The following is a 144,179-nucleotide window of genomic DNA, read 5'->3' on the forward strand; positions in this document are numbered from 1 at the left end:
TGGGGGTTTATTACACATATCTACTCGTACATTAATAATAAATTATAGTTTAAAAAAACTAAAAAACACGCTTTCTATAGAAAACCGAACTAAAAGAATAGAAAATAAATTTTAATAAATTAAAATTAAGAATAGTGTTCAAAATTTCAATAAATATAAATTAATAATAGTGTCAATGAATCAAAAATATTTTATTGTAAAAAAAAGCGTGTTTAATAGTTCGAAAAAACTAAAAAAATCTTATTTTTTATATTGAAAATTGGAATAATCTTTTCAAATTAGTGTATTGTCATCAGTCCTCGATATGTCTACAAAGTTTGAACGAAATCTGATCGTTCAAAGTAGGACAAAATCGAGCTCAAAGGGGTCTAAAAATATAAAATGTTTTTAGATTTTTTTTTTATTCATAAGTATTGGGTTTTTCTATCAAATTATTCTTATTACCAGCCAGGAGTTTGGAAATTAGCGGTGATTCAGCCCCGTGCCTTTGAGCACAATAAGCTGTGGGTTCTGCGCCTGATCTCATTCCAGTCGTGTCGGAACTGCCAGTGCGGAGTTGTGGACTTTTGAGAACATTATGGATAACTATCAGGAATGTAGGTTTCCTGACGATGGTTTCCTTCACCGGTGAAGAAAATGATATTTTAATTGCTTAAAACGCACATAACTTAGAGTTAGAGGTGCGTTTTTTCGCGGGATTAGAACTCGCCGCCGCTAAAGTAAAGTCTAAGTTCTACCCACTGGGCTGTGACAGCTCGTTAATTTTATTATTAAGGTTGTTGTTTATTGGTATTGTAATTCGTTTATCAGTAACTACAGTAACACAACATAGTTTGGTATATGCTACTATAATTCTGTGTCGGGTACTAGCCATGTTATTGGTAGTCTGTGGTGATTTAGTGTGAGTCGGGGGCTGCCATGTTGGGATGTTGACGAACGAGACTCTTTGAAGTAAATAAATTTTGAATCTTAATTGAGAAACTGTGATACTTATAACTCTAAACTAGATATTATTGATGTTTAAATGTAAGAATATCATTGAAGTGATACGCAACTATTACTTAATAGGTACATAAATATTGAATATCGTGAATAATTTGTAAAAACTATCACTATGTTCGAGTAAATGACTAATTTTTCTCATTAAAACCTTATGCCTTTTATTTAGGCTCACCTCACATTCTGATTCAGTTTTTTTTATGAAATAAAAAAAAACTGAATCGTTCAAAATTCACAAAAAGGGAATACTCATCCTTATGTCAAGGTTCTTTTAATAATATCAAACATAAGACTGTTACTTCCTTAATTGGTTTTCTGAAGCCTGACCTAAGCGATTGGTAAATGTCAGTAGTCTAATACCAGAATTAACATACATATTAAATGGAGATCAGTAGGTATTAATGTTGCATTACATCAATGTAAGTAATGTTAATATCATTACGCCTATAACTAGTTTGTACACGACTTTGCTAGCCTCAACCAAGATTTCGGGAATTCATTCAAATCGTTCTTTTAAAAAAAACTATTTCCCCATTTCACGAGAACATAACTTTTTCTGAATAAAAGGTGTGTCCTTTTCTGTACACTGTGACAACGTGTATGCAAAATATATAAAATAAAAAAACCCTCGACTTTCAATGTTGTGCCATCTTGAATTTGAAATTTTTCAGAGCAAATAAAACAATAAAAAAAAAAACAAATTTATCCGTTCAGGAAATACGTTGCCGCATATACACACACACGCGTGCACACACACATACTCACACACACATACACACAAATTTAATAACACATTAATAACGTTATAATTTATTTAATCGATAGTATGTGACATATAGTGACATAGTATAGTGACACCACGGCAGTCTCCCATTCGTTGGGACCTGGGATCGACTTCGATTGGCACGCATCTCTATTTTTACGGTGAAGGTAAATTTCATTAGATAACTTGGATGGCTAAGAGTTTTCTATAACATTCTCATAGGCGTGTGTGGGCCGTAATCTAGGTAGGGCCCGTACACTCCGCACACATGTGTCCTAACTTATATTCTAAATGCGAAAGTGTGTTTTTTTGTTGATTTGTCCTTCCTTCACGCCCTAACTAAGCAACCAATAAACTTGAACTTTCGCATAGTTCTTCTTCTACTGCTTGCGGCTCAGGTTCGACTGGTCCCTGGTCTCGCGTCGACCGGTTACGATCTATTGTGACGCCGCTACCTAGATCTCCCATCAAGGTCGGCGACAAGAATAGCAGCACTTTCATTGCTGGAAGAAATTAAGACCAAAAGAATGCTGCGTTTATGCATCAACGCGGGGCAGAAACAGATTAAGTGCATCGGCTTCTCCGCAGTCTCTTTGCAGAGTCTGCATAGATCTGTGCTGCAGCTTTAGGTTCAATATGTGTCTGTCAAGAGTACAGTAGAGTAGCGTAGACTAGTTAAGAGAAGAGTAGAGTAGTGTACCGTAAGCGCTCGCACTAGGATGCATAGGTTTTTCCGGTTGAGTTCCAATGCCTCCGACGCGGTCCTTCTTGGCATAGTGAATAAAGATGCATTGTTACAAAGGGTCCTTTTTATCCCAGAAAACCAAACACCCACGGGATGCGTAAAAATGCGGATAAAGAATATTTACAACAGTGGGTCGATCATGCTGATGTCAAATGATGAGCGACTTTTTTATCTTCCTATCCAGCTATAAGGAAACCAGATGTTATAACTGGGCGCGGCTACGGGTCTCAACTAATAAAAATATTATGTGCCTACTTATCTTTGTTATTTGCCTTTAACATATTTATCACAGGTGTAATAAAAATATAACCTTTACATAATAAACGAGTTTAACATAAATTTATTCATATGCAAAACGACTTTTGTTTTGGTTATTGTAAAGATACCATAAAAAAGTACCTCCTTAAGAACCAAAACGTTACAAAGATGACGTTAATGAGAGGCTTGATTTTAATCCCACAATCCGTTGCCACCCCTTTTGAATAAATGTGGGGTGGCAACGCACCAAATAAATTTAAATAGATAATATTATATTTTACAAAAACGTACATCTTTCGTATTCATATAATCATCATCATCCGCAGACTGCCATAGGAGAGACGGTTATAGAGCATACACCCACCACGCTACTTCCATGGTTGGTGGGTTCAAGACATAACCAAAGAAGCCGCTGCTTCTTTGGTTGATAGGTCCAAAGGTTTCGTTCATGAAATGCTTAAATATAATATTATTATTATTATCTTCTTTAACCACTCCAGGAGTTTTGCTGAAGCATATACCTACGCTTGCAGTTTTGTTCATTGCTCGAAAATCAAGCAGTACTTTGAGTTAAACTTCGAGAAGTCAAATAATAATTTATTTTATTGTTAGTTAAAACGGTTGTATTAATATGACTGTATCGTTATTGAAAATTTTTGACGACCTTCCTGGCGCAGCGGTGAGTATTGTGGTTTTAACACAAGCTACGCTTACTTTGGGGCTAGATGGCGATGTGTGTAGTGTCGTAGTATATTTATAAAAAAAAAAAAAACTTCTCTTCTGTCTTGGCTAGTTACCACCGTACCGAAAAATAAATGCCGCTAAGCGATTTAGCTTCACGATGTCACGTAGAAATCTATTAGGGGGGGTTTAACATAATACCTTACAGGTTAGCTCGCTAGCATCATCACTTACCACTAAGTGAGATTGCATCCAAGGGCCATTTAGTGGACTAGAAAGAAGGTCGCTGATGAAATAACAATAAACATTCATCACCTTTATATCAACCCATTTCTTTCGCTATTCGTTGCGGAAGAAATGGGTTGACACTACTTGTCCAGTTATAAAAAAAAGCTTATATGTGCTTGAGACCAATTTATTACCGCCAGCAGGAAAGGGTAAAAATATATCTCTTCTATTCACTGTTCCCGTGCTTTAGCAGGTGAACAGTGAATCGGGGGATCTATTTTTTGTCTCCTGCCTGTAAATGAATGAATGAATGAATACACTTTTATTGTTCACCAAAGAAAAAAAGTAGTTACAGAGCTATAGATATAAGAGCAAGAGAGTACAATTTCGTGGCTTTATCGCTACATAGCGATTTCTTCCAGGCAACCAAAGGCGTAAAAGAAAAAAACATAGAAAAGAGGTAGTTGGTGAAATCAATAAGATTTCAAAATTATACAAATATATTAATACAATATTTAACTATAATATATATTTATATATACTAGCTGACCCCAGCGCCATCTGTCGGGCTGATTTGTGAATCTAAACCATCCAGGGTGCCACCCAAACGCATACCGAAAAATTAATTCAAATCGGTCCAGCCGTTTAGGAGGAGTTCAGTGACATACACACGCACACAAGAAATATATATATAAAGATATTTAGATATAAATATATTACATATAAATACAAATAAGATATAAACATACATGAAATTACCCATAATTAATGTAAAGTACTAAAAATCATATACAACATATATAAATATGTAAAAATATAACATAAATACTTATATCAATAATAGGTGATGAAAAATTGAGACAAAACACATTATATGTCACACTTTATTACAACTCGTTATTATCTTACATTTGTCGGTGCTAAACATAAAAACAAAACAAAAAGAAACGTGTACTGCGGGAATTTCGTTCAGGTCAATTGATGGGTCAACGCTTAGGGTTTGGAGAGACGCTCTACGACCGGTGTGTTTTCCTTTATGTAGGCGAGAGACCGGAGGATCGCTTCAGGTACGGCGTGGATGTGGCTACCCTGTTAATTTAAAGAATACATTAATTTAAAGCTTTTTATGATAAACATTCATCATCATTTCATCAACCCGTTATCGACCTACTACAGTTCACGGGTCTCCTCTCAGAATTACGAGGGTTAAGGTCGAAGTTCACCACGCTGGCCAAGTGCGAATTGGTGGATTCCACAAGTCAACATTACGGAGAACTCTTAGGCATTCTGCGATCACGTTTTCTTTTACCGTTGCAGCAAGTGATATTTAATTCTTAAGACTAACGAAATGACGTCTCACCGCCTCTATCCGATATGCGAGGTTCTTTCGTACCTGTCTACACGTCACGAAATGACACGCTAGTCTAATATACAAGTGGCTTTACGGGCGTTCTAATGATACACCGTTGCAATTCAAATGACTTAAAGATCAAGGTTCCGTCTATTAAGGTGAATCTTTTTCATTATAAAAACAAGTTTGATTCATAATCTATTCCACACAATAAAAGCAAAATAAACATAGTCAAACTTAAGGCCCACAAAAGGTTTTCTTACAGTTCAACATACGTTTAATTGGAGTTCCTAGAATCAAAATCAAGAGAGAGATCTGATCAGATAAAATCACGGATCAAAATAACTAATTGATGTGTTTAATTAAGGAAGCACATCCGAATAGTAAGAGGTGCGTGCCGGACAGTGGCGTGCACAGGGTTTTTGACCAGGGTATGCATAAAGCCGGTACATGGCATAAAATGGAAAAATTCAACTCTAATACGACTTATATAAAATAATTTGGGTATGCAGTGCTTTTGTGCATGTATGAAATGCACGCCACTGGTGCCGGATAACAAACTCTGTCTTCCCAAAAGGAAAGCCAGAGCCTTACCGACTAGGCTATCACCGATTACTAAAGGTTCGGTGGGTTCATAATAATCAATGATTGGCTATACTTACGGTGGGCCGGTATCCGAACTCATCGGCGACGTATGAGGTCTCGACGGGAGTGCCGTCAGGCGATTTGTAACTGAATGATCCCTTAACTTCATAAACGGGCGTGTCCTGAGATAATTAACGTAAACCAATTAAAAATATACCCTCAGCCTAATAACAGTTTTTTTTGTAGTGTTTAGCATTACATTGACATTGCAAGAATTTCTATAAGGTTGCTGCGACGCTATTTGTATAAATTAAAGAGAAAAACAATATTATTGTACACTATATACAGATAATTTCATTTGAATTTCGTTTTCACAGCGTGTTTGTGGAACTCGATAGTTAAGGTTGATTTTCGTTAACTTACAGAGTTGGCGTTCCTCAGAAAACCTTCAGCCTGAGCGTAGATGCCGTTGCCGGTTTCAAATGCGTACTGGTGCGCATTTCCCTCGGGGTTGATTTCGTAGCTAGACCTGACAATGGGGACCTGGTAGTCGGGTGTGACGATGTGGGAAACGTCAGCGGCGGCGCAGGCCACGGCGACGGCAAGAACTACTAGGAATTTCTGTTAAAAATTGTCAAACGGTCGATTTAGATGATATCCTTCAAGAAATTATATACCTTGTTGATACACAATACCATACAAGATCTTAGAGAAAGAGTGACCGACTTGTTTCTTTACTGTTTTATGTCCAAAATTAAAACCTGAGACGGGAGCTGAATGTTTAGTGTTAACTCTTTCAAATAAAAATAAAAAGGTAGCTTCAGCTTTTTTGGATTGTGATTATCAATATAAACATTAGAGTATTCGTTTTCGGTTGAAAAATAAGCTCAGTCAAGTCACGACACGACCTAAGTCAAAACATATCTTGTAATAAGATATCAAAAATCCAAGATATTAAGAAAGCTTAAAATGCATGGGGCATCTGAAGGTTTTTTTTATTACGTAGGAAAAAGCTACTTGCCGAAAAAAAAATCGACTATACATATATTATCAACAGTTATTTGTATTTTTCGAATCGTCCTGATGGTATATAATTTTTTTTAAGAAAAACACTAATGCGCGTTTATAACTAAACTTAAGCATCGCCTGAGTGCTCATGATTTAGGCGAAGTCTATGGCAAAGAAAAACGTTTCATTAACTCTTAGGTGATAACTATTAGTGGACGGTTGATGTATACTTAGGAATCTCCTTAGATTAGGCGTTACTTATTTAGGTATAGCCTTGTTCGTTGTTAGTGAAAACGGGCATAAATCTTTTTCATCCCCATGTTAATCCGTTAATTTTTATTCAAACATTTAAGCACTTCTTAACTTCTTAAAAGACCATAATACTATATGACATTCTATAAATCCAGCCAATATATATAATACTAGCTGTTGCCCGCGACTTCGTCTGGGTTTGATATTGTTTTTAAAGTATTCAGTATCGCTAAGCCTTAAATGTGTATAGTAGTATATATATAACATGTGACTGTCAATTAATTATAGACAAATAATTTGCAATAAAATAAAATTGCGACTATAATTAAAGATCTAAGCTATCCTATCTCTTAAGTTGGACCAGACTGCTCACGGTGTGTCAATTTAATTTAAAATCGGTTAAGTTGTTTATGAGTCCATCGCGGACAAACATCGTGACAGGAGATTTATATATATTAAGATATATATATATATTATATATATTGGCTATAAATTCCAGCCAGCTTCATGGCATTAGAGTGCTGATTGAACCTTAAGTATTTTTTTATTCAGTAAATAAGAAAAGTTAGTAAAATTGCTTGCTTACCATCTTGTGTGGGTGATCTGAGCTGCTATGAATCAGTGTCTTCTTGAGCTCGACACTGGCTATATATAGGTAAATTATGAATGCAGGTATAGAAGCCGCCAATGAATTAATAATCTCCTTTTTTTGCATGAAATTTTCACGTCTATACAAAGACTAAATTAACAGAGGTGGCATTTATAATTCATACTAATTTAAGCAGTTTAACAGTTTTTGAGTAGTTACACTATTGCTGTTTTGAAAATGTTGGTTTCAGTAAATTCATAACTATCTGTTATCTTAATATATGTAAATCTCCTGTCACGATGTTTGTCCGCGATGGACTCCTTAACTACTTAACCGATTTTAAATTAAATTGGCACACCGTGAGCAGTCTGGTCCAACTTAAGAGATAGGATAACTTAGATCTTTAATTATAGTCGCAATTTTATTTTAATGCAAATTATTTGTCTGTAATTGATTGACAGTCACATGTTATATATATACTACTATACTCATTTAAGGCTTAGCGACACTGAATACTTTAAAAACAAAATCAAACGCCGACGAAGTCGCGGGCAACAGCTAGTATATTTATATATTTGTATATTTATATATTTGTCATATATTCATGACTATTAGTACCTACAAATACAATGTAATTAATATTAACGGATTGTATTTTGCAACCTGCTAATGCTCAGGAACTAAATGTTTTTCTTTTTTTTTGGTGTGGCAACACCGCCTATAACAGCTGTTCAGCAGCAAAGATCTCTGTATTTCGTTTTGTATTTTTTTATTTTGTGTGTTTTAATTGCCCAAATCCACTTTAATCGTCTAACTAATTTGTAAAACTGATTTCGGGGGGATCAAGTTCGAAAACTGCCACTAACCTCAATCTTTTCGGGGTTATGTGCGTTTTTAATTTAATCAATTTTTATATATATATTTCTTGTGTGCATGTGTATGTCACTGAACTCCTCCAAAACGCCTGGACCGATTTGAATGATTTTTTTTGGTATGCGTTTGGGTGGCACCTCGGGCGGTTTAGATTCTCAAATCAGCCCGACAGATGGCGCTCGGGTCCGCTAGTTAAATATAAAATGCTTTAGCCGTGAAGGATAACATCGTGAGAGAAGCTGTGTTGTTGAGCGTGCTCCATAATATTTTCAAGGACATGTGAAGTCTACCAATCCGCACTGGGTCAGCGTGGTGAACGACGACTTTAACCCTTATCATTCGGAAAGGTGACCCTAGCCCAGAAGTGGGCAGGTTGATGATGATGATGATACAAACCTATTCGTTGCATTGATGAGCGAAGACTCGGACAGAAGATCTCCATTAAGACAATTTGAGATTTTGGTATCTGAAGTCAGGACTGAATTCAGATACCAAAATCTCAAATGGCCAATAACAGCTACCTATCATGATCTTCATCACCGTTATCTTATTAACTGCCCCCCCACTGCTTTGACGGCCGAGTGGCGCAGTGGGCAGCGACCCTGCTTTCTGAGTCCAAGGCCGTGGGTTCGATTCCCACAACTGGAGAGTGTTTGTGTGATGAACATGAATGTTTTTCAGTGTCTGGGTGTTTATCTGTATATTATAAGTATTTATGTGTATTATATTCATAAAAAAATAATTATCAGCTATCTCAGTACCCATAACACAAGCTACGCTTACTTTGGGGCTAGATGGCGATGTGTGTATTGTCGTAGTATATTTATTTATTTTATTTATTTACTGCTGGGCGGTTGGTGGGCTTTAACCATTTGTATCAAATGTCAGTGATAGTGCCCCGAAGGCATAATGTGCTCCCGAGGAACGATGTTGGGCACCACAAGTTTCCTAACTCAGGGCTGGTGCCTGGACCAACGAGGAAGTTAAGTCCGACGAAATTTGGTAAAAATTGTTATAATGCCATTACATCTAAGATAAATAACTAGTCTTTGGCGTTTTTTAATAATAGTACTATTAAAAGAATGTGCTATTTTTATGTAATGTATGCGAGATGAGGCGCAGATTCCACGAGTTGGGAGCGTGACTTTCCCACTGCTCTCGTAACATCCTTAACTTAAAGACTTGTTATAAATTAATCTATAATCTGGGCTTACAAACAAACATGGCATAAAGTCGGAACTTTTATACAGTGCTTTGTCACACTCTAACTCACATCTTAGGATCTGGAATATCTCTTATGGAGATAAGCTTAACTTTATAAATCTTATATTTAAGTATTTGTTATCATATTTTTTGGTGCATAAATAATTAGAATAAAACAAATAAATTAATCTCTAAAATAAAAAGAATACTACGTTACTTTTCTAACCCAAAATAGGTTCAGTAATTTAAACTTTGTGCATGGCCTTTAATTTCCGAAGGTTTTCACATGATAAGATTGTTGTTTTCACATGATTTTAAAGGAATTTATGTTATATATATATATTTTTTTTTCTATTATCTATAATATTAAATGTGATGAAGATACGTGTCAGAATTATAAGCACTAGCTTTGCATTGTGATTTCACCCCGTCAACTAAAATTCGCACTCTACACCTTCCTGAATAAATTTGCTGCCCAGCAAATTTATTTCAATGTTAGTTCCAGACCTAAAAACTAAGCTTTATTATTTGAGTATAGATAGTGAAGTTAGCTATGCAACTTTATAATTAACTAAAGTAATCGTAAATCTATTAGAGCTTCTGTCAATCAGGGTTTAAAACCTGAGATCGCATACATTTTGAGTGTATCGCAATATTCATTCAGCACACTCGAGGTGTCATCATCATCATCATATCAACCCATTAACGGCCCACTACGGCCCACGGGTCTCCTCCCATAGTGAGAAAGTTTTAAAGCCGTAGTCAACTACGCTGGCCAGTGCGGATTGGTGTACTCCACATACCTTTGAGAACATTATGTAGAACTCTCAGGCATGCAGGTTCCCTCACGATGTTTTCCTTAACCGTCGAAGCAAGTGATATTTTAATGACTTAAAACGCACATAAATTAGAAAAGTAAGAGGGTTTCAAACTCGGCCCTCCGAAAGTGAAGTCCAGCTTCTACCCACTTGTGGGCTATCACCGTTTCGAGGTGTACTAAGAAGGTATTTTTTAATTCTACCCCTAAGGGGAATCTGAAATCTGAATGGGTAAATTTATAAAGTTATATCCATGAATCTGAAGTGTGAGGAGTGCTGATAAAATAAAAAAATCCCGTTTAAAATTTTTATGAATTAAAAGGTAAGATAAACTCATCCGTTTCTGTCATAACAGTTTATAGAAACTGAATTAAAATTTCAAGTTATATCCATAATTCTGGTGTTAAGACTTTTACTCTTGTAGCTTTGCCTGCAGCCTTCTTTCTGGAGACGATAACGCCGCGGGAACATTTCTTAATCTCACGGAATATCAGAAGTTTTACGCAGAGGAAGTTTTTGGCATGCTAGTAAGTATATAAATACCAAAGCGGCGGCGAATTTCAAGACTGCTAACCATTTAAAAAAAGTGTGTGTGTAACCTTTACGCGCGATTGAAGTAGAACTTTTATTATTATTGAATGATGAAAGAGTAAAGTGTTCCTGAGACTCCGCCATTTCATTTAATATTCACTATTTCATTTTATATTCTACTTAAAATTCATTAATATCACTTTCACATTTTATAAATGTTTTCATTTGTTAAATAGAATAATTGAGAGTAGAAAATTGAAGGTTAGATCAGCACATGTCAGTATAACCTTGTCATTGAATATTATATAATGTCGCAATCGTCAGAAAATGATTATTTGTAATTTATTTATTACAAAAGTAATAAATAAACAAGTATATTTAGAGATTTTTTTTATAAAACGTTTGTAATTTTATTCAATTTCCTACTCACAATTGATCCGTTTGAAAATATTGGTAATAAATAAACCTAATTGGTTATGATATTTGCCACTAGCTGCCGTATAAGTCAAAAAGCGTGGAGTATAATATGACATATTCATACGACCAATCCAAATTATTATTTTTAAATAGCGGAAACTACAGACGTCTGACGTAAGCGTAAAAAAATCTGAGTTAGGTACTCTCTAGTCGCGCCTGAAGAAGTTTTACTCCAAAGAGATTTGGCTCTCGGCTATGTTACGTACGTAAAATAGTAGACTGGAATCGCGAGTGCAGCTGAACTATTCCGCTTCACGAAGAATAGACAGCAGGTATAAAATGACAACCTCAGTCGAAGAGGCAACTCAAAGAGAAGAATATTTATAAGCTGGCCATTTACGAATATTTCTACTGTAGACCTGCGAGTCTGTTAAGCTTCTTTTGCCACTCTTTTCAGGTGTAATTTTTTTTTGTCAGATAGATTAAAGAATTTTCTAAATAATGCCATTCAAATATTTATATCCTTTATTTTTGTAAGTTAAAAAGTAAGTCTGTTGGTTTGTCGTTCGACCGCGCACCAACAGCACTTTTGTATACCTACTGACAATTTAGGCGCCAGAGGCTATCTATTGATCATTGTGATTAAGCGTAATTGTCACTACGCGTTTCTTCTAAAATGGCTCAAATGTGGGTGAAGACCAGTGCAGTAAAGAGGCAGAACTTTATCAGAAATCCAAATCCCACGATCAAAAGTTATATTTAGTTAATGATGCAGCGGTTTTCTTAATTTAAGAATTGAAAGGGAAAAGAAGGCGTTTCATGTTTTCATACGTCCACATTTATAATTGCTGATAATTTATTTCAGGCGTTTATCAATATGCATGAAAAACAGCTCTGTAGTAAATATTGATTAATGTAACAATAGGATAACCAAAGGTTGCAGGATAACCTAGGTAGAATTTCACATGATTAGCTAAAAAATTGGATTTGATGAATACAGAGGAACAGTTTGTGAGTATTCAGGGGATAAATTCAGAATTCACGATTTTGAAAAAACAAATTTTATACTACAAGAAAACTAAATTATTTATGAGTGTCATAGGCTATATATTCACCAGAAATTTATTCAAATATTTATTTATAAAACTATCATAGTAGTCGGATTTGCGAACTAAATCGTTAAAAATGGGCAAACGACCTAACCTTTATACGAACGCTGCTTTAACAGTTAAGATATATAATTTAGTACCACCTTTTTACAATCGAACCGCGAGGCACCGTAAGGATCTACATCCCTATGTGGTTGATATACCACGGACGAGTACGAAGCGCTTTGCATCTTCGTTTCTGATTCCCACCGCAAGGATATTCAAATCTAGAGTGAATAGGCATCTTCTGTAATATAAAAAAATATATTTTCAAATTTATACCCGTGCAAAACCGGGGCGAGTAGCTAGTAATTACATATAGAGAGAAAGATAATTATAGTTTACTTTACGGGTATTGGTTAAATATAACTGCAAAATCCCTTACGTTCGTTCGTTCGTTACAATTTCATACTGTAAAAATTTGGAAAAATAAACAATTTTATTATTTTATTTTTTTATTATTTATACTGAAAAATCACTTACCTAAGCTGTACTTTGATAAAATTAGTTAAATTCTAGTTAAAAATAAAATAAATTGTTTAAACAAGTTATTTATAAATCATTATTTATAACGACAGTATGCCTATGTGAAACTAATTACCTTCTTTATTTAATTTTAAATAATGCTAAAGTAAATGCAGACTATCTATATATTTATCATCATCATCTTGATATGATATAAACCTATTACCAGCTCACTACAGGCATGGGGTTCCTCCAACAATGGAAAGGGGTAAAGGCCGTAGTACTCCACGCTGGCCCAGTGTTGATTGGCGAACTGGATATAACTTATACCTACCCATTTTTACGAAAATTGCGCGGACGGAGATCTATGAAATTTCACACAATACACTTATTGTTTATATTAAGAAAGAGTGCAGGATGCTAATTTTTTTTTTAATTAGCAATAAACATAATAATAAAACATTACACAGCCTACAATGCTTATGACACTTACACGCGTATACTTAAAACTTGGAACTGAATTACATAATAATGAATGCATAAGTGTAAGTATTTCATAAGATATCAAAAATCCCTGTAAAAATAATAAATAATGAGAAATAATTCAAAACATCCTAAGTGTTTACTTATGATGCCCTATTGAAGACAAAAGACCGACAAGCGCATAGCGACGCGTATAACTTAATTTAACTAACTAACTAAACGATTTAAATTTTGCATGTGATGTGAGGGATGAATCGGATTTCTTTCATTAAAAACTATGTCAGTGCTTTACTTAAAAACTATTTGGTTTGTTTAGGTTTTGGTTTCACAGATAAGTCTCAGAACCCTCACAGTACATAATGTACCTCTAAAGCCTGTGTTGTATTATTTTGGTATACATTAGCACGTCGTATACTCTTTTTTTAGTAATTTTTTGTAAAAAAAAAGGCAATTGAAAAAAAGGAAATCTCTCACACTGCTCCTAAATAAGATAGTACCATACCAGTAACATCCGTCGTAAAGCCCACTATACAATTATCATGTGCTTTATGGCGAAGCCGAAGAAGGGTCAAACAAAAATTGAAACCATAAATTTGTTTGTATGTCACACTTTATTACAACTTGTCAACATTTTATGAACACAAAAACAAAACTTAACGCGTCGCAAATCGGCAAGTCCAACATGAGTAAGCCAGTTTATTTTGGTCTAGGTATTAAAGTTGTCACTTATAAAGGTTTGTAGGGCTTCTCTACGTATTGTGGCTGGGACTTGATGTATTCGAGACTGCGTTGGATGGCCTCAGGGATTGGTGGTCCGACTGGGAGGTGGCTACCCTGTTGAAATAAAACAAAAGATCATTATCTGCATCACACTAGCATATTAGAACCACTGTTGGACACAGACCTCCTCTCTTATAGGAGAGATTTTGAGCTCAGATTTCACAAGAGACGAATGTTGAGCTATTAATTTAGATCCACCCGGTTAAAATCCGGTTGACAGGCATAGGTCGCGAACTCTAGAATAGCCGCCATTATAGCCATTGGTGTCACGTATCTTTGGGTCGTAAGAAGTGTGATGTTATTTATAGCCTTCTTCAATAAACATGCCATGTAATCCATTTTTTTTTGTAATAGAACTATTCTACTACTTTCTTAAGGTAAGCTCATTTTAATATGCAATTATACAAACATCTTATCTAGCTTTAACAATATGTTGTAAAGTCTTGCAGCACTCGGGAAATATAATGGCAAAACTTTGAACTACAAATGTGATTACCATTATCACACTTCTTAATCAGTCCATTTTAACCACTATTTTCAATAATAAAAATTTATAAACCTACAACAAAAAAAATTTTGGAGTGCCTCTCTTAAAACTTCTACGCAAACCTCTAAAGCAATATCTGCATCAAAAGCGAAGTAGTCTCTAAAAAGTAAAAGCATAGGTATTAAAATCGCTTAACGATTGCCGCACCACTTCTACCATCATCATTAACCTGTGAACCTGCTAGGCACAGCGATCCACTCTCATAGAAGATAGAGTTTCAGAGCATAGACCCAAAACGCTGCTCCAATGCGGGTTGGCGGCTTTCAACTATTATTATCATCATTCTTGTGATAATAAGCGGAATCGGCTTAACTCGTGGCATATATATGGGCGGAAAATATATCCAAGAACCAGCCCAGCCAGCGCCATCAACACAGCCACATACAGACAGACAAAACGGTAAAATATTATGACCACTCGTTTGGCCTCCGAGGTTTGAATAGAAGAACTTACACTTGCTACGAATCCCTCAGGGCCAGCGGTGTATGTGACCTCAACGGGGGTTCCGTCTGGTGACAAGTAACTGTATGATCCCCTGACCTCATGAACGGCTTCATCCTGAAAAAAAACACGTAGCTTTAAGATAAGGTCGCTCGTAGTCTTACAATAATTTATATCATTAAACACGGTCCAAGCGCAAGCGTCTCTCAAGTTTTGTTCATTAATAATTTATACTCCCTTCCAATTCATCATCATCATCACCCACCCATTACCGGCTCAATATAAAACACGGGTTCTCCTCTCAGAATGAGAAGAGTTTAGGCCATAGTCTACTACATTGGCCCAGTACAGATTGGTAGACTTCACACGCCTATCAAACACGCAGACGTTTCACCGGTAAAGCAAATAAAGTTGCTTAAATGAAATAAGCACATAACTTCGGAAAATTTGAGGTGCGTGCCAGAAATCTAACTTGGTCACCCGCAAGTTAAGCCGAAACCTTACCCACTCGGCTATCACCTCTCTTTCTATTAACTATTTTCAACTAAAGCTATTCCCCCAATATCAACCCAATCTTTCGATCTCCAGGAATTGCAGAAATAAATAAATAATTATACTACATCAATACACACATCGCCATCTAAGACCCAAGTAAGCATAGCTTGTGTTATGGGTACTAAGGTGACTGATGAATATTTTTTGAACATATATACATAAATACTTATAATACACAAATTAGCACCCAGACACTGAAAAGCATTTTCATCACGAAACATTTCCAGTTGTGGGAAACGAACCCACAGCCTCGACTCACAAAGCAGAATCGCTGCAAACTGCTCCAATCGGACGGAATTCTTGTCCACCTCGCCAGTCTAACAAGAAAGACGTGTTCCATATTGCAACTTGGTACGGAACCTTACCGGCGCAAGTAAAACTCGCACATAAACGGGTTTTTTTACTTACATTGCTGATGGTCCTTACAATGCCTTCGGCCTGAGCGTAGATGTCGTTGCCGGTTTGATATGCGAACTTGTAAATATTTCCCTCGGGGTTGAGTTCATAGTCTGACCTCACGATGGGGACCTGACTGTTGGGTGTGAGGATGTGGGAAACGTCAGCGGCGGCGCAGGCCACGGCGACGGCAAGAACTACTAGGAATTGCTGAAATAAGATCATTCTAGGTCAATGCGTCAGTCAGGACTTTTCTTTCTATATATATTCTTTTTTTTTTACAGGTTAGTCCGCAACGTATTATGCTATATATTATGTAATATATATTATAGCTATATATATATAATAATTTAGGTAAATTTAAATATAAATAAAATATTAAAAGTAACAAAGGTAACTTACTACAAACATACGTAATGTCATATTCGTAAATCAGATGATATTTATATTTTACCGGCCTTACTATTAATCGTTTTATGGCTTTTAAATACAGACCGATTTGACTCTCTCTCTAATAAATTATTTAACATACAAACGCAAGATAAATAAATATAAATATACATAATATTTATATATATACATTCAATAAATATAGGCAATAATAATAGATAATAGACAATTTAGGATATGCACAAAACTGACAATCAAGCAATTTAATAACCAAAAAACAAGCATTTTGGTTAAAAAATATATAGGAACATATATTATTTTCCAAAATATTTTTCAAATCAAATTATGATTTTTTACACTTCCAGTACACTGATTAAACAATATTATTTAAAAAAATTATATTTTCATTTTCATTAATAAACTTGAAGCACACTTACCATAATGTAAGTGGGTTTATCCGAGCTGATGAAGTATCAATCTGGCTAAAGGATATCAAAATTTGCCTTTATATAGGTAATGTCCAAAAGTGAGCTTTGAATTAATTATTTTCTGGTTTTGGGAGACTGTTTCGTGCAAAGAATAAATTAAAAGTCGCAACGACGCGAAATGCCTAAAATAATGTCTCCAAAAAACAAGGGCCACACGCCGCGATTTGGTGTCGCAACGGCGTTAAGTTAGCTTTCAACTAGCCAATCACGAGACTCCTAAGGGCGTAACGTCGCAACCTGGACGCAAAAATGTATGCCACAGTCCGATTAGAGATACTCATTCAAGGGAAATTGTATATTATTTTATTTTATAACAATTTACCGAATCAAATTTTTGAGTTTAAACATAAGTTTAAACATAAGCTTATAGACAACCTGTTTTATAAGTTATGATTAGTATGAATTCCTCTTACAACATAGCCACTTAAATATTAGTTAACTGTGAGATGGTGATAACAAAAAAATACCCGGCTAAGTTTGCTGTGGGCTCTTCTTAGATCAGGGCGCGTTGGGGACCCTCGTAGCTTTAACTTTAAGTTCGTGAACATAGTTATAACAATCACCTCACAATTATGTAAACATATATGTATGAACGTTTCATAAGTGCATGTGATAGGCCTACATGAATAAAGAATTTTTGAATTTGAATTTTGATTTTTTATATTCTTAATCGTAGCTGCGGGTAATTATATGAACTAAAATAATATCCTTGTGTTTGATGTCGATTGTTGAAGTGAAGGCTAAACCGCGGTGTCCAATCTGTTTCCTTACCAGCTCTCATATGGCGTGCGTTCATATGGCACAAAATTTCATCCCGCTAAGGGCTGGAACTTTGGATAATATGGACAATGTATGTGCTTTCGACGAGAGACGAGAATTTGAAAACTTTCACTTCATTGTACGCATGCGCAATATTTATCCAAACTAACATTATAATTGTGAAAGTATAATGGTTTGTTTGCTCTTTTTTTATTTTATCCTAATTTTAAGAGATGATTCGCTGGGCGAATATGAATCTCTGTAGTGTTACATTACGTATAACTACATACAGTACTAGTACTACGTACAGCAGTAGCCAGAACTGTCATCGAGAGAGGAATTGTTATTGTCTCTTCTCGATACCAATCCCAACCAATCGCAACAGTTTTCTTGCTGTTAAAATATCCAATGGAGCTTAGAATCAACTTATGAAAGTGTTGTCGTCGGTAATCTTCGTTCCGGACACATTTGACGGCCGACTGGCGCAGTGGGCAGCGACCCTGCTTTCTGAGTCCAAGGCCGTGGGTTCGTTTCCCACAACTGGAAATGTTTCGTGATGAAAATGATTTTCAGTGTATCGGTGCTAATTGTGTATTATAAGTATTTATGTATATTGTTCAAAAAATAATCATCAGTCACCTTAGTACCCATAACACAAGCTACGCTTACTTTGGGGCTATGTGTGTAGTATATTTATATACTATATACTACGACAATACACACATCGAAAACGTTCCATTAGAATATGGACAACATTTTCGACCACATTGCAGACAATTGGGTGTATTAACTTTTTTGTTTTTCGGTCTATTAAAGGAGCTATTGTTAAACCACGGCTGTGTAGAGGGGTCTGGTTGGATGGTTTTGCTCTTACTTTACGCTCTAACTTAGCAACCAATGGACTGGTTTTTTGACATAGAGTCAGATGAATGGACATAGAGTAACACAGGCTACATAATATTATCCCAGGAAAATATAATGTTGTGAAAAAACCGTAATAAAAGCGGACGAAGAATGCCGGCAACTTATATTTTATTTCACAAAGTCAATAATAATAATATAATGATTACCTAAATTGCAAAGCTACTTTTTCTATAGCTATTACTTTATAATGTTCAACATAGTCATTTAATTTACAGAGTTCTTTTTTTATTTTATTTTTTTTGTATCCATTCTTGCCATTTGACTACCTACCTCAGATATCGAGAAATATATTCGGGATACAGGGTTAGAAGTCACACATTTCTTACATTTACATAAATTGTAATATATACATAGGGTTAACCCAAAGAGCCTTAATTAATAAGCCTCGCATTCCAGCAGGGCTAGCACAGGTGGGATAATAATTATATCCCCCAAAAGTTTAACCCCGTTTTTTAATACACATAAATTATTTGGATATTATTTCAACTTGTGCGCAAATACTCTGAGATTTGATAAAGCTGTGGGAGAAGAAAATTGAATTCAAATTCAAATTCAAATTCAAAATATCTTTATTCATGTAGGCCTATCACAGGCACTTATGAAGCGTTCATACATATATGTTTACATAATTGTTAGGGGTTGGTGATAACTTCGTACGCCAACCTAAACCTAAAGCTACGAGGGTTCCAAACGCACCCTGGTCTAAGAAGAGCCCACAACAAGCCGGGTATTTTTTTTTTGTTATTACCATCTCACAGTTTATTTATATTAAGCTATGAAGATAGAGCAATTCACACCCAAGCTTTTTTATCGTTCAAGTAATCCTTAATATTATAATAGGTTTTTTCTGTAAGCTTACGTTTTATATAAACTTTGAACTTTGAACTGACTGTTATTATATTATATAGGGACAATTATATCCCCGGGGCCCTTCCCCGGGGATATAATTGTCTCCTGCCCATGCTAGCCATGGTGAGGGCCAGAGAGGAAAAAGCACCAGTGTTTTGGCTACCTTGCCCTTGGATTACCATTTGGATGGCGTATATTTTTTGTAAAATACACTTTTGTGAACGGGATACCTAGTGCAAAAACTTTTAAAACGAGACTTTATTTCGAGATATACATGCAAAATGCTAAACTTTTTAATCATCAAAAACAACCAATTACCGGCCCACTGCAAGGCACGGGTCTCCCTCAATATAAGCAGGGTTTAGGCCGTAGTCTACCACGCTGGCCAAGTTCGGGTTGGTTGACTCCACACGTTCTTCACTTGACGAGTTCATATTGGAGAACATTTAGGCAAGCCGATTTCCGTAGGATATTAATTCTGGATTATATTTTAAATGCTGAAATTAATAAATAAAATAAATAAATATACTACGACAATTCACACATCGCAATCTAGCCCCAATGTAAACGTAGCTTGTGTTATGGGTACTCAGATGATTGATGAATATTTTTATGAATAACATACATAAATACTTGTAATATACACACGAGTATAAACACCTAGATGCTGAAAAACATTCATGTTCATCACACAAAAATTTTCCAGCAGTAGGAATCCCACGGCCTTGGACTCAGAAAGCAGGGTCGCTAAGCAGAATAACACAATTGATTTCAAAAAGTTAGAGTTACATGCCGGTGATTGAGCCACTGATATGTCTCCACTTACACAGAACACACAATTATGTTCACCAAGGTTAAATGAAATATACAAATAATTTAACTAAAATGCCCATTTTCACTAACGAATTAGACAAGGCAAGTCAATGCCTAAATTTCTAGGTATAATATAAATCCACCTTTTACCAATCGATTTTCACTAGGCAACTCATATAACTTGTCTATGGTTCTTGCCACAAGGTGTATACCATACCTTGTGGCAAGAACAGTGTAGTTTTACAGTCACTTTATAAAGTGGATAAATAATTAAACTTTTGATAACTATGAATTCATATTGGCCAAATATTTTATTAAATCGATGAAGGTTTTTACAAATACGCTTATAATTATTATCAAATTAATAGTTCCCAAGATATAATTAAAATTATATTTGATTAACAACCCAAGTTCATGACATTGAGTTGGTTGGTATTTTGATATAAATACGGGTGCATTTGCAATATTTGTGTTTGTATTATCATATTTTTTATTGATTTAAGGGTATTAAAAAAACCGAATTTAAATATTAACTATATTTATATAGTAACTTTACGATCCGCCGACTCGGTGTCGTAACTTTCGACGGCGCCTAATCCGATAGCACAGATACAGATGATCGTTTTTATCTTTAGGAATCACCTAAATCACTAGGTATCCGATTTAGGCGATTCCTAGGTTCTTCGTTCTAGTTCTAGGTTCCTTATTATGTCCTTCGATCACGCAATCAAAGGCGAAACTGCGCAGCTTACAGCATCGACTTGCCTGTTTCTTGTCGTTTTATACAGCATATGTAAACTTTGGTAAGTGTGCTGGAACTTTTTTATTATATACAGCACCATTCTACTTCAGAACAGCACAGACAAGAGACTCATTCAATGTCTATGAATTATGATAGAGCCGATATTTTATTAAATACTAAGTATAAATCAATACTAGCTGACCCGTGCAACTTCGTTGCACCAAATCGGTTATTACCGGAAAACACATATAAAATGACATTTTCTAAAAATGAATCCTAGCTAGATCAATTTATCGCCCCCGAAACCCGCTGTATACTAAATTTCATGAAAATCGTTGGAGCCCATTCCGAGATTCCAATTATATATATACAAGAATTGCTCGTTTAAAGATATAAGATATAAATAACAACCCATAACACATTCTTCCCTTAAACATCATATTCGTAGCACCATATGACGGCCGATTGGCGCAGCGGGCAATGAACCAGCTCTCTGAAGCCGTGGGTTCGATTCCCACAAATGGAAAATGTTTGTGTGATGAACATGAATGCTTTTCAATGTCTGGGTGATATGTTATATAATAATATATAATTCCTAATTTGGTAACTATGGCCCTTTTACGCTACTATATAACGGAATAATTAAAAACACAATTAAACAGTAACAATAAAAAACAAACCAAAAAAACCTTACATGAGATAATAATATTAAATATTCAAAATAATTACAAATTGACATTTCTAAAAGAAAATTATAGTACATAGATACGTCTTAAAGAATTTATGTATGTTATTCCTAAATAATTATCAGTTGTCTTAGTACCCATAAAACCAGATACGAGTACATTAGAGCTGGATGGCGTTGTGTGTGCTAGTGTAATATATTTATTTATTTAATTATTTAATTATTGGTCTCGCAGGCTTGTAGAATTTTCCGTGTCCAGGAATGATGGAACTGACGATGGAGCCGAAAGATGGCCAAAAAAATTAAAACAAAAGAAAAAAATTGTTTGTATGTCACACTTTATTACAACTTGTCAACATTTTATGACGCTTAACACAAAAACAAAACTTAACGTGGGGCAAATCGGCAAGTCCAACATGAAAGCCAGTTTATTTTGGTCTAGTTATTAAACTGATCATTTACAAAGGTTTGTAGGGCTTCTCTACGTATTGTGGCTGGGACTTGATGTATTCGAGACTGCGTTGGATGGCCTCAGGGATTGGTGGTCCGACTGGGAGGTGGCTACCCTGTTGAAATAAAACATAAAATTACAATCATTATCACGCTCAGCATATTACTGCCAATGCTAAGCGTAGGCCTCCTCTCACGGGAGAGAGGGTTTCAGAACATGAAATTAGTCCTCTACTATAAAAGCGGCAACGCTGTGGAATGCACTCCCTGGTGACATTCGACGCTCTAAATCCCTTGCGACTTTTAAAAGTCGTTTAAGGAGGCACTATTTGTCACTATAAATATGTTAATACTATATGTGTATGTATGTGTATCTATGTATGTATATAAATTTATATATATTATTCCATTATTATATTTAACTAGCGTACCCAGCCCCCTTCGCCGGCCTAGATTTTGCTTTATTTTATTTAAACAATAAACTTACATCATTAAAGTTTTAATTTAAGTCTCAGAATATATTAAATCATTTATTTCTCTCCGTATTCACTCTCTTCTATTCTCTTCTCGAGCGGGTGAAGATCATTATCTACACCCATGTTCACCCAACAATAGAATATCATCATAGTAAATAAAAGCCTTATTTGACAGTTCAAAAATAGGAGTGCTCCGATCGTCACCAAACTGTACAGGATTACTTGCAAAGTCAATCCGGAGATTCCCTGAAATTTTCATTGAACTCGGTCCAGCCGTTTCGGAGCCTATACGGAACGTACCCACACACTTTCTCTTTTATATACATATATAGATTATTTATTTATTCTTTTAGTGTGTTACTCTATAGAGTTATATTATAGAATTGCGATATCCCGTCACTTTCACCTTATTGTATTAGTTAAGGTAGCCTGGAAGAGATTACTTTTAGTGATGAGGCCGCCTTTTGCACCTAATTATGTTATTGTTCCTGTGTGTTTCCTATATTATGCAATAAAATTGTTTTAATAAACAAATAAATGAATCCACCACGCTGCTCCAGTGCAAGTTCGTGGGCTTTAACGATTATTATCATCATATGTGGTGATGATAGCCGGTACTAACGGCTTAACTTGCGGTATGTTTACGCAAGATATAACCCATGAACCTGCGTAGAGCGCGCCATCCAATCACACACGTCCGTGTTTAAACAGAAGAACTTACGCTTGCTACAAATCCTTCAGGGCCAGCGGTGTATGATACCTCAACGGGGGTGCCGTCTGGTGACAAGTAACGGTATGATCCCCTGACTTCATGAACGGCGTTCTCCTGATAAAATTACACATAAATTAAATGAAGGGTCGCTCGCACTGATACAAGAATTTGAGACATTATTATTTTTTTTATTAAAACTTAAAACTTCTCTTTTAGAGTTTTATCCCCTGAAAATTTCGTGATTTCAAAGAAAGCGTTTAACAATTATCGCTACAACAAAAATAAAATAAAAAAATTTAACAGAGGGAACTGTTTTTTTGCTTGCTCTAATTAATCTATATGTAATGTTTCGTATCGCACATTGGTACGGAACCCTACCGGTGCAAGTCCAACTCGCACTTAGACGGGTTTTTACTTACAGTGTTGGCGTTCTTCACAAAACCTTCAGCCTGAGCGGAAATGCCGTTGCTGGCATCATAATAGAAGTTGTATGCATTTCCCTCGGGGTTCATTTCGTAGCCTGACTTCACGATGGAGACCTGACTGTCGGGTGTGAGGATGTGGGAAACGTCAGCGGCGGCGCAGGCCACGGCGACGGCAAGAACTACTAGGAATTGCTGAAATAAAATCATTTTTGGTAATTGAGTGGGTCAGGACTTTTCTATATCCCTATCCCTACTAATATTATAAATGTGAATGTAAGTTTGTTTGTTATGCTTTCACGCCAAAACTACTCAACCGATTATCATGAAACTTTGGGCACATATTCCTGAAGGTATTAGAAGTAATATCGGATGCTTTTTATCTCGAAATTAAGATCAGTTATTTTGGGAGAGGGGACGAAAGTGTTTGAACATTTTACACATAACGCCGTCAAATGATAACCGATTTAAATAATTACTTTTGTACTTTAGAGGTTATAATGTCTGTTTAATTTTGCGTAGATCAGATGTAAATTAACTCTAACTCTAATTAATCCTAAATTACCTAAGTAAACAGAAAATAAACTTGAATAATGCGATTTAGATTCTTCCTTTAACGATTACTATTCATTATAAGTGATAGGAGGAGCTGAGATTGATTAGACAGTTCTTTTTAGGTATTGTTAATTATGTGAATTGTTTTTTTTTTAAAACTACACTAAATCTTTTTTTATATAAGAATACACAACTTAAACATTTCAGTACAATTACACCTAAATTGAATGCCACATGTCTTTAGAAAAACAAAAACAAACGCAGACGAAGTCGCGGGCAAAAGCTAGTATTATATATATGTATGGACATATTTATAAAAAAAATATATAGATGTAAATTAGACGATATCTGTATTTCACCGGCCTTCCTACTTATCGCTGCTTATCTCTCTCTCTCTCTCTCTCTCTCAATCTCTCATCAGTTATTTGACATACAAAATCAAAAGACAAAAAACGTTACGTTACTACTAAATTATTAGTCAGGGAGTTAATGTGCCTATTAAAAATTTCAAACAATACTTTCACAAATAGGCAGTAACAATATTAAGGGTGTGTACAAAACTGACAATCAAGCAACAAGGTTCAAAACTGAATCAACATAAAACATAAGTAGTAATTATTTTGGAAAATATTTAGATAAATATAAACAATTATTTGTATTTGATACACAGCAATTAATTAAATTAAAGCTCACTTACCATAATGTAAGTGGGTTTATCCGAGCTGATGAAGTATCAATCTGGCTAAAGGATATCAAAATTTGCCTTTATATAGGTAATGTCCAAAAGTGAGCTTTGAATAAATTATTTTATGGTTTTGTCAGACTATTTCGCGCCTGTGCAAAGAATAAATTAAAAGACACGTCTACGCTTCAATGCCTATAAAGCGGGCGGGCGCATCCATCCAAAGGAACCGAGCTTAATGTCAGGATAAAAGTATTCTATATTGCTTCTAACACTTTCAAGAATATGTGTACAAAGTTTCATGAGGATCGGTTAAGTAGTTTTTGCGTGAAAATGTAACAAACAAAATTACATTGAAATTTATAATATTAGTAGGGATAGGGATTATTTCCACTTGTGCGCCAGTGCTCTGAGAGTTGTTAAAGCTGTGGGAGAAGATACATTTTTAGCCTTTCCCCGGGGATATAATTGGCGCCTGCCCACGCTAGCCGTGCTGAGCTGTTTAGCGTTTAGCAAATTTGTTTTTTATCCCAGTTTGGCACACTATAGCTGCACCTTTTAAATGACAGGGCGTGAAAAAGTGCATAACAATTCCGAAGATCTGCCTTGTTTATTAGTGACGCCCTAACGGTTTGGAATGTGGCGTGTGATGACGGCAGATAAGAATAAAGTTGTTTCCACCTTTACTCTTCCCACTGGTTTCGTACGAGGCGACTAATGGAACACAGCGAGGAACAGACAGCAGCCTCCTCTGTGCCACTACTACCATTTATGATGAACGTTTTGGGTCTTGCATATGTTGGTAGAAAGCTACTAACAGATATAGGTGGTTGTCATGTCCAGGCTGTAATCATATCCATAAATTGTCATCGTCAACCTAAAAAGGTGGTTAAGGTGAAGGTGTGGTGATAAACTTTTTGTATAGGGAGGGTTTTTGGATGGTAGGTAGCCAAAATTAGATCCGGTAGATGGCGTTGTAAATATTTTTTTATCCAGGCAAACAAAATAGTGCTATTTTGTTCATTTCCGATGCTCTTTTACCATTTTTTTTTGACAGCTTATTTATATAAAAAAAAAATAGTTTTCGTAGTTTTAGCACTTGAAGGGTATGAAAAAGATTTTAAACTAAGATTTTCGTGGTTAATCAACATTTCTTTAATAAAGATCAACGGGTACATACCAAGATAATATTTTTGGATTAATGATCGTGGTCACGACGGGACTGGGCCGAAATATCGACAAATATTTGAGTCCAAAAATATTACCGTGGTATGTACCCGTTGAACTATATTTAAGAAATTAAAGGGTATGGTTTGAATTCTGTAGTATACTCAAAACTCAACTACATTGACAGAGCTAGTGCAGTCCTTTTCCAAAAAGACACAATTAACGAAGTGAAATGGATAGACACTTCTTTTTGGACTGTACATTTGGTTTAGTTTAGAAATCTCCCGCAATGTTTATTTCTGCCGCCAGCCAGCTTTACTGTATTTCGGTCTAAAGGACGTAGTTGCCGGTGTTATTACAGACACGTGGGGCTTAACACCTACGATTTTTAAGGACTCAGGGCAGAACTTTTTAGGACATTTTCCTTGCTAGTCCTGCAAAGTGTTTTCCTGTTTATAGGAGATGGTTTCAACTTGCTATCAGATGGGGCATCTGCTGCCTACTTAACAAACAAAAGAATAAAAAGTCGCCTAACAAGATAAATGTACTTAATATATTATGTATACAGATAATATTTATAAATAATATGTATTTGCATGCATAAGGCAGTAAGAGTTTGAACCCCGGTACGCACCACTGACTTTGCGGAGGCATGTGCATTTTTAGTTTAAGTATTTTAAATATCGGTGATGGAAAACATCGTGAGGAATTCTGCATGCCTGAGAAATCATGTGAAGTCTAACAATCCGCATTAGGCCAGCGTGGTTGACTACGTTCTAAACCCTTCTTTTTCTGTGAAGAATCACATCCTCTGTGACACACTCACACACACTGTGGAATACACTCCCAATAAGCATACGACAGTCAAGGTCACTAGACATATTCAAAAATGCTGTTAAATCCCATTATCTTTAGCAATAAAGACGACAATGATTAACTCTTACTCATATTTAAGTATGTTTTAGCATATATTAGCTTATTATTTTTATTATTATTAGTATTTTATGTGTGTAATCTTGATAAGTATTAGTGTGTAATTGTTAGTAAGTATGTATATAATAATAATACACCCCACCAATCGGTTTCCCTTGGTTTTCCTAATCCTAAGGTTGCCTGGAAGAGATCGCTACTAAGCGATAAGGCCGCCCTTTGTATCCTACTTTTTAAGTTTATTTTTGTTGTGTCCATTGTTCTTTTTTTACTATTTGTGGTGTACAAATAAAGTGTATAAATAAATAAATAAATCCTCATGATCATCATTGCTACCGTTACCGGTCTTATAGGCCCGGTAACGGGTTGATAACGATGTATTTCTTCTTTGCTTACTAATATTCAGAGTTTCAAATATCAGGTCTAAGCTGTCAACAGAGTAAGCAACAAACATCTGTATGCCCGTTTTCAATATTTTTATTACCACTTGAACCTCACTTGCTGTTTCCACGATTAAGTTTTTTTTATAGTGTGGGAGATATTTTATTATTATATTCTCTTCACAGTAAGTACCTTTTCTTTTCATTATATGGTGCTATTGTATATTAATAATATAACTATAACTATAACTTATTATATATTTTCATATGCTGTGTTTACTTTTAAGAAAACATTACACATAAATAGAACAGTTTAAAAAAAAAGGTTGTATTCGTTTAAGTGTTTGTAAGTATACCTAATATATATACAAGTAAATAACGCCTAAGCAAAGAAAATTTCTAGGCATACATTTACTTTTCACTATCCATTTTCACTATGCCACTCATATAGCCTAACTTGTCTATGATTCTTGTTTCAAGGTGTGGTATTTTGTGTTTGCATTCCCATATTTTTCATTATTCGTATGGATTCATTTTTTCGTCTGTCGAGTGTCAGTTTACGAGTTTCTTATTCTTTAAGATCCACCGAATCAGTGTAGTAACTTTAGACGGTGTCTAACGACATTACTTAAGAGTACGTAACGAAACGTTTTTTTCTCTGGGAATCACCTAAATCACTAGGTTTAGTGAAAACGGGTTAGTCTTTGACGCAAAAACAAAGAGTATTATTATCAGAATGAGAATGATGATATTTGCCTAAATGTATGCAAGACCAGTCGGTGAGCGCGAATCCCAGGCCGTGTTCGATGGTTCAAGGCTAAATTGTCCTGCATGTTTTTATGTAAGGCATGTAAATATAGCGATTAAACGTTTAAGCATACTGACCTTTACAACTCAAGAGTATTGTTATATATATATAAACAATAAAATATATATGTATATATATACTCGTACTCGTATGATAACTAGGTAAAAATTTATTTCCGGAATTTAGTAAGGAATACAAAGGAAGACCAGCGACATACACAGAGATTGGAGTTGAATGCAAAAGGCGGCCTTATCGCTTAGTAGCGTTCCAGGCAACCTTAGGATTAAACGAACATTATACGATCAAGACCAAACATCTGGTTTTAAATGATTAAAAAACCAAATGAAAAATAATTACATAGCCAGAGGTTGCCTGTAAGAGATTGCTTGCAGCAATAAAGCCGCCTTTGCATGACTACAATTCTTGTTCTTTTGTTTATTTATTTTATGTATATTTTGATGTTTGTGTGCTTGTGTGTTGTTGTGTGAAGTATTTCTTCTTCTTCTTACGAATACATAAACAATAACTTCTACGACTTAAACCGTGACGGCAGTCTCACCTCCTGGCATTAATGGGGCAGTGTAAGAAGGTATAGGCTAACCTTTTAGGTTATGTTACTTATAATAAACCCATAGCCTATATAAGTTTCTAAGCAGTAGCGTACCGGAACGCTAAACTAGGCAGCACGTCTTGGACGTCTTGGGTATTAACAAACCCCCACCAGACGAACTATAATTATAGTAATTAAGTATTATTAAGTATATAAAACGTAAGATTACTTAAACGATAAAAAAGCTTTGGTGTGAATTGCTCTTACTTCATAGCTTAATATTATTTTAGTGTGAGTTGATGATAATAAATAAAAATATACCCGGCTAAGTTTTTTGCGCGCTCTTTTTAGACCAGGGCGCATTTGGAACCCTCGTAGCTTTAGGTTTAAATTAGTGAACGAAGTTATCACCATCCCCTTAAAATTATTTTAATATATATGTATGAACGCTCCATAAGTGCCTGCGATGAATAAAGAAATTTAGATTTTTTTTTTTATATTTTCTGTATAAATAATAGCATAAATCTTGTTTCCTTGTTTTCGATTTTCTTTACTTTTATCCTAAGTTGAGTAGCCTATAATTTTAGTAATAGTTAGGTTTAAGAAATCCTAAAAATAGGCAATAATAAAAACAGAAATGGAAACAAACTTAAAAATAATAAAAATACAGACGAACTTCAGAAATTATAAATTCACAAGTTTCCCTGCCAGGGATCGAACCTGGGACTTCCGACTTATAATTCCACTGCGCAAGACAGGTCATCAAACCTACGATTTGAGAGATTTATAATTTAATTTAAATTCTACGACCTATGGGTCCTGGCCATTGCCACTTCAGCTTCCCAGCTTATTGAGCTATGTCGGTAACCGGTAGGTCGGTTTCTGATTGGTTCATGTAGAACCAAGCATAGCTCTCCCCATTACGATGCGAAATCAATAATTCAGTTAAGGTTCTGGTATCGTTTATTTATTTATTTATTCAAAGCACCATCAACAGAATCACAGTTTTAGTTTTAAGTTTAATGTTTTCAACTAAGCTAATTTTTTTGTAATTCTTTTGAGAAATAAAGATTTTAAACTATAATTGCCTAAGGTATTAGAAACGCATATGATTCAACTTATACCAGTAGGTAGCTACAACATTCTTAATAACTATTCAAGTCGAAAAAGAAAATGTAAAAGAGACAAAAAAAAATGAAAAGTTAAACTAAACATAAAATATACAAAAGGAAAAGAAAAGTAAACAAATTCCATATTCATAAAGAGAAAGGAAAAACAATATAAGTAAATGCAAAATCTTTTGCTCAAAAAAATTCAAAAAAAATATTTGGCTAGTCAAGTATTTTTAGTATCTTATTTTTGACGTTTAGGTTTTAAGTTTTTATTTTTATGAACATATACTCAAAGGATTGGAGCAACATAGAGGGAGAGGACTTACCTTTAGGGAGGGGACCTTTGCCCACTTAAGACATTTAAAGGCTGCGGATGGTACTACTATATTCAAATTTATTCAATTCAAATAATAGATACACAAGGTCGTATATGTTGCTGAGTGAAGCCAATAAAAATATAGTAACATTTAGATAAACTTGTTGCAAGCTCGTTTTTTTCCTTTTATTTTTTCTTTACGATAACATATTATCGTCGCGGCAGACGACTCGGAAGGTTGGACTCCGTTTACACCGCGACTCGGGACCATTAATTAATTTCAAACGGGTCATTTGAAAAGTCAGAAATTGACAGAAATTGAAAGTAACCTGTAAGCTTTTCAGCGGAAAATAAAGAAAGCTATCTCAGAACAAATCGGAAATTAGATCTGTAGAACTGCTCTGGAATTTAATAATGATTTGTAAATACCATAATGACCTCATCGCAGTGGAGCCGTGCATAATAAAGACTGGGTTTTTTTTAATATTCTGATCTCATCTCTACTGTTTTGTTGGTTAATAGTTAATCATATGACTACGGATTATGGAATCCGGTTTAACTGACTCCGGTTTTTTTGCAATTCACAACAACTTATTGTTGAGGCACTTTAAAAATAAAATAAAATGTTTGTAAATCAACTTAATCACCCATAACCGGGCACCAGGATTCCTTTCTGAATGAGAAGGGCTTATGCTACAGTCTACCACGATAGCCTAGATAGATCACAAATCAGAAATAGAACAGAAATCACAAATTTCCAAACATTTAACCCCGGGACGTCCCATTTATTTCCCACAGCGGTAATCATTGAGCCAATTAAGGTCCTAAATAGAGTTGCACTGAACCTGTGCCGATGCATTCGATTTTCAAAATTTGGGGATCACTACAAAAAATTAAGCGATGGACGTCAAAGATTTGATACGATATTAAATAATACAAAACAGTCGCATTGTAAACGTTATTTTTTAAACGACGAGCTTTACCCACTTGTCTACAAAAAACTGAGAGGCTAAAAGGAAAAAAATAAATACTTTCGGTAGATAATAATATATTCTGGTCGTTATATGTTAACCTATACACTTTACGGATTATATAAATTTGCCATTAATGCTAATGGGGACATACACTTTATGAAATTATACCTAGGTAGACGAGCAAAAAAGGACAGGTAAAAATTACACCTAATATTTTGTTACTCTACTGCGTCTTTGGTTTAGGAGTTAGACGGCACAAAGGCTGTTCGCTGTGCTCGCCTGGGCGATGGAAGACAGGGGTTTCGTCTCCACCTCTCTCGCTCTTGAATCCGAGGACTTGTGAATGGTTAATCCAATGCGCGGTCCTCGAGTTAGCTGGATATTTGCCGGATGGTTTCGGCCGTTTACAGAATATAGTTCAGAATACAGTTGTCACCACCTCTCTTCCTCCCGCGGATGTCGTACGAGGTGACTAAGGGAATATAATACAGAACTCACAACTGCGTCCTAAACTACTAGCACGTATCGCGATCACCAACCCGTCTGCCCAGTGTTGTGAGTATCTGCCATAACATTGGGATAATTTGGAAAGGTCAGTGGACTGTTAAAGGCTATTGATGGTCACGTTAGAACAGGATACTTTGCACTTGAGGGAGGCCCGCTTCTGTGGACATCCACCGGCGGTGTCGCGGTTTTATGAGAAAGCATTCTCTGACTCCATCATCAAGCGGTGAGCAGGAAATCCTTGGCGCTTTGATCGGTAAGAGTTTGGCATAACCTCTGCGCCTTCCCATGGCTTGAGGCACGAAAGGTGTTCATGGAGCATGGATTATGGTTCGGTTACTACCAAAAGTTAGTTAATATGCTCGTAATGACCGATATTAGACAAAGTTTTTTTTTTTTAATTAATAATTGTCGGACTAAACAGATGGCTCGCCTATAAACAGCACTTTAATACGTCCTACAAAGTGACCTGAGACGTAGACGTAAGCCTCATTTACCTGTAATTACACCGACAACCACACCCTTAAGACCCGAACACAGCAATACTAAGCGGCGTATAATATGATGGTTGTAGTACTTCCCTAGACGAGCTCTATCACAAAAAAATGTGTGAGCCGTCACGCCTAGGACGCATGTCGTGGCACGTGACGCGAGCGTGCCGGACGCCTGGCAGATGTGAAACATTGAAACCTTTTTTGTATAAGTTATATGCATAAAAGAACAGATTACAGGAACCAGATATAGCGTACTGAAAAGATACAGTATTACAAATTTGTTACAAATTTTGTTGTTTATTAAAAACAAAATAAAATTAAAATCAATTGAGAGTTTTTTTGAAATTGCGACAACTCAACAAGGCATAGTTAATATATTCCATCATATAGGATGGCGATGCGTCGCCACGGCCTGTATCGCCACGCCAACAATCAGGTTTACTCGCTTATAACGAACGCCGACGAAGTACTAGAGATAATAGAAAGTCAGAACAAACAGTTGGTGGATTCATTTTCGACATTATACCTAACTAGATAAAGTAGGCTAAAGATGGAAGTTTGCCAACGGGCGAAATAGATGGTTCGCTTATTATTCCCAAACAACGTATTCCGTATTCGTGACCGCGGCATTGTTACAGCGTGAAGGTTAACTAATGTTGTCAAGTTTAAACCTTCAATTAATGTATTAGATGGTTAAATTATTGATAATTTAAACATAGCCGGTTATCCTAAGCCTATACATTCGAAGAAAGAGTATGAGTCGACATGCTAAACCGGTTTAAAATCAAGCGTCGTGCCGACAAATTTGAATTTTATTTTTACTTGAATCCTGGGTAAAACGTAAAACCCAAAGAAATAGCCAAACAATTTTATGAAATTGCCAATTTACAAATGATAGTGTTCAGTATAGTATAGTGTTCGTTAAATTTATATTGAAACTAGCGGGGACCGCTAGTTTAAATATAAAATTATTCTAATGCCCGCTCGTTCGTAATATTTTTCCTCCTAAACGGCTTTACAAATGTTGATAATTTCGTTTCGTATTTTCTCACTATTTGAGAGATGTTGCGTTGATAAATCTTGTTTCTAGCTAGATATGTGCAGGAGAACATCCTTCCTGCCCACTTATATTTATTATTTGCCGGAGCTGTGCGGTGACGGCAGATCAAATTACAGTAGTCACCACCCTTCCCGCGGGTCTCGTACGAGGCGACTAAGGGAATATAATGGAGAACGGGCAGCAACCCCTGGGCTACTACTAACAGCTATCTTGATTACCATCCTATCCAGCCACCAACCCAGTCTGCCCAGCGTGGCGATAACGTTCATCTAGTCGGGAGGCCTTTGTTCCAGCAGTGGACTATTCTAGGCTATTATTGATATTTATTATATTAAAGTCCTTGTTGCGTGGCTCAATTTGTATTTATTCAAATTCATAATTCAAATTCAAAAAAAGTTTTATTCATGTAGACCTTATTACAGGCACTTATGAAGCGTTCATACATTTAACACGTTACACTAATGTCAGTGATGGTGATAGGTAACTACATTCGTTAACTTAAAACTAAAGCTAGGAGGGTTCCAAACGCGCCCTGGTCTATGAAGAGCCTACAACAAACTTAGCCAGGTTTTTGTTGTTATCACCATCTCACACTCTAGTTAATGTTGAACTATAAAGTAAGAGCAATTCATACCCAAGCTTTTTTATCATACATGTAATCCTTATATAAGGATAATAAGATTTTTCTATAAGCTTAAGTTTTAAGTGACTTGACTACGATCCCACCTGCTGGTAAGCTTTGTCTAAGATGCTAACGGGCTAACATGTTAGGGGGATGGCACATATATTAAAGCTATACTCGTAATCGTTATCTACGCGACATCATTAAGGAACACTTAACTGCTAGGCGGTACGTCTTTAAAGGTAGAGTGGTAACTAGCTACGGCTGAGACAAACAAATATTATGTATAATCATTTTATTTCTTCTACTTCTACTGGCCATTTCGAAAAATAAATTAAGGAGAATGTTAGTATAATAATTAATATGAAGGATTTGCTGACTTAACCTGATTTACAAAATATCTAATTTCGAAGCGTAAAATTAGATTAGAATAGAAATATGTGATATGTCACGGCCTTTAAATATGTCAAGAATTTAATTAAACTCGTAAATTATACCAAAAACGTATTTTAAATTAAATTGATGAATGATGGAAACCAGATATTTTTTTGTTTACTAATTATTATTTTATTTATTAGGTTACCATAATCGTCAACCTATTACCGACCCACTACAGGACACTGGTCTTCTCTCAGAATATGAAGATTTAAGTACAGGTCGGAAGCTTTACACGCCTTTGAAAACATTATGGAGAACTCTCAGGTTTCCTCACGATGTTTTCCTTCACCGTTAATGCAAATGATATTTAATAAAATCGCACATAGCTGAGAAAATTAGAGGTGCTGAACGGGGATCGAACTCGGTCCCTTCGAATGGGAAGCCGAAGATATAACCACTAGACTTGCTTGCGAAATATTATAATAATAGTCTTGAAATAATAAGTATTAGCGTTGTAATGGTCAAATGATGCCATTATGCCGACCCCGGATTTGACACAATAATAGGTCTTCGAAAATCGCTGTGACCCACGTGGTAATACCTACTTATCTATAATATAATATAGTGGGTTACCTTGAGAAGACTCACTTTCGTAATTATCAGGGCTGCCAGTTAATATGTTGAGTTAATAATTACTAAATTATTTATCTTGTTTACCAAATATATGTTGCAGATATGATCAGATGCACTCTGTTTTCCTCATGTTTTCTTATCCTAAGGTTTCCTGGCAGAGATTGCCACTAAGCAATAAGGCCGCCTGTTTGTATTCTGTCTTCTGTCTTTGTTTCTCTATTCTCCTTTTGTTTCTTCAACTTGTACTAGCATGCAAGTAAAGAGTTGGTATGCGTATTTTTTTTTTTTGCAAAAGTACCCACAACGCCATCTAGCCCCAAAGTAAGCGTAGCTTGTGTTAGATAACTGATGAGTTGTTATGAATAATATACATATTATTTAAAGATAAACACCGAGGCACAAGTTTCTGTTCATCACAAAAACATTTTCGAGTTGTTGTGAATCGAACCCACAGCTATGAACTCAGAAAACTGGGACACTGCCCACTGCGCCAACCGTCCAACCAATTCGCGATCCAATTTTTATTTGTACAAAGTAGCTCGCGTTATACGTTCGCGTTTTTGACGATTTAAGATTTTTACTTATTACAAATACCGTAGTAACCGTTAATTATCCTGAAATAAAAAGAAGCCTATGTTACTCTTTGTATTTTTAACTAACTCTATACCAATAACTAAGTTGATTAGGTCTTTAGATACGGCGTTTTAGTAGACACTTTTGCGTTTAAAATATAAGTAAGATTTGAGTTTGTCTATCTTAATGATCCAGTGAAGAATTGGATGAGATAGGAGTTGAGAATACTACTAGATGAGCTGAGATTAGTTATCCCAGTTTTTTTCATATCTTACTGTATATTTTTATTGTCTATTACCTAGTATGAATTGGAAACTGAATCTCAAGCCATATAATAATATTATTATTTACCTAATTATTGTAAGTGCTTATATTAGGCCTACTTGAAATAAATGAATTTTGAATTATTATTTCAATGGTAATAGATTTTTGGCAACCCTATCTCTCTGGCGCTAGATGCTGCTAGTGAACTCAGGTTTTTAAACGATTATGGGTATCTACTCTATTAGGAAATACTATTAATACAAAAACGTGCCATGCGATTTTGAGTCATAGATTGAAAACAATATAGAATGAATTCACTTTCTCATTTGTTAAGTACAACAAAAAAAAAGAGAAAATACTTGAAAACAAATTCAAGTGTTTTAATTTATCCGCTATTAAAATATCACCTGAAGATAATAATTTAATTAATTTATAGTTTTAGGCTATTATTATATACACGTAAGTGGTTATGAACATGTATTTTTTTGTTACCATGGGCGACATAAAAGCTAATAAAAAATCAATTAGTGTATGCTTTAAGACTCTCTCAGGAGGCCTCGTATACGTTTTGGACCAGTTTTTGATTTGGATGCAATGTGGTCTGCTATCCATCATAAGAATTTTAATAGCGTCACTGGGACACTGGCGCCAAAGCAAAGCTTTGCCAGGAGTTGGGTCCTAGGGCTCAAAAACATCCGTAAGGGGGTGGCGTCAACCTTAAGAGCGTCTCCTGTGAGGCTCGGATCTCCAGTTACATTGCCGTTCTGCAGTTTGCAGTTTTTGAATATGTCCGAACGCACCTGTCAACAGTATTTCGTAACTCGGTTACACGTTGTACGAGTATATGCGCCACCAACCTATTTTCTGTACCTATTTCTTTTACACGGTATCGGTTGCCTGGAAGAGATCGCTATGTAGCGATAAGGCCGCCAAATTGTATACGCTTTTTTGATATTGCTCTCTGTTTTATGTACTTTTTTTGTGTTGTACAATGAAGTAGGTATTCATTAATATTCATTCATGTATCATCAATTGGAAGAGTTCTTTCTATCAAATATATGACAGCTATCCTGTATGTATCTATGATATAAACACACGCACACAAACACACACACACACACACACACACACACACACACACATTCACACACACACACACACACACACACACTAAATGTAGTGGAACATTTGTATATATATATCCTCCTGGCCGTATCCGACCACAGCGACTCCTTCTAGCTATTATGAGCGTACCTGATGTGCTCTCCAGTGACTGGCATAACCACTCTTTGTTTTAAACGTGCGATCACATTGACAGCACATCAGTACTCCACCAATTATATTGTAATATATGGCCGGCGATGGTCTGGCCTTTATCTCATTACGCCTAGCATCTTGCTCTGCACGCCTTTTAACTTCAAACTCCGATACTTTTTTATTTACGGAGTGTCTCCATCGCGGCCGATCTTCTGCTTCAAATTCCCACAGTGATGGGTCCATATCACATCTCTTCATGTGCCGCTTTAGCACATCTTTATACCGTAAGTGTTGCCCGCCCTGCTTCCGTTTCCCAACCTGCAATTCGGAGTAAAATATGCGTTTAGCCACTCTTTCTTCACCCATTCTGGATATGTGTCCACACCACCGGAGTTGCCGTCTTATTATATAAGCCTCAATCCCGCTGACATTTGCTCGTCGTAAGACTGTCGTGTTTCTCACACGATCCGACCAGTGGATGTTCATAATGTCGCGTAGGCACCTAATGTGGAACCTGTCTAAAGTACGAAAATGCTTGCGGTATAAGCACCACGTTTCTGAAGCATACAGTAAGGTTGGTAGTACTATAGCTAAGTAAACGGAGACCTTCGTTGAGAGCCTTAAATCATGCGATCGAAACACCTTAGATCGAAGCTTTCCAAAAGCAGCAGAAGCAGCTCCTATTCTGCTGTTCACTTCGGCATCGAGGTTGCAATCGCATGATATAGTGCTCCCCAAGTATCTGAAATTACTAACTTCCTTGAGCGTTTCACTGCCTAGCTTAATATTGAATGGCGAAGACGTGGTCGTGTCAAGGGCCATAACCTCGGTTTTCTTACAATTGATCCCTAGCCCAAACTTATGACATGATTCGTTGAGACTTTTTATAAGCTTCTGCAGGCCATTAGGGGACTCCGCCAGGAAACAAAGATCATCCGCATACATTAAATCTGTAATAGTATCGTAAGCTACTTTGGTGTTAGCTTTTAGCCTTGCTAGATTAAAAATACCACCGTCAGACCGAAAACGAATACGAATGCCCTCAGATACTGTTTGCAACGCGTCACGTACTGCAACCGTAAAGTAGAGAGCGAAAAGAGTAGGTGCAAGTACACAGCCTTGCTTAACGCCACAGTTGACAGGAAAGAAAATTGACTGTACACCCTCTACAGTAATACAGCATTGCATATCATCGTGCAAGAGTCGGACCAATCTCACAAACTTATCTGTGCATCCAAGCTTCGTCAGTACCAGCCACAGAGCTTCACGAGGCACGCTGTCAAAGGCTTTTTCTAAGTCAACGAAACAGAGGTATAAAGGTTGTCCTTGCTCTCTGCTTTTCTCTTTAAGTTGACGTATAGAAAATATAGCATCACATGTGCCTCGTTTCGGTCGAAATCCAAACTGTGTTTCTGGCAGGACATTTTCCGATAAGCACAACAAGCGATTGAGCAGAATCCTCGCAAACACTTTCCCTGGAGCGGTGAGAAGGGATATGCCTCTGTAGGAATTGCAATCAGAGCGGTCTCCCTTGTTCTTATAAAGAGAGTGGATGGATGAGATACGAAATTCCGCAGGAACACGCTCTTCGTTCCACATTTGCAAAAATAACTTCCATACGGCATATTGTAAAGCCTCACCTCCATACTTAAGCAACTCCCCAGGTACTCCATCAATGCCAACAGTTAGTACAGTAATTATACATTTGTATAATTACTGTACTAATTCGGAGGTGGGCGGTGGTACGAGTACATGCAGCACAGTTTTTACTATTGCAGTGCCATCCTTGCTAGTATTTTAAGTGCCATTGTAACTGTTCCAAATAAAGATTTATTATTATTATATTATACTATAATTTGGCTGATTTTTCTCCGGTCCATTCTGTTCGGAGCATAAGGATGTGTTTAGCCGCCTAGTGATATAGCGTTCCAGTACGATTCCGTATAAATTTATAATAGATCGGTAAAACAGATATTGCTACTTCAATCCCAGCATAGCCGAGTCTGCATAATCTAAACAGCCAAAATTGTCTAAAATGTTGGTTAAAATGAAATTTTATACATATTTATGAGAAAAAACATATTACGCGCCTCCAAAAAGGACAATTTATGAACACACTTATCTGTGAGAGCGGCTTATTTAGCGAATAATTCATGAAGTGCTACGCATTAGTACGAAATATTAAAACACATATTTTATTCTCTACCTACTCCATGTCATGTCACGGTATACTTAAAATATTAAAAAATGCAGAGTTATGTTTTAAAATTGGCGAAACTGTGTGATATATATTTTATACTTCGTTTATTATATATTTTAATCTACATATCCCTACGTATATTTTTTTATTAAAAGTAATATTATAACTAAACAAATTACAAAAAAAAAAAAATGGATGCATCTTTGTTCTTATTTCATCGCGGAAACTTACACATTAACAACATTTTTTTTTTATTTACGCATCCAGGCTAGATGAAGTGAAGTGACGTGTAGATTTAGTTCCGTTTATTACCGCGCTGGAGAGCCTTGGCGTCAGTACCGATTTCTATGACTAAAGTGTGATACCTAACTTTACCTAAAGGTTAAACAATATATTAAAACATATTTAACCAATCGTGGTTACTACACGATTGGTGAATTCCTTAACGACAAGGCTGCTTGGAAGCAGGCAACTCCGCTCTAATCTCTCACAAAATTCTAAAGATTGTTAAACTATAAAATGATGTTGGAAAAGAGCAATCTGCTGAGTTTCTTGCCGGCTCCTCTCAGTGAAATCTGCCTTCCAAACCGGTGGTAGAGTCGCTACAAATAGACTGACTTGACTTTTCAAAACCCGCAAACTCCGTGACCCTCTCGCTTATAAGAGTGGAGAGATGTGCCCAGCAATTTGGCATTAGTAAACAATTTTAGTATGATAACCTTTATTGCGTCACAAAAAGTTAAGAACAACAATTAAATGTATCAGCAACAGTAAGATCAAGAAACGCTGTTGACGACTCTGAGATGGCAGATTGACACCCCCTAAGCAATTTTAGTCTAAAACAAATAACATAAGAGTTCTTTGTGCCGCGTGAAACAAACAAACTAAACTTTATATTAGTTGATTCAGCGTGGTGACACATTGCATGTATTAAATTCAAAGTTAGATTAAGATTGAATCCGAAGACACAAGCATATGTGTACAAAGTTTCATGAGGATCGGTTTAGTAGTTTTTACATCGACATTTATAATATTAGTAGTAAAAGGGATAGGGATAGGGATAGGGATACTAAACAGAACCCTCAGTGCATCTTAGTCGCACTAGTCAGGTAATTCGGCTAAGCTTATTTTTTAATCCTTTTTCTTAAATTTTAAAATAATACCCGCCTTCTTTTAAAGTGTATTAAATAATAAAACATCCTTATATCTAGGACCCATATAAAATGAACAAAGGCGGAAACGAGGAGAGTAGGTGTGTAATATCAAATCGAAAATCAGTCATTAAGGGCGCGTTCAAATTCAAATTGGGGGAAAAATCTCGCTTCAAAGACTCACAATTGGCTATTCGGAGCCAGCCAGCCAATTTCCGTTTCAAATGTCGAATTGAACGGTTGATCAACTTGGACAACAAAATGCTGGATTTCCGGTTGAGAAAAATTAAGTGTGAAGCAATGTAGTGACTCTATCAGTTCTATTAATACAGGTATTTAAAAATGGTTTCTAGTCCACAAGAATTTGGTGGAAAAATTCTGGTGAACAAGAAATGGACCAGGAAAAGTCTAAGTCGGCCTAAGTCTGTACATACTATTGTGTCTCAGTTGTCAAATAATATACCCGAGAGTTTTCCTCAAAGTTGTGTGGAGTCAGCCAATCCACACTGGGCAAGTACGCATTGGTGGACTTCGCAACCCCTTCTAATTGCGGGAGGAGACCCGTGCCCTGTAGTGGGCCGGTAATGGGTTATTATGGTGATGATGATGATGATGAAAGTTTACTTAATTTTTAGTAATTCTTTTTGCTATAAATTGCTTACAATTATCAATTAAACTACACAATGACATCTTGGAGATCCAAAGTTTATATTAAACGTAAGCTTATAGAAAACTTCTTTTAGAGTATAAAGGACGACGTAATCGTGAAAAAATGCTTTGGATTGAATTATTGCTCTAACCAGTTTACAATTATTAGAAGAGCAACTTCTAATAATTGTAAATGATAATGTGAGATAATGATATCAAAAGAACACCCGGCTAAGGTTATTGTGGGCTTCTTCTTGGACCAGACGAATATTGTTATCACAATCATCTAATCATCATAAGTGCCATGACTTTGACTTTGACTTTATAATGTCATCGATCGACAAATATGACATAATGCTGACTTGGGGTACAGGTTTAATTGTCTTTAAGGGTGTGCGCACGTCTGTAGCAGGAGACATTTTCTCCACGGGGACAAGAAAAAAAGATCCCCCCCTACTACAGTTTTATCCACTCTCCGAGCATAGTCGCACGGGTGGAAATGATTTCTAAATAATATATGTGTACCTAATTTCAAACGAGGGAACACTTCCCCTTTTACCTGATATTGTGCTCTCCTGTCTACTGCTTATGTTAGCCCCGATACAGTATCAATCAGGCCAGTATAGCCAGGTTCATTAGTAGCCCATAAAAGTCCACTGTTGGACTAAAGGCCTCTCCGATGTGATCGCAATAGATGGTAGTAGTAGCACACAGGACGCTGCTGCCCAATCTCAGCTATATGCCACATTAATAAAAATTCCTATTTCAACTTCCGTGTGTTTGTATCCTCACAACTCAAATAGTATACGAGAAGTTGTTATTTAATTTTTACACAACGTTGCATTCTTATTTAAAACTTTTTTCTTCTAGTCACTATGCCTTCTAAGAGTATATACCTACCATAAAAGCATCTCATACATGCATATGAATCCTTCAGGCCCCAATATTACAAGTAAACAAAACAACACCTTTGTTTATTGTTTAAATCTCTCATTCGCAACGTAGGATTCTTGTTTTTAAATTAAAACAAGAATCAAGCAACTAAATTCCGCTTAAACTGATTACGGCAATTATTTCGCTCAATAAGCAGTTTTATATACGCTCCAGGGATGGAGGTTACCAAACGATCCCCCAACGCATGCCTAATGAACTTGAATGGCTTTGTTACGAGATAAAGCCCCCTTTGTACGCTACATTTGCATTTTAAACCTTAAATCAAGGCAATAAAGTTTCTTATCTTCAACTAAATTGTTGTCTGAGCGCACGAAATAAGACTCCCCGTCTTTATAGGATCTATCCGAGAAGAATCAGTGATAAAATATTTTAGCTTTGACTATTTATATTTATATTATTGTGATTTATTGTTCACTATTATCATCATCTTCAGTAATTTAATATCCCACTGCTGGGTATAGATCTCCTCTTTTATAGGAGATTTATTTAGGGTATGTCATATTATGCGACATACCCTAAATAAATCACCTTTGACTACATATCTGGTGCAGGGAAGCACTGTGGTCTTATAAGTGCAAGGTACTGATGTAAAATGAAGTAAATCTCCAGTACTAGTTATAAATACTTAGGTAGGGTGTTTATAACTCTTATGCCTATCTTTAAGTTATTTATAAATAGTACTGGAGATTTTCTTCATTTTATATCATCTGCATACCCTGTGCGTACCCTCTATGCACGCCACTGCAAGGTAGTGAGGTTCAATCCCCCCCGCAGGGGAAAATTTGGAATTTTATAATTTCAGATTTTTTCTTGTCAGGTCTGGTCGGAGGCTTTGGTAGTGGCTAGTTACCACATAGATGTGCCGCCAAGCGATTTAGCCTTACGGTACGATGCCGCGTAGAAACCAACTAGGGTATGGATATAAAGTAATTGGTTAAAAAGCTTGGGTGTGAATAACAGGATCTAACCAGGTCGCTCTTCTAAAAGATTTAAATGACAATGTGAGATGGTAAAAACAAAAAAGAACACCCAGCTAATTTGGTTATGGGTCTATTCTTAGACCAGGGCGCGTTTGGAACCCTCGTAGCTTTAGTTTTAAGTTAACAAATATGGTTATCGCCATCATCCAACTACCATGAACACATTACTCATCACAAGTGCCATCTATGGACCTACTTGAATAAAGATATTTTTGTGACATTCCTGGTGCAGTAGGAAGCACTGTGGTCTTATGACTGCAAGGTAGTGAGGTTCGATGCCCTGCGGGGGAAATTTGGAAATTTATAATTTTTTATTTTGTCTGGTCAGGTCTGGTGGGAGGCTTTGGTAGTGGCTAGTTACCACATAGATGTGCCGCCAAGCGATTTAGCCTTCCGGTACGATGCCGCGTACAAACCGACTAGGGTATTGGTATAAAATAACTAGTTCCATTATAGTATAAACGACTACGTAATCGATAAAAAAACTTGGGTGTGAATTATTGCTCTAACCAGGTCGCTCTTCTAATAATTTTGTAATGAAATGACAATTGGTAATAACAAGAAAGAACACCCGGCTAAGTTTGTTGTGGGCTTCTTCTTAGACCAGGGCGCGTTTCGAACCCACGTAGCTTTAGTTTTATGTTAACGAATATGGTTATCGCCATCATCTCACTACCATGTACACATTACTTATCACAAGTGACTCTATCCTCTAATCTATGGACCTTCTTGAATCAAGATATATTTGACTTTGACTTTGCAGTCAAGGTGGAGAAAAAAAAAAAAAAAATTGAATGGAATACTATTTTTTTTTTCGCTTCGTTAAATAATTGTTAATCGAAAGTGTAACCTTTCCAATTTTTATCCAATCAAGGAGAAACCTAAGTAGTATACACAAGCCTAAGTTATGATTTTTGACAAAGTAGAAAAATCAATTTTTCGCTTTTAGTAGGTAGGTACATACTATAGACCCTATTATGCACAAGGGCATAAACAAAATCTTTATAAGCATGAAACGTGAAAATAATATTTAACATTACTATCAAACTGTTAGCGGTAAAATGGAAATTGATTCAAAAATTGTATTCGTACATTTTAATGCGCAACCGAATGCGGCGTAGCGAGAAATGGAAATCTTTTTGGATTTCTCGCCGCCGGAATGCAATATCGAAACACACTTTTTTAATCATAGCTTGGCGATATTGCGTTCCTTACAGCCAAGGTGCTTAGATGTGCATTTAATAAATCGTTTTCTGCAACTTTTGCACGATTTCTTGTCCCTATCAAAATTTTACAACTTTTTTTTTAAGTGAACCTTCTTTAGAATCGTTAATATTTGAAACTTGATTAAACGAAAATGCTTCACGATAAAGAAACTAAAACATGCATGCAGCTATTGTTTGAGATAGAATACATGACATATTTAGTTTTAGTAATCATGGAACCTGAATAATATTGAATATAATATATCCCAAAACTACGCCACTTACGCTTACATTAAGGGTGAATGGCGATGTGTGTATTTCCGTAGTATGTTTATTTATTACCTTTTTAAAAGAAACACACAATCTTATTTATTTAACGAGAATCCCAAGTACTAAGTTTCTTGGATAAACATAAAAAGTGAGAGACTTCCATACCCAGTTTAATCAGCCTTGTGACAGAATTCTAAAAACTCCTTTCTCAGTCGGTACACCTCTACGGTGTGCAAAGAATATTCTCTTAAAATACCAAATTTCTACGTAAGGTTGTCTTTTAGTCAGACAGGACAAAGCCCGTATTTATAAATTACAATTTTAATTATTTTTAAAACATACTATTAACTAAAATGTAACGAAATTATTGTTAACATACTAAATAAAGAAAATCAATGCATTATATTCTCGCTTTTCGCTATGGGCAGTGGCCCAGCGTAACTCGTTTTTAAGACGCTAAGCACGTTTTCCTATGCAACCAATGCATTAACCGAAATTGAATTTCAGCGGTTGTTTAAAACAAATATAATATTGTTACAAACAAATAAAATATAGGTACAGTTACAATTTTTACCACAAAACTTAAAAGATATATGCAATTTAATAAAACAACTTAAATTGAAAACAATATAAACTCGTTTGATGTCGTCTAAGATAGTCGGGAGTCTCCTAACGCTGTGTTTAGATTACCATTTCAGCACCTCTGGACCCCAATATCTACAGGTATTTATTTTTATTTGTTTCATTAGATATACCAACGATACACTGTATTATTATTAATCATTTTACATTATAGTTTAATGTCCGAGTACAGTTATCACTTACAGGTATACAAAACATTGAAGTAAGTCCGGTTAAAAATAATTAAATTAAGTCAAAAGCAAAAATAGTAAGAGTAAAAGAATTAATATTAAACAAATGAAAATAATGATTAAAATTAAAATAAAAAAAAATTTAAAACAATTAAAAAAAAGAATTTGAAAAATATTACTCTAAGTATAATTTCGCCTTAAAGCTAAATAAAGTGTCCTTAAAGCTAAATAAAGAGGGTATTCCGAGCTATGTAACAAAGCTCACTAGGTACACCGTAGAGGATTGTTTATGTGACAGGAAAGCTTGGACGGCTACTATTCCAACACAAAAGTACCTACATAGTTGGTATTACTAAAAATGTTTTAATAGCTGTATTCCATCATCATCATTATCTTCATCATGTCAACCAATCGACGTCCACTGCTGGACATAGGTCTTTTGTAGGAAGTTCCACAATCCACGTTCCTGGGCCGCTTGCCTCCAGCGGCTCCCGACGATAGCTAGACTTAATTTCGCGTTAATTTATTTCAATAATTACCAAATTTTGTCATGTATGTTTTGTTTTTAAAACTTAATTACAAAATGATTTAACCAATACATGTAATAATAAAAATTATTATTGAAATAATAACATCTTATAAATATAAAAGAGAAAGTGTGCGGGTATGTTCCGTATAGGCCGAAACGGCTGGACCGATTTCAATGAAACTTTCAGTGAGTCTCCGGATTGACCTGGCGAGTAATCCTGTAAAGTTTGGTGACGATCGGAGCACTCCTATTTTTGAACTGTCAAACTGTCAAATACAGCTTTTATTTACTATGATAATATTCTATTGTTGGGTGTTCATGGGTGTAGATAATGATCTTCACCCGCTCGAGAAGAGAATGAATACGGAGAGAAATAAATGATTTAATATCGGGAATGATTTAATTTAATGAGACTTAAATTAAAAATTTAATGATGCAAGATTATTGTTTAAATAAAATAAAGAAAAATCTAGCCCAGTGAAGCGGGCTGGGTACGCTAGTATTTCATATTTATTTGACATTCAGAATGTGTACATTTAGGTACCTACTTTAAAATTACTTATTTGATTTGATCATGTGCCCTGCCTATTTCCATCACCTGCATTAGCTTCTCGATTTGTTAAGCTATATCTGTAATCCCGGTTCGTTAAAGTATCTTCTCATTCCTGATCGATCACGTAGAGATCATTCGAGCATAACTCTCTTTATTGCGCGCTGAGTGACTTTGAGCCTTATTATGAGATCCATAGACCCGCACGAACGCAAATCAAAGCTCAAACCCACCGCGCTACTTTGACGCCGATTAGATAAATATGACATTTCATGGGTATACGTATATTACTTATAATAATCGGCTTACCGTCATCGTAATCGGCTTCGTAATCGGCTGCTCTCCGAACTACGTGGGGAGAACCAAATGAAAGTAATTGACATTGATTACATTGATTGATTGACATTGACATTGATTTTTATTTATTTTTTTTATTTTTTTTTATAGTGTGAAACGCATAGATTTTGACGATCTCCCCTGGCACTTGGCAGCAGGGCTAGCATCCCCTGACAAGATATCACGTGTCCACCTTCTAAAGCATGGGAATATGTAATGTAAGAAGTTTACCCCCGTCGTCGTCATCGTCATAAATTTTTATTCTTTCCCCGGGGAGGTAATTATCTTCAGCTCATGCTAGCCCTGTGAAAATAATCCCCAGCAGGGGAAAATTGGGAATTTATAATTTCCAAATTTTCACTGGTCTGGTCTGGTAGCGTTGGCTGGTTACCACCCTACCGATAAGATAAGTGCCACTAAGCTATTTAACATGCCGAATGATACCGGGTAGAAACCGATTGGGGGTACCATACCCCGAAACAGGTTAGCCTGCTACCGTCTTTGTTGCGTCATCATTTACCACCAGGTTTTATCGCAGTCAAAGGCTTACTTGTGGTATAATAAAATTAAATGTATTTTCTGCAGTGGCATTGTGCTGATGATACAAAAAAGGAAAACTAAGCTGAGCAGTAGTAGGTACATTAAAAGGCTGTAAATGATTATGATTATATTTAGAAAATAGATCATAAAGAACTATCTCATAGTTTGTTTCTTTGTGAATTAATGAATGTACATTTATTGGACACCAGAATAAAAACATAATACAGAAAATGATTACAACACAGGGTATACAATTTGACGGTCTTATCGCTACAAAGCGATCTCTTCCAGGCAATCAATGGTAAAAAAATATAGCTACAGAAAATAGACACAAATGCCAGGTTAAACATATTTTACTAAACATATAAAATTTAAACAACTATAGGTACAATACATATTGATAAATAAATACAAATTAATTTGTGTGCCTACTATCTCTTTGAATAAGCAAATAAACATAATGAGGGTACACGTTAAACAAACAAGCTCGTCAAAGTCCGTGAACTATGACATTTCGGATGTTTAAATACAAATTAGTCCATTTACCCGAACGTTGCGAAGTAAAATAGCCTTACTGGCTCCGGGGATTAAGACTCCTTTCCCCAATGGAAAATGAAGGATAATTAGTTTGATAGCTGTGTCCGTCTGTTACTTTGTATCTTTTTATCCTACAGCTCAAACGTATTTTTTAGGTTATCCTATTAAATCCTAAGTGAGTAGGTAGGTACTTGTAAAGGTATCCTGTTTTACCACCTACTCCTCCTACCTCTGATAAGTATTGGGTAGCTTATTCATGACATAACATCTGTTTTTTTCTACTTGAAATAAAGTAAAAAAGTGACCATACATACTAAAAAGTGACCTTAAATAACATACTCGTATAGTATCTGTATAAAAGTGAGTGAATAATGTAAAAAATTAAATGAAGACAAGACGTACGGATCAATTTGAATGTGGATTTTATTTTAAGGAATGTTTAATCTTGATGTTTTCTACACACGGTACACATTCCATTTCCTAGACTCTGTGTGCAGTTGACGTGTCCAACAATCATGGTCGGACTTTGAACTGCACGCGGTCGGGATTAGGATTGGCCACAGTTGTGACTTGAACTGCACGGATCCGTCAGCAGTGAAGTGGCGTTGATGCATGCTGTTATTGGAGGATTGAGCAGAACTAATATTCTAGTCCAATAAGCGATCAATAATATGCAAAAAAAATTGTGGTTGCGAATAGCTAACGGCTTTATTACTAACGTGGTATGAAGTTGCAATAGTTAAGCAGTCAGAACTAGTAGAGTAAGACGAAAGTGCCATCTATGTGCCTATTTGAATAAAGAAGTATTTGACTTTGATTTCGACATATGAAAGGTGCTGCTTGTTGTAAATTTTATAGAACACTGCATAACTATTCGTACTTTCTGCCACATTTATTAATATGGGCCCAAAGTTCTTATAAGAGTTCAAAAGTTTCCTTTGCCCATCTTGAGAATGCAAAAATCATAATATATGCTAAATATAAAACAAATCGGTATAGTGGTTGAACCGAGCATTGGTAACAAAAATACACTCCCATTTATACCTAATATTAGTTTAGATATATAATCTATCAGGGGAGCCCTGGAAGTTTATTTTTAGCTGTAGTTTGTTATTTCTACAAATCCTTATCTTTTTAAATTGAATTATAACAATAATCAAACAGATTTTATCGCTAATGTTAAAAAAGCGCTTCCAACATTCGAGAGATAAAATTAATTAAACTTGATCGATTTATCAATGCCAATAGGATTCACTGATAACGAAGCTTCGTAATGAAATTGATAAGACACGAACAACCGACAATGGAATCTGATAATAGTAATGGAACGTAATATTTTGTGTGGAACGAAATGAGCGTATAGCAACCGTAGCAACAGTTCCACATCGATAGTCTGTACAATTTCCTCGTGTGCTTTCACGTAAGCGAATATCACTACAAGCAAATCGACCCCTACGCCTCTGCTAATAGAAAACCGCACATGCGCAGTCCTTAGTGGCCACCTTAAACAAAACAAGGCCTGACGTGGCTCCCAGTGTTCAGTGCATCTAATAAACTCGTAAACAAACCATTAATAGCTAAAAGGAGTTCAAATCACTGTGAGCTTTCAGCCTTTTTTATACAATTACACTTTGCGTAAGCTACAGACGCACGAGGCCCTGTCAAAACAAACCAGCGTTCTATGATGTAAACATGAACGAGCGTAAGATATTGTGCTTCGTACTCTCCGTTATTTTTTATTTCTTCTACTGTGTTCACATGCGGCTTATGACGACTGACGTTAACAAAGAAAAAACGCAGAATTTGAATGAAATCGTAGAGCGCAAGCAAGAATTGAAACCAAACAACTCACAGCCGAATGCTGCGAAGCCAAAAGTGATACCTCTATTTATCAAAGACGCATGTAGTGCGTTGGAAGTGTTCACGCAAAAACCTCAGATTGTTAAAATAAAACGGTCCAAATATAAAGATATGGATCTGGATAACAAAACTGTCATGGTGGTAGGCATAACAATGTTTTTGTTTACACTGTTGCTGATGGCTTTGCTGGACGTGCTGAAAGTGAAAGAGGAAGAACTTGCCGAGAGACTTCTCCATCCAGATGGGGAAAGGAGGCAGTCATTGTCTGAATTTGCCAACAAAAAAATGCTACGAAGAGAATCGAGCAAGTTTAGCCTGCATTTGTGTCAGATTTCAGAGTCCGTTGCGACTTCAAACGGAGAGAAAAACAGACCCTATACTCGAGCTGAGTCTATAAATTCATATCTTGGTGAAAAGAGTCAGACCAAAAACTCAGCACCAGCATCAATTGGAGTAACCCCTGTGGAACACGTCTTTGTTAAAAGAGAGTCAGTTTCAAGGCTGATTGGTATGTATTAAAAATGTTGTTTTAATTTGGTCTTGCGTTTTTTGTTTAATTTTTCTGAAGATTTTCATAAATAATATTTTTATGTAAATAATACCTGCTGATATAACGCTCGGATGTATTAGAGAGACGACATTGTATTGTGTTCCAGCTACGTATATTACTACTGGTGGTACAGGTTTTGCTATTTTCTACGCTATAGATTTAAACAAATGATTATCACAAATTCAAATTTGGTACTGTCAATAATTATTTAGTCTCAATCACTACCCACTTAAAAAAAAATGTGTCTGATATTCATAAATACTGAGAAAGTATTATTTGACTAATTCCTCTATAGTAAATTACTTTTTGACTAGAAAAAATAATGTTTATCTGATAATTTAATGAAGGTAACTGTAAAAGTTTAACTGAATGAAATGAATTGCAAACAGTGAAATTCTCTAATAAATTCAACGTTAACAATTTTATTTAAATGTGCCAATTAATGTATTTAAATGTTTGTAATCAATGCTAAACTTTTCAACTCTACCTGCAGTTTATATATATTTTTTTTTTAATTTCTTACAAGGTCTGTCAGACGACTGTACTAATGACAGGTAATACATTTTTTACAGCTTTTTGCTTGCATGCAATTTGTTTATGTATTTAAGTGCCAAACACCTCGTGCTTTTCTAAAAATAGTTTAAGAGATTTTGACGCTTGAGAAATATATTATCGCTGATTCAAAATTGATTAAACTGGTGCCTGCGTCAGTTAATCTGAGCAGACAGTGCCGAAACTATACCGTCATATTTTAACTTCGTTTTACAAATCCGTCCGTAAAGTACGTCAAAAGATAATATTTAAAGTGATTGTTTCTAGTTCACAATCAAAAAACGAATGCGTAAGTATACTCTTTCTTATATGTATTTACTTACAAAAGAGATATAGGGTATACCCCCCGGGTATACCCTATATATATTTATTTTGGCATTACTTGACAAAAAATTAAAGGCCATGCCATTGCCATGAAAGCTGAGGCATTACAGCCTGATTGCCCTGCGGCTATACTCGTTGGTTTCCATAATATACTCATAAAGTTAGTAGTTTAGTTGTATATATTAAATTGCATGAAAAATCGATAAACTTTAGTTAATTTTTTTTTTATACTTTTTCAAATCTTCCACTGCTAGCGGACCTCATTGGCCCCTGCGGTTGAAGGCCCGTTTTGCTCGTCATTTCATCCTGCCCTTAAGTCTAAGTTTTCAATAATTCGACAATTGGATGTTTACTCTGGCTTCACATAGCCGGTCAAGTTATAGACAGACAGACCAGCTTGGCAGACGGAATTGAATTATGCAATATTGTAGACACTACCTTACAACATAGTCGTTGTTACATGCAATGCTTGAGGTGTTATTACCTCAAAGACTGTTCAGCCTAACCTAAAGATAGTAGAATATTTAAACCAATGAAGCAAGCTAGAAGTAGAGTAGGGTTCTCAACCTTATGTAGTCAACGGTGCACTTACAAGTTAAGAAAATTGGCAACGTGAGACGCGCAAAAAATAAAACATCCTCATAATGAAATTAAAAAAACCATAAATAAATAAAATGAATATATGGAATATAACAAAGAATTTAATTTAATTAAATTTAACCGCTCACGTACCAGCTGTATTAGAACCTATTGGTTTGGCGCGGAGCGATGGCAAGAGACCTGATGGTATGACGCTCATACCTTGGAGGCTTGGAAGGTCACTTCTGTGGGATGCAACTTGTGTTGATACCCTAGCTGCATCACACATCCAGGCCACTTCGTCAATGGTAGTTGCGGCTGCTTCCAGTGCCGAGCAGGCCAAGAGGCGAAAACCCGAAAGAGGCCAAATATGAAAACCTGGATAGCAGCTTCATTTTTGTGCCTTTTGGTGTAGAGACTTTGGGACCGTGGGGTCCGGAGGCAAGAGCCCTTTTCAAAGAATTATCGAAAAGGGTTATCGAGTCTACCGGTGATCCTAGAGCGGGCAGTTACCTTGGCCAACGAATTAGTTTGGCCATCCAGAGGGGCAATGCTGCCAGCATCTTAGGAACTGTGCCTCGCTGCGGTGGTTTCGAGGACGTTTTAGATTTTATTTAGTTTTTAAATAGTTTATTTTAGGTTATAGTTATGTATTAATAAAAAATATATTTTAGAGATAATCAATTAAAAAAAAAACAAAGAATTAAGAAAAATAAAACTACCCCAACGATGGGAACAATTTTTCAAAGTGTGGTTAAATTTTTCGTGACACAGCTGGACAAAAAGCATCAAAACACTATTTTGCTTGATTTTATTGAAGTAGAGAAGTCGCGCCCCGCGGTGCATAGGTTGCCCTGCATAAACTTTTACGGTAATGTTACATATTAGGTACTAAAAGAGTTTTAATAAGTTAACTATAAAATATCTTTTCATTTTTTCTTTTGTAAAAAATTAGATAATATTTTGGCCCTCCGCAGTTCAACACAGAATTATAAAATGACTGATATTGGCTTAAGCCGAATCCTTAGACAATATATTTTTTACTCACTTACTCGACAATTTAAACTTAGAACACTGAGGTATTCATGAAGTATGTGTGGAGGTAATAACTTCTCATTATATATACCGAAGTATTAACGTTTCCTTCCTTTGATCATGTTTCTAGATGAATAATCAAAGCTATTGATATCGTAGTCGTCTACTACTGGGTACAAGTATGAGTAGCATAAGCAAATGTACCTAGATTATTTACGGTTAGTATTTGTTATTTCGTCGAAATAATATTTGACAGTCGGGCTTACCGCTCGGGAAGTAACGATGAATAACATACTAAGTTTTGAGAACCTCGATTGCGCGTGGTGAGCGCTTTGGTCTTGAATGGTACCTACCATTAAAAACTAAAGCCGGTTTCGATCTCCGATGGCGGTAATTTAGCAATTTATATTTTCTGAATTATCTCTTGTGCGTGGCTTGTGGGTGGCTTCGGCCGTGGCTAGTTACTAAAGTTTATGATAATTTAGCTTTCTGGTACAGTGCAGCCTAGAAACCGATTAGGGTTATTAATTTAATATAACTGACATACAAATTACAGATAACCAATTGATTAGGTTTGACGGCCGATTGGCGCAGTGGGCAACGAGCCTGTTCTCTGAGTCAAGGCCGTGGGTTCGATTCCCACAACTGTAAAATGTTGTGTGATGAACATGAATGTTTTTCAGTGTCTGTGTGTTAATCTCAATATTACAACTAATAATGTGTATTATTCATAAAAATATTCATCAATCATCTTAGTACCCATAAAACAAGCTACGGTTACTACGTCGCTAGATGGCGATGTGTGTATTGTCGTAGTATATTAGGTATTACATCAAGATCGGTTGAGCCTTGCATTGGCTATAATTAATAATATTTTACATATTATTGTTGTAATTAGCACAAAATAGGATATACTAGCAAAGAATAAAGTATAATACTCAAGTATAACATATATATACATAACAGTGTAGAAGAATGGTATTTTTTAACATTTTGAATAGTATAGTATAAATTATATTGTGCTTATTAATGTCAAGTCGTCATTAGTCAATATTAATATTATTGACCGACGACTTACCTTCGAGCTCAGATGTAGGAGCCAATATAGTCCTTTATCTCAGGCTACGAGGCTAATGTTTGAGAATAAGTAAAGATAACCTAACGTTTATTTATACTCGTACCTTAATTTTAGGTGCCAGACCGGCCCCGATGGTGCGTCGATCGTCTTACCCGGCCCTACCTCTGAACCCTGAGATCCAAGCTCTGATGCTGAACAGCAGGCAGTCCTCCTTCGACAGCGACGACGAAAGTGACAAGAAACCCAAGCGTGTCAGGATTCTTCGTAGATTCTAATCAGTAACCTCGGATCAACGAAACAATCTCGCCTAACTTGTATTTAAAGACTGTTTCTTCAGGCTGCGGCAAACGTTGCGCATAGCGTCGCGTCGAGAGTAATAAATATAGCATGAGGATATAATCCATTTATTTTATAGTGTATTCAAAAGAAAATGCGAGAGGCCTTTTTTTGTCGTGTTGGAAAAGGTTTATGGATACGTGTTGGAGGGTACATGGGACTCCCCCCCACTGAGACTTCTACTAACCGTACTAAGGGACTCCCGCGCTAAAGAGGAGAGAATCGGACCATCCTGATCCCTGCCCAAGGCAGCGAAGAGTCGTAACTATTACATGATACTTAATGCGACGGGCCTAATGAAATTATCACATGTAAATTTTTATTAAAAGACCAACTAAAAAAAATACCTTGGTAGACATAATAATGCAACATAAATAAATCCATACAAAAGGGCAGATAATATAAAGTCAAGTATTGTATGCCCATCAGTTGAGATGGTGATAAACAGTTCTTTAGAAAATGCATTACTATTTTTTTTTTATGAGAATGTTATAACTGCTCTATATCTATAACATATTATTCGTTTGCAGTAGTTGTTGTATTATTTATATTCAATCACTGAAACTTGGGCTACTAGCACAGGCAGGATACCAAATTTATATTCCCCGATAGTATCCCCTGACAAGGGTTATAATTGACGTGTCCACTTGCTAAAGTTTATTACGTATAAGTTTACCCCCATTTATACACATATATTGTTAAGATAACATTTTCACTCGTGCGCCAATGCTCTGAGAGTTCATAAAGCTGTGGATACATTTTTATCCTTTCCACGGGGAGATAACTGTCTCCAGCTCATGCTAGCCGTGCTGGGGGTCTTGCTATTTGTCACAAGCAGGATAGATATTTGCACGCCACGAGATAATTATCTTCGTCTCTACTCTATTTTTTTCTACGAAGATAGATGAGATAATGGGTAGACATAATTTTCTCGTGGTGCAAATGCTAGCCTAATAGGGTAGACTTGGGCATTTAATACCAATTTTTTTTTTTTATATCGGTATCAGAATAACGATTTTCCAAGATACGCGACGCATGCTGCGACGTAGTCAATGGGATGCATTTGTAAAGACGCATTTTAATTGTTAGATAGGAACCGCATTTTCTAAAACAATAAGACCATGCTTATTAACCACTTTCATTGGCTATATAACTTTCGTGATCGGGATTGAAGAAAATACTACACATTATTTGCTTGCCCCCTAAATTGTAAATACGATTTGACGGCCGATTGGCGCAGCGGGCAGCGACCCTGCTTTCTGAGTCCAAGGCCGTGGGTTCGATTCCCACTACTGGAAAATGTTCGGTGATGAGCAAGAATGTTTTTCAGTGTCTGGGTGTTTATATGTATATTATAAGTATTTATGTATATTATACAAAAAAATATTCATCAGTCATCTTAGTACCCATAACACAAGCTACGCTTACTTTGGGGCTAGATGGCAATGTGTATACTGTCGTAGTATATTTATTTATTTATTTATTATAAATACGCATGAATACGGATGACTTATTTTCCTTGTTCTTTTCAATTTCAATAATTTATTTGCAATCGAAGGAAATGAATCCGAAATTTTGATGTGTATTAGGATAAATGACATACCCAAATGACTTTTAAAGAAGTTTTTCTAGTTTTTTCTAATTAACTTTAGAAAATAAATACCAATTCCAATTTCCTACCCTAGGTGGGTAGGAAATTTGTACCAATTTTACTTCGATTTTTCGCGTTAAAAATGACCAAGTATAGTATTTTTAGAGCACAATAATTCTTGTAACAATTACACAATTAATACTATTGTATTATATTTATACCATAATTTTATATCAATACTATTGTATCTCTTATTATAAAAAGATTAAACAAATAGAAAATTAAGACAAAAATAAACAGAACGATTCCCAGCAACACCGGAGAACGTCGTACTAAACTTGTGACTAAAGCGATTCGTCTCGTACAAGTTGTAGGTAGAAGGGAGATAAGAAAATTAAGGGAGGAAAAACTTTTTTTAAGATTTTCTTGTACGTGAAATAGAGACTTTCGCTGTGGAAAAGTGTTTCGCTGAAAATTTAACTGGTTTTCGATCCTCCCTTTCTTTTATTCATCTAAAATGCTTGAAGTATTCGATAAAAAAGTGTTGCCAGTTTTGATTCATAGCTCTAAAAAATAGTCGCTAACTCTTATTAAAAATTCACTAGACGAACTCGTCTAGTGAATTTTTAATCTCTACTCTCAAACTTAATTTTACCAGAATTACCAACTCCAGTAGGGCACCGGGCTCGTAGGACAAACTTACGTTGGAATAACAAGGTACTAAAGTATTGAACTACGGCTGGGACGCGTAGCAAACTGGACGCAAGCAGTAAGTAGCGCATAAGGGTAGAAACACAAACGTATAGTGTAGAACTGTCGACCAAAGACGTATGACTGTCTATCGGTTGAGATGATGTAATATGAAACACCGTAATGTGTATATATATTTTATAAAGTTGTGCTGCAGAGCCGCCTTTCTGCAACAATGCTTTCAATTCGACGGACGTTCTGCATCGCGTTTACTGGTTATTAAATTCGACTGCGGGTCCTGGTTTCGATTCCCGGGTTAGGCCAATAAATAGAATTGGGTTTTTCTATCAAGAAATTATTAGTACCAACCTGAATTTGGGAAATAGGTGGAGATTCACACCAGTGCCTTGGAGAGCACGTTAAACTACCGGTGCTGCACCTGATCTCTTACCGGCCGTGTTAAATCTGCCGTCCTATGGGACTATAAGAGTGAGTGAGTTTATAAGAGGGAGTGGGAGATAATATGATTGACCGTGGCCGAAATATCAGTGAGCAGGGAAACGATGTCCTGCCGTGATACTCCGCTGCATCTTCATGTCGCTTTTTGCAGTGTTGTGACGGAGAAGCGTTCTGTCTGTTTACAAAAATTTGTTACCCAGAATATTGTAGAAACAGTTCTTTAAAAAATTTATAACGCTAAATTTTTTAATAAGAATGTATCTCGTAACGGCTCTATCTCGTATTTTTCTATTTAAATAGGTAATCATAGTATAATTTTTGATCACATTACCTTTATATGTACTTTTTTAACAATAAATAAACTGATTTAACATAACGACCTAGTTAGTTAAAAAAATATTCTTATGTCTGCATGTAAACTCTAAAATATTCTTCTAAGTCTGATTGTTACTCGTATAAATTATTATTAATTAAATAAAATTAATCAACAATATTTACCAAATAGATAATTATATTTCTTAGAACTGATCCACGTTGTTTCCTTAAATGGTTAAGATACTTTACATTCCTATCATAAAACTAGACTTAAGAAAATTATAGCTTTTCCATCCTTTTTTTTTTGTGTTGTGGGACAGGACGGAGGTTATGTGGGACTCCCCCTCTAAAGAGGGTATACCCAAACTAAAAACCACCGCGGCATGTCCCTCTTGTTGGCTTTTTAATACGCCCGGAGAACCCGTTGTATACCTCCCGACTAATATTATTGATGTGCATTATTAATCTAGCTCAGTCAGTCTCAACGGAGACACTTTGGCATTTCTAATAAAAGTTATCATAACATTTTCAATCTATTGCCGGCCCACTACAGGACACGGGTCTCCTTTCAGAATGAGACCAACATGCTTGCAGACTTCACGCGCCTTTAAAAACACTGTGAAGAACTCTCAGGCATACAGGTTTCCTCGCGATTTTTTCCTACACCTTAAACGCATAAACGCACGTTTCCGATTTTATAATAATAATAAATATACTACTACAAAACACAAATCGCCATCTAGCCCCAAAGTAAGCGGAAGCAAGTGTTATGGATACTAAGATGACTGATGAATATTTTTATGAATAATATACATGAATACTTATAATATAAATATAAGCACCCAGACACTGAAAAATATTCATGTTCATCACACAAACATTTTCCAGTTGTAGGACTCGAACCCACGGCCGTGAACTCTGAAAGCAGGGTCGCTACCCACTGCGCCAATCGGCCGTCTTAATTTGACTTCATATTTTGACTTTACAATACACGACTGCTAAGTCTCCTCTCCTAAGGATGCTCTAATCAAGGTAGATCTCTAAAGTGTGTAAAGATAAAAAAAAAGTTCTTCGTGCAGATTTACCTGGTTTACGCGGATTTTGCAAATTATGCTTGATGTTTACAGTGTCTTTCTTCCATAATTTTTTTTTAGTTTTTCCTTTTCTTCCATAAAAAAGTTAAAGATTGCAATCACTAGATTGCAATTGTAAGATGAAAAAGGTCCCTGTGTATAGTCGAGGAGATGACATCAAAAATAACGCGCGTTTAGACATTGTTTATGTCTGTGAACGTCGGCACGTCCTCGACCCGGCAATTCACGATTCTTGGATGGAAGCCAAACATTTGTACTCAATATCGAATACATTTTACTGTTTATTACACTCCAATTTTTGTTTAGGCGGGATTTTGTGTGCCGGCCTTACCTTGCTGTTATGTAAACTTATTTAGTTTATGTAATTCGGAACAGAAAAGGTTTTCCTACTTTTTTCTCTTTGACGACCTCTTTGGTGCAACGGTGAGCGCTGTGAATTTAAGTAGGAGGTCCCAGATTCGATATCCGGCAGGGGCTAATTGGGAATTTACTATTTCTGAATTTTCTCTGGTCTGGTTGAGGCTGAGGCTTTGGCCGTGGCTAGTTACCATGCTACGGACAAAGACGTGCCGCTAAGCGATTTAGTGTTCCGGTGCGATGTCGTGTAGAACCCGATTAGGGGGTTGACTACTATACTCCTTAACAGGTTAGCCTGCTACCATCATAGTCTGCATTATGATATACCACCAGGTGAGATTGCAGTCAAGGACTAACCTGTAGTAGAATAAAAAAAAAAAATTAAAATTAGTCTTTTTGGTAGTGATAAACTAGAATTTACACGATTTGGAAGAGAAAGGGTAAAGTTTGTTCCATTCTTATATTGCGTTCCTTCCTCTAGCTACATGTTTCAAGCTTTCAGCAGCTTATCTTGATGGCCGATTGGCGCAGTAGGCAGCGACCATGCTTTCCGAGTCCAAAACTGTGGGTTCGATACCCACAGCTGGAAAATGTTTATGTGTTGAAATTATCAGTGTCTGGGTGTTTGCATATTATAAGTATTTATGTATATATTCGTAAAAAATCATAATAACACAAGCTACGCTTTCTTTGGGGTTATATGGCGATATGTGTATTGTATAGTATATTTATTTATTGAAAACAACATTTTACAAACTGCAAAAAACAATATTAAAAATCGTATCTCGATGTACTTGACTTAGAACCCTCGAATATAAACAATATATATACATAGTTATACAATGAACATGAAGCTTAATTTACAAGAAAATGAAACTTAATATACTGTAATTATATATATTTGTAATTTCTTTAATTTATATACTCCAAACCAAATTTAATTAAGATATAAGAATTACATTAGTTAAGAATTAGGTTAATACATTTTTGGAGTTCACTCCTTAAGAATGAATGATTTATTTGATTATCTCTAAAATATAATTTTTATTAATACATAACTATAACCTAAAATAAACTATTTAAAAACTAAATAAAATCTAAAACGTCCTCGAAACCACCGCAGCGAGGCACAGTTCCTAAGATGCTGGCAGCATTGCCCCTCTGGAAATAAATAACCAAATATATGTTCGATAATATACTCTATCATCAAATGAGAGTACATTGCCGAATATCTCCTGCACCTAAGCTGCATGGTCATTGCATATCACGAAATTCCACAAAGTAACGCCTGCTTGTATACAATAAATATTAGTTATCTAATAAACAATTTTAAAAAGCTTTGGGGACCTACGTTTTTCTTGCGTAAGTACTAGAACTCAACGACCTCAAAAATACTATTGACAACAACAATTACTGAACTTCATTATTTAGTTCAGTTTAAGAAATTACTGAACTTCATTCTTTAGTTCAGTTTTAGAAATTTCAGAACTTTCAGAAATTCATAAGATAAGATGGGTCACACTTTTTATAAAACTGATATTGATGATCCAATTTTAAATGGAAGGCCTTGCAACAGTTTTAAAAATAAACCTCCCTAACCTCGGACTTAGACGCAGTCTTGCTGAGACGGGAATACGCCAAACGCGTCTGTATTGTGAAATTAGATTATTTTGTGAGTGTAAACAATGATAGAAATGTTTGAAAGTGAGAAAAAAATGGCACAATAAAATAACAAAAGATCAACTCAAACGATTTGAAAAAAAGTACATCGTTTAAAAGCAAGATAAAAGCAGTAAAGGTAAAAAAAGAAGAAGAATAAATGAAATATTTTTTTTAGTTAAAAAGACAAAGCTCCTTAAACATATCAAAAAATGGAATACAAACAAGCAGTAAACAGTGTCCTACATTGGAACTACCGAGGTTTCACAGAATTCCCTCTACACCGTCTACAAGGCGATGAAGCCGAGATAACAGATATATATTTAAAGGAAAATTTAATATCCCGTATACCCAGCGATATTGGTAGATTGAACAACCTAGAGGGCTTATATCTAAGCGGGAATGACATCACGAAGTTACCGAGGGAGATATCAAAGTTGAGTCGCCTTAAGTGTTTGGACCTCAGCGGCAATAGATTACAATTTATACCGGACGAGATCGGAGAAATGAGGAGCCTAAAGTTTTTGATATTGGATGAAAACGAGTTGCTTGAGCTACCGTTAAGGATCGCTGAACTACGGATGCTGCGATATCTTTCGGTTTGTGGTAATTCATGTTGTTAATTAAGTTACATTTCATTAAATATACTTCAAAGTTCAACTAGTAAATATACGACGACGACATCGCCATCTAGTACAAAGTAAGCGTCGCTTGTGTTCTGGGTACTAAGATAGCTGATTAATATTTTTTTGAATACAATACACATTAATACTTATAATATAAAGAAAAATACCCAAACACTGATAAACATTCATGTTCATAACACAAACATTTTCCAGTTGTGGGTATCGAACCCACAGACTCGGACTCATAAAGGTGGGTCGCTACCCACTGCGACAACCGGCTGTCAATTCAAGTTCATTGTAAATACGATTTTAGTTTGTGTATAATAACTTTTATTTTAACAGACGGTAAGTTAAGGCTTCGTTAAAGTTTCCTTCATATCATCTCATATACAACTGACAGTTATTTTAATCATCAAATAAGCGTTCTAAGCAGCAACTATCAAAAGATGAAATGCTGATGTTACCTCAGCTAATATTCAGCGAAAAGAAAATACTGACTGACCATCATCGATTACAAAAGTACTTTAGAGTTTTGTCTTTATAACATGATCCTTTAAACAATTTTAGACCGGCCAACGCAGACATTTAAAAACATGCTATACTAAATAAATAGTACAAATATTTGTGTATATATTGTACAGTATATTGTATATGCTCGGGAATGGCTAAGCATAACCGGTATTCCAAAAAAAATCCTTTAATATTCCCGAATTTCGAAATCGAAATCTTTAAGATAAAAATCCTTAAGAACGTCCTTAAGAGTCCTTAAGATAAAAATCCTTAATCCTAAATCCTATTTAAGTCCTTAAGATAAAAATATTACTGAATTCGGTAAGCGCGCTTGTCGATAGCTAAGTACCTAGCTGCTGAGGTTTTTCCTGAGCTATTCTTAGTAGAATCTGCTCATCAAATCGGTGGTATTCATAGATAATACACTATTAGTTGGTAGTATTGACATTACACAAACAGGCCTTGACATTTCATAGGAAAATCAGGCATCCTGAGAGCTAAGAATAAAAAATCTTGCCTGTGTAACTATATTTTATTTGTCTGAATTGATCCCGATAAATCTAACCTACATTTGATGCTCCCAATACCAGTAGATTTAGTGTCGCTCGTAAAGCAACGGAAGCAGTTGTAGTTATGTTTGTAGATAACAAACTAGCCGTTATAAATCAAGTTTAACGTTTCCTTGTTGATCTGTTTGACCTATTTAACTCGCAAGTTACGGAAACCACCGAAGAAAGTTAGTAATTGTTCGCAATTGCTAGCAGACACTAAAGATTTGGTTAGTCTTTGCTCTAAAACACTGAATCCATCGTTTTCTAATCCCAAATAATTGAAACAAAATTTACGTTTACATTTCCCTAAAAACAAGCATTTATAAATTTCGCACACAAAAAAAGATTCAGTAGTTCATCAGAATCTTTTTTTTATTTCGTAATTTAGCATCCAAACTCATATTCATCGATCAGACGGCCGATTGGCGCAGTGGACAGCGACCCTGACTTCTGAGTCCAAGGCTGGGTTTCGATTCCCACAACTGGAAAATTTGTGAAATGAACAAGAATGTTTTTCAGTGTCGGATGTTTATCTGTATATTATAATTTTTTCTAAGCTACGTCGCTTTGCGTCGAAGACTGTTAAAAATATCACTTGCTTCGACGGTTGAGGAAAACACCTTTGACAACAGTATGATGTCAACACGCCTTTGACAGCGCCGACCAGCGTCGTGGACTACGGCCTAAGCCCTTGTCATTGCAAGGAATACCCGTTCCCTGCAGTGAGCCGGTAATGAATTGAGATGATGATGATGATGATTTTTATATGGGAATTTAAGTAAGCGCCACGCTGATAAAGACATTCTATCCCGTCTTATCTGGAACGGTAAACCAGCTTTATAGTTCCTTTAATTGGTACGTGCTTGGTTTCTACGTGCTATGGTACCTAGTTTTGCCGGTAACTAGCTACAACTAAAGCCAAGAACTGGTCAAGATACACGCATTTTATATATATCGATAAGTATATCTACTAAATAATGTATAAACCAAATCATATATTTATATACATAATTTTGTTTTTTTCTAAGTAGTTTTCTAAGCTTATCAGGGCCTTTAATTGCCCGTGGCATTGAAATCTTAATTACGCATGACTTGATACTAGTGACGTTTTTGGCAGATCTTCAATCATTACAAAAGTGCTGTAATTTTATTACGTCACTAGTTGTTGAATGCTTTGTAGCTTTATTGCGGATTAGACTACCAAGCAAGCGAAGCGAGGTTCGATTTCAGGAACAGATCTAGTAAAATGTTAGGTTTTCTTCCACAAGTTTTTGGTACCTATTGTATTTCGAAAGTTTGCATTGTTCCGTGCCTAGGAAAGCATGTTAAGCCGTCGATCTCATATTATTGGGAAGTTTGCCCTTAACTTAACTGCAATCTCACCTAGTGGTATCTGAAGATGCAGTCTAAGATGGTAGCGGGCTAACCTGTTTTGGGTATAGCAGTTATACAATTATATTATACTATACCATCAGTAGGGTAGCAATCAGCCACAGCAGAACCCACCAAACAAAAGGATTATTGTACGAGGATAATATTATTAAGATTTAAATGTAACAGATACAATCAAAGCCAAGGAAGCAAATAACATGTTTTGTTTTGTTATTTTAGACAACCAATTACAATGGCTGCCTCAAAGACCTGTATACAATTACCATCACTGTGAATTGAGATTCTGGCGAAACCGAAGCTTGGGTACGATACCCTATTCTCTGTGGTACCACATGTTTAGAGGACAACAGACTCGCAGTCTTAACATAGGGTATGTACTTTTAAGTGTAAGGTTTTAAAAAAAAGCCACGGAAGTATGAATTTAGAAGTCTACACACTCTTGCATTGACTGCGAATGTTTTGCTGTTTTTCGAGAAATTCCATCTTCATGCAATTCTAATGCAAAGAAAAGAACAAGCTATCAAACATTTTTTCAATTTTTTTTTTATATTTTGCTAATAAAAAACAAATTTTGAAGATGTTTGAAAATACTAATAAGCTAGCCGATCCTATTCCGGAGAAGTAGAACTACTTCAACTAAGTCAACGAAAATCTGATGATAAAAGTTAAATTTAAATTCGAGTATAATAGCATTACGTTGATTTGTTTTAATTTTAATAAACAACATTAATCAAATAGACTGCTGATATAGAAATAAGTTCAGATTCTTGGCCTCGAAGCCAAGAATCTGATGATAATAATAACTAAAGCATAAATACACCTTATAGTTTTTCTTAATCAAAACTATTCTTTTACAGGTGTTTTGGCAATTTATTGGGTGACGACACAAGCAACAAAGATACAATCGTACTACGATTGGGGCCAAATAACAAAGAACTCAAGATGAGAGAAATAAATTTCCCAAGAAAATATGAACACATTTTAAACAAAGAACTTACTGCACCGAGTCTAATGGAACTGTGCAAGAGAAAATTTTACCAAATACTCGATAATGCTTCTAAGAGGCTAACCACATCGCCCACTATAAGTATATATTCTGACGTAAATTATGACGATACAACAGAAAACAATAACAACATCGGCAATCTGCAAGATTACTTCAAAGAGTTTAATCTTAATAATGGATTTGGTTCTAGAAGGAATATCAACGAAGAGTACTATGAAAAATGTAAAGGAGACACTAAAGTAGATAAGCTGTTTATTAAAACTAAAATGAAGGGATATTGCGTGCCATTCGACATCGTTGAAGAGCATTTTTATTATTTACCCAAATTTCTAAAGGACGAGTTATGCAATGGACCTATGTCGAGATGTGAAAATGTTAGCTGCAAGAAGGCTTTATTCGATTACGTCTATTTAGAATTTTGCTTAGAGTAAGTTAACGGATCGTTTATTGTAAGTTATTGTGTTAAGTATTTAGATAATATCATAACAATTATCTTTTTCAACTCATTCTCACGGGCCACAAGTCTCATCTCACACGGGCTAGGCCACCATGCTCGCCAAATGCGTGGTGGTTGACTTCATACGCCATTGCGAACATTATGGAGAAATCTCAGCCATGTTTCCTTACGATTTTTTTTTCTAGTAACAATTAATGGCAGACATTAGGGCCCGAAGGCTTTATAGATAAATAAATAACGAACCTTTCAATTTACCAGTAGGTACATGTGCCTTTCTATTAATGAAATCTTGGTATTTGCTGCGATATCTGATATTTCTACCAGAAACCGCCGGCATAAATTGTAGCACTTAATGTGTTTCATATCATAGCCTTATCATATTACTGCGTACGTACCTACTGAGCCGGAATTCGAACTCGGCCCCCACGAAATTGAAGCCGAAGAGTAACCAATAGGCTATCACCGCTTTGTTTGACTTCTTATTTTCGTATCATCCCATTACCGGCCCACTACAGAGGCCGGTTCTCCAGAAGAACATTATGACTTCATACGCCATTGAGAACATAATGGAGAAATCTCGGCCATGATCCTTACGATATATAGTAATATTTAATGGACCAAGCATATGGCCCACCCAGTGGCGTGCACAGGGCCTTCGACCAGGGTATGCATAAAGCAGGAACATGGCATAAAATGAAAAAAAATCCCTCCAATACGAGTTATATAAAATAATTTGGGTATGCAGTGCTTTTGTGCATGTATGAAATGCACGCCACTGGGCCCACCTGACGGTAATAGGAAAACCATCGCCTCTAAAGAGACAAACACTTCACAGGGCGTGCCTGCAACATGCCGATGTACCCATCTATTAATGTTAAGCCTCGTGGCCTGTAATTAAACCGGCAACCACGCACTTCAAACCGGAACACAGCATTGCAACAATGCTGCTTAGCGGCAGAAAGAAACATGACTCGTCCGGGGAAGTACCTACTATACTTCTCTGTCAGAAAAAGCTCTACAAAACATACTACAAAAAACTTTCACCGTTTAACCTAGTGCTAGATATTCAATTACATATTAATTTTGTCTGGTGGGAGGCTGTGGTCGTGGCTAGTTACAACCCTAAGCGATTTAGTGTTTCGGTGCGATGTCGCGTAGAAACCGATTAAGGGTATGACTACCATACTCCCTAACAGGTTAGCCCGTTACCATCTTACTACATCATCACGTACCACCAAGTGAGATTCCAGTCAAGGGCTAACCTATAGAGGAATAAAAAACTCGCATAACTTGGAAAACTTAGAGGTGCATGCAGTGGAACAAACTCGGTCCCCTGGATATGGCAGCTCGAATTATTTACCGCTGGGCTATCACAACTCAAGATATTTGATGTTTATTGCTCGTATTTATATTCTGATTAGTCTTTATTTTTATTTCAGAAAGATAACCTTAATTGAAAACACTGAAGATGTTATATTAAATGCAAATTTTTGTTCCAAATATTGCGCTGAAGTATGGAAAACTGGAAAAGATCTTCTCTCTTGGGAGTTTCTTTGATATTCGTTATACCTAGTTAAGATAGTAATAAATTTATTTTTATAGGTACTTAGTTTTAATTTTCACTGCTAAGTGAAATAGCTCCTTATTATCATTTGAACCCATTACCGTCCCTCTACAGGGCACGGGCCTCCTCCCAGAGTGACCAATGAGAAGGGTTTGGCCCGTAGTCTACGTCTTCACGTAGTCACGCTGGCCATGGCGGACAGACTTCACACGCCATTGAGAACATTATGAAGAACTCTCAAGCATGCAGGTTTCCTCACGATGTTTTCCTTCACCGTTTAAAGCAAGTGATATTTAAATTGCTTCAATTAAAACGCACTTAACTCCGCAAAGTAAGTGCGGAGGCTCGAACTCACTTTCCACGAAAGGTAAGCAGATGCCTTACCCACTAGGCTATCACCGCTTCCCACAATATCGTTCGAAAACCATATTATTTTATTTATGGCTTTTCGTAGTGCTAAAACAGCTAGCTACTCAGCCAGGAAAGCCTCATTTTTGGTATGTTTAAACTCTTCTACAAGAGAAATATTAAAAAAATTAAAGAAATTCTGTCTTATTTTAATGTCAACATATACCAAGTACTAGGAGAGCAGAAATCGATTTGTACATATTTGAGAATAATACAATTATAATTAAAAAAATATAGATTTCGCCTAGAATTCATTATATTTGGGGAAAATTAAAGCACAAGTACTGCAGCCACAATGCTGTCACCAATAATATCTACCATAACAGAAGAGATAAAAAATCGATAAGATCAAACCGACTTATACTATAACTTCGCACGGGTACTTTCGAGGGCACAAATGCAATTTGTCAAAGAGCAAAATATCAGGATCCGAGATAAAATGCAGTCGACTGAGACGATTTATATTGGATCTAACTTCGGTACAAATGGCAGACATTAGGGCCCGAAGGCTTTATAGGTAAATAAATAATGAACCTTTCAATTTACCAGTAGGTACATGTACCTTTCTAATAATGAAATCTTGGTATTTGCTGCGATATCTGATGTTTCTACCGGAAACCGCCGGCATAAATTGTAGCACAAAGTTATTTTTAAATGGCTGTTTATAACATTTCTTAAAAATACGGATGAATGAATGAATACACTTTTATTGTATTATACACCACATAAACATACAGAAGAATTGTAAATAAAAATTTAACAGAAAGTATACAATCCTAAAGAAAAATTAAAAATCTTTATAAACATATTTCTTGTGTGCGTGTATGAACCACTGAACTCCTCCTAAACTTCGGTATGCGTTTGGGTGGCACCCTGGATGGTTTAGATTCACAAATCAGCCCGACAGATGGCGCTGGGGTCCGCTACTAATAAATAAATCCTAAAAAGGATCCTAATTATTCTGAAACAAAACGGCAACAATATTAAACAATACTATTCTTGTAGTAATAATTGTTTATTGTCCTACCTATCTTCCTACCTAACATTTTATCCTATAATTCTCCTCTTACTTCATCCTACTTCCTACAAAAATAGCAACACTTCGCTATGCAAGAAACACGTCCTACAAAGTGCCATCCCGTGTCCATAAACCTGAGGTGTAAGTACCTATCTGCGTAATGTTATTACACCGGTAACCACGCCCTTTAAACCAGAACATAGCAATGCTGCTTTGCTTCGAAAAGCATAGCTTCTCCAGATAAAATCTGTGACTAGTAGTAGAGCACTGTAGAAGCTCTACTACTAGTCTTTCAGCAATGCTAATAAGCCCCCAGCGCTCACTGTTCACGCAGGAATACCCGAAATAATGTAGCTATTGAGGATGTGTCTGTTCCACAAATAAGGACTTTTATTTTAAAACTTAACTTATCTGGTGGAAAAGCGTCCAACGAAGCTCCGTTTTTCATACAGAGATATTCGTGCTAAGGATATGTGTAGCTAAGGATGCGTCTGATCCACATATAAGAACCTTTATTTCATAACTTAGCTAAGCTGGTGGAAAAGCGTCCAACGGAGCTACGTTTTTCATACAGAGATATTCGTGCTAAGGATATGTGTAGCTAAGGATGCGTCTGATCCACATATAAGAACCTTTATTTCATAACTTAGCTAAGCTGGTGGAAAAGCGTCCAACAGAGCTACGTTTTTCATACAGAGATATTCGTGCTATGGATATGTGTAGCTAAGGATGCGTCTGATACACATATAATAACCTTTATTTCATAACTTAGCTAAGCTGGTGGAAAAGCGTCCAACGAAGCTACGTTTTTCATATAGAGATATTCGTGCTATGGATATGTGTAGCTAAGGATGCGTCTGATACACATATAAGAACCTTTATTTCATAACTTAGCTAAGCTGGTGTAAAAGCGTCCAACGAAGCTACGTTTTTCATACAGAGAAATTCATGCTAAGGATATGTGTACAGTGTAGCTAAGGATGCGTCTGATCCACATATAAGAACCTTTATTTCATAACTTAGCTAAGCTGGTGTAAAAGCGTCCAACGGAGCTACGTTTTTCCTACAGAGGTATCCGTGCTAAGGATGGGAACTAAAAATGTGAAGACATCTCATTCTAAGTATTAGTGTAAACGGTCAAGTTTTTTTTTATTTCAACTTCACTTACTGCTTAACTGCCTACCGTACTCATTAAAAGCAGCCTACGTTTTAGTTTAAATCAGATCATTCCAGGTTTATTGCGAGCACGTCCTTCTATTTCTCGACATAATCTACATATTGAGTATTTTCTGGCTACATCAAGGTTACAGCTGTAAAATCGTAATATTTGACTTGAAACTGATCCTGATGAAGTACTCGGGGACCTGGCTTGTAGTAGATATTGTATCTATAGGCTGGATGCTCCATCGTGCGTTTAAATATGACAATATAATACTGGAGCTTATATTGGCATCTATGCGTGTATTGAGGATTCCTAAGCTTTATACTTATATCAAGAATTTGTTGGCTTTGAAACAAGCTGGGGTAAGCAGTTCCCCTTTTGAACCTATTTGAGTCGCCATCAACAACCTCCGACTATTAGGTTTGTTCAATAAATCGACATCGAGCTAAGAAATAGACGGGTACCTGAGAACAGTTCTTAGCTCTTTAGGAACGCTCTTCTAGATCCAACAAGCCTCGCACGTCTGCTCTTCACTGCAGATGACTATAGACTGACCACAGACTGACTCCCATGGTCTCTTTAGGGTTGCGTATATACTGCACAGAATAGGAATATTAATTCATGTTGTCGTACCAAACTTAATGGTGTCTAAAATGTTGCCTTGTCTGAATACACCAGGCATATAGTTGGATACCTACGTGTTGATGTGTTGACATATTCAGTCGATTACAGTAATATCTGCATGGTAGGCATTAAGAAGATAATATACTGGGAACTTTCTACTTCACTACCTAGTTTGGCCTACACCAACGGGAGGCAAAGACCTCCAAGTTTTACGGTAATAGTGGCCTATTACCGTAAAACTTGGAGGTCTTGAGGTTCGTTAGGCAAGCTTCCCGTTAGGAAAGGCCTTTAGTCCAGCTGTGAACTGTCCTAGGGAATTCATGAGGCCACGACTTTGTGCTGTCACCATAGGTATAAGTACCTATTTAAAAACAAATTGCTTTCCTATAACATGTTAACAAAGACTTTGTTGCAAAAGTGACATTCTTCCTTATTTCATATCTCACATGGAATGTATACTTCCAATACGCACTTGAATACATTATAGAAGAGACATACGTACCTGAGACACCTAGGAACTGTTCCTGAATCACCATTGGCAAGCTCTGGAACCATACTACAACAGTTCGATTTATTTATGCTTTTGATCTTGCAGGTAAGATGAAACCTTAAAAGTCCTAATAAATTCTTTCTTTTTTCAAAAGCATACAGAAGTTATCGAAGTTATCCAATATAATAGGTACAATAAGTTCGTCCAGTAATGTAGTCCCGTAAAGTTTCGTTGAGGTCGTCTCTAAGGAAGCTTGGGAGAAATAAGACCTGCCATATTGTCGCCTGACATTAAATCCACGAATGTATTGTCCTAAATCGCATGCGGATATATGCGGAAGATCTAATATACCTTATGGAAAAATTAGTTGTAGCCAACATTGGGTACCTAAGCCTGATTTGCTAAATGTTTAGATATTGGAATAAAGACAGTTTGAGACTTTGACTTGATTTTATTTTTTACAGTGGGTATGTTAAGAGGCAATGCGAACTTAAATCTACTTGAAGAAGACGGATGTTTCGAAATATTTTGCATGATATCATGGTTCATCTCGAAGGTACCGATGGCCTACTTTTATATATTACCTACTTTCTCTAAGCTTGTTATACCTAGATACCTACTTTAAGTGTCAAGTTGAAGAATAGTGGTTGGAATATTAAACAATGGTCTACACAGTTCTGGGCAGAATTCCAGACAAAATTTTTTGGTTACTCGCTCACGCGTTTTTCTCGCACGAGACACGTCCTAAGATTGGCTGGCAGAAAATGCTTTAGCATTAAGTCCGCCTAATGCAAACAGTCTTTTTTTGGTTGTGGAATAAACAAAATAAAAACAATCTTAGTTCGCTCCAAGAATATATTGGATGAATTCTGTTAAAAATCCTACCAGCTGAAATTAAAAAGTTGGCCGAATCCACGACCGTGCCTTAGAGAAAACGTTAAGCCGAGGATCCTGGTTATTGCACCTCGGCAATTAACCTACATAGATTTTTTAGTATTTCTTTCAAATTGTTGTTGTTTTTAGGATTATATTTAGGTTATATTTACTTATATTTACTTATATTATTAGATGTATCAGTATATAATGTACCAATAAAAGTCCCTTAAAATCAATAGATATAAAAACCGGTTACTATGACTAAAGTGCCTTATTTGACTATCGTCTACTACCCATAAGGACATCAATCTGTTGAACCAATAACAAAACTAGATTAGGTTCAACGTAATTCTCTTTGCTTAGGTGCTGGTACTGCATTGTACGTTCAGATACATTATTTTATTACTTGGATCGGAACCGGCTAGAGCCAAGTACTTCATAATGGCGAAGCAAGTTGAGACTTATTTGGACCAAAGAAGGTACCCGTCGAGGCTAAAGAAAAAAATATATAAAATGCCAACATGTGATTGTATCGAACTTCTTACTTTACGAGAAAACAAATCGAACTAGTCGGACAAGGAACAGAAAAAACTTGCCCTCGTGTTCGGTAACCTTGGGATTTGGAACACATTGAACATTTTTTCATCAATTTTTATTCCACTACAAGTTAGTCCTTGACTGCCATCTCACTTGATGATAAGTTGTGATGCAGTCTAAGATGGTTATAAGCTAACCTGATTTACTCCCTCTAAGGCAGTTATATTCAACCCATAGGTAGGTACCCCTAATCGGTTTCCACGCGACATCGTACCGGAACGCTACATCGCTTAACATCATGTTATTGTTGGTAGAGTGGTAACTGGTCACCGCCGACGCCTCCCATCAGATCTAACAATATTGAGAAATGAAAAATTCCTAAATTGTTCCGCCGGGATTCAAACCCGGGAACGGAACACACAGCGTTCACCGCTGCGCCAGGGAGTTTTTCGAATTTCTATCTACCCCCCTGAGTGGCTACAAGATACCGAAGTAACAGACAATATAGGAAAGTTATATATATATATATATATATATATATATATATATATATATGTATTACAATTGAAAAATACATAGGTATCTACATATTTCATATAACTAAGCAATTAAAATATCACTTGCTTTACGTAGAAGAAAAACATCGTGAGGCAACCTGCATGCCTGGGAGTTCTCAAAGGAATGCATGTTCTCAATGGCTACTCACGTCACGAGACTAGTGGTAGGTACATGCCTAATAATTTAGGCTTTTGAAAAAAAAGGTTTCACCAACTCTTAGCCATTGATGTATGTCTAGGAATCTCCTTAGATTAGGCGTTACTTATCAAGGCATCTCCTCGTTCGTTTTTAGTGAAAACTGGAATAAGACTCGCATTTTGATAGGAGACCCGGTAGTAGGCGGGTAATAAATAGGTCGATAATGATGCTCTACGGCCTTATAAATTTCGAAAACGAAACAAATCGTTACGGTTATAATTTATTTATTTCTTTATGGTCATTCCTTTATTACCGTGTTCCTGGTGAGATCTCAGAACGGTTGAATAGTACCCATACTTCTATTGGAGCTCATTTTCTGATGGTAGGACGAGCTTTCGCCCAGCCATATACTTATTGTTTAAGTATCATTTATGCCTACGCAACATCACATATAGACAGCCGGTTGCCGCAGTGGGCAGCGACCCTGCTTTCTGAGTCCAAGGCCGTGGGTTCGATTCCAACAACTGAGTGTTTGTGTGATGAACATGGAGGTTTTTCAGTGTCTGGGTGTTTATCTGTATATTATAAGTATTTATGTGTATTATATTCATAAAAATATTCATAAGTCATCTTAGTACCCATTACATAAGTTTCGCTTACTTTGGGGCTAGATTGTGATGTGTGTATTGTCGTAGTATATTTGTTTATTTATTTATTATATACAGGTAGTCTAAATAAGGCTAGATTTCGGAGCATTTTCAGATATTTTGACTTCACAACGCATTCAAAACTTATACTTCTATACAGACATCTATAATTTTCTCACCGTACCTAAGAATAGAACTCAGAACCCCGTGATCTGATTTGTACAGGAGACCCGGCCAGCTGAAGGAGGACATAATAATGCACACCGGTCGCCAACACGTGAAGGACGTAGCGTTCCTAAAACAGATGCCTCGCGCGTTGCTCCTGCAAATCGGCATTAACCTGCGCATCGTCATATTCATCGCTGGTGATATTATAATGAAGCTTAATACTATTGGTATGTTATAGCGTAGGCATTTAAATTTTAGTACTTTTAACTCCATAGACCATGGACCATATTATTAATGTAGACCAAGGCAGGCACTTGTTTAAAGGAAGCGTTCATAGATACATATAATATGAAACCATTCATGTTAAGGTGATGGGGATACCTACATTCGCTAACTTAAAACTTAAGCTAGGAGTGTTCCAAACGCGCCTTGGTTCTAAAAGAGCCGAAAAAAACTTCGCCTGGGTTTAATAGTATCTACTTAGTAAGAGCTTTTTGTGAAGGAGATTGTCCGGGACAGTACCACCGCTACGCTTATTTCGCCACCAAGCAGCAATGATGTGTTCCGGGCTGAAGGCCGTAGTTACCGGCATATGAGGCTAAAAACCTTTACCTCAGGTTTTTTGAGAACCTTCGGTTAAACATCTGGCGAAGATTCCGCGCTCACCCCAACCACCATATTCAATTCAATTCAAATTCATTTATTTCAAGTAGGCCTACTTTATAAGCACTTTTGAAACGTCAAGTATGTATGTTTGTGTGACTCTACCACCGGTTCGGAAAGCAGATTCTACCGAGAAGAGCCGGCAAGAAACTCAGTAGTTGCTCTTTTCCAACATCAACATTTACAATCATTTTGCTATCTTGCGGGAGATGAGAGCGAGGCTGGCTGCTTCCATTCTACCTTGTCATTGAGGAATTCATCAAATGTATATGTATATATGTGTATATATGTGTTTTTTAAATGTATGCATTGGTAGGTCAAGAATTTCCTTAGGAATCATGTTGTAAAAGCGTATACTCAACCCCACAAAGGAGTTCAGCACCTTTCGCAGATGATATGCAGATATCACTAATTTATGACCGTTTCTGGTAAGTCGATTGTTAATTTCAGCTTTTGATTTATAAAGAGTAATATTAACATAATAATTATTATACAAAAAATCTGTAAATCTGACTGCATATACTGGTGGTAATTAATCCAAAAGTCCATACAAATAGGTAGTTTAACGTGACGGCTAAGCAACGATACATTTTCTAATCAACACACTACAACACAATAACTCAAATTACATACAGTTTTCTAAAATAAAAATCTTGTATCCTACTCCACCATTCTCGCTAAAACAGTTGCGATTAAAAAATAATTTATTTTCAGGTGATTGTTTCTACTTCATACATAAGGGCACAGTAGCTATTTACTCTGAATCTGGAAAAGAGGTGTGTCATTTGGAAGACGGAGATATTGCTCTAGTAATGAAGCACAGATTATGTAAAGCATTCGCTGTTGCTGTTACAAACTGTGAGCTCTTCCAACTAGATAGAGCGGATTTTGAAAGCTCTGTAGCATCCTACCCCACTGTATATGAGGATATTAAGAAAATAGCTACGGATAGACTAGAAAGGACTCAAGTTTGAGACGAACGCCATAAGACTGAGATGAAAATTAAGACGGGAAGACCTATTGATAGTAATACTATTTAGTTAATTGTACCGACTGAGCCAATTATTAGGTCACTTGTATTACTCTGTCCCATCTTGTGATGAAAGATATTAAAGTCACAGGAAATACATTAAAGCAGTATGGTAGCTGAGACAGATGAGCACGCAGATAAAATCTAAAGACTAAAATCCTGCGATAACAGCTTACGGGCGTAAGCTGTTATCGCAGGGTTTTAGTCGGGTGTTCTAGTTTTGAGGCCCCGTCGGTGCGTGAGTCCTAGTTTAAAACAGTTTCTATGCTAAATTAATTTGTATAAAACTCTTAAATGCAGATTTGATAAACCCCTAATCTGCTTCAAAGAGTTTTTATTATTGAGATTGACGCTTTCATGACTCTTGTCGTTCATGATATTTTATTCAGCTTAAGCTCTTAGTGTAAAATAACCTGGAAGCTATATTGAGCCTACACGTATGTATTAAATTTTTTTTTTAAAAGCGATATGATGAGAGCCCAATCAGGGCGTGAGTCATTTTGATGGGTCACTTTTTAGTCAAGTGTTTAGTACACATTAGATATGTTATTAATTTCAATATCATGTTTCTTCTTAAGTTGAAAATAATTATGACACTTAAAGTTAAAATAAGAAACTTAATTTAATTTCAGATTTTTATTTTTTGTTATTTTAACCAGCCACCATATAAAAGGTTGAAATAAATTAAAATTGCTCAAAGATTGGTAAACAAAATAAGGGTTGCATTCACGTCACACCTGGCTTCTGTAATTCTAAAGACTTTTTTTTGTATAAATTATTTCATATTACATTAAACATAACCGTTTGAATGCCCGCAAACGTGTAGGTCGTTTTCGAGTATCGAAACACTATGAAGACTAAGTTAAATGGACCTAAAGTTCAAGACCCTCAATTTAGTGCCGAATATTCAATACTACTGATTTTTATAAAGAAAAAAAAATCCGTCTAGAGCTCATGCCATAGATTAATTAGCAGACGAATTTGCGCTTAGCAATAAGGTAAATAAGTACCATTTTACTTTGATTAGATAGAGGTGTAGCGTGAATCATCAAAATTTGAAATATCACAACCGAAGAATACAGACAGAAATGTATCACATCCCAAAAAAATACGTTAAATATAAGGTGATTATGTTTTAAAGATTCTCGTTGCAATTGTCTCCTTTCTGATTAAAACAATACTTCAATTAATACTTGTATTTATTTTAAACTCTTGCAGTTTAAATTAAATGGTTGTGGTCCCATTAATTAATGTTAAGAAATATGTTTTATATGTAAAAACAATATATTAGAGACATGTTGGCACTACAACGATTTTTTTTACGTTGTTTTGCTTGATTAGAATTAAAGATTTTTTTTAGGCTGTGTTACATAACTGGCAAACAAATTTTAATCATAAAACGATAAAAACAGTCTGTTTCAAACAGTACAACATAATTTAAGTACTTGATATACAAAAACGCGTGGCATACATATATATATATATATATAATACTTTCACGATCATCATCAATCAACAAAAACTACGCAAAACTAGCTTGTCTATACTCAATAATTTAATTAAAATATATGTCTTCGCTTTTGTGCCTTATATTAATGGAACATATTATAGCCCACCTGAAGCGAAACGGTTCAGATCACACAGCCTAGCAATCATACAGTTAGGAAACAGTTGAACTGGCATAGAATAACCTCAGTTCTTGCAGCGATACGAGTGTCGTGATTTAGGTCTCAAACTCTCTCATTAATAAATATTATGCTAACTTTGCCTCGATTGCATGACATTAAAACCTTTAGATAGCACGAGACGCGTGCATGATGCCAAAATTACCAATTATCAACCGAAATAAAGGAGAAGGTTCTCAAACCATCAAGTGTGGTTGATTTCCCCAACATTTGTATACATTTTTTATTCCAGGCATTTTTTATTAGATAGTCTTAAGCCCCGAGGAAATAAGTTAAGACTGGAAAAAAATAAGAGAATACGGTCTCCTAAAAAATATTTATCTGTTTTATTTGACGTCGAAGTTTATTTATACAACTCGGTACATAGACATACATATTCAAATTGTATTATTACATTCAATGACAAGGTTTACGCAGACAACTCGAGACACAACCGAAACGTTGCTCAACGTGTGATTGCTAAACTGTGGTCGACACGCAAGTGTATGCAATAGCTATATAATAAAAATATGATTTATTCAAAAATAGTTGTGGCGAATGCCGTCCGCTTGGTTGTAAGTATAAAATAGCATAATATAGCATATAGCTTCGTATAAAAGGATATTGCTCTATTATATAAAAAGTCTTTATTCATTGTATAAAAATATATACCAAACCATCCGGCAGCGCTGGAAATAATTCAAATATGTTCCTTCGACCGTTTCGCTACAGAGGTAAGTTTTAGCAAAGTGGGGTAGCTCGAAAAATTAAGTGCGTTTTAAACTAGTGCACCAATTTGAAATTATATTTTATTAAAATCGATTTTCATTGTAAAGATTGATCCGAAACATAAAATATATACAAAATGACAAGAAATTGCAAACTTCTTTAGGCCCGTTGAGTGATATTTGGTAGGAGAAAAACTTATAGGGTTCACTTCACCGATGACCTCGACATGCTAGTGACGTAATATACCAGACTATAGGCGCAAAGTAGCGGTTTGCGTACATGTTTGCCAAAGTATGTTACTTTCACATTAATAATATTAGAAGGGATGTCGGTATAAGATTAATTAAAATTTTCAAAAATGGGTTTCAGTTTAAGTAAAGCGTACTTCGAATACCACTCCACTTTGCCAAAAATATAAATAAGGACTTGCTTAAATCTAATTCGTGGAAAATTCATAACATTATTCGTACTTTAGTTTATTTTTCTCTCAGACTTATCATACTCATCGCAGGCTGCAGATTTCTTCGGTCGGTAATTCATAGGTACCGTTCAATACGTATGGGCCCTGGCGTCTGGAAATAAATATAAAATTTTCCATATAGGTGCCTCGTGATTATCGTATGTGGATCACAATTGCGCAAATATTCAATACGTGTTGGGTTAGGCATCGTTCGTTGCGGTCAAAATGCCCAATCAAGCAAAGTTAGCAAATTTATAATTTTAATAAAGTGTTTTTATTACTTGCGAGGAAATATTCATACACGCATTTCAGAACCGACAGAGTATCTCACCTGTATCTCTCTAGCAATCGCGGCCACTAAGCTACGGTTCTCATACCGCAGATGCCGAAATTAGTATATGTTTTTTTTTATCAGTCTTATAGCGACTGTGGCTACTTCTAGTAAGAAGGAACTACTTTACACTTCGATCAATTATAAATTAGTAGATATTATGCAGTCACACAAAATCCAGCTGAAAACAGCTAGTTACCAACCTCCGATATGGCATTTTCTACTAACAAGTAGGTATTAGATAGAAGCAGGCGTTACTTTGCGGAAATCCATGATGTATTATGAAAATTAGGCTTAATTTGCTATGCTCCGCGAAAAGCAGGAGAATCTGTATGGTGTAATTTATAATTTCTTCAATCCTTATACTCCACACCAAACAGATCTTCGGCAATGTACCCTCTACGCACGTTTCGCTCCGAAACCGGAGCATCCTCAGGAGATGTTGCCTTTACATGAATACTGTTTGTTGTGTTACTTAACAATTGTTCATTATAAATTAGAAACACTAACAAGTAGAAACCGAAGGATTTAACAGCCATACCAATAACAGGTTAGCTAGGTTAGTTAGTTCTACCATCTTCACTAAACATTAGGTAAAATTGTAAGGCTAGTTGTGGATTAACTAAAAGGAATTTCAAGTGAGGTCACTAACAGATCGCAAGGCCCATACGGGCACGTCGGCTATGAGTAGTCGCCCGCCGATTCCACCACCTGCGCGCTCATGTAGAACAAAACGCACGGACTTTTCCACCAGCTGCTGAACTGCACCACCTCGTCTGGACTCACCGGGACGATGCTGTAAATAAAATTAAAAACGTGTGTCTATTTATGTACACGCGTTAGAAGTTGTACTTCATTGGATTTTATCTTTAGCCTTATTCTACGTGTAAAAAGCGACACTAACAAAATAAGATATTTAAAATATATATATATATATATAATATGTTAAGTTATATATATATATATATATATATATATATATATTGAATATCTTAATTTATATAATATACATATAACTTAATATTCCCAAGCCAACATAATCATCATCATCATAATATGATTATGTTGCCTATCTAATATTGCCATGGTCACTTTAATTAATGTTCAAAGGTAAACAATTAGAAAAGATAAGAGACGTGAATTTACAAAGCGCACAGAAAACAGGACTACATTTTCGGGACTTCTAAACACAAATTTTGAAGTAGCTGTAAAGATCTAAGAACTTACGTTAAACATCACATTGACGAATTGCAGTAGAAAAGTTTCAGAGATTTTAAAGAGTAAGTAATTTGGGAATAGTTTGTCCACTTGGTCTTTAAAATTCTGACATCTAGCTTCACCCACGACGAAGTTACATAGAGGAAAGTATCCTGAATGACTTCCAGAAAAGGATGGTGCGAATGGGCTTGACTTAGCGAGGAGTACTGTTGTATCTGGTTACCTTGTATGTATGCGCGAGAAAAATTAATTACCTCAAATCATTGAACAGAAACCATCTTGATTCGTCATCCGTGTTTGGTATCCTCACATACGCGACCAGATTCTTGGGATTGTCTTCTACGCACACGACCACCGACGATAAAGTGTATTCTTTTTCGAGTTTAATGTTTGGTGGTTTCTTTCTTGGTATGGTGAAGTCGAATCTAGGCTCCGTTGGAGAATTTTCAGTCTATAACAATAAAAAGCTTACTTTTAATGAACGATTGGGCTGAAATATATTTAATTTATATTATTTTGATTGGAACCAATTAACATAGTCAGATAGAATGCAGAAGAGAACAGAGCTGGTCAAAACCATCAGGCAGCGTAAGATCTTGTACTTAGGCCATATAGTGCGAAACGATAAGTACCGACTGCTATAAACCATAATGATGGGAAAGATTGCAGGAAAGAAAGGACCTCAGTCTCAAGGAGAAGGTTGCCTGGAAGAGATCGCTACTAAGCGATAAGGCCGCCCTTTGTATCCTACTTTTTAAGTTTATTTTTGTTGTGTCCATTGTTCTTTTTTACTATTTGTGGTGTACAAATAAAGTGTATAAATAAATAAATAAATAAATAAAAGAAGATCAGTCAGTTAGTTTTTTTGAACTTATTGTTTAAAAAAAGCCTCTGCTTTTGAAGAAGAAAATTTAAGAAAGTAGCCCAGTGGTTAAGACTCCGGCCTTTCTTATGATCCCCGATTCGCACCTATAACGTTTTAGATGTGTGCGTTATAAGCGATAACATATCACTTTTTTACGGTGAAGGAAAACATCGAGAGGAAACCTTTTAACCCGCCTGAGTGATTACATAATGTCTTGCCGTGTGAAGTCTACCAATCCGTACTTGGTCAGTGTAGTGCTACGGCCTTAATCTCTTACCTTCTCATTCACAGAGAACTCTCATTCTCCCATGTCTTGTAGTGGGTTGGTAATGGATTGATTATGATGATGTTGTTGATTAATTAATAAGACTACACCCTTTCTATTTAATAGAAAATACTTATCGAAATCGGAATAGATTTGTAAGCCTCGAACCCTCACAAACCTCGGACTAATACTTATGGCAACAAAAATATTATTTTTAAAGGAGCGCAGATTTATGAGAAACTACCATCTGATATAAAAAAACCAACTCTATGTTTATTTTAGTTTAGTAGTTTAGTTTGGTAAATATTATGTCACTATGTGGTTTCCAGTAAATGATGATCTTTGTTTAAGTCGTATGTTTTTGCTCGGTAATATTTGTGGAACTACCCGCTTGTACTAACATTTTCTTTTTAGCTGCATTAAGTTATGCTTTCTACATTATAGTTTATAGATTTATATGTACCTTCTTTATTGTACGCTCACAACATGTTTTAGTTTTAAGTGGAATGTTTTCTCTACTATGCCAATTTTTTTCAATTCTTTTGAGAAATAAAGATCTTTAACCATTAGAGATATTTGATAAAAAAAAAGTTATATAATAACGCCAAAATTATTTTCATAAGAATGAGGAGTTTCTGCGACGTTCATCAGATCCTTGTATAATAATTATTATTATTGTTTCATTCAATATTATACAGATATTATATGCGTGGATAGTAAAATTTGAAAAAACCAAATATTAATGGAACTTTTGCTTTAATTGTCCAATCTAACTTTTTAAGAGGTTTTTTACGTTTCAATAAATTATAGGATCTTACCTTATCATTTATAATAACTTCGCCGTCAGCCTGCAATCGAATGTGCAATTGGTGTGGTAAAACGCAATAACTTTCTTGTGACGTATTATTTAAGGAATTCTGATGCACCGATGAGGGCCTGTAAATAATTACAAACTATTTTACGAATGCTATATAGGATACCAAACAGTTTATAAGTATTATTTTCAATTTCGTATTATAATTGTGTATTTGGTAACTTACTAAAACATAGCACATTTGTCAACTTCCCGACAGTGGTGTCCGCAGATTTGTGGCGCATTCGGTGATTCGGGTTGCATTTCATATCACTGCCAAGAGCTAGAGCAAGAACTATCTTACCTGGTGACTTGCATTGAAAAAAAAATCTTAGCTCGGCAACCCATGAACGCTAAGGGCCTAAATGTTGGTGCTCAACGCAGTAGTACACCCCTATTAGGTGGACAGAAAATGTCAAGACAAGCACAGAACCACGAAAGCGGCACAACACGGTAATGTCATTAATTTGGCCATATTGTCTAACCATATGTGCATGTGGTTTTATCATCGTCGTTAATTCGATGCAGTTTCTTGCATTTCGCACGAACTTTTTGATGTGACCATTTTCGGACAGTCTAAAAGTAGTCCTCGCGAAAGTAATTAGCCAACGAGTTGCAGGCAGACTAACTTTATTGTTGTTTGTAGAATTCGCTCGCAAGTAGCAGATCCATAATAACATAATTACCGCAGAATTTATAGCTTAAGGGATCGCGAAGCTGAAGTGACAATAGACGTCGCATATCTCAGAGAACCAATGGACGTTCGGGTCCCAAGGTGCTAGAATGGCATCCTCACAGCAACGTTGGTAGACCCCCGACGAGGTGGATAGATGACATCAAACCAAGTGGCACGAGACCGTAGTATACGGAACTCCCTACCAAAGATCTCTGTCTACCAGTCGACGCCCATTGGTTAACATGATGATGATGACGATTGGCAGAGCCGTGGAACGTGGTAACATTCGGAAGAAGAATAAATTAATTTAGTGTTCATAAAGTTATTGTGATGACTCGTAAGTCATCGTCCGATTCCACGGACGGGCCAAAAATTCTAAGTCATGGGGTACAAGTTCTCAGTACCAGCACGGAGTTAGGAAATTGGATCTAAGGTCTAAACCCCTGTCCTTAATTACCGTTTAGAAGAATTACCGTTCTGGATGCTTGAATCTGCATCCAGGTCGGGCACAATGTAACCCGTAACGACATGGTTTACTGCTGCTACCTCTTCTCACAGCTTCAGGCTGAAAAAGTTATTGAAAGGGTATTTTTTGCAATATTATCGTAATTTTTACACAAATCTACAGTTCATCTTGACCAATTTATAAATAGCTAGCTTAATTTAAGCAATTAAAATATAATTTGCTTTAACGGTGAAGTAAAACAACGTGAGGAAAACTGCATGCCTGAGAGTGATCCATAATGTTCTCGAAGGTGTGTGAAGCCTACCAATCAGCAATTAGCCTCGTGCCCTGTAGTGGACCGGTAATGAGTTAATAATGAAAATACGTGCAATCTAATTAGGCCGGACTGAATTCGAACTGAGTTTTTAGGATTTCAATTGAACTGAGTTGAAATCCTAAAAACTCAAAAATGGCGCTTGATTTCACATCTGTAATGTCAATATATTTTTGTGGATGTACGCTTTGGTTCAACAGTTTTTGTTCTATCATTTTAGGAAGAATTAAAAGGCTGTGTATTATCGGAACGCATTCACATATGAAACAATAATAAGCTGGCGGTTTGCTAATTGCAATAATGAATCCTTTTGTGTAAGTAAAAACTCTCTTTACCATATCTCTTTGGACACCTTTAGTCCAATAGGCCTTCTCCTGTGCAGTGACACCACCGCAATTTATTGCCAGAATAGGTGGCAATCTGGAAAGTAGAATGGTATTCAGGAAGGTTTCCACTTTGCGAACAAATTCATATTGCGTGAACGTATGAAACTTTATTGTTTCTACATGCATCACTTATTTTAAATGGATCGCTAGAATTGTCTAATTATAGATATTTATTGCTTCAGTCACATAAAAAGAACTAAAGCGATTGACGGTATTTCTGTGCATTGAGCAATAAGAATAATGACTATAGGTTTGTACCAGAGTTTTATGTATTGTATTACAAAAATTGTCTACTGAATAAATCAATTGCCGTAACTCTTTTTAAGTGAAATAATCTCGGTTGTCCATGATAATTTTGAATTTTTCGCTATTTTTCTGTTGAAGTGGTTCTCAAATTCTCAGAGAATTAGAAATTAGAAATTAAATTTAGAATTAGGAATGCAAATATAACTTGTTCTAGACTTTTACAGACGATCGATTGATCGATTTTCTAACAATATCTGTCAAATATCCCAAATGTAATATGGTGTTTGGTTCATTATTAGATTATGCAATAAGTGTCTAGACTTTGTTCCAAAAATCGATATCTAAATATGTGAAATGGAGGTCGGAAAGCTAAGGTACTTCCACGGGAAAATTGCTTAATATCACGGGCAACCGCACAAAATTACCTGATTATCCTGCCTCTTTGTAGGGTGTGGGTGAACCTTGCGCAATGTTCGCACCAGGCGGGCGTGGAGCGGCGCGACGCAAGTGACGCTCGCACTAGCTCTAAGAAACCCCCCTTTTCACCCTCTGTGTTCGCTACGTACTGTAGCGCGCACGCCAATACTACTGATTCGCGTTCTTCCTAGTAATTAACAATCTGTTTTGTAACAAAGGCTTAGGATTTTTGTTCTGTGGTCGTTGGAAGACCAGTGGCGTCGCTAGCTAACTAACAATGAAACTAACATATTGGATAGAAGCAGGGGTCTTGCGGATACCCATGATAAACAATGAACATAAAACAACATGAAAAAACAAATCTGCGGTATATTTTAACAATTTTATTTCTACTTTTACAAAAAATATATAAAATGATTTATGTAAAAAATCTGTAGGCGGAGTATGGACCAAACAAATTCGTATGCCGTCAAAGCAAATAGCATGACGCGTTTTATGCCATCCTGCCTTCTCTGCCTGTGCGCATATTTACCTATTTTGTATTTATATTCTACAATTATTAAAAAAATGTATTACTAACGTTGAGGTCGATTTAAAAGAATATTATGTTTGGTACTTCAAATAGCACCTTTCTGGTGGTCGCAATTATTGCAAAGGAAGCTTGATTATCATTGCACATTAGAGTTATGTAAAATCCAAATCGAATAAAATCATTAAAAGTTTTAAAAAGCTTTAATATAAATTGTTCAAATCAGAATTTCATAAACATGTATTTAAATATTAATAACATCAAATTGTGATAACAAAGAATACCCGATTGAGGGTCGTGATTTTGTTAGACCCGTAGGGCAGACCGCAAAATAAATATGTCTACCATTTTCTCGTCCTATTTCTTTGGCAAAAGTAATAAAATAGGTAGCCCAATTATCTGCCCTGAAGTTCATTTTTTGCCTTCTAATCTTAAGACTGATAGAATCAACATCTGAACAAAAGAAAATTGTTACTTTAAAATTCCCTTTAAACATTAACTACGAATTTAATCTAATTTAAAAGGTCGAGTGATTTCGGCCTTTTAATTTATAATAGATGCTTTCTAATAGATGCTTTCTAATAGATAGATGCTTTCTTTCTGATGCTTAATGAAAAGGGTTTTAAACGACTTGTCTTTGACGAATGATATTTGACTTTATTATATTTATTATCTTCTTTACCCCATACTTAAACATAGATGAATGAATGAGTTTACTGTACTATAACAAAAAATACGAAAAACTTTGATTACAGTTAATTATTCTATTGGTGGCTCTTAAAGCGATCTCTGTCAGGAAACCTAATTTTATAGTTTGCGCTTCTCGGGTTGTTATGAATGAAAGGGGCGCTATTAGTCGTCGATGCGAGGTTTACTACAGTATAACATTACAACCCAACGAGGCCCTTTTGAATATAACGACGTAACAAAACTTTTGCTAAAAGTGGCCCTTAGTTTTAAGATTTGTACGCTCGAAATCGGATTGTAAGACTTTAAAATTCGATTTCGACTATTCTCTGTAACTTCAGAATGAAATGGAATTTATGTGTCTTGTTTTAAAGCTCGTATTCGTCTTCAATTCTAATGAAATATTGACAAAAAAACAAGGACTAGAGCATTACAGAATTCGCTACTTTAACTCCAGTAACTTTAGGTTCATTTTGATTTGACGTTATAGGTGTTTATACTCGAAAATGACACCAGGATTGTGAGAATGCAAATGTTATAGTCAGCGAAAAGGTCATACAGGACAATAAGGTATTGAGCGAGTGGTGTGAAAACGTTTTTAAGGTATAGGAGAAGGATTTTCTATTTAATATCATCTGCGTGCTTAATGAATACCGTCATCGACCACCCGGTTCACGCCACTGCTCATTCATCTCATTCGCACCGCAATAGTGTAAATAATTTATATATACATAGCTCATAGTTTAACAGCTTATTTTGGATCCCGACTCCGCTCAGCTACCTCGCACAGCTATGGTATAAAGTAAGTTTTTCTTTCAAGACGACTTTATATCTCAAGGAAAGAACTTTGCTTTGATGAAGCCAACATTTTTTTTTAAAACTCAATTCTGTCAGTTTGTTTATTGTGACTTTACCAAAGGTTCTACTGAAAATAGGAAGACAAGAACCTCAGCAGTTGCTCTTTTTCATGAAGGTCAACGATTTATAATACTTTTATTCAATCTTGAGTGAAAATAAAAGCAGAGCTGTTTGCTTCCATGCATCATGTATTCATATCTATCAAAACAAAGTGTTTACGCGGATAATTGCTATAATATGCAACATATTAAAGTAGCTGCACACTTTTAGGATGCAGTTAGTGTTTTATCTAACGCTCTCTTTTATATAGGTTGACACTTTAGTCTTATTTCAGCCGATGCTGTATAGTGTGCTGCTACTTTTGGTAACATCAGTGTGTGTACAACAAATCCCAGGACCTATGCAAAAATTGTCGCTCCCAATTTATCAATAGCCTAAGTTAACTTGTCACTTAGCTTTTTTCAAATAATCAATTCGATATACGTCCAATATGTTTAAGGTTTTGAGTATTTGAAAGAGAAAACTTATGACACAGATCTCATACGTGAAATGTGACTTTATTTCCCATTTGTTATTAATTTTATTTTATTATTATTTTCAATCGTACTAATTCTGTTGTACATAAATCTCTTAACCAAATGAACGAGGCTGAATATAGTGCTTTCATTAACCACGCGGTAAATGATAAAAGAACATTCTTTAAAGCTATTACTTTAATATAGTATAAGAGATTTGCGTACTAAACTTACAAGAACACTTAAAACATGTGCAAACATATCACTTATTACTTTTAGCGACGCCACTGATAACGGCCTAAGCCCAGCCTTTTCAAAAATTACCAATAAAAAAAATAGTGTCTTGTCAGTCTGTCTGTTTATCATTACGAAAAAATTAAATTCATAAGCAGAATCGTTCAATTATGTTATTGCATAATTTCCGGAACGTGCAAATTTTTAGATAAAATAAACCTAATGTGTCAAAAACAAAAGACGGGGTTAACGGCAATGAACGAAAAACAAAATAATAACAAAAAAGTTACACGTTTGAAAGAAAACTCTCGACATTTTTAGACGATTATATTCCACTACAGAAGATTACATGAGACAATAAAATCAATAAATATTGTGGTTATCATGAAGTGCAGAAAGGTTGTCAAGGGACGCTACGGTTCTAAGAACTCGCCGGTTCTCTTCACTACGTTCAGCTCAAACGCCAATACTACTCAATCGCGTTGCTCCTGACAATGAAAAAGTACATTTAAGTAAAGCCCTCATAACTTAGTCGTCCTTATTAAAATTTAGATTATTTAAGTAAACCACTTAATATAAAATCATTTGGTAAGACTACAGTGATAGAATTCAGCACTATTTTTTAATAACTTTCTAACGTTTTACTTATGCAGAACAAGCAATTCGCCAAAATTTTCTCAAGAAACATTGAAATGACGCCTACCTCATATTGAAACGTTATAACGAATAGCCAATTGAATCTTGTTTCCCCAATTTGGAATAATATAAAATTCATTTCGAGGAATGAGTTCGTTGAAAAACAGTATCATCAGTAGTTCATTTCTCGGACAGGCCCTGACCATCCCATGAAGTAAAAATACACTGCATTTTCACATGAACACCGAAATAAGCTGAATTCTTGTACGAAAACGTTTTCCATATTATTGTACTTAGATTAGGACAATCGTCTTCAGGAACATACCCGTTAGAAAAGGTTTTCGTGCAAAACCCAAACCTGATACAAGGATTAGTTCAATTTTTATTTATGGAACCAAAACTACTTAAAAGGAATTTTCCGCGAGCAAAAATACACCTTTATTCGTCATGTCCTAGAGTTTTCATTTACAATAATCTTAATCTTTTCCATAGATGGAATGTTTACTAAATTATCTATTATTCAAACAAATTGACCTTGACTTTACAACATACCTCCTTGTTACATTTAGTGCAACGGTTCACTTGCTGGCGGCCTATAGCAAACAGCTTAGATATATCAGACTCCTCATCATCAGTCTTGGAGACATTGTTTTTCAGATCATTGTTTTCAGGTTGCTCGTGGTTGGTCTCTATGGGACCTGTAAAGAATACGATCTAAGCCTCGATCCAATTGAGAAGTAAGAACAGTACCATAGGAAATTTGCCAAATTTTGAAGGTTAGAGCTTTAATAATCTAGAAGAGTAAGTACGATGCACCACGCATTATTGATAGAGAAATGATATGCGGCGTCGAAGATATCTCGAAGGCATTCCAATGTTATCAATTTACATAAGATGTTTCGTATGCTGTAAACCAAACTTACAACTAGCCCAGAATTGATACGTCGTCATCATCTGAACCGATCAACGTCTAAAGCTGGATATAATCCCTTATAGGAATTTTCATACGCCACTTTGTTGTGCCGTTTATTTCCAGCGGCTCTCAGCGATTAGCTTGATCTTGTCTCTTCATCTCTAACACCACCAGGTATAAGTTTACCAACGCTACTTTTTCTTGTGCTAGGACACCACTCAAACAAAACCACCAAACGTTTGTTGGTCCTCCGAGTTGCGTACAGCCAATAGCTAAATAATACGTTAACAAATAACTGCTTTTAACACTTTAAATCTTTGAGCACTATAGTGACACCGACAGACAAATAAACGAAGCAAACCCCTATATTAAAAACCCCTAAATGCACTCATATGTAGCAGAAACAAAATTCTCCTGACTCAGATTATTGCTGCAGGTTTTTCTATAGAAAACAGGTGCTGTGCTTTAACGAAATTTAAATGAAGTGTAAGAACTCAAGGTCATACCAGCCGCCACACGTAGCAAGGTAGTGAGATTCGCTAAATGTAGGACCAAGAATTTAAATCGAGCGCACCAAAAGTATATCGCATGTATTTAATTAAAACTCCCATATAATATAGAACGAAAACTCTAGCAAGCACTTTGCAACTTCAGCTCACAAACGTGCAAAGCCTAGCATTATACTAAGGCTTTTATAAGAATAATAATAACAGAGTCGGTGGACTCGGTCATTATTGAAACATTGTTTTATTTAGTCATATTAAACGTCATTACGTTTTGTTTATTGTAGTTAAAGTTGTGTCCGCGACTTCGTCCGCGTGAACTTAGATTTGATTAAGAATCTCACGACAGTGTAAGGCGAATTCTGGCAGCCGATAAACACGCTTCACGTTATTTGGCAGTTTCGAAATACCAAGAAGCTGCTGTTCAGGCCCTTTGAGAGCTCAAGCGAGCCTCTGTCAGAAGCATTCTCTGATTGCCGCGACAATATTTTGCGCGCTCTAGTTTTCACAGGTTAAAGTTCAAAAATCAGAAATTATAAGAGAACGGAAAGAGAAGCTACAATTATTCGGGGATATTACTTTTATAAAATGATGAGTTCACACATACCCTCATCATGATTTTTGGCCACGGCGTCCAGAGCTTCATCATCACATACCGGCGGGCCCATGTACTTAATTTCTGTATACTTATACTCATTGTACTGGCCGTTAACGAGTTTATTTGCTGGTTGCTTTATTGGGCTAGTGGGTTGAGTTATCAATGTCATCTCTTTCTCCTTTTTGCGTGCCTCAAGTATTTCAGAATGAATTTGCTGAAGCATAAAGCGGTTCCAGCTCTGAAGAATAAAAAAAATGCTTTAAATTTATATCTCAAGCACTCACCTCGATACCTGACTATCCAGATTGTAAAATGGTTTTGATGTTGACATATCCATCAATATTTAATGAATATTGCACTATTATTTCAATTAGTCGCGATTTTTTTTAATTTAAAAAAGAAAAATAGTTTTCAATCAGTTGTATCTACAGGTTCTTTTAATTTATATATATTTTGGCTGACTTGCGTGAACTTTAGGGCATGAGAAGCGGATGATGTCGAATTGTCATTATAATATGAACCAAAATAGTAATATAAAAGAACTGAATTAACATGTGCACTAAAAAATGGGGAGCATGGCTTGTACAAGTATTATGAAGTTAGGCGGGCGTAATAAAGGACAGAATTTAATTTCGGCCGCTTCAAAATGTATATTTGTTTTTTTTTGGAACGATTTACTACATGCAAGCATAAACATTTTACGCAACAACGGCGCAACATAACAAACTAGATTTCTTTTGGGACAGTTAAAAAGCCGGAGCGATATACAAGCTTCCAACTAGTTTCCGATACGATTGAGTAGAAACAGCTGTAGAGGATATAGCTTGTGGGTTTAATGTAACCGCCATACCCCTAACAAGTTAGCCCGCTACCATCTTAGACTGTATCTTTACTGACTACGCCAACAGATGAGATTGCAAACTTGTAGTAGACTTAATAAAAAAAACGTACCTGTATAAGAGTGATTAGATCGGCTTGGTTATCAATCCCACTTTCGGGCATAATAAGACCTAGAGCAGCGGCTTCAGGCACTGTACGGAATGCGCGAAGGAAATTGTCAGCTTGACAAGGCACCCCACCTGAAGTGTCTAGCATGCGAAACAGGAATCCTGGAATAAATAAAGTAGTAAGGTCCTTAATATATGACTAGATCTCTTCTACAATCCGACATTAGAAGATACACAACCAGAAGATATCGATCTTCTAGAATTTGCACTTCGGAAAATTTGCTTGGAAACGGGGTTTAACTACCATCCTAATGGTATTAAACAGCGAGGTATTTAAAAAAATAAACTTGCTTAAGTCCTTAATATGTGGCTAGGACCAGGCAACAGTCGTACAGGACGCCTAAATTGTAACGTCGGTTCAAGGTCACCTATTTATAGGTCTTCCGAAAGATGCATTTCGGAGAATATGCTTAGAAACTATTGTATTTTTTTCTGCCCTCATCTATAAACTCTTAAGTAGTTGAAATTATAACACTAACAGAACTTTGCTTCCTCATAAACGCTCTGCTAAAATTTAGAATACCCTTCCGGCTTCTGTTTTCCTGGGCATCAATTATTTAAATGCGTGAATATTTATCGACTGATTCCGAACGTCAGAATCGAAGATTATGTTGTAGCGTACAGTTGTAGCATACAGTTGCTTACGAATAGTGTAACCATTATCCCCTCCATTGGTCAGCCCTACATAGTTACCCCAAACAGCTATGTTATTAAAATATCCGTTCGCTAGTATCGGAAGTCGAATTCGTCATAATTTTTTTCATTCTATACATTATTCCTATAATTTTGGAGTAAGAAACAAGAAAACTAAAAATATGCATACCTAGTTCACAGCTTAGACAAGACTCCTTGGCACACGTATGGGCCAACAATATTGCCTTCACCGCCGGAATGTGATAAAGTACCTGCAATGCAATCCAGTGTAAGGTTTCAGTATATATATGTGGTTATTTTTATACTGCGTATACGAATAAAATGTTTAATAACCTGCAGCATAGCATTGCAGTACGAATTTGGCAAAGTAAACTCCAGCCCGGGATATCCAGCTTTGTTCAACACGTCAATATTGTCGTGGGATCTCGGCATTTTAAAGCGAAGGTCGATCTGAAAAAAATAAACACATATGAATCAAACTGTGTTGACCTGTAATCTAAACTAAAAAAATAACGTTCATAATCTTATAAAATTTCTATCAAGAACCAATCACTCCAAAAAATATTAATTGGGTAATTAATAGGAAAAAATGACCTTAAAATTAATTGGTTCTTACCTTGAGATAATGTTTAGGTATCGGCTGAATAGCCATACTGTTGGGATGAGGCTTCGGGGCTTCAGTCGAGGCTTCGGTCTGGGCAACAGTCTTCAAGTCCTCTTCGACATACGGCATCTGTTAAGTATACAATTGTGTAAACACGGTAATTCACTCGAGACTATCTCTGATGACCATCGGACAGCTAAAGGGATCCATTAGGGATCCAATTAGGGGACCCATTCGGGGGGCCTATTTAGGGGACCGTTTAGAAGGTATCCAACTTCAAATAAAAAGTGTATTGGAAACCACGCTCCTATAATGCTGCACAAGTCACCATCCATCATCAAATGTGACTGGTGTGACCTATATACATATAATATATTATAAACTAGGAGTCTGCGAACTTATTTGCGTGGAAATTTTTATATATGTTATTCAGTGATCCCTGAACTACCACTATGCAAAAATACATGACGATCTCTTGCTCTGTGAAAAACATAACAAATCTATCCCACGGGAGCCATAAATTTTTCGTGATAAAAAGAAGCCTATGTTCTATTCCAGACTATACTAAATATGATTCCGTTCCGTTCGTTCTGGCGTGAACATCCATCCAAACTTTCGAATTTATAATATTAGTTTTAGTTAGCTTAACAACCAACTTATTATTTACCTGATTGCGCCTAAAGGTTCCCGGATTCGGTGCATACCCGATAGGGCCCTGCATTTTCATCGTCTTCAGGATTTCGGGATCAATGGGTTTTGGTTCCCTAAAGAAGACAAATTATTAAACAAAGACAAAAGTTATGACTCATGGTAATCCTGACACAGATTCATGAGAGGTCGATTACATAGAATATGTAAACTCATACTTTTACCTTGGTCAAGTCATTTAATTCAATAAACAAATGGAATTTTAAATTGAATTATTTTGGATTGAAAATAATATACTTATAAAGCATTTTTTGTACCGCAAAAAGAAAAGTATCTAAAGCCTAAGGAAAATAAGCGAGTTTAAATTCGGCGAATATAGAAGCAAGAGAAGACTCATGGTTGTATTTTCCATAGAAAATGTGTTCTTCAAACTGCCAAGATGGGTGGGATTAGGACAAGAAGAAGAGGGATAAAAATTATAAGTTATATAACCAACGACTTGGTGCAAAATTGGGTTATAAACGCATAGAAGATTTATCAAATCAGACTGGAACACACATACAATTATTATTAGTATAGATTCGAAGATGGCCTACTTGGCCCACTCGAATAAAACTTTTTACTAACCTGTAAGTCGTCCTATAGAATTGCGGAGGCAATTCGCTGAACCACTTGGTGCCAGTTGTAAGAGGTGGCTTAGGAATGGACGAGAATCGAAAGTTGTTGTCGTTAAAACTTCCTGATGGCAGATTTGGCAGCGGATCAGCAAATTCGGTAGCCCTGAAAAAATATCCATACTTTCACTTTTAAAAGGAGCTTTCTCTGCAACATTGTGATGATCGCAATGCTGCCAAATTTGCTGACACGTTTTGCTTAATAATGCATGTTACAAATACGTAGTTCATTTTCTTTTTCCCACAGTATCAAGTTTGCGTACTATTAGTTCCGTAACTACCGTAACGCTTATCCGTTCCGTAATGATAATACCCGTGAAAAACTAATGAACTAAATTTCTAAGTTTGTTTCAGACATGGTTTCCTAATACGTTAATCAAAGTCCAAAAATTGCATTTTTAGATTATACTAGATGACTGGGTGAACTTAGTACCACTAACAACAATGATCTCCATAAAGTATTAAAAGTAATCCAAAGCGGCAATTCCCATACCATAGATTTCTAAAATTTTCGGGTGCAAGCTCTACAAGAACAAATATAATTCCAAGTAATATAATACTTTACTCATATGGTATCTAAAATTTAAATTAAATAGTTAAAAAGACTTTTTTAATTAGAGCTTACCTGGAAAAGCTGTTATATGCAGGCTCAAGGTTTTGCTTGGCCGAAAACATTTGGATGTGCCCGCCGAGATCCCCGAAAGCAAGAGCTTGGCTCGTTGATGAGACATCCATCACGCTACATTGGGAATTATGGGTCTCCATCTAATACAACAGATATTTGAGTAAGGCGCGAAATAAAAATATTCATCAGTCATCTTAGTAACCAGAACACAAGCTACGCTCTATTTTGGGGCTAGATGGCGATCAGTGGCCTGCATAGAGGGTATGCTCAGAGTATGCACATGATATCAAATGAAGAAAATCTCCAGTACGAGTTATAAATACTTAAGGATTGGCTTTTTATAACTCGTACAATGCCTATCCTTAAGTTCTTTACAACTCGTACCAAAGATTTTCTTCATTTTATATTATCTGCATACCCTGTGCATATCCTGTATGTACGCTACTGATGGGGATGTATGTATTGTCGTTTTATATTTATTTATTTATTTATATATTTAGATATAATTGACTGCAAACATTCGCAAAAGGTGTGGCGGGGATAGCCTAGTGATTGATTGATGATTACGGATTATAGAGGGAAAATTATGTTAGTTGGGTCTCACAAACCTTGAAAACGGACTGCGACTCGGGCTTGAGGGCGTCGTTAACGTCCAACACAGTGACGTGACCATCGCTGGCCACGGCCACCGCGCGGCCTGACACGGCGGGCACAAAGTGTAGCAGTTGCGGTGGTGACACGGTGGGGATCTGCCGTAGTGACGACCCGCGTACGCAGCGCACGTCCCAAACCACCACATACGGCTCAGCGACCGGCGAGGATGATCTATAAGAGAAAGAAAAGAGAGGAAAGAAAGACAAGAAAGAAAATATCCTAATTAATAAACTATGCCACACATTTCAATGGAGATCCACACTAAAAAAAATCACTCCAACCATAGACTAAGAATATAAACTCAGCGGGCTATGAGTTGTCAAATGCCTTATTTTCAATCACACATATTTAATTGCAATCAACGAAACAATCGTACAGTGTATCTAATTTTAATTCGACATTGAAAACCCCTTCAGGGATTAGAGTATCAAAAGCAAAAAATGCGACTTGTAGGTCCATAGATTAGCGCACTAAAACAAAAGATCCTGGTATATAATGAAAATTAAGCTTAATTTGCTATACTACGCGAAGAGCATGACCATCTGTGTGGTGGATCTTTCATCCAAACATGGGAACTTTTTGCATTAAATTGATGGAGACAGGACACATGGTATGTGAAACCATACCATAAGGCATACCTGTGAAATATAGCTTTGTTTAGAAGCGATGGGTTTTGGGTTACCATAAGGTTTCCTCATTACTATTAAATATAATTAAGTAGGGTAAAAATACTATGACATATGGAGCAGAGACATGGACCCTTACAAAGAAGGTGGTGCACCGGCTCAAAGTGGCTCAGCGTGCAATGGAAAGAGTGATGTTAAGTTTGTCTCTATTAGATAGGATTCCCAACGAAGAGATCAGAAACCGAACTGGAATCACTGACATCGTGACGACATTTATTATACCTTGATTATGTTTATTTTTATTATCTATATGTTCATATATGTATGATTGAGTGTATATTAGTTTATTATTTTATATTTATTTATTATATTTTTCTTATTTGTGCAATTTTATTTATGTATTTGTATTTAGCTATTTGAATGTACGTTTATAATAATTTTACACCACCTGTCCGCTCTCTCTCATCTTGTCCTAATCCAAAGGTTGCCTGGCAGAGATCGCTACTTAGCGATAAGGCCGCCTTTTGTATTCTACTTCTGTCTTCGTATTTCTTTTGTTTTTTTATTTTCCTAACTTCATTGTGGTGTACAAATAAAGAGTTAAATAAATAAATAAATCGTTCAAAGAGCAGCGGCCCTGAAATGGAACTGGGCGGGTCACATATGTCGTAGGGAGGATGGGCGGTGGAGCCGAGTGATTCTGGATTGGCAACCGCTCACTGGACACAGAAGCATCGGCCGACCACCAGCTCGATGGAGGGATAATATTGTAAAGGCAATAGGAAAGAACTGGATGCAGCTAACCAGCAATAGACCGAGATGGCGTGCAAATAAAGAGGCCTTAGTCCAGCAGTGGACTGAGATAGTCTTACGATGATGATGATGGTGAGAGTAAAAAGACGTAACACTTACGACGATTGCGTGAAACCGCACGTGATCAGCATATCTCCCTGCATGTCCAAGTCGGAGAGGCAAGCGGTGTGGGCCCTGAACGACTGTTCCACACTGCCGGGGCATCGTATATCCCTCAGCGTTATCATTCCGTTGGCGCTTCCACACGCAACCACCGAGCCACCGCCGCTGCGTAACACTGCGCAACCATCTTCTGGAACATTCTAGAAAAGTCCAATGTTATGAGGTTAGCCAGCTACATCATAACTTAACAGTAGGTAAGATTCCAGTGAAGGTCCAACTAGTAGATAAATACCAAAACACCGTTCTATGTAATTGAAATTACTCTTTACATAATTTACAGAAAGAAAGTAAAAATGTTTTTTTTATTTGGGAACCACAAAAAAATAAGAGAACAAAAGAGCAAGGACAAAAATGGTTATGTACTAAGACTGTAAAGGAATCAAGGACGCTATTATATTAGTTTAGAACTTCTTTTGGCGTTGTCAAAGGGTTAATACAATTGTATGTAGATATGGTGAGGATCTGATGAAGGCCTTGGAAGATGAAGAACAGAACTCCAAAATGATTGATGTGGAACAATGTCGAATCTAAGAGTAATTATACATATTAAATCTTCAATTCATAACTTTAGGTGTGGAAGTCAAGCAATAATCTATATATTAAATTTTTTTATACATAATCTGCAACCATTATTTTGGGTTAATTTAATTTAAAAAATAGAAGCGGCGTCAGGGCCCTTCCCCAGTGAGTAGCATTTCGGCGTCACTTTCGAGGGGCCAAGTTCGAATCCCAGCACGCATCTCTAACCTTTCTGAGTTATATGCGTTTGAAGCAAATTAAATATCACTTGCTTCAACGGTGAAGGAAAACATCGTGAGGAAATCTGCAACCTGAGAGTTGTCCATAATGTTCTCAAAGGTGTGTGAAGTCCACCAATCCGCACTGGGTAAACGTGGTGGGCTTAACCCCTTCTGATTGTGAAAGGAGACCCTGTAATGGGTTGATATGATGGTGATAATGATGAAATATATTGATTAGTCTGTCTGTCTGTAATGCCACATTTGTAGTTTGAAAAAATTAAAGTTCTTAATTTTTATATTTTTTACGCAACTCATTTCGCAAACTAGCTGAAGTCACTTAAATGTAATACATATTAAACGTTCGCATTTAAAGATACTTACAATTACATTCTCCACCCACTTGTTTAAGTCGAGCTCCAGAAGTTTATCTTGATGACCGCCCATCAGTACCTTGTGCGTGTCAACTTGGAACAAGCATTGCATATCCTCCATATTAGGTGATCTATAAAGAATTAAAATACTATTATGATTCCAGTTACTTACGTTTTGATACTGCTACACAATGAACTATTGAATCTCTCAATTGTTCAGATATGTATGACAATATAAAGAGATACCGTAGTTCTACGCCTTTGATCTTTTGCTAAATGCCGACATCGTCTTGATATTATATATAGAATATGTAAGTCCCATTCTACCGAGGCCAATAGAGTTTCATTCCTTTCTCGCGTGGCCAATTCATTCCTCGCACCGCACCTACCGCACGGTTGATCTATCCGGCAGCTTCCGTATTTTTAACTACACACTGACATAGTGCAAGTAACTCGCTTATACTTTTCGCATCCTAACCTAACCTACTTTCACATATGAACAGGGCAACGGATTTCCTTGATTATCTGTATTGATAGTACAGTTTATGGGGCAAAGGCTAATTACAAAGCATACACTACAAAGAGTTAATATTGTGTTGATCGCTAGAACACGACGCGCTAGGACAGTAACGAATATGAATAATTTTAACAAAAATATAGCCATAGGGTACCGAACTAGCATCATAAACTCACAATCCTCAACTTACGGATGTTTCGAGAGCTATTACTAACTATTGTATGGAAATCGCATCGCAGCGCGGCCTGTACAGTGTACAGTATGTCATTGGGTACTTTATTAATTCAGTCTACATCTCAATATCATATGTGTCATACAATGTAATAATCAAGCGTCTTCGACAAGGTTATCAATTCAATATGCTTCAGGAGATGTCTTATTTAACCATATGGCCATAAAATCTCCACCGATTTTGATTACGGTTGATTGTTTGATGGAAAATAAAACCAACGAATATGCCGTCAAATCAAACGGTATACGTGCTCTTATGCCGTCATGCGTCTACACCCCTATTACTTTCTTCTGTATTTATATGCTGTAACTAGTGTTACTGCTATTCTAATGAGATTAAATTTTTTCATTAATATTTACTCAATATTTAAGAAGGTAAACATTGTCAGGAAACCAAGATATCTGAGAGGTCTCAATAACGTTCTCAAGGTCCTGTGATGTCTATACATACCGATAAAACTACGGCTTAAGACCTTCTCATTCAGGGAGTCTCATCCATCATGACGATGATGATAATTTCTTTTATCAATGATATTAAGTTCAACCTACTATCAGATAGATATTTCACTTCTGCAGGGTATCTAGTGAAAACCAATTATTAAAAAGTTTTTTAGGTACTTTTAGAACAATTAATTAATTATAAAGACTTTTGCACAACACAATTCGCTACATTATAGAAGTAATAAAGTAAATTACTTATTAAAATAACTCCCACTTTTCTTTATGCATTTTGAATTATTTATTTTTCTTAATGACAAGCAAGCCGCTCCGCTTTTATCTCCCACAAAATAGAACAATGATTGTTAAATTGTAAAATGATGTTGGAAAAGAGCAACTGCTGAGTTTCTTGCCAGCTTCTTTTCGGTACAATCGGCCTTCCGAACCGGTGGTAGAGTGCCAACAAACATACTTTCAAAAGTGTTTATTGGCCTACTTTAAATAAATAAATTAATAGTTATAAATCTAGAAAGGCAAACCAATTCAATTGCAATAAACAAAATCTTACTTATAAGTGTGCCTTGGTATTCCCCTGCGTATTTGGTGACGAAGTGAGCTTTTAGTCAGACAATAGATGCCTTCTTCCAAAGTTAAAATATCCCTCACTTCCTCAGATGCATGAATTTGGAATGATGTGTATTTTTGCATGCGTGGTCCATAGTACGATGTGACATGACCCTAAAATAAAAATGTTATACTAATGTAAACTATTTCTCTTTAATTTTAGGAATTAAAACAGTGGTGAGGAAAATATAAGATAAATTATGATTATTCGTAAGCAAAAGAAAGAAAAGATTCAACCTTAAGCAGTAACACAGTAATTTGCAAATTAGCAAGTTAATAATAATCATAATAAAACATTTTTTTAATACTCATATGTTAATATGCCTTATTATGTAAAAGTTGCAAAAGAAGGGAAAAGCAATGAATCAAAGCAAGCAAGCAAGATCTATTTAGCAAGTATCAAACAACAAAATAAAATATTAATGTTCTCTTAGAGGCACCGGGGATTGACACTGTCCATTTCCTAACTCCGGGCTAGTACTATAAATTCTATAACAAAATATAGACAATTCCTAAAAATTTTTGGACTAACCTGGAATTTGAACCAAGGACCTTGTGATCCATAGGTGAACATGCTAACTGCTAGACTAACAGGTATATTACTAATACTCTTAACTACACTAAACCTTTCAGTGCTTTGTTGTTAGTAGTTGAACAAATCCTCTTAGTACTCACGCCTTGGTTCCCCATCCATATCAGTTCTTCATGCTTATCAAAAATGACAGAGGAGACTCCAAAACGGTCCCCTCCATCTGCCAATACACCAGCACGGAGTTCATACTCTGCTTCTTTTTTTACCACAAACGGCTGAGGGAATTCTGCAAATAGGAGATTTACAATTAGCACTTGGCTGAAATCTCACCCCATGGTAAGCGATGATGCAGTTTAAGACCTGAGAAGGCTGAACTGTAAAGGCTATGTTTATATTAAACCCTCAATTGCTCAGTGGAAAGTATTTGTCAGTAGACTGGTCCCTAGCTAAAACAAAAGCCTCCAAACAGAATGTATGAGAGAAATTCGAAAAATTATCTTTATCCATAACATATGACCTTCCACATGTAAGACCACAGTGCTTTCATCATATCAACCCATTACCGGCCAACTACAGGGCATGGGTCCCTCCCACAAGGGGGGCGGATTAGGCAGGAGTTGACCACTTATTACTGACTTACAGTTCTTTACCACGGTGGAAACTACCAATCCACACTTGGCCCGTATGGTTAACATCAGCATACACATTTCTCATTCTGACACCTTGTAGATTTCCCACAATTGGTTTATAAATACAGTGACAATCTAATTGTCTGGGTTATGGTATGAGTTCAATGTTTAATCATATCAGCTACTAGTTAGGCATCAGTAACCAAACAAAGTAACAGTGGATGTTTGTTTATTTGTTTGTCCTTACTTAGCACCCTAAACAAGCAACCAATTGGCTTCATTTTTGGAAAAGAGTTAGTTAAAAGGACCGAAAGTAACATAAGCCTAGAAAACCCTCGAATTTACAAGTGTTTACATGAAAATTTGTTATTTTTACACCAAACAGCGTCCTTTCCTCGCGCACTAACATAGAAGCCAAATGATGACTACCTGCACACCGCGGATATAATCGCGGGGTGCAGGTTCATCATAAAATATAAATATTTTTATAAACAGGATAATATGCGTTTAGTGTGTTAAAAAAATGGCCAGCCAGTAAAGTGCCAGCAAATTATCTTCAAAACTCTGTTTTTTACGGTAGATGTTCATAGTTTAGAAAACTTATAGAAGTACGTAAGTACTTTTATAATGGTAAATAAGAACATAACTAACTTATCGAACTTACAATAAAATCACTACAAAGCTCTTACCAGGCATTAGGTGTTTCGTTGGCATAGAGAGCTCGGAATAATGGAATTCCATATTGAAAACCAGTACGTGAATTCAATGTCGGGATTGCATTGAACTTGTCTGTTTAATTAAATAAATAATCTTAAAATTAAAATAAATACATCTATCCGAAATGTGTACGTTCTATAAAGTTTTTTTTAAATTATACCTAAGAATTTGACATATACAGCACAGACTAATAACCGAAACTATATGAACTACTCTGCGGCAGAAACAATTAGAACCAAAGTAGATACAAAAAGTTGGTTCGATAAAAAATACTTAGTGATAGTATCCTCACTGACCTCAAATTAACAGTTAAATACTTTGAAATTGTTTTCTTTGTATGCATCAAATCACAAATTAATTGGCAAGATTGTCTATAATTACTAATTAGTACCTGGCCGCTTTGTATTTACAGTTTATCAATGAGCATATTCACTAAATAATAGCTGCTTAGGGCTATACCCCATCGAAAGATCAGGCTAAAATATTCTTCTGATTGTGTGTATAAAATTACTAACTTCCATTTCAATGCTCTTTCATTCAATATTATTATAACATTGGTAATAACATTGCGAATTACATCGAGACGAAGACTGTATATAGGTCCTACAACTGAGGTATAATATTATTTGTTTATAACATATGCTTGGTGAATAATATTCAAAGTATATACCATATTTTTAACATATATGGTTTATATGAAGAGAACATCATACTGAACTCTATTATACTTCATACAGGTCAGTGGAATATAAAGAGAATACCTACCATTCTAAGGTACAGAATTTACAAATTACAATACTGCATCTGAGATTGTGCTCAACCTGAACTAAATTGACAAATCTAAATAAAATGTTGTCCTCGTCTGTACCTGAGGTAGGGAACCTAGGAGCAATGAATAATAGAATAAGGAAGGTTGTAAAAAAGGATGGCACTACTTTTGCACTTGTTAGTTTAGTTTAGTAATTCAGCACCAGTACTAGGTAATTAATTATTGTAAAAGGTTTTGTTAACTAAAGTCATAATAATTGATATATCTGAAAATTGGTATAAGTGAAATTTATAGAACTTGATTCTAGCCTTAATCATGGTCCTCGACTTGTAATAATATAGAGGGAAAACAAACCCAAATATCTGAAGCCACACTAACTCATCATTAGATTGATGTGCCCCATTATTATCAAGCCTTGAGGCTAAATTCCTGGCCAACCTTATGCTCACCCAATGTCCCAGCGACAATGTCACAACCCTAATTCTAGTGGTTATCACATACAATCTCAAACAAAATTAAATTCAGAAATTAGGTACTTTTAACTGAAAAAAGCTAGCTTGTTATTTAAGTATGTTTAATATTAGTTAAAACAACTAAAATATTAGATAAGCCTTAATGTAGGTTGATAAATATAATCTTATGATTTACTTAATTAATAATATCAATAAATAATTTATGAATTTGTTCAACATCTTTTTAATTAACTGTTGTAGGTAAAAAATGTTGATAATAACTTTTTGTAAACTCTGTCATAAGGTCAGGCATTGCTTCAGGCAGTGTGGTGATAAGCCTAGCTGGGTTGCCAGAATATCTTGCAAATGATGGTACCACTGTTTCAGCTGGCAGCACTGAGTTATCTTCGATCATGCAACAGTCTTTCAACACACATCTTCTACCCTGAAATTTAAAAAACATAATATGTTCAAGTGTTATATTATTATTCTTGGAAGAAGCTGATACTGACTTTTGAGTAATAAACCAAGAGAATATACAAGAACAAATCTGTACTGAAATTGATATTTGAGCACACTTACTATAACAACATTTTTCCCAATATATACATATGAGCCAACAACAGCAGCATTGACAACTGTATTTTCCCCAACAAATACATGATCACCCATTTGTAAAGGAAAGAAAGCCACTCTGAAAACAAGCAAAATAATCAATTAACAAAACAATATTATTATTATATAGTCTAGTATAAACAAATATTTAGTTAAATAGTGTGTATTGTAATAGTCTCATTGCAGGAGATTTAAAGAAATGTGCCAAGTAAGCGATGGAAAAAGTGTAACCCAAAACATGGCCGCTACTCATTCTTTTATGTATATAGGATATATACAGTATTTTAAAAAGCTATATAAAATTGGAAAATTATTTAAAGAAAGGGTTTTAATATTTTAGAATAAACTATTGAATTAAATGTACAAGATATCTTAGTCACCTAGTAGGAATACCCAGCTAAGTTTATGGTGAGTTGCACCAAGGATTTTAGGTTAAAGAAATATATATAGTTATCACCATTTCTTCTAGCAAGCATCAAAAGTGCTTTCTAAATGTCTAATTAAGTTTTGTGGAAGGTTGTGCCTGTGGCTTCTGTTTTTAATATAATTGGTTGGTCTGGTCATCACAAACTGGTCGGTCTGCTACTATCTTGGGCTGCAACATTAGTTTCTACCAGGTGGAAAAGATTGACGTTGGGGTCTTAAGGTGCTGGAATGTCGACCCCACACCGGTAAACGCAGTGTAGGTTGGCCCCAACGAGGTGGACGGATGACAGCAGACAAGTCGCTGGGAGCTGCTGGAGGCAAGCGGCCCAGGACTGTGTATTGTGAAACTCCCTACAAAAGACCTATGTCCAGCAGTGGACGTCGATTGGTTGACATGATGATGATGATGATGAGGTGGAAAAGGTGTTAAATAGTGTAAAATAGTTTTGACTTGACTATGGTACATTAGTTTTGGATTCAGTTATTTAAGAACTTTTAAAGGATAATTTTGTTTTTCTACTTTCTATATCTTTATTATACCTGTTAACAGTAATTAGCCGCCTGCTGTTGACACAACAGAGTTAAATCAATTTTAATGCAGTATCATCAAGAACAATAAAGTATAGTATTTTTCAGTTAGTATGAATAAACATGGCAATCAATAAAACAACTTACCCTTTGCTAAACTTCTTAAATGGTGGTCTGATAACAGACCCTTTGCTTATTATACAAAATCTACCAGTCTTAACATTTGCCAAGTCTCCTCTTATGATTGCATCGCTCTGGACTATGACTTTACCATGTAACACTATGTTTTGGGATCCGCATAGAACTGTTTGCCTGCTTACTTTGTTGCCAGATGCCTGTATAATTAATAACAATTATCCATCACTTAGTCCACAATAAAACATAGAAATAATGCGCGACGTTGTAACAACTTTGTTTACTTACAGTTTCTACGTATTCCAATTTATTATAATAAGTATCTTGGAGTTCCATTATTTAAATTATTATTTTATGTACGTATTTATCTTTATAGGGTGAATAATTCGAATTAAGGTAAGGTAAATATTTCGTATTTTTGAAAGTAACAATGATGTCAGAAATGAAAACCACAGAGTACATTGACAATTGACTACCTTGGTGGTTGGTGACAACGGACAACAGACAGAAAACTTCGTTTGTTAGTTTCTCTTTGTTTAGTTCTTAGATCTACAGATGATAATATTTTAACCATAGATCCTATACATATTGATTTTATTAAAGGCTTGATGGATTGCAGTTTTTTAAATTCTTCTTAACTTTCCTAGTATCTACTAAGTGACTAAAAATCAATTAATGCTACTGAAAAAAAATGAGGTATAGTGTACATTTTACCTTAAAAGAATTCGGATGAATGACAATATCCTTTGCTAGAAGTTGAAGTTGATTTTAAAAATAAACTAGCAAAGGCGGCAATTTTAAGTTTTACTTTGCCGCCAACTTTACTCGAAACAGTCAACGTAATTTTGTTTGTTTTAGATAATGGATCGCTATGTTATCAGGGAACAAAGGACTGGAAGAGGTAAAGATGATATTTTGATTCTTATTCTTAGCTTTTTGTGAGCCTTAGTTGTAGCTTATTGTAACTAAAAACCATGCCTTTAAAATCAATGTTATGCAATAATTACATATTAAAGTTCCAACAAATCATTCATTTTAATTATATTGGTCGGTACATAATAATATTACCTATACCTGTTGTAACAAAAGATTATATTTTTCCGTTGTTTCTTCGGGTTTGGCAATAATTTTGAAACCACCTGTGCATTTATCATACAAATCCGAAAAAATCAAATTGATTTAACTCAAATTGTGTACGTAGCGGATATTTTAACCTTTTTTATTCTAACCTAAGAACCGAAGACGATAATAACTCACCCATTAAAGATAAGCAAGTTGCGTTGCGTTGTTCATTTTTATTTCAAGTCACTGACCTCTATTACCTAATACAAAAGTATAATAGAGGTCAGTATTTTAAGTAGGAGGTATCGATTATTACCTAAACACCTGCTCAAAATTGATAGTTTAAATCGTAATTTGAACATGCAGCATGCATGTGTAGAAGTAAAAAGTAGCTACTAGGTAAATAATATGTATTTAATTAAAATAAATAGCACAGCGTCTGACGCCGACAACGTGCTGTGCACGCGTGATTTTTATACAGGTATCTATTATCATTCCCTACGTTGTATCGTCTTTCTCTATTGTAAAGAAATGTGCCTAAAAGTGAACGTGAAATATCCACTTCCCGTGGGTGTCGAGGCGACAGAGAACGAGCAGAGTAGCGTCCTCTGTGCTACTATGTACTACCATATACTACATAGTACTAGGCTGCTTAAAATTAGTAATTCAATTAAGGGTATTTGTATATCTTTTTAAAACAAATTACCAGATGAAATCCTTGTGATGTCTCTCAATAAGTTCAAAGTTTAAATAAAACGTAAGCTTATAGAAAAATCCTATTATAATAGGTATTAAGGATTAGATGTATGATAAAAAAACTTGTGTATGAATTGCTCTTCATAGCTGAACATTAACTAAACTGTGAGATGGTGATAACAAAATAAAAAACCTGGCTAAGTTTGTTGTGGGCTGTTCTAAGACCAGGGCGCGTTTGGAACCCTCCTAGCTTTAGTTTTAAGTTAACAAATGCAGTAATCACCATAACTAACAGTATTGTAACATTGAAATGTATGAACGCTTCATAAGTGCCTGCAATAAGGTCTACATGAATAAAACATTTTTGAATTTGAATTGGAATATGGGAAAACCCTCCCTTTGGGAGAGGGCTTTTTTTCAGCATTAGACTAATAAAGACTGCTGATGGTTTTTTTTTCTAGTGATTCACTTAAAATAAAACATAGGGACAGACAGACAAACGGTCCAACTTCGAACACTCATTGTCGTCGGGGATTGAACTTAATCCAGAAACCATTTGTATCGTAAAATCAACGTTTTTCAGAGCACCCCGAGGGAAATCAAATGATAGCGTTTTCAGCAACTACGAGTAGTACAGGAAATAATATTACTATGTAAGTAGCCAGAAGATTACGGCGCTGGAATCCCTCCAAGGATTTAGATCCTGACATTATCTTTCATTTATTACCGTTGTTACTTCGGGCAAGGATTTGTCAGATCGAGGTCAAATCAAAAACTTAAAGGAGCATTTCAATTGGTTGATATACCGCAAGCGGAGATTTCCCATGACATGTGTCTGTAGTATATAGCTTATTTTATGCACTTGTTGTAAAATCTACTATGTAAAAAGACCTAAAACGAGGAAAGTTTTAAACTCGAACGTAGTAGGTAGATCACGTTTCATTCTAGGACGTAGATTTTAATAAATTGGTTACCTAGATTATGTTTTCAGGGTTGTCACTTGTCAGATATAAATTAGGTAAAGATCTGATACAGCTTTTCAGAATATGAACTACTGGTAAGAACACTTAGTGAATTTGCCAGAAAGTGTTCCAGTCATTATGATTTCCGAGTACGTAGGTATAAGAGTCCAGATTCAAACGGAACTGACAAAAGTAACAACATTTTCAGTAGTAGGTAGAAGCTTTTTGTGACACAGCTCTACTGGGTCTGATTGTGATAACAGGTAACATGTTACACCTGTAATCACACACGAACCACGCCTTTCAAACATCACAGCAATGCTACTTGGCAGCAGACATAAGCAGTATTGTGCTTTCCCGGAAAAATGCTTGGTGCAAAGCTCACCATAAACTTAGCTGGGGATTAAAAACTACTTTATGGTGGTGCCGTTAACATCTACGGCAGTTTCCTTGCACGTACTGCATAGTGTTGCTCTGAAGCTCTGTTTATAGGCGACTGTTTTCCACTTCTCACGCCGCAAATTATTACTTAGTATATAAACTTCATTGGTTTATGTGATATAAAGATACGGGATTACTCTTATGTGTACTGTTTGTTTCTCTTGGTTTCAAGGTTAATAAATAATAAATAAATATCCTACGACGATACACACATCGCCATCGAGCCCCAAAGTAAGCATAGCTTGTGTCATGGGTACTATGACTGACTGAATGAAATTCATGATGACTGATGAATATTTTTATGAATAATAGATACATTATAATATACAGACTCATACTAACATAAATATATACAGATAAAAATAAATAAATAAAAGAAATTAAAAACGAACAACAACATTAAAATATATATATATATACAACGACAATACACATATCGCCATCTAGCCCTAATGATGGGTTCTAAGATGACTGATTAATAATTGTATACATAAATACTTATAAAATACCAGATTTTCCAGTTGTGGGAATCCAGTTGTGGGAATCGAACCCACGGCCTTGGTCTCAGAAAGCATGGTCGCTGCCCACTGCGCCAATCGGCCGCCTAAACATTAAACCATTTGTACATAGTACTAGTATATGGCATAATAATCATACCATATTATTGTTGCCGGTTTTTTACTTGTTAAATACTTACCTATCTTTAGTGTTTTTATTTACTAAGTAGTTAGTTTGATATAATACTTTTAGTTCGTTAATAACTTACAGCCCCGAAACTATGTACTTTGGAGAGTACGGTGGAGAAGTACAAAATGCGAATGTACAGCATTTGGGAACGCACAGATTACTAACGCCTCATCTGCAACGTCATATGCCTCAAACGCCAAACGTATGGTTATTCCGATAGATAAATAATTACTTTACTACACTACCTATACAAAACATCACTATTACTTGATTCATATAGATTATAATTACAAAAATATACGTTCGTTTGTATGAAAACATAATATAAAAATAACCCTTCAATAAAATGACAACCCTAACTAATTCTAACGATTTAAAATCACGTTAACACTGCCCGTGCTCTTGTTTCAACTCTATCTTATCTAAAATATAGTATAATTACATTTAAAGAAAAGTTTGTGCCAAAATAATAAAAAAAAACACCTAAGACCAAAAAAAAAACTTAAAAAATTAGTCTGATTCGTGATGGATTTGATTCAGACTATTTTCTTGGGTTTATTTTTATTTTTTTTGTAACACAACTTCATTTCAGCGCTCTAACCAACGAGCCTTGATATACAAATGAGAAAGAAAAGGAATTAACGAGTATATTCCTCACTATGACGAATATAATTATATGCATAATTACGCGGTAATGAAAAAGTGGTAACACATAGCTCAACGAGTGGCAAGCTGAAGTTGGGTCCCTAAGGTGCTGGTATGGCGACCTCGCCCAGGTCAATGCAGCGTTGGTAGACTCCCGACGAGATCGACGGATGACATCACGAGTCTTAGGGAGCCGTTGGAACTAAACGGCCCTAGACCTTGGTATTTGGAACTCCCTACGATAGACCTTTGCCTAGCAGTGTACACGATGAAGATGTAAAAGTTTACGTACTTAAGCCTTTGCCCGGAGTATTTAGCAGCTAAAGTATTTGACAGTGTTAGTTCGGGATACTGGAAGTACTGTAAATGGACGAAGATGATAGATATAGTCGTTGTATTTAGTAAATTGACACATATCTACTACTAAGTTATGACATTTTCAGGTTATTCAAGTACAAAGTCAAATGGCATCCGGCATTGATCCCAGGTACTTAGCGTACCTTGATAATAACACATACGTACAGACTATGCGTGGAGGCGATATGCCCCCGACTAGGGCTTTCCAAACATTCGGTAGTGATTACCAAAACTGCAATTTTGTCGGGGCTGAAACGAATAAACGCAACACTCAAACTGTATCTAATAATGCAAATTTAAATAGGCCTGATCCTAATAATAATAATTTGAATAGAGCTCAAATAAATAAAGCTAATTTCAACGGAGCTCAAGCTACTAATCTGAATTTTAATGCAAATAATCGCAGTTTTAATAATACATTAGACACAAATAATCAAATGTTTAATGGAGCAACAGCGAGCAATAATTTCAATCGAGCTGCAGTTAATACACAAAATTTTAACGGTCAAGAGAATAATCGTAGTTTTAAAGCAACGGAAATTAATGTTGGACAATTCAAAGCTGAAACAAATAAACAAAATTTCAAAGGCGCTGAAAGAAATGCTCAAATGCTACAAACGAAGCCAAAAGGTGAGCACATTTAATCAAATTTTCGCCCAAAGTGATTTATATTTTCAATCCCCCACACAGACGAGACGAAAGATGATGGAAAAGAGCAGCTACTGAGTTTCTTGCGCCTTCTTTTCAGTAGAATCTGTCTTCCAAACCGTTGGTAGAGTCACTACAAACAGATAGACTTGACGTTACAAAAGTGCTTATAAATTACGCTTACCTTTAATAAATGAATTTTGTATTTGATATAAAAATTTAGAATTTTTTTTAAAAGTAGAGAATATTGTTTATTTGTAAGAACGTGCTAAGTTCTGGAACTATCAGCCAGATTTCAAGTTTGAATTGTATAGCCTTATTCTTGTAGGAGACGCTACGACTCTTACACATATAGTCGGGCAGTGGGCGGCTATGTAAAGAGGGTCGTAGAATGAAAAATTGTATGAAACTAATTTATGACCGTCATTACGTAATAGTTGCATAAATAGCTATAATCACACAATTAAATATTTTTCTTGTTAATTCTAATAATTCATCTGCTAACTGTACTGTATTCTTTCATGTCTTGTGTTACAGTAATTTTATAAAGTCGGTAAATAAATAACTTTTGGTAACTTTACATTCATATTGGCCAGATATTTTATTGAATTGATTAGGATTTTTACAAGTACGCTTATAATTATTATAAAATTAATAAATAGTTTCCAAGAAATAATTAAAGTTTCATGATATTGAGTCAAAATACCCACCAGGCTATTTTAATATAAATACGGATGCATTTTCAATACTTACACTTCAGTCCTACATGGACTCGAACTAGAAAGATACCTCCCGGTGTCTTAGTCGTTTTTCACTTGTCAAGAATGGCAACAATTTTATTCATTGCATTACAGTGGCTTCCGAGCAACAAACGGAAATTGATTTATTGAGACACGAACTAAAGAACCAAGTCAAAACTCGGGCGGAGAAACTTAAAGTAAGTATCATTGTATTTCGCTAACTTTTCGTACGCCTTACCTATACAGAAAGTAGGTAGAATTTTATAGGAACCTAGCCTTTACTTATGTCTTTGGATTTATTTTCGCGTTTTAAGACGTCTGTGTGGTGGTAGACATTTTTTACGAAAATTGCGCAGACAGAGGCGTTATAGTTTATATAGCGAACGAGTGGAGAATGCTAATAATGTTTTTTTTTAAATACGGCTTAAATACTACCATGCATTGATTGAGATTGAACATGTTACTATAGTAGTAGCGGTACTACCATACGAGCCGAAAAGCCCGGCTTGCGTTACAAGAAATCTTCGTGCATGTAATGACACCGGCAACCACGCCGTTCAGACCGGAAGGACTCTTTAAGCATCTCTATACGAATGAAATCTATTAAGTAGGTTTTTAGGGTTCCGTAGGTACTATATATATATATATATATATATATATATATAATTTTTTTATTTGTGTATTTTTTGTTTATGTATTCATATGTAGTTGTTTGAATGTCTGTTTATAATAATTTTACACCAACTATTGTTACTATGTTCTCGCTCTTGCTGACCTAATCCTAAGGTTGCCTGGCAGAGATCGCTTCTAAGCGATAAGGCCGCCTTTTGTATTCTACTCCAGTTTTTGTGTTTCTCTCTATTCGTCCTTTTTTTTCCTAACTGCGTAGTGGTGAACTAATAAAGGGTTTCAATGGATAAATACTCTAAGATGAAGAAGCGTGGATCGACCATCGAATTACAAAAAAACAGGGTCTCTATGCAAGTAAAGGCCGTGTAATGTGGGATATCATATGACAAGGCTTTATATACACAAGCTTACGAGTAAATAGATTTTTAAATAGTTTTATGATGTAAGTTTTCAATTTATGAGGAAGAAAGAAAGAAAAAAAATCCTGATTCTCGACTCCTGAAATCTTTGTAGTGTTTCCTGCCACGTATAATTTGGGTACCTTCAAGGCTAAGGTGAATAGGCTTCTTCTAGGCAAGCGTGCTCCAACCTAGACCTCATCATTGCTTTCTAACTGGCATGATTGTCGTCAAACGCTGGCCTATCGTAAATGTATCGTAATAAATATAGCTATAAATGTCAGATAAATACATCAATATCAAAGTAACTAAAAGTTATGTAAGTATAAGCTTCTCCTATTATACTTTACTTTTCACTTACAATGTAAATTTAGGTCAAATCTTTCAAGTCAACTGTAAAGTTTAATCCAGTTTTCCCACTTTATTACAAAGTTACACGGAACAATAATGGTATAAAAAACATAGCTTTGCATCGGAATGACACGATTAAAGAAATAAACAAAACCGACCTCCATATTGTGTTTCGACGACCTTCCTAACGCAGTGCTGGGAACTGTGCACTTCGAAGTGGAAGGTCCCGGGTTCGGTCTTCGGTAGGGGTAATTCGTAATTTTAGAATTTTCTCTGGTCCGGTTTGGTGGCAGGTTTCGATCGTGGCCTACCGCCTAGTGATTAAGCGTTCCGGTACGACTGGTTAGCCCGCTACCATATTTCACTGTAGTAAAGGGCTAACAAATAGAGGAAAAATAAAATATAAGTATGTATTTGTATGGAAAACTACAATAGGTGCGGTAAGAAACACCCTATGGCAATTGCGATAAATACGGCAACGGTGAAGTGGCGACATATGTTACTATTCAGTCATTTGTTGAGGTTAATTAACTTTATTTGAGTAATCCCAAAACTGCATTATTTATTACTAAAATACTATTTTATGTACAATATAATATCTATTGTACATCATATAGTATTTTAGTAATAAATAATAATGACGGCCGACTGGCGCAGTGGGCAGCGAACCTGCTTTCTGAGGCCAAGGCCGTGGGTTCGATTCCCACAACTGGAAAATGTTTGTGTGATGAGCATTAAGTGTTTTTCAGTGTCTGGGTGTTTATTATATGTATTTTATAAGTATTTATGTATATATAATTCATAAAAATATTCATCAGTCATCTTAGTACCCATAACACAAGCTACGCATACTTTGGGGCTAGGTGGCGATGTGTGTATTGTCGTAAGTATATATATATAAGTATATATTCTGGATTTTTTTTTGTATCGTCTATACCTGCTTAAGATTGTACTTATTATATATATGTAGGTAAGCGATAAAAATAAATTAAAAAAAAAACTAAAAAAACATGTACTTACTATAAATTGACGTCAGCGTATTAAATCCGTGTAACGAATTAGTACCAAAGTTTTAAGGCACTATGATTAATTTAATTAATTTTAATTAATACGCCAGTCTTCTCTATTGAAACTAATTAGCAGCGTGGAGTTGTATGGAAAACTGCTTCAATTTAGTTTTATGCGCGATAAATTAAATTAAAATGTGAGCGGCCTTTAAGCGGGACTTGGATCTTAATTAAATCTTTCGCGTTGGTGTGACGGTCGACGCCGAATACCGTCCCGGATATCATGGTGCTCCTCTCATAAAACGAAAACTAAATTGCCTGTCATAAAAGTAAATGCTGCACTCTCCTTTGTCATTTTAGTAACGACATTTCTAGCGCATTCGTGTGGCGCTGTGGTCTCATAAAAGGGGATTCCCCCTCCTTCCAAATCATGGAATCCTAGGACTGTTCTGGTTGAGCGGTTTCTTTTGCGGTTAAGTAGGTATCTTATCGGCATCGGGCATACCTAAGTTAACTTACACTAATATTGCTAGCTCTTAATACATCTTATGATCTTCAGCTTCAATATTCGGCTACTCTTCGTGTATCTAAATTAAGGTGAGCTTCAAAATTTTTTGAAATAAAAGAATTTTAAAGTCTTTATACTACTCTCATAAAACGAAAACTAAATATCCCGTCATGAAAGTAAATGCAGCACTTTTCTGTGTGATTTTAGTAACGGCATTTCTAGCGCATCCGTGTGGCGCTGTGGTCTCATAAATGGGGGTCCCCCTTTCTTTTCAATTCAGGAACTCCTAAGACTGGTCTGTTAGGACTTTTACAACTGCAAAAGAGAACGTTATCTTACCGGCTCTTAAGTTAACTTACTTAATATTCTTACATCGTAATAACCATTTAATTATCTTCATCTTCAACATTCTGTCAGTTTTCGTAACATAAATAAAGTAAAGTAAGGTAAGGTTTAATTTTGTCTTTAAAACTAAATCAGTTCCAAAGTTGAATTTAACATATTTTAATTATTACACTATCAATCAAGGCGATCGAATCCTCTTATAAAACAACTAGTTGTACCCTGCCACGCTTCGCTGTGGCACATTGTGATTGGATGGTTGAGAAAAATAGATAAAAAAAATCCTTGATGCGTATTATTATTTCATCATGCTAAAATTTCAGCCCGATCATTGCAGAACTTTTTGAGTTTTTGAAGCGTACACAAACCAACATAACATTTATATATATATAGATATGTGTTTTAGCACTAAAGATGTTCCAGAGGCAAACAGTAATATTTGGAAATTATAGATAGTTGCAATCATTGACTGCAAATCTTACATAGACTCTTCCGCACTTAAAATTTTAGTAGTAGTACCTATTAAAGCATTTTGTGGCCAAGCTTGTCCAGGGAAGTCCCTACTACCCCCATGCCTATTTAAGCTGCTAAGCTGCGCTCCAGTCCGAAGGGTGTCATTTGGCATGTGTTCCTTGCATGGCATTCCTCTGTTTATGTAACAAATTATGGTTTTTCACTAACCATTAGGTTACCACAGCTTCGTCCATCATTTATTACTCTCCCGACGGGACGGTTTGCCTATAATCACCACGCTGGGCAGACGTTGATGATCGCAGTAGATGGTGCTAGTAGCTTTAAGGACGCTGCTGCCCGTTTCCGTTCTATTCTTTTAGTAGCCACGTGCGATACCGGGAAGAGGGATGGTGACAACTCTATTCTGAACTGTCGTCACCATACGGTCCTGAGATTAGGAAGCCAAAAACTCTGTAGTTTAACAATGTAATATTACTTATCTAGATAAGTTATGGTATAGATATATTATTGGCCATCATAAAAGTAAATGCGGCACTTTTCTCTTTTGTCGTCTCAGTAGGTAATAGCGAGCGATTTTGTCACAGTAAATAAAGTTCATGGGGAAGTCGAGAGCCGGGTGGCGCGCGCAATATCCGCCTTTGTCGTTTTGTCGTTAAAAAACTATAAGCTTCCGACGAACGGATCCATCGCTAGAAAGATTAAAAATAATGTCGCAATCCGATGAGATTTGTAATAAGTATTTATCGGGTTATCATTTTCAAATATTTCATGTCTAGTTCAGGATAGATTAATGTAATTTTGTTCATGATATACATAGATGATCTTTTTCGAGTTGAAACAGTGGGGCGATAAGTACCTACTAAAAAGTTGCTTTTAATTGCTAATATCACGAACATCAATTAATATGGCATTTGGTCAAGGGGTTTCGGCGTTTAAAAAAAATTGAATCACTATCCCTTAAAGTATTTCCAAAGGATAGAAATGCAGCAATACCTCCATTTGTATTTTGTCCCACCAGGAATTGCAAAAAGGTGGAACAAGGATATTTTCTGGGCCGGTAGAAAAAATCCTCAAATGGCATAAATCTATTCAAGACATTGGCGTCATGGTATTGTATGAAATTGTCGGTAAGAATGCATAAAAATCAAATCGTTCTTTAATCAAATTGGCCTTTACTTTTGTTAATCTTAAACATTTTTTTCTTAATTGTTTCCTGGACACGTGATAATGATAATTATCGTCATCATCATCATCACCATCATCATCGTCCTCATCATCATCATTATGATAATGTGCCAAAGCTGTGCAATGAGCAAATACGTCTCATAGAAGAGGTGATAGATCTTGATAAATTTACACTGTTCCGATGTGGTTGTGGCTCGATAAATATACTTATTTGAAATCACGAGACTTCCAAACGCACCGTTTGCTATTCGTATTGTTATAACAAGTATGCTAACGGAGTATCTGAATATAACGCACTCTGAATATTATTGCGGTTAAGGGCCTTTTCACATAATCGTTGGATAACAGCAACACTAGTGTCGCACCTTTTAATGTATAACTAAGATGTTTATATGTTTAGGTAAATGCGTGAATGTAAGAGCAGGAGAAACCTGCGCTAAAAATTTGGTGGTAAGGGATGAAAACGGCCCAGCTATTCAGGTCGTTTACTATGAGATCGATTTCTTGTTACCAGAACTGAAACCACCTTGTACTATCAGGTAAATAGTATTAAGACGCTAGACTTGTTACACTATCACTATCACCACTGTTATTTACTTTAGCTATCAGATGGCTAACCAGTTAATATAATTTCCTTTTTTTTTGTCTTGAAAAATATTTGTCTTCGAAAGTAATAATATATGAATTAAGAATTTAAAAACCCCCGACTTTAAATATAGTGTACATTATTCTAACACTCGCGACTTTTATATACCTTTCAAACAAAACAAAACAAAATCAATATCGGTTCAACCGTTCGAGAAGTATGGTGCCACTATTTTGTATTTGAATTATCTTTGCACTCGTTAATTTTACTTAATCAAAATCAAAATAACGAGATAAAGATATTGATTCTATTAATTTTCTTTTCTTTATAAGGGTTATAGGTCGTATGATGCCAGGAACAAACCGCTTCCAGGCGTACAATGTTCGTCCTGCGACAGGCGACGATGTCGCGACGTTGCCGCGTCGCGCTGCGGTCGCGGCGCATCATGTCGCCAAACTGTGCAAGGAATATGGAGTTGAAGTCTTAATACTCAAATAAATTTTGTGTTTAATTGGTGTGCTTGTCCTTATTAAATTTCATTTAATTAAACGTGTTTCATTACTGCCTGTAAATCGTAACTAATATTATAAATGTGAAGTTTACGTCCTAACTCGGCATCAGTTAACTTGATTTTTGGCATGGTGTCATTCGAAAGGATAAGAGTCCAAAATTGATAAAGAGTAAATAATATAGGCTACTTTTTATCCCAGGAAACCAAACGGTTCCCAGGGGAGCTCCGGAGATGTTGATATTTTGTGATTCATTGAAATAATGTCTCAAATTTTTTGTCGCCGCGATTTACAGTATTTTATATTCGTTGTTTATAAGACTTTTAAGACGTAGCACTCGTTTTTTTGTAATGAATGAAAAGAAGTTTTCCCATCGCAAAAAATGTATCCCTTTATTTATGTATTAGAATGTGAACGTGACCCTATCTAGAAATCCGCCTAATAATTAAATCCTGTTTGATGCATCTTCATCAAACCTTGCCTTGAAATAAATATCCTCAGAATAATAAATAAAAAAAACTCATGTGTGTTCCTAATTAACCAATTGTATAAAAGAAACTCGTATGACATAAAAAATCCATATTTCGTATAGAAAATAATGCTATTATATTACGTAGCCGGAATATTGCTGGGATGGACTTCAGAGGCTTACGGCTTAGCTTAGCTATAATCTTCTTTATTAAAAGTCACGACGTGGATTACGTTGGTGGATTGATAGCCCATGGAACATTATACTACCTAAATAAATTATGAGAAGCTAAAAATACAAAGTTTTTAAATCTTGTGATATTGAATTTTCTAAAACATTTAGATTTGTTTTTAATGCGATTTTTTTTGACCCCTTGACTGCAATCTCACCTAGTGGTAAGAGATGATGCGGTATGAGATGTTAGCGGATTTTTTTATGAAATACCTAACTAAGTTTTTAAATAGTCAGAACAAACCTTTTTGATAAATTTTATAACTACATAAATTTGAGTTAAAAGATATAGAAAGCAAAATATTCAAGAAAGTAAGAAGGTAGTTAGTTAAATTGTAATTATTTAGCAACTTACGTACCTATGTATGAAACGTAGTTTCCTTATTAACGTACCTAGTTGTGTAAGGGTGCTTACTTTAATGAACCGTCTTGTCCACAGAGCTCTCAAAACTTTTGCCCTAACGTACCAAAGCAGGCAATAGCATAAACTTTGTCTTTGACCTGTATCAAATGTAATGAGCTTAACTGTACAAGATTTTAGTAGTTTATAAGTATAAGTATAAAATCGTTGCGTTAACCATTTTGATACCTTATTATAACAGATTGCGTCTGATAAAGTCGATAAGTTGGCGTCGGAAAAGATAGACGCTTCGAGATGTGGTGCTTTCGCAAAGGTTGTGGATTTGTCACCACAAGGGATGAAAACTCGGTTTCTTTGATGCTACCAACGCCTGCTCTCTTATTTTGGATACATCCATGCGTCATGGAATCCGAGTTTAGAAAAACTTATTACGAGAAACACCGAGGGCAAGATACCGAGATAGCGTTCACCAACCAGATGAGCAGACCAGCTGAGGGACCTCAAGAGCAATTTCTGTCTTCCCTCGGGTGAAGCGTTCGGTCCGCATGGGACCGAACGCATCGTAATTACACCAAGACCACCATCTTTAGCAATGAAGGAGCGACTAGAGAGGGAGAGGGGGGGGGGGAGAGTTTTATATCTCATTAAGAAAAAAAACATCCATTCATCCATCCAAGGGGTAGAGTTTAGTATAACCCTTAATAAGCGGATAACTTCGGTACCCGAGATTTCTAATGATGGTTGTAAAAGCGTTGTTTTAACAAAATAAATATTAAATAACTCTCTAATGGCTCGTTACAGTAATTAGCCTCATCAAATCAAGCACTAAACTGCCTTAACTTAGCTTCATCAAGGAATAATCTGGGCTGGGATTGGACGTTATATACTTTGTGTGACAGTATCGGGACATCATGCATTGTTGAATGAGAATGTTAGATGATTACTCAGTCATTTTCACGACTTGACATCTCCATACAAAACTCATGCTCTGTCAGTCAACATTTTACAATCAATGCTACAAAATGATGAATGAATTTATATCATGATAGCTACGAACTTATAGCTGTTGCACTTAACTTCCTCCCCGTTTAATTTAGGTTATTGAAATCACGTATCCCTTTATTTTCTATAGCTGATACCTCGCCCGATCTCATTTCGTAACGCCCTCGTCACGCATTCACCAGCTTAAACCCCAAGTCAAGCATGCGTAAAGAAGTTTTACTTCAAAAATAAACAAACGTACGCGTTCGCTTTTATAATATTGGTATGGATTCATTCAAAACCGTAGAACGTTAACACGTTCTGGTGCACTTTGATATAAATAAACGGGTATACGGTTGTAATAAACGGAACTGTACACATATTGCTGCTCATTTTAATTGCGATTGGCGCATTTTGCTTGCACGTAAAAAGTTGACTCTTGCGAAGGAATCGCCTTCATAAAAGCGAATGCAGCGGAGACAATTCTCCGTTGTCTATATAATAGCGAGGCGAATAATTTTGTCTCATGGCTGATTTAAATTTGGTGACAAGTGAGTATTAACCATATTAATAAATTTTAAATGTAATAAGCGCGTCTGTTTACCCGCTGGTTACTAGTTACTTAACAATTGCACTTGTCACTTACATTCGCTACTTAACAATGAGACATAAGGCAGGCCAACGCGTAAATCAACAAACAAACAATGACACTGAGGATCTGCCTAAATAGGAGTACCTATTTTGATTGATTGCTTGTAGGCCACAAGTTTGTCGCTCTGATAAGTTCTTTGTTTAAAGTACGGTAGCTTTCGATGAAAATCGGCATTTTGAAAATTAAGTTAATGATTTTTGATTCAGTTTTTTTTGTACCAGTTTTTCTTTTATTATCTTAACCTAGGTATGTTTGCATGTTTATGTGTGCAAGCGTTCCCGTGACCTAGCCACCAGGCGATTGGTTGGAACACCGTGAGGTTTTAAAAGGTTTGAGTCCGACATAAAATCCTGGAGGTTTTCCCCTCGGGAAAAAAGGTATGTTTGCATTGACTCTAAACTTCTAGTTTTTAAGTTATCGTTATTCGTTCGGCTTAATAGTTTGTTTTTCTTCGTAGCGATTTCACTAACCTTTGTAATATACACTTAAATTGATTACCTCGCCCCACAAGGTTGTAACCAAAGAGGTAAAACGTTGACACAACAATAATGATATTCATACAAATAAAAGCCTTTATGCGCCCGTGTGAGCTCTCAACGACCGAAACTGCCCCCCCTCGTTGTAATTACAATGAATTTTACCCCACACCCGTGATAGGTACGACGGTTTCCTTTTATGAAAATTGTAAACGATTTTAAATGTTGCCATCGCTTAGTGCTCTTGGCGTTTAGATGTCTTTTTCCACTGTAATTGTAGGTCTGCAGTATAAGTTTTAGTTTTAACTTTTTCAAGCTGTTTTTCAAATAAACTTTTGTCCTGTCTTACAATACACAGGCTTAGGACTCGAATGGTACACTAAGTAAACTAGAGTAAAAATCTTTATACCTACTTTTTTATCTGTTTGTTACTTCTTGCTTGAACTAATTAGTTTCAAGTAATTAAAATATAACTTCAACGGTGACGGAAAACATCATGAGTCTGCATGCCTGAGAGTTCTCCATTATGTCCTCAAAGGCGTGTGAATTCCACAAATCCGCCGCGCCGGAAATGGGTTGATAAGATGATGATCATAGAGTCCAAAAATAGCTGCCAAACTTGTACTGTCAAGAATACTGAATGATCACCGTAATTAAAACCCCACATATAATGTATTTTTTTTGTGGTAAGCAGTTATTTAAACCTTTTTTAATAAAAATGGTTTAACATACAGGTTTACGTTATACAGACCTTAATCGGGTCTAGGACGATTACGGCGACGGTACGAAGATCCATTAAAATGACAGTTTATTTTAACTTTATTTCAATAGAGATGTAAGAGATAGTTTGAAAATGGGCCCTTACAGTTCAATCGAAAAACGACTTGGCATCCAAACAGCTGACTCTGAACATATTCCTGGAAATATTCCTAATGTCCATAAGAATAGCTCGCTTTTCGCTTAAGAGGCATTCCGGGCTGTTAAGTACAACACTATACTGCTTGTGAAGGTTGGGATGCTGCCAAACAATTTGTTTATTACGATAAGAAAGATAAAGCCCGATTTCTTATGATTAAAACAATCTTATTGAAATTGAATTGTTTAAGGCTACGCCGTAGTTACGTAGAGTATTCGTAGGGTAGCTACATAAATACCTTTACAATAGAAGTGGTTGCCAAATCTTTATATGAGAAAATTAAAAAAAAAACTTAGAATTAGAGACAGATAAATTTTTATCTCCTATTCTTATAACCTTAAGGGTTTATTAAAGCTTTTTAATTAATTAAAAAAAGAGGTATTTTAAAACTATGCTGATTCTAATGCCCTTACATTAACAGAGGTCTTAATATAGATTGTACTTTATAGTGAAAATATGGTTTATAATAGAAAATATAATAACAAATGTTTTTTTTTTTAATTATTTTGTTTTGTTATTATCTTTATGCAAGATGACAGAGGCCTTTACCCGAATATTGGTAATTACTTAATGATATAATTTATTTTTCTTTTTCTTTTGCCCAAGTTTCGTGTTAGAACTTCATTTTATCATAGTATTCAATTCAAATCACTCTAGATGCAATAAATCTGATTAGTTATTAATGTAATGTGATGTTAAAAAATTCAACGGATAGGTTAATATTTATTATTAGGCTAATTTATTACATTGTATATGTATAGCTTTTAATTTATTTTTACTGCTAGAAAGTTACGAAAAGATTATATTAAAATAGTAAGGAAATAGATTGCACTATAAGTATTCCTTTTACGAAGAGTGCTCAAATTAAATAGTCGGGTCATTCCTTAAATCAAACAAGACTCCCAAGTTGTAAATTAAGTTTCATGATACTCCACTTTCAAGAAGTAGCCAACTTAGATTGACTTCCTTGAAAAGCTCGTGAAAACTTTCGAATAGGTCCAGCTATCTCTGATGGGGAGGATATTATTTAAAATTGGTATTCGGTGGCTTTATAAAAAGTTTATAATACGGGCTAGAAATTAATAGAAGGGCTTATTGTTAGACAGCGTTAGCGCTTATTGTGTCGCTTTAATATGAATTGTTTTAATAAATTATGCTAAAGATTAGAACCTGGATTAACACAGGCTACTTTTAAAATTAATGATTTCCGCGCGATTGGTGTAGCACACGTTCATGAACTGTAACTATAGCTTTTTTCATATTGCTCCCCTACGGTGTTACCCGTCATCTATAATTCTGTAACATCACCATCATATCAACCCATTACTGGCCCATTACAGGGCACGGGTCTCCTTTAATGAGAAGGGTTTAGGCCGTTGTCCACCACGCTGGCCCAATGCAGATTGGTGGAGTCCACAAGCCTTTGAGAACGTTATGGAGGACGTTCAGGCATGCAGGTTTCCTTATGTTAAAAACATAAAACAACAATCGTTAAGCAAGTGATATTTTAATTGAAGTTACACCTTACAGTGTAGCCGAAGTCCTAAAACTAGGCTATCACCGCTTTATAAGTATAATTATATCATTCTTCATATTACTCATCAATCTGTTGTAATAGCTTGATTCACATTTATATTATTATTTTTTATAATCTTTAGTTAAATACTTATTTAAGTTTTTAAATTGTGACCGGAAATAACAACGATAATGCTGTATACACACTTAATTGATTATTGTAATGGCACTGGACAGAATTTGTAATTCTAACACATATTGTGTCTTATGAATAAATAAATAAATTAATAAGTCTGTATACGCAGTTGCAATATACGTGTACAGACGTATGCTAGTTATGTATATAATCACACTCAGTGAATAAAGATTTGCAATTATTTTTGTTATAATTATAATTGACGAACTAATTAGATAGCCTTCTTGTAGATAAATGGAAAACCATCGCGTATAAAGACAGAAACAAAAGTAGAGAATGAAAGGAACACGCCCCACAAATTGCCTCCCGGTGTTCATCAACCCAACGTGTAGATATGCAGCCTCACGTTCTTGTAATTACACCGGCAATAACACCCTTCAGGCCAAAGCACAGCAATGGTGTATGGCGACAGAAATAGCCATGAATCTGTCCAGAAAGCTCTACTTGCAATTTAAAATTATGCGTACGAAAAGAAAAAGTCAAATATATTTATAAATAAACTACGACAATACACACACCGCCATCTAGCCCTTAAGTAAGCGTAGCTAGTGCTATAAATAAGGCTACTAAGATACCAGGTGAATATTTTTAAAGTGAAACTTCTTTATCGGGGTTGGAAAATAATTTAGTGTAACATTTTTCAGTTACGCGTTACATTTTTTCGTTACACGCCGTCTTTTTCTTGTCCCAACCACGGTTGATTCGAGTTTATTCGAACTTCAAATGCATTGCAAAATTTAAACGGCTGAAGACGTAAGCATATATCATAATACTAATGATGTTGTTAACATTGTAACTTCATCGATAGATTTTTCTGTTCTTTCTCCTGACTTATGTATGGCTCAATGCCAAATGGAAAATAGGATGAATATTTTGATTGTTGCACTTTATATATCTCCAAATCAGAAGTTGGACGATATTATTAATTTTTTTCTTCCTCCTCCCTCTTCGTGCCTCTTTACTCGGTTGCAATAATGATAAAAATCCGATCTGCATCAGAAAAATTTTATATATTATTAAAAAAAAGTCCTCAAACATTAACAACAAGATCCGGCACTAAAATTGCTGGAGTTTTTATGGAATGTAAACAATATTTGACGGCCGACTGGCGCAGTGGGCAGCGACTCTGCTTTCTGAGTCCAAGGCCGTGGGTTCGATTCCCACAACGGGAAAATGTTTGTGTGATAAACATAAGTGTTTTCCAGTGCTGGGTGTTTATATGTATATTATAAGTATTTTATTTATATTACCTATTCATGAAAATATTCTTCAGTCATCTTAGTACGCATAACACAAGCTTACTTTAGGGCTAGATGGCGATGTGTGTATTGTCGTAGTATATTTATTTATATTTATATTTATATTTCATATTTCAGTTACCATAAGCCATAATAATAAATAATATTACAATTAAATTAAAGCTGTAATAATCTTAGTAGTAATAAAGTAAAATGACATAATTGTATTGTTTGTATTCATGTCCATGATAATAAAAGCCTTTTGTTAAACTTTATCTAATTTAACTTTATTTAACCAGTTTCTGTAAAGTTGCAGTAGATCATTTTTCGAAAAATAAGGTATTTAAGAAGTTTCACTTTTTACGTGTGTACACTAGTACACGCACACATTTATTTTTATGAATATAATACTCATAAATACTTATAATATACAGATAAACACTGTAAACATTCATGTTCATCAAACAAACATTTTTCGGTTGTAGGAACCGAACCCACGATAGTGGACTTAGAAAGTAGGGTGGCTGCCCACTGCGCCACTCGACCGTCAACAAAAGTTACTAAAACTCAAGAGATACTTCGATTATAGAAATCGGATCTTGTGTTATGCTTTATGTGATAATGAGGACCCGCAGTTCCAGCTTCGCTCGAATATGTTACCTATATCTGTATGCTCAAAAAACCTTAAGAAGGGGGATTATCTGCGAAATGTTTTATCCAAAACTAGATTTACCCTGACCCAGTTTTACCACACATAAAGCAAGCCAAACTAGACAAGTTTCTGTTTTCGTTCACATTAGTGACTTTGGAATCAGATTCGTGTATTTTGGCCTTTCGTTTTGTGTAGCAATGTGAGCATATAAATATATTGGCAGAGCTTTTGTGATTTGTTTATTTTATTTGAAGAATACCAATTTTTAGAGATCAAGTATAAGGTATCTAGGCTTTTTCAGCTGACAATAATAACAATTTTTGTAAAAAACAATTCATTTTTAAACTTAATATATTATGTAGGTTTATATTTTTTTTAAGTAATAAAAATACAATACAATGCATACTATACGACCTGATGAAACCTCCTCATCCAAAATATGATCGTAACAGTTTTGGTATTAGTACTTAATTGCCTCTTTGGTTGGACGAAAAACCGGGTTCAAATCTGGGGTCGAGGAAATAATTTTTCTGACTAGAAGTTTTCAGTACCTACACGAAACGAGTTAGGAAATTGGTGGTCTTGTAAAACAGTTTAAGCCATTTATCTCGAAGATTATCATACAAATGTAATTAGTAAAGCTCACAAACACAGATAGAGGCTGCGTGGTGAGTTAATACTTCTCTCCTATGAGTGAGGAAGCCTGTGTTCAGCCGTAGCACATTAATAATTTACTATGAATATACCATGACAATATACTATACTACGACAATAGGTACACACAACGTCATCTAGCCCCAAAGAAAGCGTAGCTTGTGTTATGGGTACTAAGATAACTGATAAATATTTTCAAAAACACTTAAAACAGTACAGATAAATACCCAGCCAATGAAAAACATTCATGTTCATCACACTGACATTTTCCAGCTGTGGAAATCGATCCCCTGGACTCAGAAAATAGGGTCTGTTTATAATTCGACAGCAAAATTTTTAACTATCCCGATCCTTAAATCTTTTTACTGAAACGGTGTTGCGGGATTCGAGTGAAAGTTACTTTAAGTTAAAAGTTGCCAATATAAGTTAGCCACTTCAAGTGAGTGCTTCGTTAAACTTGATGCTTTACAGAGAGGTGCATTACTTTTACAACGGTGAAGGAAAACATCGTGAGGAAACCCTCATGCCTGAGTCCTCCATAATGTTCTCAAAGGTAGGTGGAGTCCACTAATCGGCACTGTGTTAACCCCTTCTTATTTTGGGAGGTGACCCGTGCCCCGTAGTGGGCCGGTAATGAGTTGATATGATGATGAAGATGATGACATTTCTTTAATTTAAACTCGACCTGTTTTTTTGGTTTGAGCATGTAAGCTGTCATTTGTTGGATTGCCATAGGATTGACTGTCTAGTGTATTAATAATTACGAGTATATCAGAGGGCAGTGATTGCACAGGTTAAAAAGATTACGCAACAACAAGGCACAGAGGTAAAATAACAACCAAACTTGCGAAGAGTGTGTTCGCAACTTTGTGCTCTGTAGAGCACATTTATCCATTGGTCATTATCGATGCAGGAGTTTTCATCCATTCAGTTCCATCAATCCATTACACAGCACGGGTCTCCTCCGAAAATGAGAAGGGATCAAGAACTTAAATGCACATAACTTGGAGAAGTTAGAGATGCGTGCTTTAATTCGAACTCGGCCCACCAAAAGTGAAGTTTCTTAACTTACCCAATGCACTATCACCACTTCTCTTAACACATAATAATGATCGTTAGCTAAATGGCGGAGGTCTTAGCTCGCTTACTCGCCTTGAAGCAGAGCTGTGAGTTTCTGTCAGGTGGGAGGCTTCGGCCGTGGCTATTTACTACCCTACCAAAAAAGATTTAGTATTCGGGTACGATGTCGCGTAGAAACAGATTAGTGGTATGACTTTACATTGACTGATGTAACTGCTGTACTCCTAACGCGTAAGCATTACCTATGCCCGCTATCTTAGACGGCATCATCACATACCAGCAAGTGAGATTGTAGTAAAGGGCTAACTTATAGTGATATAAAAAAACGCTCTATACCCCTCTGTCTAATGGCTGGAGTATAACAGTAACACATGTTTTCACAAATGAGACTAAATAAATACTTCAGTGAATCATTTACAAACAACACGTTTGCCCGAATAATTGGAAAACTCCAATTGAAGCTTCTTTTGTAAAGCATTTTCGTTTTACTTGTAAAAAATAAATGTTTTCACAAACAACTTCAACTAACAAAATAGCACTTCTTGTATTTAATTCCAAAGAGAAGCGTTTCGTTTATGTTCGTTTTCATGCCAGTTAATAGGAATAAGGGTTCATACAAATTCATCAAATTATGCAACAACAATAACAGCGCTGCTTAGTCAAATTAATGCAGAATAGCCGCATGATACATTTGTAGCCTCACCGTTTTAAATAATATAATATACTAGCGAACCCCAGCGACATCTGTCGGGCTATTTTGTGAATCTAAACCATCCATCCCAAACGTATACCAAAAAATTCATTCAAATCGGTCCACCAGTCTAAGAGGAGTTCAGTGACATACACACGCACACAAGAAATATATATTTAAAGTTAAAGCTGCTAACTAACAATAAATTAATGTTATGTTGTTATAACTGCATCGTTAGTTTTGTGATTAGCATGTTTAACAACGGATCACAAGGTCCTGGTTTCGAATCCCGGATCGGTTCCAATTATATAAGGTATTGTGTATTTTCTATTCTCGGCATGCAAGTAAAACCGTCGTTTTCGGTTACTTTCACTTAATTTTGGTAATTCATTTATTTGTTTTTCTTTAATTGGAAAACCAACAGTTGTTATTACTAAATAGTTCAAAAATTGGTTGACTTAACAGGTTAACTAATAACAAGTTTCCACCGACAAGTTTTATATAAACTAGTGTACCTGTTAGAACCCGGTAAAAATGCAGCAAACTATACCTAAAATTAAGTTAATCTAACATGCAACAGTTTATCTAATAGGTTGCGTCGTACACTATTCATATTACGTTAAAATAAATCCATTTCAGGGTCATTATAAACATAATTAAGGAGGCGAGAAATACGGATAACAAAATAAGTAAATTTGTTCTTAGTTTTAGTTAAAGTTATTTGCAGAATATTTTTATGCCTAGGTAATCGTGAGGGTACAATGAAGTCTAACTTAGTAAGTAATTTCAGAACTATAAATACTAATAGTCTTAAAGCCCACCAACCCGCATTGGAGCAGCGTGGTGCTCTAAAGCCGTCCCTCCTATGAGAGACGTGGTCTGTGCCCAGCCGTGAGCCGTTTAAATGCTGCAAATGGTGATAATGATAATATTGCTATGTAGGCTCGTGCACAACAGAATCTTTTTTTCCGTCTGGAAGTAGGTACTTTACAGATTAGCTAGCAAAATCTATTAACACCACTTGGCCAACATCGGCTTATTTGAATGCACCCTAAAAGTCGTAAATTTTTCTATCAACTAACTTTACTGGATGAAAGCTGCTAGTATAGCTTTTCGCTTTCATTTAACTTTCTACTTTTAAATGAAATAATTTGCAATTATTTCAATTGAAAATGCAGTGTTTCGTTGGTTATTTTTAATTTTTGCATTGGTTGACTAGTATTACCTAGGTTCGCTTTCGCTTAGTTATTTTATACGATATAGCCTCAATAATATAAAAGGAATTATAAAAGATTCAGGGATTGGTTAGAGTTAGTAGCACTTATAAAACTTTTAAGAGATTACAAGCCAAATAATAAATGACGGTTTTTGACTGTAGGCATTTGTTTTTAAATAAGAAATTATGTTTTTCAGACTATTTCAAAAGAGATTTAGAAATTTATTTTGTTTATATTAATGTTATACAAGAGTAAGTAAGATCATTCTTTATATTTCTATATAGGGAATAGGGATGTAGCGGTCTCCACATTACCGAACTAGATGGCGCCACAAAAATCCTGCATCGCGCTAGCGAATTGTTTACAAAAATTGACTATATTATATAACTTCCAAAGATGAATGTTCGAACCTCGGTCCCGAGCACGATCACCCGCTCGGAGGAAGATCTTCCTATTGTTACGGTCGAGCGTATCATCATAGCTACTGTACTGGGATATTATAAATTCCAGTTTGACATAAGTACAAGCATTTCACCAAACCGCACCTAGCCCAGCGTGGTGGACTACGGTCTAAACCCTTATGATTCTAAGAGGAGACCCGTGCATTATAGAGGGCAAGCTCATTCCAGTATCTGGATTGTATTGTAGTGCTGAAATCAAAATCTTGTTCAACCGACTTCAGTAGCCATCCAGCGTTAAAGTGGATCCATGGACTTGAATCTCACTTAGCCTATTAACGTCCCACTGGGAACTTAATTAGAGCATAGTCCCACCACGCTGATCCGATTCCGGCTGGCGGCTTTAACATCTATCATCATCTATCGCAACTTACTGATAATAACCAGTAAGTACCATACGATAGCGTGCTCTCAGAGGCATTTGAGGCATTAGAATAAGCATCATCATCAACAATCTTCGACGGCCGATTGGCACAATTGGCAGCGACCCTGCTATCTGAATCCAAGGCCGTGGGTTCGATTCCCACGTCTGGAAAATGTTTGTGTTAATGAACAAGAATGTTTTTCAGTGCCTGGGTGTTTATATGTACATTATAAGTGTATATTATTCATAAAAATATTCATCAGTCATCTTAGTACCTATAACACAAGCTACGCTTATATATAACTCGGTTTCCCTTAAAGATGGTGAAGCCTTATCACAGTTTGTTGGCACTAGAATGCTATGGGAATAATGAGAACAGTCAGGTCTCACAGACGTGGTATTTCTGTGTCTTGAAACAACAGAACATGTTTGCTATTTAAATAGAAAATCTCTACTGGATATCGTTAACATAACAAGCCAAATCGGATTACCATCTGCGATTTTTGTTTGCGCTATACACAAATTGTTCAATGTTTGAAACAAGGACGTTAAGAAATAATACATAAGTTAACAAAAACTAAAAATCATTCGACTTTCAATAAAGTATATATTCAATATATATTCTACTAGTGAAGCCTTTTCATTTCATACCAATATTGAGGGAGTTGTGAAAAAAGAAACATAGGTCATAATTTTGCGGTGGCGGCCATCTTGGATTTGAAATTTGTCAGAGTATTCTGCTAAAGAAGCCCTTTCATTTGAAACCCATATTGAGGGAGCTATGAAAAAATATTTAATCCGCCATTTTGTGGCGGCGGCCATCTTGGACTCACTTTCATCAAACATAGCTAAGAGCACTCTCGAATAATTCACCTTTTAAACAATAAGAAAGGAAATTATATATATGTACTAACCCGTAAAACATTACACTCCTAATATAAAAAAAACTAGTACTAAGTTTTACGTACGTAACTATCTACTTTAAAGTACGTTGCGAATGAGTCACTAGGGCCTAATAAGCCTTGCAAATTAATGTTTGCTATATTAGCACAGATTAATTACTAACCGCTGCGCTCGAACTAGCTAAGAACATGAGCTCCTTCAATGCGGCAACTCAGTCTCATAGTTTGTGCCTAATTTATTAGGTTATAAGTATATATCTGTTATTTTTTTTAAAATACGGCTGCTGAAAAAGTTGAAATTTTTATAGCTGCATCTCACCGTGCGGAAGTTTAGTTATCGCACAAGTGATTTTTACTTTGTCTTTTTCTTTAATTCACTGTTTTTTTAGCCATTCATCAGACCAAAGAGTATTTAACCATTTCATTTATTTTTTTATTACACATTTAGCATTAAAACTACAACTATATCAAAAATGCATATATTCCAAAAATGAGAACTGCAATACGGCTCATTGACTTCCTTGACTATTAAAAACTATTAGTCTAGTCGACAAGTTGAAAATGGTACAAAATAGAGATACTGCTCTTATAATTATGTGCGATAGCTAGTGGCTCCGGAATGACGCCTAGAAAAATGTGTGATCTTGTTAAGTATGTATGTAAGAAAAACTCTGCAAAGCGAAAATTTTGTAAAACTATTATTTAAACATTTTTTAGAACATTTTATTTAAGGTTTTATTTTTAATACTTTTTATGAGCACCAACACGTTTCTCAGTGGAATATAATAAATAGAATATCATAAAAGTTGTGGTCACGATTTCCACTACCAGTTATATTATAACAAACAATGAATGTTTGCGCGAATTTAATGCAATTCATATCACTGATAGGTATAGTATAATTGGATTAAAGTGATTCGTGCGATTTATTATTATGAAGCGAGTTTATTTCGATTAGGTATAGATATGATTAGCGTAACCAGCTTTTTGATTGAATAATATGTAACTATGTCCGTATCTTCGCGTTTTGTATCTTTACTATGTGTACGTACATTATGACTAAATCCCTTCTAATTTTTATTAGAATAGAACATTGGTAAGTGTACAAAATTGGTAACATAAACATAAGCTATAAATAACATATGATTTGCTGCAAAGAAAAGATAAATCGACGAGCTCATCTGCGCATATTTTGAAGTCAAATAAAATTTCGTTATCTAACAGAAGGAACTCAATTAGGTAAACCAAATAAGTATACAAAATGGCCTCGAATCCAATAGGTGGTATTTACTTGATGCACAAACAAACAGACCAATATGAAATAAAAAATGATGATAGCTACCCCGATCAAAATTTTCAAAATTTGTTTAACGTCCAGTTACAGTCATATTTTAGTACAAAAATAAAGCACACAGATTCAGACAAAAGGTAGTATAAATTTTATTTTTCATTGCATACATTTTTCTTAAGCGTCTATATAAACGCCGCGACGTCTGTTACGAACATCCGATTCATATAATCATCACTGTTCACGTGGTTCATCACGTTTTTTATTGGGCATTATTATCGCCCGTAACTAGGAAGACACGTTAAATCTTAGGTTCTAATTATTTTCATTCGTCGTTAAAACCTAACGGCCCGTATTTGAGCAGCGTTGTTGGGTCCATGCTTTAAAACCCTTACTATTATGAGAGAAAAGGCGTTTATGGGCCAATAATGTTGTACTTAAAAAACATGTCCGCCGAAACTCGTAAATCTAGTAACCCTTGTTGCAAAATTAGCACAAATAAATTGCTCGTGTTTTGGTAGATAATCCAGGTGAATGATTAATTGGTTCCACGATTAATTAATAGATTACTTGATTAGTTCCTAAAATATTTAAGTCAGCATTCCGAGGACATTCGATTAGTATGTTATTTATTTCAATACCTATTACATTTTTGAAACTATTAGATATTTTTATTATAAAAAAATTGAAAATTTATTTTTAATATATAATTTTTTTTTTTTTAATTTATCTACACTCAGAGGAAATATTAAACATATAAATATAAAATGGAAACCCGCCGAATTTTTACCTGCATCGGCTATAAGAAATATCCACATAATCGCTATCGACTCGACTGAGAAATACGACAAATAGAGTCGACTTGCAATAATGCATAGGTATATGATAAGAATATAGCCACCAGTGGTATTAAAACCGTAGCTCAGAAGTCAAAGGCCTCAGGTGCTGATTATCGGAGTGGGTTTAGATTTGCTCAAATTGCGTGGATGAATATTATTGAAGGACAGAACTCCTCAGCAGACAGCAGCAAACCCCTCACTTAAGGCTTAACGATTCTGAATACATAACACGTTCCTAAATTTCTAAAGTCTTCAGTGCTAGGACTAAATTAAAATCTACATCTGCATACTTTACTGCAATTTTTTCATTTTTGTCTCTCTGTCTGTCTTTATCATGGACACGCAACACGCTACTACTGAATAAATTCAAATGAAACATAATTTGAGTTCATACTACGAGGTAGGACATATGATACTTTTTATCCCGACATTCAGCTCAGTTTTTTTGGGAGAGAGGATGAAAGTGTTTGACGATTTTACACCACAACTCAGTCAAATGTTAATTGATTTAAATAATTATATTATTATTAAATTTTAAAAATAGCTGCGCACATACTGGTTGTACATACGTTACATAACATAATTGAATTTATTTTGAATATTGTATTATAAAGGTAACATTATGTATTGTGCTGAATAAATTTAAAATTAAAAATTGAAATGGTATAATAAACTAACAAACATACTTCGCATATTAGTAAGGTCGAATGAATAAGGAAGAAGGCAAGTACCTTGGCATAGCGCAGATGATAAAGCATAATATAATTTTCCTGGATACCCGGAATCCATCTTTGCTTTTGTCCAGTAATACATACGTATATTACTATCAGCTACAGCTAATATATACGCAAAACATGTATTGTTGCTTATAAAATGGGACCCGTGGGAGAAGGAAAACCGGACACAGTCACTGATTTATTACCCTTAATGTTGCATTGAAAACTGTATATTGAAGTGTAGCTATAGTTTATTTATATACGTCGTGGGATATCTAAAAAAATATCTAAATTTATACATACTGTATGTATTTCATAAAGCTGAAAAGTTGATTGTTATTTTCTTTGAACGCCTTTAATGTACTATTTGTTGTCATCTGCATATTAGTAGCATCTGCATATCATCTGCGAAGGGTCATTTCTGGAATTGAGTATACGCTTTTACAATATTATTCCATATGACTTAATTTAAGACCTTCCAATGCGTAAGATAATATGCAATTGATGAATTTCTTAATGACAAGATTGCTAGGAAGCATGCAGATCTGCTTTCATCTCTCACGAGATAAAAAAAAATGTTAAAATGTGAATTGTTCATGTTTCTTTCCAGCTTCTTCTCAATATAATCTGCCTTCTGAACCAGTGGGAGAGTCAATACAGAAACAGAAAAATTTGATGTTTCAAAGTTCTTATAGAGAGAGTTCAGAAAATTGGAATTTTGAAGACGCAGCTGCAATATTAATGTTGTGTCTTTGTTTTGGAGTACAAATACAACCCGCTGCTCCAATGCGGTTTGATGGGTTTTAACGCCTAGCGGTTTGATGGGTTTTAACACCAAGTTAGTCATAATAGCCGTCTTATTAACGTACTTTCCGACGCAAGGGGGTTTACACTGCCAAATTCCGAACTCCAGTCTGGTACTAAGTATTATTTACCAGAAAACCTAATACCCGGAAGCTTTTGACCCAACGCGGTACTAGAACCCAGGACCTTATGATTCGCAGTTAAAAACCACTGGAGCACCGAGGCAGTTAGACACTCTAAACATAAATAATTGTACCATCTTTCTTATGTTTTTCTTATCCCTCAATAATTATATGTAGGAACATGTCTCAATATTTATTGTAATTTCGAAGCATGTTCCAAAGCAATCATGCCAATGTCGAATGCATTGAAAGCTGCTCTAATTCAGAAACTAAAGCAATTAAACTATACCGCACAAGTTCTATCAAACCGTTTTGGATCGCACTTGTCTTTCGACCTCACTGGTAATCATACTTACATGTCGACATTTATAAAACTGGTGTACTAATTGGACTACTTTAATAGACACTCCGCAACCTCGGAGATCTTATGGATGTAAAAGAAAGAGCAACAATTCAGTCATACTTTGTTTTGGCGTAACTTTAACCGTTTAGCCATCTAACGCATCGTAAGCTCTCATAGTTAGTTTCGCGTATGTGTTTGTTTCAAAACTAGTATGTTTTTATCCTTTATTTGGAGGAAAACTCTCTTGTACCTATTTGCAAGCTCACTGCTACAACTCATTCATTTAAAATGATACTAACTGCCTCAACTCACAAACTTTACCTCTTTATAATATTAGTATGAGAGGGGGTTAAGGCCGTAGTCCACCACGCTGGCCCAGTGCGGTTTGGTAGACTCCACACACCTTTGAGAACATTATGTAGAACTCTCAGGCATGCAGGTTTCCTCACGATGTTTTCCTTTACCGTTGAAGCAAGTGATAGTTTAATTACTTAAAATGCACATAAGTTACAAAAGTTAGAGGTGCGTGCTAGGATTCAAACTCGGCCCCCTGAAAGTGAAGTCGAGCTGCTACCCATTGGGCTCTAACCCCTTCTCATTGTGGTAGGAGGCCTGTGCCCTGTAATGGGTAGATATGATGAATATTAGTATGGAAGAATCGATAGATTAGGGACCTTACAAATAAACGTCGCATAACTTAGGAATATGCAGTGCTTTGACACACTTCAACTCACAGCACATTTCAAATGTCAGAGCGTGACAAAAAACTGCATAGCTATTTTGACGTTATGCCACGTTTATTTGTTAGGTCCTTAAAGAGTTAGGTAATGAAGACGTAGGCTATTTAAAAATACCACAAGTACCGTTTGTTTTCCCGGGATATAATATATCCTATATCCTTTTAATTTGACAAAGATCGGTTAAGCTAGGTAGGTAACTATGATTTTGTCCATTCATTAATGTCCATTTCCAGGATGCAAGCTGTGTTATGTGACTTTTATCAAGATCGGTGCAGCCGATTATTCATAAGAAAAAATAAAGTAATACCTTTAGGTTAAGTATCAATTATATCCAAAAAAAAACTCAATATATCCTAATAAACAGTCCTACACATCAATATCATACACATCAATATGGTAACATAATACATCCATGAAAATTATATTATGCAGCACATAAATACCTACATATTGGTAATACATATCAGAACCAAAATGGACAAAATAATAGGAATCACGTTAATTCAATTATCGAGTACTGCCACCAATGAGTTAGTATACATTACAACATAAATCGAGCACCTCATAGTATTTACTCATTACGTTGCCCTCTGTCCTATTAGGGCTACATTTTTAATCGATAAATAGGCAAGCCGAATAATATAATCGATATATTTCTTATGCAGAAGCTAAATATGGATGCGTTTCTTTGCAAAAGTTCAATACATAACGAGTCTAATCTAGTAATAAAATAAGCAACGACTAGAAAAACTTGAACCGAGCCTAACAGCTGTTTTTTAATGGGTAAAAGTCATATAATAATTTAGCATCGGTGGTACGAAAACCGTAGCTTAATTGGCCATGCAATCAAACTTCATGGGCGAAGAAATGCGCGTTCAAATTCTTCCTGTTCCAAAACTTTTCTATGCATATTAAATTAGTATAGCTGTACCTACGTCGTACTTGATATTACATTTTTACGGTATGATTGATAAATAGCACGACACAGATCTAACACAAAACGGTTACTGCGCAACATTTGTTTTGATATCGGGATATTTTCAGTGTACCGAGTGTGAGGTTTTTTATTTATTCGATTGCGTGAGCTAAATATGATTTGGATGGTGTCGAAAGATCGCCATCTGGTGGCCACTAGGGAAAACATAGTAGCATAAGGGAGTAGGTAAAAACGTTAGCGTACGTGATTGGTTGATTAAAATATGATGCGATAGTTATTACGTCAGTGCATGGACCATAAAACTACCTTAATTTTGACAGACAGCGGCCTCCATCACGAATACCTTACCTACCTTTACTAATGTTTTTTTTAAATTTGGTTGGTTTAGCTTACGGCGAAAACACGCTACCAACTTGAACGCGTTTTGAACGGTTAGTTTCGATGGTAACTTCACACTCACTTTCCTTCGTTGCTCGACACGTTTGGCGTTATGTCGATTTACGTGATGGTGAAGTCATTCGAATAATTGTGTAATTCAAACTCCGCACTCAGAAGGTAATGGGTTTTAGAATAACTAAGCTTGACCCAGCTCGTATTTTATAATAGTAATTGAGTGTGGGAGCTATTTGACGCGTTGTTAATTAGTTCGAATTAATTTTAATGTTTGAATGTTCCAAATAACATTTTGGGTCAAAGATGAGTCAAAACTCAAATAATGTATCACTAGTTGCATATATAATATACACACTTCTGTTTTTTATTTTATATTCAGTGATGACAATTAAATAATGAAATTATAATAGTGTTGTTGAAACAATCTGCCTGCCTAGTGTGTGATTGGTTGAACAACACTGATTATAATGATTATACTTGCAAGATCCAGAGGACTCTAGAGGATAAGCATCTCTCTGACTATATCACTGATACGAATAGTTCTGCTTACTCCGCACAAATAATTGTTGTTTGCTAATCATTTATAGAACATTGCACGTACTAGTTGTATTTTAGCTTTAAATTATTGTTGCGTAGCGTTATGAATTATGATGAAACTTCCCGCGACTTCAATTGCGTTTTTTCAATATTTTAAATCCCGCGGAAACAATTTGTTTACCCGTGCCAAGTTTAGTAGGAGCTTTTTGACAGAACTCTCTGGGGAATTACACTACCGCCATGCTACTTTCTGCCGCCAAGTAGCATTGTTTAGGCCCTAGATTTCTGATGTAATTACAAGCACACAATACGCCTCAGGTGAATTGACACATGGCGGCACTATAAAGCACGTGTTCCCTGCCCTTCAAAGTGTTGCTCTGTTTATAGGCTGTGGTTTTAACTATCCTTTACTATCAGATATGACAAGTTTCAAGAGTCAACTGTCAGAGTGTAAAGAGTCAACTACGTTGGTTGCTAGGTTGGTGCTATATTTCGTCTAGAGAAAAGTAGAATTCGTAATTTATCGATAAGAGAAAAGTAGAGTTCGTTTTAATAAAAAAAGATTGAACCACACTCTCATACATTATGCAATTGATTTTGTTTACAAAACTCTTTACTCGACGTTATTCTTGAATGCCGGACAAAGGCCCCGATTTATTAGTCTAATGTTACATTCATCTTATATTTATGGGCACGTTTTATTTGAATGCTCCAAAGGGAATTATGTGAAGAATTCAGCACAATTTTAGGTTTATCAATCCGGTATTGACTAGTAAGGTATCTTTCACATGTTCTATGGTATTTTGAAGAATATGTCGTTAAAATCGTCGCTTTAATTGTGTTGTTTGGTAGCACTGCACTTGAGATGCATACGTTGTTGCTAGTATTTGTATACGAACTGCAATCGGTTTCAGGTTTTATGGAAAGTATCCCTACTAATATTATAAATGTCAATTTAAGTTTGTTTGTTACGCTTTCACGCAAAAACTACTTAACCGAATGAAACCTCATGAAACTTTGTACACATATTCTTGGAAGTGTTAGAAATAATATAGGATACTTTTTATCCTTACATTACGGTTACGGTTCCTTTGGGAGAGAGGATGAAAGTGTTTGACGATTTTACACCATAACTCCGACAAATTATAACTGATTTAAATAATTATTTTTGTACTATAGATAATATGTGTTTAATTTTGTCCAAATTTTGTGTCGATCTGATGATTGTGGTTGGAGATAGAGGACAGAACTCATCAGCGGACAGTAGCAAACCCCTCTTTTAAGGCTTAGCGATACTGAATACTTTAAAAACAAAATCAAACGCAGACGAAGTCGCGGGAAACAGCTAGTAATCTATAATCGAATAGTTTCATTAACGAATAAAACCTCATCTCTTCAGTTAGCTGTCAAAATTATCACCTAAATTAGACAAAGCATAGCGTCTAAATACGGAATGAAGAAAATTCTTCTGTCAGTGTAATAAACATTGATTTAATATGTAACTTTAATTGTAAGCTCACTGAATTTAATATCATTTCTTATTCAACGTACCGACAAAAATATCAGAATAATATCAGAATATTATACCTCAACGTATATAAAATGGTTGGTGATGAAATTCAAGATAATCAACCTGACGAAGAAGATGAAGAAACTGATTCAGAGGAAACTTGTATAAGATGGAGCAATTTAATCTTCTTACCATTCCACCCAGTGTTTAAATGTCTTGTTGTTACTATGGTCATCATTAAAACCATTTTGGTAATATAACCAAACATCAAAAAGAGAATTTCATTAATCAGTTATAGTAGATCAAACATCTGGTGGCCAAGAACGTTCGATATCACACCGCAATAGCATTACCGTAATAATGGTACTAGTCCCAGAGAATTTGGGTGCCTTGCCCATTGTCAAAAAATTGTCATTGCCTTTTTTGTGTTACCTTAGTTTGATTAATTACTTATTTGGCTTTTGTGTTGCTTGCTACTTGAGTAAATTTCTATATGATTAAAATTATTCATTTTTTTTGGATTATATGAACTTATAATTTGTTAGTTATATTGTTTCGATGACTTCTCTGATATGCAGCGTGGCTTTGTACGTGTCCCTTTCTTCACTCTGCAGTTACATAAATATAATTGTAACTGAAAACCACTGGATGAATTTTAGGAGTATTTTGTGAAGTTGAAAGCAAAAACACAGCTTCACTCTTAATTGAAAAATAGCTTTAAATTATATTTATTTCTTTACTTTTAGGGTCCAATACAATCGGTTTATCCGATTGTATACTGCTGGACTACTATGGACTACGTCCCTTTTTTGCTTTTTATAAAAATTGTGTACTTGTACTTTTGTGATCCTATATATGGAGTTGATACGTTTCTTCATATACTACACAGGTTGGTTTTAAAACAATTATATTATGATGCGGCTTTTTGTACAATTACCTATAACACTCTGGTATAAATATAAAATCTTTTTTTACTAAGTGTGTCTGATCTAAACTTACATTTGATCTAAACTAGGCTTTCATAACGTCTTGTATAAACCGTTAGTGAGACATAGTTGCCAGATATGTTGATCAATGATAATGACCGATTTGTGAAGTTCTAGTCTTTTGGGTAGACATCTTTAATGATGATAATGATGGAATCGAACTAGAGTGGAAGCATTTAATAAGAAGTATGGGTGTTAAACAGCAAATGAGGTTGATAGCGAAATAACGACAGTCATAAATGAAACAAATTGAGGGGATTTCTAACTTTTAAGTAATCAAATATTTTGTAGGCAAGTCACAGACGAAGCTATGAGAAGAGAGTATTTACCAAAGTCAGCCTTTCTGCTATTGCTTGATATCATATCCCTGATTCCTTTTTACCGTCTTGTGTCAGAGGAAGCCTGTGAACCACCGGAGTTTTATCCAAATATACTCAGTTTCACTGAATTTGTTATGTGAGTTCAATTAATCTTCATTTTTTCAGTCTTGATATCTTCTGTCTTATAAACAGGTCTATTGGTTTTTATATCTATCAGTTTATTACAGGCATTCCTTTTTTTTAATCAATGAACATTTAGAGAGCCTCTCACAAACTTTTATTTAATTGACATGACTAAAATTATTGTGTTGTGTGGTGACGCCAGATTTGAATAAAGTGGTCAACACTCCTCCTCTTCCCGCGGCTGTCGTATGAGGCGACTAAGTTAGCGTAACGGGGAACGAGTAGCAACCTCCTCTGTGCTACTACTACATCAAATACTACAAATCGTCTGCCCAGCTTTATAGGCGAACCGTCGCATTTTGAGCGCCTTATGGTAAAGCAGTGGTCTGTTATAATTTACAAAAGAGGCCTACCTTAACTATCAGTTTTTTACTAGTTTCAATTCTTTACAGTGTTTACAGAGTTGCGGATAGTTTTTCTCTTATCACAACACATAATTACATAAGGCTTATTTGCGGTTACACAGTAATTTTAGCGATATGCCTGAACTGTATTGCCAGCCTTTTGCTCCTATTAACAACTCATGGTCTTTGTGATAACTGTCTTAAAGGACTCTATGATTGGCGTATTCACGTGTCACATAAAGTAAGAAATATATTATTATTACAAAAAGTAGTATCTGGGCGATAGACCTAAGTCCTTCAAGCTAGATAAACTTAGAAAGCTAAACATAATCTAAGTGCAGATCCAAATAGTTGTATGGGAGAACCAATTGTATATATAAGTATCTATAGAGTCAGTAATGTAGTTAGTATTATCTTGGCAAGTACGTCATTAGTCAACAATAGAAAATAGCCTGCTCCTTTTGTGTTTCAAAAGTTTGAATCAACTAGGTGAGTTATGTTAAAGATGCTTATCGGACGGCCCATTTGCGAGTTCAAGGCTGTGGGTTCGATTCCCACAAGTAGAAAGATTTGTGTGATGAACATGAATGTTTTTCATTGTCTTGGTGTTTATCTATAAATTTATAAGTATTTATGAATGAATTATTAAAAATATTCATCTGTTATCTTTTTCTGCTTGTATTTAAATTACATGTAAATTTTTATTCGTCTTATGTTTGTTTTAGTTAAATGAAACGGATCATAACTATTGCACATACGTTTATGGAGCCTCGATTACTTTATCATATGTGGTAAATAAGCAGTATGATGAAATTAAACCAGCAACAGTATCAGAATACATCCTTTTTGGCTCTCTCATGATTGGTGGCTATATTTTAATCAAATTTATAGTGTTTCCTAAAATGGTAGCAGAAGCTTTGTTGAGGTTTCGTAAAATATGTACATTTTATCCGGAAGTGCAGAGAATAATAGAAGAAACTCGAAGACGTAATCCGTCACCAAATGCTTATAAGGATGTTAAACAGTTTTATGATTTAATGTGGAAAAGAAGAAATGGTATTACTAATATCCCCGAAGTAATATCTGAACTGCCCAGATATTTGAGAGTCGACATCAAGCAAGACCTGGTTTGGCCGGTGTTTTATCATAGTCCAACATTGCGCAATACCTCATCTCCTTTTAAGAGATGGCTCTGTGATTATGTTCATATAGATTACAAACTGCCTGGTGAAAAGTTTTTCACAGGTCCACATTGCCAGTCCCATTTATATTATATCAAATCAGGAATTGTTCAGTTGATTTCATTTGACGATGATTCAACGCCATTAATTTCTGTAACGAGTGGTACAATTTTTGGGGATGTTAGCTTCTATCTTCCACCTTCCATAAGGAAAGCATCCGTGCGATGTCTCACATATTGTGAAATTATATACATTGCACGTGTAGATCTTTTGAACTCGTTGCATAAATACCCTGAAGATCGACGAATGATTATGGAACTAATTAAAGACAGAATCAAGCATGCACGCATATTGCACACTTGTAAACAACATGTGAGGGGCTTAGATAGAACTGAAGATGAAGGCATTGTATGGGTCAAGAAACGTTGGTGGGAAATTTCCGAGGCGGTTTCGGTTTGGAAAAGGAGATCGTCTAAAAACGAAAACAGAAAATGCGAAATACCTGCTGAAGAATTTGTTTACCATTGCGCTAAATACATTGGTCAATTGGTACTTTGCAGTGATATTCAGCTACTGACAAAATCCATGTTTGCTAACGTGAAATTCCCATGGATATTTGTACCCGAGTCAATATTCGGTCATATCTGGAAAACAATAGTAATAATTACAGTTTTTTTCGTGTTATTGCTCTATCCACCGTTTCTTACGAGAAAGAATATACCAAACTGGTTTACCTTTTTTCAGTTATGGGCAAATGTTGTTTATATTTGTGATATTTGTGTTTCTCTCCTGACATCTATGGTGAAACATGAAAATTTAACTGATAATTTTGCTGCTGTAATGTTCGCTCGGTGTAAAAGTACCAAATTCGCTCTAGATATATTGTCGACAGTTTGGCTTGAGGATTTGGCAGTAATTATTGGCGTACCTGAATATTATTTTGCCTGCCAGTTCAATCGCTTGATCAAAATTTACGTTCTGTTTACAGAATGGGATACAAGAAAAGATCCTTTATATGATGCCTGTTATAAGTTAACTCTCGTACACTTCTCATTTGTTTACATTGTCAGTTACCTTCTATTTATGATTGACCGCAATGAAGTCAAGATAAGCACGCCTTATTTTTTCGGCGAAGTGTTTTGCAAACGAGGTTCACCAGACGAACAGTGCGATTTCGAAAGTGGTTCTCCATTTTACGTGGTGTTAGCATGGGCCTTAGAATATGTGTTCTACGAATACCTTCCAAATACTTTATTGGATATGTATGCAGCCATCATAATAAGCTACATAGCGTTTATTGTGTGTATGTTTTGTGAAACGAGTTTGGTTGGTGCACTGTATTTGAAATACCGAGAGATAATGAATTATCAATATTTTGTGTCAAACATAAAAAGCCATTATAGTCACCATAAAATTCACCCAGACCTCTTGAAACGCCTAAATAGATATTTATTATGTCATTGGAAATATTACCGTGGGATGGATGTGATGCATCCGAATTTGTTAAGGAATGAACCATACGATATTTACTGGAAAGTACATGGGGAAGTTGCGGAAAAAGTGATTAGCGGGTCAAGGGCATTTGCATATGCAGATCGTTCGTTCATTAGGGAGTTAGCGTATAAAGCAAAGTTTTTGATACTGCCAAAAAGTTCAACCATTATTATTTATGGTCTTAATTTGAAAAATGTATCTTGGATCATTCAAGTGAGTATAACATTATAATAAAATTTAGCTATCTTTAAGTCTAGTCTATCGGCAATTAATGTAAGCTGCTATTATTTATTTGAAGGGCCATGTTTTATGTGAATACCCAAATGAGAAAGGCGAATTGTTAAAAACTACGCTATGTGCCGGTGAATTTCTGTCAGCACTTGGAGTATTTTTCGGTAGTGTGTCACTCAGAACACTAACAACTGAGACAGAGTGTGAGGTATGTACCTATTTATTTATTTACTCCCTTAACACGGGAAAAGAATTTGAGCTTAAAGCAGACTCATAACGTCAGACCTCCTTCATCTCAAGATCAACTCAAGATTTCGCCATTTAGCATGACATGACTGCTTCTCTGACGCACTATTTCTGCCTTGCTTAATACCTTCGAAACTTTGAGGGGATAATGAATCCATCCATATATCTTCGTTATCTTGAAAGACCGCCGAGTCTATTCGTCACCCCTACCGCAATGCCTGAAGACATAAGTTTTCGATCAGTGCGTCCTGCCGGTCATGACTTACGGTGCCGAAACGTGGACACTGACAGTGAGGCTATCGGTCAGCGTGCTATGGAAAGAGCTATGCTTGGTATTTCTTTGAGGGATAAGATCCGTAACGAAGTGATTCGCCAAAGAACTAAAGTAACTGACATAGCCTTTCGTGTTAGCATACTGAAGTGGCAGTGGGCTGATCACGTTTGTCGGAGGACCGATGGACGTTGGAGTCGAAAGGCCCTCGAGTGGAGACCGCGTGTGGGTAAGCGGAGTGTCGGACGCCCCCAAACTAGATAGAGCGACGACCTCCGAAAAGTGGCAGGAATCGACTGGATGAGGATAGCCCAAAATAGGAAAAGTTGGCGCTGCTTGAAAGAGGCTTATGTCCAACAGTGGACGCACAATGGCTGTTGATGATGATGATGATGATGATGATTCAAAGCAAAATATATTTCTTACAATTGAGATTAATTCTGTCATCGGGTTATTTTTGGATCCATGTTCCTGTGTTAGGTCTCCGGACGTGGCTAGTTACCACCCTACAGACAAAGACATGTCACCAAGAGTTTTAGCTTTCCGGTACAATGCCGAGTAAATACTATAGTGGGGGTATATGGTATGGTTATGGTTTGGGTTTAATATAACTGCTATACATCCAAAAAGCGTGACGCTACTATCTCAGACAGTTCAGGGCTAACTTATAGCCTTTAGGGATAACTGAAACTCTTCTCTGGCAAAGAAACAGGCGGGTTAATTAAGTAAATAGTAATAGAAAAGGAAGGTACTTTAATGATATAATTATTGTGTCGTAGATTTTATACATGCCAACAAAAGACTTTATAGACACCATGAAGCGATATCCTCACGAGTGGGCCCATTATCAGAACGGCGTGGAGGAATTCTCATCAGACGTACATACAACTGTTCAAGATTATGTTGAAAAGTATAGAAATGTAAGGAACGAAATCCATATCCATACTAATATTATAAATGCGGACGTGTGTTTGTTTGTTTATTACTTTACCTGTCCTAACTTTACGCCTTAACGAAGCAACAAATTGACTTGGTTAAAGAGTGAGTAGCAAGGACGGAGAGTAACATAGTCTTCTTTTTATCAAAGGGATAGCAACGGTTCCCACGGGATATGTAAAAACCGCGATATACGCGTAATAAACGCGATAAAGAACGCGGGCGGAAAAAAATAATAATAATCAACTACCGCCTACGACTTCATCTTTATCGGTTGTTTTCGCGGAAAACAGTCCTTAAAATATTACAATAATACAAGGAATCCTTATGCAAATTTCGTCAAGGTCGGAGGAAGGTTTGTCCGATTGCTTTTCCGGGATAAATATTGTCCTATGTTTCCTGAATGTAATCCAACAGTTCGCAAAATTTGATCATTCCTTTTATGCACTGATTGAGCCCAACATGGATGGACCAACTGCTTCAGCTTTTAAGAGTCACATAAATACTGACAAATATGCTTACCTTCAATTTTAGCATTGGTGGTAATCCCGTCTGATATTAAGGTTTGCATTTCATAAAATTTAATCATTGATATCCCCACCAAGTGTCGGGAAAACAGAAAAAGGTTTGCCTTTACTTATTTTTTTCATTTTAAGATGCAGCATCATCATATCAGCTCATAACCGCCCGTCTACTGCTCGCCTGGTGCGGATTTGATGATTAAGCGTATCATCTTTATAAAATTTTGAAGTTTCCTTTAAATTAATCATATTTCAGTACCAAATTGTAATGAGGCGGCGTATTTTTCACGCTAGAAGGAGAGGCATAGAAATGTCTTTCACGAACATCGTTCAAGAGTCCAAGCAATCGGAAACATTTACACGTATTAGTGGCGATGCATGGCTAGATCCAGATTCAAGGTTAAGTATTTAATTAAGTCGATAAGATATTGTATTCATAAAGTTACAAGTGTTATATTCTTTTAATCTTATATAAACTATTTTTATTGATCCTACCGGTAGGATAGTGTGTGAGTGAATGAATGAATGAATGAATACACTTTTATTGTACACCAACGAAAAAAGTAATTACAGAGATATAAATACATATCAAGAGAGTACAATTTCGCTACATAGCAATTTCTTCCAGGCAACCAATGGCGTAAAAGGAAAAAACATAAGAAAAAAAAAACATAATAAATAAAATTTAAAATTATACAAATA

The 144,179-nt window shown here is 35.7% G+C and overlaps 8 protein-coding genes across 9 annotated transcripts in view; 4 read left to right on the forward strand and 4 right to left on the reverse strand.

Moving 5' to 3' along the window:
* Positions 1-4,630: 4,630 nt before the first annotated feature.
* On the reverse strand, positions 4,631-7,548 carry LOC120628890 (larval cuticle protein LCP-17-like). The gene is made up of 4 exons (XM_039897553.1): positions 7,457-7,548; positions 6,034-6,231; positions 5,688-5,792; positions 4,631-4,763 (listed from the first exon to the last, which is right to left on the reverse strand). Exons 1-4 carry the CDS (start codon positions 7,457-7,459, stop codon positions 4,668-4,670), a joined length of 402 nt encoding a protein of 133 aa, XP_039753487.1. The 5' UTR covers positions 7,460-7,548; the 3' UTR covers positions 4,631-4,667.
* Positions 7,549-14,123: 6,575 nt separating this feature from the next.
* Positions 14,124-24,036, reverse strand: LOC120628808. The gene is made up of 7 exons (XM_039897431.1): positions 23,824-24,036; positions 23,414-23,518; positions 22,229-22,332; positions 18,062-18,146; positions 16,129-16,326; positions 15,178-15,282; positions 14,124-14,231 (listed from the first exon to the last, which is right to left on the reverse strand). The coding sequence occupies exons 1-7, from the start codon at positions 24,034-24,036 to the stop codon at positions 14,124-14,126; spliced, it is 918 nt and encodes a 305-aa protein (XP_039753365.1).
* A 25,292-nt stretch (positions 24,037-49,328) lies between these two features.
* Positions 49,329-54,496, forward strand: LOC120629049. 2 transcript variants are annotated; one of them, XM_039897792.1, is made up of 3 exons: positions 49,329-50,165; positions 50,734-50,761; positions 53,890-54,023. In XM_039897792.1, exons 1-3 carry the CDS (start codon positions 49,490-49,492, stop codon positions 53,948-53,950), a joined length of 765 nt encoding a protein of 254 aa, XP_039753726.1. In that variant the 5' UTR covers positions 49,329-49,489; the 3' UTR covers positions 53,951-54,023. The 2 variants fall into 2 exon arrangements, with proteins under 2 accessions (XP_039753726.1, XP_039753725.1); XM_039897791.1 differs by lacking the exon at positions 50,734-50,761 and having other exon boundaries at positions 53,890-54,496.
* Positions 54,497-60,243: 5,747 nt separating this feature from the next.
* Positions 60,244-74,819, forward strand: LOC120629048 (LRR receptor-like serine/threonine-protein kinase SIK1). The gene is given in 5 exon segments (XM_039897790.1): positions 60,244-60,882; positions 63,575-63,725; positions 64,213-64,788; positions 73,066-73,235; positions 74,386-74,819. Coding segments are annotated over 5 exon segments (1,617 nt in total). The 5' UTR covers positions 60,244-60,488; the 3' UTR covers positions 74,712-74,819.
* Positions 74,820-75,336: 517 nt separating this feature from the next.
* Positions 75,337-100,458, reverse strand: LOC120629047 (PAN2-PAN3 deadenylation complex catalytic subunit PAN2). Its single transcript, XM_039897789.1, has 22 exons — positions 100,302-100,458; positions 99,127-99,269; positions 98,396-98,565; positions 96,652-96,772; positions 95,468-95,670; positions 93,884-94,100; positions 93,276-93,415; positions 92,604-92,756; positions 91,996-92,092; positions 91,341-91,457; positions 91,058-91,174; positions 90,894-90,975; positions 90,015-90,172; positions 89,073-89,301; positions 87,602-87,747; positions 83,599-83,777; positions 82,877-82,961; positions 82,236-82,327; positions 81,052-81,169; positions 79,358-79,554; positions 78,538-78,681; positions 75,337-77,666 (listed from the first exon to the last, which is right to left on the reverse strand). The coding sequence occupies exons 1-21, from the start codon at positions 100,351-100,353 to the stop codon at positions 78,567-78,569; spliced, it is 2,931 nt and encodes a 976-aa protein (XP_039753723.1). The 5' UTR covers positions 100,354-100,458; the 3' UTR covers positions 75,337-77,666; positions 78,538-78,566.
* Positions 100,459-101,676: 1,218 nt separating this feature from the next.
* On the reverse strand, positions 101,677-103,738 carry LOC120629050 (dynactin subunit 5). Its single transcript, XM_039897793.1, has 4 exons — positions 103,543-103,738; positions 103,267-103,454; positions 102,133-102,244; positions 101,677-101,995 (listed from the first exon to the last, which is right to left on the reverse strand). The coding sequence occupies exons 1-4, from the start codon at positions 103,588-103,590 to the stop codon at positions 101,795-101,797; spliced, it is 549 nt and encodes a 182-aa protein (XP_039753727.1). The 5' UTR covers positions 103,591-103,738; the 3' UTR covers positions 101,677-101,794.
* Positions 103,739-104,096: 358 nt separating this feature from the next.
* On the forward strand, positions 104,097-115,471 carry LOC120629020 (putative uncharacterized protein DDB_G0286901). The gene is made up of 8 exons (XM_039897745.1): positions 104,097-104,155; positions 105,596-105,665; positions 107,184-107,304; positions 108,191-108,734; positions 109,607-109,689; positions 114,221-114,329; positions 114,788-114,926; positions 115,306-115,471. The coding sequence occupies exons 1-8, from the start codon at positions 104,116-104,118 to the stop codon at positions 115,469-115,471; spliced, it is 1,272 nt and encodes a 423-aa protein (XP_039753679.1). The 5' UTR covers positions 104,097-104,115.
* Positions 115,472-136,856: 21,385 nt separating this feature from the next.
* Positions 136,857-144,179, forward strand: part of LOC120628811 — a 23,320-nt gene continuing 15,997 nt past the window's right edge. The window contains exons 1-8 of the mRNA XM_039897434.1: positions 136,857-137,015; positions 137,511-137,653; positions 138,042-138,206; positions 138,646-138,838; positions 139,323-141,485; positions 141,571-141,711; positions 142,800-142,940; positions 143,734-143,839. Coding sequence (XP_039753368.1) covers positions 136,857-137,015; positions 137,511-137,653; positions 138,042-138,206; positions 138,646-138,838; positions 139,323-141,485; positions 141,571-141,711; positions 142,800-142,940; positions 143,734-143,839 — 3,211 coding nt within the window. The remainder of the gene's footprint in view (positions 137,016-137,510; positions 137,654-138,041; positions 138,207-138,645; positions 138,839-139,322; positions 141,486-141,570; positions 141,712-142,799; positions 142,941-143,733; positions 143,840-144,179) is intronic.

The sequence above is a fragment of the Pararge aegeria genome, chromosome 13 (genome assembly GCF_905163445.1).
Source record: "Pararge aegeria chromosome 13, ilParAegt1.1, whole genome shotgun sequence".
Lineage (NCBI taxonomy): Eukaryota > Metazoa > Arthropoda > Insecta > Lepidoptera > Nymphalidae > Pararge > Pararge aegeria.

What these genes read in the sequence shown, in the direction of transcription:
- LOC120629020 (XM_039897745.1), top strand. Translation starts at nt 104,116, where the DNA reads ATGGATCGCTATGTTATCAGGGAACAAAGGACTGGAAGAG. An exon ending in GCTACAAACGAAGCCAAAAG is followed by an intron (nt 108,735 to 109,606) that starts GTGAGCACATTT and finishes ATTGCATTACAG; the next exon opens with TGGCTTCCGAGCAACAAACG. An exon ending in GGTATTGTATGAAATTGTCG is followed by an intron (nt 114,330 to 114,787) that starts GTAAGAATGCAT and finishes TTATATGTTTAG; the next exon opens with GTAAATGCGTGAATGTAAGA.
- LOC120629050 (XM_039897793.1), bottom strand. Translation starts at nt 103,590, where the DNA reads ATGGAACTCCAAGATACTTATTATAATAAATTGGAATACGTAGAAACT. An exon ending in AATTGGAATACGTAGAAACT is followed by an intron (nt 103,455 to 103,542) that starts GTAAGTAAACAA and finishes TTAATTATACAG; the next exon opens with GCATCTGGCAACAAAGTAAG. An exon ending in TTGGGAAAAATGTTGTTATA is followed by an intron (nt 101,996 to 102,132) that starts GTAAGTGTGCTC and finishes TTTAAATTTCAG; the next exon opens with GGTAGAAGATGTGTGTTGAA.
- LOC120629047 (XM_039897789.1), bottom strand. Translation starts at nt 100,353, where the DNA reads ATGGAATTCCATTATTCCGAGCTCTCTATGCCAACGAAACACCTAATG. An exon ending in GGCCAAAAATCATGATGAGG is followed by an intron (nt 87,748 to 89,072) that starts GTATGTGTGAAC and finishes TATTCTTTACAG; the next exon opens with GTCCCATAGAGACCAACCAC. An exon ending in TTTCTGTTCAATGATTTGAG is followed by an intron (nt 78,682 to 79,357) that starts GTAATTAATTTT and finishes TTTTATTTACAG; the next exon opens with CATCGTCCCGGTGAGTCCAG.
- LOC120629049 (XM_039897791.1), top strand. Translation starts at nt 49,490, where the DNA reads ATGAACGAGCGTAAGATATTGTGCTTCGTACTCTCCGTTATTTTTTAT. An exon ending in GTCAGTTTCAAGGCTGATTG is followed by an intron (nt 50,166 to 53,889) that starts GTATGTATTAAA and finishes CCTTAATTTTAG; the next exon opens with GTGCCAGACCGGCCCCGATG.
- LOC120628890 (XM_039897553.1), bottom strand. An exon ending in TTCTGAGGAACGCCAACTCT is followed by an intron (nt 5,793 to 6,033) that starts GTAAGTTAACGA and finishes TAATTATCTCAG; the next exon opens with GACACGCCCGTTTATGAAGT. An exon ending in AGTTCGGATACCGGCCCACC is followed by an intron (nt 4,764 to 5,687) that starts GTAAGTATAGCC and finishes TTAAATTAACAG; the next exon opens with GGTAGCCACATCCACGCCGT.
- LOC120628808 (XM_039897431.1), bottom strand. Translation starts at nt 24,036, where the DNA reads ATGATTTTATTTCAGCAATTCCTAGTAGTTCTTGCCGTCGCCGTGGCC. An exon ending in CTGAAGGATTTGTAGCAAGC is followed by an intron (nt 22,333 to 23,413) that starts GTAAGTTCTTCT and finishes TTATTTCAACAG; the next exon opens with GGTAGCCACCTCCCAGTCGG. An exon ending in GAGAAGCCCTACAAACCTTT is followed by an intron (nt 18,147 to 22,228) that starts GTAAATGATCAG and finishes ATATTTTAACAG; the next exon opens with CAAGAAAACTGTTGCGATTG.